General features: G+C 37.3%; 6 protein-coding genes across 7 annotated transcripts; 1 reads left to right on the top strand and 5 right to left on the bottom strand.

Moving 5' to 3' along the window:
* Positions 1 to 13,813: 13,813 nt before the first annotated feature.
* LOC142346216 (uncharacterized) lies at positions 13,814 to 16,729 on the top strand. The gene is made up of 3 exons (XM_075398730.1): positions 13,814 to 14,214; positions 14,890 to 16,127; positions 16,203 to 16,729. The coding sequence occupies exons 1-3, from the start codon at positions 13,814 to 13,816 to the stop codon at positions 16,727 to 16,729; spliced, it is 2,166 nt and encodes a 721-aa protein (XP_075254845.1).
* A 21,420-nt stretch (positions 16,730 to 38,149) lies between these two features.
* LOC142345381 (uncharacterized) lies at positions 38,150 to 40,083 on the bottom strand. The gene has a single exon (XM_075397414.1). It carries the CDS (start codon positions 39,947 to 39,949, stop codon positions 38,234 to 38,236), a length of 1,716 nt encoding a protein of 571 aa, XP_075253529.1. The 5' UTR covers positions 39,950 to 40,083; the 3' UTR covers positions 38,150 to 38,233.
* Positions 40,084 to 40,422: 339 nt separating this feature from the next.
* LOC142345773 (peroxisomal acyl-coenzyme A oxidase 1-like) lies at positions 40,423 to 42,676 on the bottom strand. Its single transcript, XM_075398096.1, has one exon. It carries the CDS (start codon positions 42,479 to 42,481, stop codon positions 40,493 to 40,495), a length of 1,989 nt encoding a protein of 662 aa, XP_075254211.1. The 5' UTR covers positions 42,482 to 42,676; the 3' UTR covers positions 40,423 to 40,492.
* A 5,549-nt stretch (positions 42,677 to 48,225) lies between these two features.
* On the bottom strand, positions 48,226 to 134,537 carry LOC142345772 (uncharacterized). Of its 2 annotated transcripts, XM_075398093.1 has the most exons (16): positions 134,261 to 134,537; positions 133,598 to 133,889; positions 133,050 to 133,301; positions 121,834 to 122,041; positions 121,120 to 121,421; positions 112,494 to 112,799; positions 111,686 to 112,101; positions 94,455 to 95,878; positions 77,050 to 77,395; positions 76,957 to 76,971; positions 74,284 to 74,475; positions 66,598 to 66,774; positions 66,040 to 66,119; positions 54,152 to 54,365; positions 53,568 to 53,757; positions 48,226 to 48,748 (listed from the first exon to the last, which is right to left on the bottom strand). In XM_075398093.1, exons 1-16 carry the CDS (start codon positions 134,504 to 134,506, stop codon positions 48,588 to 48,590), a joined length of 4,821 nt encoding a protein of 1,606 aa, XP_075254208.1. In that variant the 5' UTR covers positions 134,507 to 134,537; the 3' UTR covers positions 48,226 to 48,587. The 2 variants fall into 2 exon arrangements, with proteins under 2 accessions (XP_075254208.1, XP_075254209.1); XM_075398094.1 differs by lacking the exon at positions 76,957 to 76,971.
* Positions 134,538 to 135,042: 505 nt separating this feature from the next.
* On the bottom strand, positions 135,043 to 137,741 carry LOC142345379 (acidic fibroblast growth factor intracellular-binding protein B-like). The gene is made up of 2 exons (XM_075397413.1): positions 136,939 to 137,741; positions 135,043 to 135,476 (listed from the first exon to the last, which is right to left on the bottom strand). The coding sequence occupies exons 1-2, from the start codon at positions 137,738 to 137,740 to the stop codon at positions 135,163 to 135,165; spliced, it is 1,116 nt and encodes a 371-aa protein (XP_075253528.1). The 5' UTR covers position 137,741; the 3' UTR covers positions 135,043 to 135,162.
* A 141-nt stretch (positions 137,742 to 137,882) lies between these two features.
* Positions 137,883 to 139,584, bottom strand: LOC142345378 (uncharacterized). The gene has a single exon (XM_075397412.1). The coding sequence runs from the start codon at positions 139,458 to 139,460 to the stop codon at positions 138,048 to 138,050; it is 1,413 nt and encodes a 470-aa protein (XP_075253527.1). The 5' UTR covers positions 139,461 to 139,584; the 3' UTR covers positions 137,883 to 138,047.
* Between the last annotated feature and the right edge of the window lie 4,595 nt (positions 139,585 to 144,179).

Here is a 144,179-nt window from a genome sequence, read left to right as displayed (position 1 = left end):
TTTTAAGGATACATTTTTTTCCTAGGTATTTTTAGGGCAACTTATATTGTGAAACTATTGAACACTTGAAATAAGGATTATGCTAACATTTTTGGTAATAAAAAGACCACTTTTATCAGCGGGAAAATTCTTTGCACAAAAACAAAATTGTTTATTTTGCTTTGGAAATTTTAGAGGGAAAAGTAGTTTTGTGTGGACAGCAGATAAAAAACAACCGGAGTTCCATTTATTTTTTACTCCGAAAAAAAAATAAATCGGCATCTGCTAAACATAAAATAAACGTTTCTTGGAAATGTTTCTTTCAAACCTTATTGACAACTTTAACATCAATTTACTCGAGAGGGAAAGCTCTTTGACAAATATAAAAGTACCTCAAAGTGAGATTCAGAAAATGAAATTTCAAGCAACGATTTAAGTATCTAAAAACCGAGTCCATCAGTCAGGCTTTTTGGGCTAGGAACTAACGTTGGAAGAACAGGATCCGTCTCAATTGTTTATAAAATTGCCAAGATGTTTATAGCAAAAACTGAGCCTCCCTTTTGCGCAGAAGAAGTTCCAATGTTAATAGACAGTGACAATTTTTCCTCTTTTAGATTTTTGAACCCTCTTACCAAAAATTCATATCATTACTATGCAATCGGTGCAGGCAACTCTCGGTACCCAAATGTGATCAAATTAGAATACGGCAGTTTTACAGCAAACTGCAGAGACGTTGAAGAAACTCTATCATGAAATATATCAATCTACAATGAAAAATGACCTAATTGCTAGTGATCAAAACCTACATCATAATCTTTTCTCAACATCAGATTTTGTTTTAAAAAAAGTCAAATTTATTAAACGATTCACCACAATAGTAAGTATCAGTCGAGAAGAATTCCGAGTTTTGATGTAAAATACAGTCATCGAAAATCTATACCATGGAACAAACAGTTTCAGCCGGAAACTTTTCCAGGACAGGAAATAACGATTTTTTAAAAATAAAAACTCAAACAGTATATATTTTGTTGAAAGCTAACGATATTGTCTTGTTAGTCTAATTTGTTTTTCAATTTGAGTCAAATTTTCCTAAATTATTCATATATTTAGGATTGGACAAAAATGGGTCATCCTGGTAACAAGTGTTGCAAAATTTCGACCTCATAGCAGGAACACGTATATAAAATCATTTGATCAAATTAACTGATGAGCGCCGAGAAAAGAGGAAAGAAATTGAAAAAGGGTCTTGAAAAGAATCTTGGAAAAAGTCGTTGTCAACTAAAGATGAAAATGTCACGAACTTGAAACTACAGAAGGAGAGAGAGAAAGAGAGAGAGAGAGAGAGAGAGAGAGAAAGAGAGAGAGAGAGGGAAAGAGCCATTGTCTGAAATTTGAGACCAATAAATAAATAGTCTTGAGTCCAGGACCAAAAACAACGAATGAAAACATTCCGAGTTGGAGTCCTATTTTTATAATTGCATATATAACTTTTGGTCAAGTTGAAATATGTTGAGAATATTCTGAAAGAAGCAAAAATGATTTTTTTAACTCAAAAAAAGGGACAATGAGAGCCCAGAATTCAATGAATATGCATAGTATATAAAAGAGTTGTGGAGATATATAAACCCGAATTGTCCCCAGGAGTATACCGATTGGAAACTTGTCTATCCCGGGCATGAAAAATGTCTACAATATAATGTTTGTCACCCGCCAATACTCAATCCCGAGATTAGCAGACTGAAGTGCCACCGCAGGGCTAGTGCGCTCAACTAGACAAGTTGGAGAGTACTAACTCTTTAATTCTAAAAAAATATTACTAACAGGATATTATCGACCTTCAATAAAAACAGGGAGCTATTGTGATAAGGCAAAAAGCCAACAAAAAAATCGATAGGTAAGCCGAGTGTGAGGCGCTAAAATGCTAAATGCCAAACAGGTAAAATCAATCGACTTGATGAAACAACGAATGTCCGATTTTAAAGTCAATGCTGCTAAAAAGAGCGACGCTACCGAGAAACCGGAAGAGAATGGTCAATTACGGCCAAAAAAGCGTCGGCCGCTAGAACATTAAAAATAGTATCTGTCCAACGAATGTCGAGAAGATACGGCCATTGATAGACGATAGAACTCATGTAAAAACGAGAAGGTCAGAACAAAGTCCACTGAGATTTGCTTTTTTGAGATTTGATATAATAAATTGTTCTGCTACGCTGCATGCGACCTCGGTGGTCAAGAATTCTGCGTATAAAGAACAATTCATGAAATATTATCACAAAATGAGCCTACTAACGCACACTGATGCTAGTGGAGATGATGTGTTTTTCCAGACCATCAATCGGGCAAACCAAATCCTGACAAATGATGCAGCGCAAAAAGCGTACACTTTATTTTTCTCGGAGAGGCAACGAAAGTTATGACCACTGAAAACTGACTTTAAAACTGTTTATGTGAAAATTACAAACATTTTACATATGAAAAGGTGCATGTAACAAGAATCGTGTCTGAAAATATTTTTTGATATTTCTAGGAGAGTGGTACACTCTATTCCTATAGAGAAGAGCAATGTGAGTTTCAAAACTATATAAAAAGAGTATTAAAAATCTCGGGCTTCAAGGTCAAATGTTTAGTTTAAAAAATCAAATTTTTACCTGATTTGCGGCTGAAACAAGGCTGATTGGTGCCAAGAAAACAAAAGTGACATTTGATTGGACAAACCTTGGGCTTTGAACAATATCAACAAACCAGATATGTTCTTTCATTGTGATTTTGGTTATTTTACCTCGATGATAGAACCAATATTTGGTACTGGCCGAATTAAGATTTTTATTCAATCGTTGGACACCAATCCTTCCATTCGGTCTTACCACTCTATTGAGTTGTATTTTGTTTTAACAATTTCAACTTCTGCGTGACCTACTTATTAATTCAAATTCTTCTATGTATATTCACAAGTACCACACCCAATTAACTAAGCATATAACATATTCCGCATGGGTGGCTGCTATGAAATTCAAAAAAAACAATGTAGCGGCTGCGGAGGCCACAGGAATTGCTCTTAAAGAACTGTACTCCAGCAGCGAGGTTGCAAAGATTCCGAGGATAAATCTGAAGAGGCCTTTGAGACTAGCCGTAAGGAATATTTACTTCAAATGTAATGAAATATGTTATAAGGTAACTCGAAGCGGCGTATGTTGGATCGGTATCGCAGTCAGAGGCTTTAGTAGAACTAATAACCGGTGAGAAAATAAAATACAACCAAATCTTCAAAGAAACAGTAGGGGGAACTGAAACTAATCTAGAAAAACCCCAGTACACAGAACAAAAGATTCAGGAGGCACTTGATGATGCTGCTTTTTCCAACCTTCTTGGTAATCAGACTTCAAATAGAAAAAACACATATTTGCTTTCCTGTCGTTGCCTCTATCAGGTGCTGGGCTTTCCGCGCCTAAAATCCCTAACCTGGACTTTCACCCTCAGCCAAATAAATTCAGAGCCGCTTTAAAGAATCGGATTGGTGTACAGTTCTATATTGAGGAACGAAAATGTCTGTTCTGTCAAAACGAAATACTGGACACGCTGCGTAATCACGCATTAGGCTGTCACATTCGAATAGACGCAGATTATAGGCAGTACATGAAAACTTTTCTGATAACAAATTAGCTTTTCAAATGAGATCAAAGATGTGCTTTGTTCAACTGAACTAAAAATTAGCGATATAACCTTCTTCCTTGGATGAAACACCTAGCGTGCTATTAGCAGGCTTATCAGGATTAGGTACGCAGGAGAATATCATAGTTCTCAAGAAGTCAAAGAGAGTCTTCCAGCAAACAGCCTTCAATTTTTCTGTAGTTTTACGACAGGAGCCATCACATTCTAGATTATCCTAAATAGCCAAAGTGTCCAATTATAAATGCTTACGTATTTCAGATTTTTTTTTCACAAATTGCACTGAACATGGGCTTTCTTACTGTTTGTGTTGAGTCGTTGCAAGACTTTGATAATGTCTTCCCACGTAAACATATTTACAGCCCAAGAACTCTGCACAGGAGAGCGTAGAGGAGGAAGTTTGACTCGAAAGTCTTTGGAAGAGTCATTACATTAATACACGTTTCACTGTCCAGGAGATGTAGAATTTGGGTTTCGTAAAAAATTGCCAGATGGGGAAGATTTTTTAGACCATAGCATTGCGACAGTACTAAAAAAATCTTGAGGGTGTTAATGCCTCACATTAACTTCGATGATTTTACCGCAATTGTAAGAATGATTCTTATGACTTTATAACCCAAAATTGTAAGAGAATGAGAAGTCGACTGTAACCGTAAAATGTGAAATGATGTTATTGGTGTATAAAGGAACCAAACAAGAGAAACTATGGGAATTGAAACCTTGAAGATAACCTTTATCACTGTGGGATGAAGCGTTATCATTTTTGGCGCTTTTGGAAATAATTACCACTAACACGACATATTGAACGGAAGCATGCTCTACCATCCGAAGTGTTTGGCCCTCAATGGTTGACAGTGGTTGAATGTGATTGGGCTGTGGTGAGGTAGTCTCTATGAAATGGAGTGCAGTGGCAGCAAAAACAACAGGATATGAGGAGTCAAGTCTGTCGAGCAAAGGGAAGAGTCGCACAGATAAGAAATGCATAAAATTTGTGAAACTATAAAGAGTCCGCATTAACATTTTCGTGACTAACTTCAGGTAATACCCATCCCTTAGAACACCAGTTTTTCCTACTTAAGTTTTCAATTTCGGGAATCGTACTGTAATAATTGTATTGCTCATTGAAATAATCAACAACTAGCTTATATCGAACATCAAAGCAATTATTATAGTCGTGTGCGTACATTTTGAATTGTTACATTAAAGAATTCGGGTCCGGTGAAAAATTTTGCAAAGATTTTATTGACAAGCATGATGAAGAGGATACAGCCAGCCCACTCAGGCCAACCTGAGTCACCAGCAGCTGCAACAAACAGCCTCCAGTGTTCTGCCAGCAGAACCAGCTTGCAGGAGACCCTCGCTACTGCCCTCCAATCGCCAGCAAGCCCACTCAGGCCAACCTGAGCCATCAGCAGCTGCACCCAACAGCCTCCAGTGTTCTGCCAGCAGAACCAGCTTACAGTAGACCCTCACTACTGCCCTCCAATCGCCAGCCAACCCACTCAGGCCAACCTGAGCCATCAGCAGCTGCACCCAACAGCCTCAAGTGTTCTGCTAGCAGAACCAGCTTACAGTAGACACTCACTACTGCCCTCCAATCGCCAGCCGGCCCATTCAGGCCGAACTGAGCCATCAGCAGCTGCACCCAACATCCTCCAGTGTTCTGCCAGCAGAACCAGCTTGCAGTAGACCCTCACTACTGCCCTCCAATCGCCAGCCAGCCCACTCAGGCCCACCTGAGCCATCAGTAGCTTCAATCAACATCCTCCAGTGTTCTGCCAGCAGAAAAAGCTTGCAGTAGACCCCCACTACTGCCCTCCAACAGCCAGCCAGCCCCCTCAGGCCAACCTGAGCCATCAGTAGCTTCAATCAACAGCCTCCAGTGCTCTACCAGCAGAAAGAGCTTGCAGTAGACCTCCACTACCGCCCTCCAACAGCCAACCAGTCCACTCAGGCCAACCTGAGTCATCATCAGCTGCACCCAACAGCCTCCAGTGTTCTGCCAGCAGAACCAGCTTGCAGTAGACCCTCACTACTGCCCTCCAATCGCCCACCAGCCCAATCAGGACAACTTTAGCCATCAGCAGCTGCACCCAACAGCCTCCAGTGTCCTGCCAGCAGAACCAGCTTGCAGTAGACCCTCACTACTGCGCTCCAATCGCCAGCCAGCCCACTCAGGCCAACCTAAGGCATCAGCAGCTGCACCCAACAGCCTCCAGTGTTGTGCCAGCAGAACCAGCCTGCAGTAGACCCTCACTACTGCCCTCCAATCGCCAGCCAGCACACTGAGGCCAACCTGAGCAATCAGTAGCTTCAATCAACAGCCTCCAGTGTCCTGCCAGCAGAACCAGCTTGCAGTAGACCCCCACTACTGCCCTCCAACAGCCAGCCAGTCCACTCAGGCCAACCTGAGTCATCATCAGCTGCACCCAACAGCCTCCAGTGTTCTGCCAGCAGAACCAGCTTGCAGTAGACCCCCACTCTTGCCCTCCAACAGCCCACCATTTTCTCCAGCCAACTGGACACCAATTAAGCCCTATATAATCACAACTTGCTTCCCCCAACGCTGCGAACTTCCAGTACGTCAATAGTATTGACCTTCAACTGTCTTCAATTGTGCTCCAGCCAACTGCACACCAATTTAGCCTTACATAGTTGCCTCAGGCGTGCCCCCAGGGCAATCAACCTCCAGTAGGTCAATAGTAAAGAAAATGGGAGGTCGAAAGCCATCAGTAGTTGGAACAGTTAGATTGTTTCACCGAAAACTAAACATTGCCAAAGAGCTCAAACAGGAGCTAGAATATCAAATACACTCAGGTCTTGAACCCGAAGTTGTGTCAGTAACACACAATGAATTCAAGAAAAAAATGTCACAGCTAGATGAGCTGGTCAACCAGCTTACCGAATCGGAAAATGTGGACGCTGAAGACTCTCTCAACGATGCAGTATGCTTGACAAAGCTAAAACTAGAAGTTGCACAAACTGTAAAGAAGCATGAACGTTCCTTCAGAAATACTTCAACGCGTCCAAGCAGTGCCGCTTCGTCACGCGGTAATCGAATACCAGCTCCCTCTGCACCTGAGTCTCCGGTAGTTGTCCAAAGTATGCAAGATACCCGACAGCAACAAGTCAATAATTTGGCAGACCAGAAATCAATCTCCAACCCGATTACTATCCATAGACAAGTGCAGTCCGCCATGGGAGTTTTGCAAGAAAACTCTAATGGAGCCATCAGTTCTTGTGTACAGAATAGTCTCCAGCCCTCAGCACTGGAACAAACAGAATCTGACAACGTAGCAAGCAATCAACGTGAGCCCCTTCAACCAATAGAACCGATTGTCAATCCAAGAATTGTTACGCAGAGCTCTATTGTCGCAACGTGTGTGTTCCCACAATTGTCTACAGCTTCAAATACTCAACTGCCAGCTTTTAGTGGGACACTTCCTCCGGCTAAACATACTTTCGCCCCTCCCAGGCCCATTAATAACACCGGCCTCTTTGAAAATGTACCTGATCATAGGACACCTGTTCGAATTTCTTCCGGCAATCGTTTCCCAACGCCAAGCCATTCCGGCCCATTTCAGGCATATTGCCCAAACAGTTGGTCAAACTTAGCAAACGGTAGTTTTGAGCTCTCAAATGTAACCCCTCGTGGACCTGTTTACCCCAGCAGCCAAAGCTTCGGTAATCAAAACTCAAACCCATATCGTCAACGGAACATTAACCGCTCAGTAAAGCTGCTGGACATCCGAATTCAGACAGAAGTTCGAAAAATCAAACCACTCGACCTCTAATAGGTCAAACCAGTTGACCTCTAATATGTCAAATCTGTTGACCTCTAATAGGTCACACCAATTGACCTCTAATAGGTCAAACCAGTTGACCTCTAATAGGTCAAATCTGTTGACCTCTAATATGTCAAATCTGTTGACCTCTAATAGGTCAAACCACTCGACCTCTAATAGGCCAAACCTCTTGAACTCTCAGTGACCTCTAGAAGGTCAAAAAGTCATCTCAGCTGACCTCTAAGTGACCTCTAACAGGTCAAAAATTCACTCGTTGTGACCTCCAAGGGGCCTATATTCACTCCATTTGACCTTTCAACTTCCTCTAAAGTTCAGATAGTCAGACCAATAAAGAAAATGGGAGGTCGAAAGCCATCAATAGTTGGAACAGTTAGATTGTTTCACCGAAAACTAAACATTGTCAAAGAGCTCAAACAGGAGCTAGAATATCAAATACACTCAGGTCTTGAGCCCGAAGTTGTGTCAGTAACACACAATGAATTCAAGAAAAAAATGTCACAGCTAGATGAGCTGGTCAACCAGCTTACCGAATCGGAAAATGTGGACGCTGAAGACTCTCTCAAAGATGCAGTATGCTTGACAAAGCTAAAAATAGAAGTTGCACAAACTGTAAAGAAGCATGAAATTTCCTTCAGAAATACTTCAACGCGTCCAAGCAGCGCCGCTTCGTCACGCGGTAATCGAATACCAGCTCCCTCTGCACCTGAGGCTCCGGTAATTGTCCAAAGTATGCAAGATACCCGACAGCAACAAGTCAATAATTTGGCAGACCAGAAATCAAACTCCAACCCGATTACTATCCATAGACAAGTGCAGTCCGCCATGGGAGTTTTGCAAGAAAACTCTAATGGAGCCATCAGTTCTTGTGTACAGAATAGTCTCCAGCCATCAGCACTGGAACAAACAGAATCTGACAACGTAGCAAGCAATCAACGTGAGCCCCTTCAACCAATAGAACCGATTGTCAATCCAAGAATTGTTACGCAGAGCTCTATTGGCGCAACGTGTGTGTTCCCACAATTGTCTACAGCTTCAAATACTCAACTGCCAGCTTTTAGTGGGACACTTCCTCCGGCTAAACATACTTTCGCCCCTCCCAGGCCCATTAATAACACCGGCCTCTTTGAAAATGTACCTGATCATAGGACACCTGTTCGAATTTCTTCCGGCAATCGTTTCCGAACGCCAAGCCATTCCGGCCCATTTCAGGCATATTGCCCAAACAGTTGGTCAAACTTAGCAAACGGTAGTTTTGAGCTCTCAAATGTAACCCCTCGTGGACCTGTTTACCCCAGCAGCCAAAGCTTCGGTAATCAAAACTCAAACCCATATCGTCAACGGAACATTAACCGCTCAGTAAAGCTGCTGGACATCCGAATTCAGACAGAAGTTCGAAGAATCAAACCACTCGACCTCTAATAGGTCAAACCAGTTGACCTCTAATATGTCAAATCTGTTGACCTCTAATAGGTCACACCAATTGACCTCTAATAGGTCAAACCAGTTGACCTCTAATATGTCAAATCTGTTGACCTCTAATATGTCAAATCTGTTGACCTCTAATAGGTCAAACCACTCGACCTCTAATAGGCCAAACCTCTTGAACTCTCAGTGACCTCTAAAAGGTCAAAAAGTCATCTCAGCTGACCTCTAAGTGACCTCTAACAGGTCAAAAATTCACTCGTTGTGACCTCCAAGGGGCCTATATTCACTCCATTTGACCTTTCAACTTCCTCTAAAGTTCAGATAGTCAGACCAATAAAGAAAATGGGAGGTCGAAAGCCATCAATAGTTGGAACAGTTAGATTGTTTCACCGAAAACTAAACATTGTCAAAGAGCTCAAACAGGAGCTAGAATATCAAATACACTCAGGTCTTGAGCCCGAAGTTGTGTCAGTAACACACAATGAATTCAAGAAAAAAATGTTACAGCTAGATGAGCTGGTCGACCAGCTTACCGAATCGGAAAATGTGGACGCTGAAGACTCTCTCAAAGATGCAGTATGCTTGACAAAGCTAAAAATAGAAGTTGCACAAACTGTAAAGAAGCATGAAATTTCCTTCAGAAATACTTCAACGCGTCCAAGCAGCGCCGCTTCGTCACGCGGTAATCGAATACCAGCTCCCTCTGCACCTGAGTCTCCGGTAATTGTCCAAAGTATGCAAGATACCCGACAGCAACAAGTCAATAATTTGGCAGACCAGAAATCAAACTCCAACCCGATTACTATCCATAGACAAGTGCAGTCCGCCATGGGAGTTTTGCAAGAAAACTCTAATGGAGCCATCAGTTCTTGTGTACAGAATAGTCTCCAGCCATCAGCACTGGAACAAACAGAATCTGACAACGTAGCAAGCAATCAACATGAGCCCCTTCAGCCAATAGAACCGATTGTCAATCCAAGAATTGTTACGCAGAGCTCTATTGGCGCAACGTGTGTGTTCCCACAATTGTCTACAGCTTCAAATGCTCAACTGCCAGCTTTTAGTGGGACACTTCCTCCGGCTGAACATACTTTCGCCCCTCCCAGGCCCATTAATAACACCGGCCTCTTTGAAAACGTACCTGATCATAGGACACCTGTTCAAATTTCTTTCGGCAATCGTTTCCCAACGCCAAACCATTCCGGTTCATTTCAAGCATATTGCCCAAACAGTTGGTCAAACTTAGCAAACGGTAGTTTTGAGCCCTCAAATGTAACCCCTCGTGGACCTGTTTACCCCAGCAGCCAAAGCTTCGGTAATCAAAACTCAAACCCATATCGTCAACGGAACATTAACCGCTCAGTAAAGCTGCTGGACATCCGAATTCAGACAGAAGTTCGAAGAATCAAACCACTCGACCTCTAATAGGTCAAACCAGTTGACCTCTAATATGTCAAATCTGTTGACCTCTAATAGGTCACACCACTTGACCTCTAATAGGTCAAACCAGTTGAACTCTAATAGGTCAAATCTGTTGACCTCTGATATGTCAAATCTGTTGACCTCTAATAGGTCAAACCACTTGACCTCTAATAGGCCAAACCTCTTGACCTCTCAGTGACCTCTAAAAGGTCAAAAACTCATCTCAGCTGACCTCTAAGTGACCTCTAACAGGTCAAAAATTCACTCGTTGTGACCTCCAAGGGGCCTATATTCACTCCATTTGACCTTTCAACTTCCTCTAAAGTTCAGATAGTCAGACCAATAAAGAAAATGGGAGGTCGAAAGCCATCAATAGTTGGAACAGTTAGATTGTTTCACCGAAAACAAAACATTGTCAAAGAGCTCAAACAGGAGCTAGAATATCAAATACACTCAGGTCTTGAGCCCGAAGTTGTGTCAGTAACACACAACGAATTCAAGAAAAAAATGTCACAGCTAGATGAGCTGGTCAACCAGCTTACCGAATCGGAAAATGTGGACGCTGAAGACTCTCTCAAAGATGCAGTATGCTTGACAAAGCTAAAAATAGAAGTTGGACAAACTGTAAAGAAGCATGAAATTTCCTTCAGAAATACTTCAACGCGTCCAAGCAGCGCCGCTTCGTCACGCGGTAATCGAATACCAGCTCCCTCTGCACTGAGTCTCCGGTAATTGTCCAAAGTATGGAAGATACCCGACAGCAACAAGTCAATAATTTGGCAGACCAGAAATCAAACTCCAACCCGATTACTATCCATAGACAAGTGCAGTCCGCCATGGGAGTTTTGCAAGAAAACTCTAATGGAGCCATCAGTTCTTGTGTACAGAATAGTCTCCAGCCATCAGCACTGGAACAAACAGAATCTGACAACGTAGCAAGCAATCAACATGAGCCCCTTCAGCCAATAGAACCGATTGTCAATCCAAGAATTGTTACGCAGAGCTCTATTGGCGCAACGTGTGTGTTCCCACAATTAACTACAGCTTCAAATACTCAACTGCCAGCTTTTAGTGGGACACTTCCTCCGGCTGAACATACTTTCGCCCCTCCCAGGCCCATTAATAACACCGGCCTCTTTGAAAACGTACCTGATCATAGGACACCTGTTCAAATTTCTTTCGGCAATCGTTTCCCAACGCCAAACCATTCCGGTTCATTTCAAGCATATTGCCCAAACAGTTGGTCAAACTTAGCAAACGGTAGTTTTGAGCCCTCAAATGTAACCCCTCGTGGACCTGTTTACCCCAGCAGCCAAAGCTTCGGTAATCAAAACTCCAACCCATATTGTCAACGGAACATTCACCGTTCAGTAAAGCTGCCGGACATCCGAATTCAGAAATTCGATGGAGACCCACTCAAGTGGAACGAATGGAGCAGCATGTTTTCTTCGACCATCCACAACAACGAAGACATCACTGACACTGAAAGATTGAGCTATTTGCAAAGTTAAGTCATTGGACCGGCAAAGGATTGCATCTCCGGCTTTCTTTGCAACCCAAACTTTTACTCTTCTGCCCTTCAAGAGCTCAACAGACGCTTTGGAAACCCGCAAAACGTTGTCGGTGCCTTAGCAAAAGAACTAGAAGCTTTCCAATGACCGGCTATGAATGACCACGCAGCTTTGATAGCTTTCGCTTCGCTGTTAAGAAAGGTTGTTCAGACATTTGCCTCACATGGATTCAGTGCCGACCTAAATGCCATGTACTTGCTCAGGATAGCCCAAGATAAGCTACCAAACCCAATCAAGTTGAAGTGGACTGAACATGTTGTTGACAACGACTGGACAAATCCAGGTCTCACAGAGCTTTTCGATTGGATGGATCGGCAATCCAGAGCCTTTGAACAATTACAAGACGCATTTTTATCAACCAATAAAAACTATTCAAGTCAACAAAACCAATCACAGGGTTCAAGTTCCTTCATTAATCGGAATAAGAACCAAAATCGTACAAACTGGAAACAGAATTTCCCCGGAAGTAAAAGCTCTAACCCCAGCAGTAAAAGCTTTGAACATAACAGTACAGCAAATAGAAACATCGATGATGCAAAGCCTCAGCAATCGACGGCAAACAGTAGCAACAACACGAAAGGAAGCTCTTCTTTCTCTGGTTCGAAGCAGTCTATGATAAATGCAACTGCAAATAGGAGCAGAACAAAATGCCCGCTTGATCAACAAGATCACTACATTGGCAAGTGTCCGCAGTTTCTCAGTCTTGATGATAGCAGACGCAATAGCGAAGCAAAGAAGAACTCTTTGTGCTTCAATTGCCTAAGTACCAGTCACACAGCCAAAAACTGCACGTCAAAAGTTCTCTGTCGACATTGCAATGGCAAACACCACAGCCTTCTCCACACAGACAGACAAAGAGCACCCGAATCTACAAACTTGACAGAAACTGATCTCCCAATGTGTGAACCATTGGACCAACAGAACAAAAGCAATGACGACAATCCAACCCAGGTTTACAATCCTGGTTTTTCACCAAGAACAAGAAATCAACTACAGGTGATACCTGTCACCTTTTTCGGAAATGATAATAAAAGACATAATTGTTATGCCATTCTGGACAACGGTAGCACCATTTCATACGTCCTCAACACCACTGCCGACAAAGTAGGAGCTCCAAAAACTTCAGACTTTAATCTGAATGTGTCGCACGCATTTGACGAATCCGTCATGCACGCAAATCTTGTTCGCTTGGACATTGGAAAGCGGAATAGCGATCAACCACTCTTCTGTTTAAACTATGTTCCTGCAGTGAGAAATTGGACTTTCAACGATGCACCTGTGAACGATTTGAACGAAGCATGTTCGTCCTACCCTCACCTTCTACATATACATTTTCCTAAACTTAGTGATAACAAGATACAGATGCTTTTAGGTGTTGACGCTACCCAGTACATTTTGGAACGAGAGTTCCTTCAAGGACCCTCAAGAAGCCCCTTTGCTTTACGCAATCTTCTCGGTTGGACAATTACAGGCCCAAGTAAGCGAAAAACCGAGCCATTGCTGCAGGAAACAAACTTCCTATCACATAGTTATAGAGCCTTTGACCATGCGCTCACAAAATTAACTGTTGATACTGAAAGACATGTCAGTGAATGTGTGACCAGTTTCTGGAAAATCGAGAGCACAGGAACCGAATTTGAAGAAACGGCAGATACTTGAACTGACAGCGAAAGAGCAGTTCAAATATTACAAGATACAATCCATCATATCGGAGACAGATATGAAATTGGTTTACTTTGGAAACAGGACAGTAAATTGGAAAACAACTATCCGGTTGCCAAAGCACAGCTTGACAGCCTACAGCGCCGACTCAACAAAGATTTTGAGTTGAAGCAATTGTATGAGAAAACTTTGAAAACAGATTTGGAGAAAGGTTATGTCAAATCAGTTACTTTCTCAAATCCAGCACCAGGGAAGATATGGTACCTTCCCCATCGCCCCGTCATGAATCCCAACAAACCTTGGAAAGTCATGCGTGTTGCAAACGCCGCATCTGTTTTTAAGAAGCAATCGCTAAACAAAATTCTTCTGTCAGGCCCCGACCTTCTCAACAACCTGGTCGGCTTACTACTCCGCCTTCGCCAGGATCCTGTTGCAGTAATGGCAGACATTGAGGCCATGTTCATGCAAATTTGCATACGAACGGAGGATCAGTCTTGTCTCCGTTTCCTTTGGCCTTCAAAGAACTCCATACAGCAGTTCCAGTACACGCGACTTATATTTGGAGCCAGATATTCACCAACTACAGCAATATTTGTGCTCCAAAAAACAGCAAAAGACTTCGGAAACAACGCAACAAAAGATTTGATACGCAACAGTTTCCAAATGAATGACTTTGTACATTAGTTTGTTAATGAACAGGAAGCTCAAACGGCAGTTCAAGACTTGCGACAAACCCTCTCTAAAGGTGGTTTCTGTCTGACTTAGTTTGTCTCAAACTCTGTTCAATGTCTTAGCAAAACACCCAAAGAACCCAAAAAGACAAACATCGTGTCTTAGGTGTAATGTGGAATACAGTTAATGATACTTTCTTCCACCAGAAGCTTGCCAAAATTCAGGAAGACAAAACGGACTACACACTCAGAAAGCTCCTTTCCTTAATTGCATGCTTGTTCGATCCATTAGGAGTCATTGCCCCATTATTGATTACACTCAAAATCATCTTGCAGGATACTTGGAAAGAAGGACTTGCATGGGATGATCTCCCGTCAGATGAGAAACAGAAAGCAATAAAAACTTGGATAGAGCAATATCTAAATGTGCCAGAAGTAGCAATGCCACGATGTTTTGTTTCTCCGAACTAGCCATCTCCGATAAACCAGTTACATTGTTTCTGTGATGCCTCACAGCTGGCTTATGGAGCAGTCATATACATCAGATCTCAGTCAGCTAACGCCATTTCAATTGGGTTTGTTATAGCTAGAGCTAAAGTTGCGCCACTAAAGCAAATCAGTATCCCGAAACTTGAATTGCAAGCAGCCGTGCTAGGATGCAGACTAATGCAATTTGTTTCCAAGCAGCTCACAATACCAGTTACCTCAAGACACTTTTTGGAGCAACAGTGAAGCTGTCTTTGCCTGGATCAAAAGCAAAGACAAGGTGAAAAATTTTATTGCAAATAGAGTGCAAGAGATCCGCAACAACACAGACGTCTCCAAGTGGCAGCATATCAGCGGAAAACTCAGCCCCACAGACCATGTCTCCCAGGGAATACCAGCCTGTGATATCAACGTGTTCTGGTTAACACCTCCAGCTTTCTTGAGTGATTCCGAAAGCCATTGGAAGAACTCCTTGGGTAACAAGGAGGAGACAAACGTCACAATGGAAACATCGAACGATGAATGTATTGTCGACGTCAGCAGATTCTCAAAGTGGGCGAAGTTAATGCGCTCTATGGCTTTTGTCATTAGGTTCAAAAAGAATCTCAGATCGAAACAAAGAGGCAAACTAGAACTCGACGACATTAACGAAACCCGAATTTATCTCTTCAGAAAATCGCAAGAGAAGTCCTTCAAAGACTCCATCAAAGACATGAAACAACACAAGCCTTTATCAAAGAAAGATCGTCTGCTCTGTTTGTCCCCTTTCTTTGAAAGTGGACTTCTTCGCGTTGGTGGCAGAACAAAAGGAAGCTCGCTACCCTTTGACGCCAAGCACCCCATCATCCTGGACTCTAAAGAGCACTGCATTCAACTCTACCTACAGAAATGCCACGAAATTTGTATGCACATTGGAGTGGAATACACTCGCAACTATATACAACAGAGATGCCACATTCTTGGAATCAGACTCTTCCTGAGAAATTTGGCCTTCAAATGTTTCGACTGTCGCCGCTTCCGAGCACAGGGACTACAGCCACCGACGGCAGACTTGCCAGACATTCGTTTCCAGGAAACACAGTCACCAGTCATCTTCACCAATGTCGGCGTGGACTACCTTGGACCGTTTGCCGTCGTTTATCGAGATGCAGAAGTGAAAACCTACATCTGCCTATTCACTTGTTTGGTTATAAGAGCAATTCACCTGGAAGTTGCAGAGGACCTCAGCACAGACAAGTGTTTGACAGCAATCCGACGCTTCACCGCTCGACGCGGCCAACTGCGGTTGTTCCTGTCAGACAACGGATCCAACTTCCTGGGAGCAAGAAAGCCGATCAGAAGAGGACCACTGATGTTGGACCACGACTACATCAAAATTCAGCTACTGAACCAGTCTGTCGAATGGAAGCTCAACCCTCCTTCTGCTCCTCACTTCGGTGGTGTGTGAGAGAGACTCGTTCAGTGTGCCAAACGAGCTCTTCTCTTGAACCTCGGTTCCGCAAAACTCACCCCAGATGTCTTTGCCACAATCATCAGTGAAGCCGAGTATCTTGTCAACTCGCGTCCACTCACCCACGTGAGAAGCAACCACGAAGACGACAACCCACTTACACCAAACCACTTCTTGCTTGGATGGCCCTTCTGCAATGTTCCTGGAGCCGTTTTCAACGAGACACTTACCTTGAAGAGTTCGGCTTGGACACAGGTGAAGCAGAGACTTCAGCAGATTTGGAAGAGACTGCTAACCGAGTTTGTTCCTTTGCTGAACAAACGACAGAAGTGGACGTCTCGTGAAGCAGCTTTGGAAGTGGATGATGTTGTTTGGCTTCTTGAGGAGTTTACACCAAGAGGAATCTGGCCGCTGGGACGAGTCACACGGAATTTCATCGGCCCCGACAACATAGCTAGGTCCTACGAGGTTAAAACCGCTTTAGGCAAATTAAACAGACCAGCAGTGAAACTTATGCACGTTTACCCCAAACCCACTAGCAGGTTAGGGTTAGGTTGTGGGGGCCCCGAGGATGTTAATGCCTCACATTAACTTCGATGATTTTACCGCAATTGTAAGATTGATTCTTATGACTTTATAACCCAAAATTGTAAGAGAATGAGAAGTCCACTGTAACTGTAAAATGTAAAATGATGTTATTGGTGTATAAAGGAACCAAACAAGAGAAACTATGGGAATTGAAACCTTGAAGATAACCTTTATCACTGCGGGATGAAGCGTTATCAGAGGGTGTTTAACAGGGATTTGGTCCTCAAGCTGTCCCAATGATCCCAAAATTTTTTTGTTATATCGATCTCACCCAACGGCAGTAGTTCACAGGAACCTATAAATTGTGTTTCGTCGCATCTTGTTATCCTAACTTTGTCCAATAACAAACTTACTGCCTTCCAAAATTAAACAACCACCCAAAAAGCAGCGTCCAACGAACTCAATGGGTTCGTAGACATGGTATTGGCACACGAAAAACCAAGTGTTGCGTTAGACCTTCTGTGACGGTACATCTAGTATCCAAATTCAATTATGTCTAACCGCAATCAAACGTCATTTATGTGACCTACTTATATCCTAGCTTAATTGTGTGATGATTTCACCTTAGATGAAATGATGAAATCCGGTTCATTGAAATGAAGTCCGTCAAATTGAAGTCCGATCCTTCAATTCATTCATCACGGTCCGTTAAAATTGAAACAATCCTTACAAACTCAATGAAGATGAATCCGCCTAAATGGAGAGGAATCACCATTTTCCCCAGCTCTCAGAATTATCGCGCGACTTGTGTAGTTGTGTGTAGTTCGCACAAGCGGGCAAAACTTAAACTCTAAAAGGTGGCATGTGTATTTATGTATCAAAATACTTGATATGGGGACCTCCCCAAGAAGAAAAAGGAAACATGGTGCTTAAAGATCGTCCATCGGCTCATTGAGATTTGTCCCATTCTCTGTAAATGATCTCATTGAGTTGATAGAATGCCAGAGTTATATGATAGATAAAGAAACTTTTGTACAGTTTTTTTTCCTAGAACACCCAAAAGACAGACTTCCACTAAACTAAATCAATTGGCTTTTCCAATTCAAAAAAAAATTAAACGAAAATTTCAACTTTAAAATTGAACCAAACCATAGTAAGTTTAAGGTAATTTATGTAGGTTTTTTAATAAAAAACATGTCGATATGCATCTGCTACATCAAATCGCAAAAATATATATACTCAGATGTAAAATTTTGTAGATATGTAAAAATTCGTTTTAAGTTTCCTTGAATGAGTGATTTTAGTGATTTGCATTTTATTTTCTGGCTTTTCATTTTAGCATTTTGTATTCTTTATAACCTGACGATGAACTCAGAGTTCGAAAGCGTTCGTAAGAATGTTTTAAATTGACAATACTTTTTTAAATCTTGAAAAAATTAAAGCAGAAACAACCTTTGGAGGGAATCATGGTTCATGAACGGACAAAACTATCGAACCATCGTGTGGGGAAAGTACACAAAAGCTGCACTGACGTCACAGCCGTACATTGAAAACAAGCTAAAAAGGTCACCTTGAAGGAAGATAAAGCGAAGAGGAAGGCAGATCTGGATACGCATAAACGTTAGAATAAATGGGCTTGACTAGAAGCCAGACAAATATGTTTCTTCCAGCAGACAGCAATTAATAAGTGTGAGCAAAACTTAGTTTCTTTTAAATAATTCAGCTACTCGCAAAAATTGCTCGACATTTGAAGCTTGAGGTAATCATACCTGTTATCAAAAAGAGAAAAATGATTGACGGAAAACGATCAGCCGATTGAACTGCTAAAATTTAATTCCAATTGTTCAAAAATGTATGCAGTGAGATATTTGTTAGAATTCCTCCTTGTTCCTAACGAAGCATCAACGCAATACTCTAAAGAACAGATCAGTGATGATAAATAAATTATGGTTCCTACAATAGATTTGAGACAGAATGAAGAAGTGAAGGGAGAGAAATGTAATTGAGAAAAAAAGTAAGATAAAGCAATTGGGCGTAGCAGTCATGGCTTGTGCTGAGAACATAGTACAAACAACAAAAACTTCCTTTAACAAATTGCAAAAAAATTCGGAATATTGCCAACTGATTTCAAAAATGCTTTCAATTCGGTGAAAGAAAGCAAGGGAGAAAGCCAATCGGGAGAACAACAAAGGGATCCTTTGGGGCTGCTTTTGTTTCAACTAGCATTGTGTCCAATCATTTAAGAAATTGAAACCTTATTACCAAATTTAGTACAACATAATTGGTATTTGGCTGACAGCATCCATGCTGGTACCGATCAACATCTTTGCACAGCATTGAACTTGTTGACTAATTTGGGTGCAGATTGCTGTTAAAAGCTCAGAAAAGCAAAATGTGAGCTTTGGTCACCGGTTGACTTAAATGCTATTGATAACAAGTCAAATAGAAATAGCAAAGCAGGACTTGAAATCTTGGGCGCAGTCATCGGCAATCCCATCTAATTGGCTGCATCTTTGAGGAAAAGAGTCAACAAAGGAGACCCACGTGTGTACTTGGAATTCTGCGAAGCTCTTCATCGCAGGGAATATACTACCTCTCTTGTTGCTCCAGAGGTAGTATATTCCCTGCGATGTAACACCCCGTCGGAAAAATCTTCTGCCGTTTTGCAGGATTTTGACAATTTTCACAGAACAACGTTTGAGAATATGTTAAACACCGTTATAACTGAAAACGCTTGGAAGAAGGCTTGTTCTGCCAATAAGCAAAACTGGCGGTGGAATTAGACAATCCCTTGACCAATTGAACAGGTCGTATGTTGAGTCAGTATGGCAGTTGGACGCTTTATTAGAAAAAAAACGGAGAAAAAAAAGACAATCGAATCTTTAAAAAAAACATTAGGAGAACTGAACATTCTAGAAATTACCAAGAACACACAACACAAGATTCAAGAGGCACTTAAAGATGCTGCTTTTTCCAACTTTCTTGTTCATCAGTTTTCAAAGAACTGGATCACGCATTAAGTTCTCATGGTCAAACGGATACGATATCACGGAATGAAAAAGTGAGGGATATAATATTTGCTGCCTGCTGGTCTGCAAACTTAGCACCCGTCTGCAAACAAAAAACTGGCTTTGATTCCTGAATACAAGTAAAGGCCAGGAGACATATTCTTGTCCAACTGTTCAGCGCCATAACCAGCTGCTCCATTGCAGCCGAGTCTAATTTCAGATAAGGCGAGGAGGTGTGGTTTTCCTCAGACAAATGCTGAAGAAATGGAATATGAACAATTGGCCCAAAAATGGTTTAAAAAATTTATCGAATTTGTACCACTGGCTTTGAATCATTCGGGGCTTCTCAGAGTCGGTTCAAAAAATTTTCAAGCTTATAGTCTTGCTTGCCGATAACCAAAACCTTCAACCGGCTTGTTTATCAATGGCCGACAACCGGTTATCTTAAGGGGTTTTATTGATCTTAATGAGTGGTTCAGCTGATCACGAGAAATCCCCTGTTATGAGACTCACTCATGTGGTAACACCCTCAGCTCCACAATGGTTAAATCATATTCCTGGCTCACCTATTTTTAAGTTGCCCTGTTCTTGCTGGGTGATAACTCTTTTTTCACCCCAATTTGAGGATTTTGAGGACGCGATTGTCTGGTTTAACGGGATTAAGCAAAAGGCAAAGACTCAATTGCGAGGGTAACATGGTGATCTGTGGGTACAAACCTGATCTAAAAATTTTTTGAATATCTTGAACTTCTGCAAATCAACTAAACTTACAACTGATTTCGACCATGAGTTCTCTAACCAAGCATTTTGTCATGAGATAAGTGTTCTACTAAGACTTTCCAAAAGCACTACCAAAAACGTGACCAAACGGGGGGTAGAAAGATGACTGCTAGACGTCCGGTTGCAACTATCTGCACGCGAGGAAGCAGTTCATCAGAGTAGACCACACCGAGTTCAGCATTGTTGAAGATCGTGGTCGTGTTCGGTAGGAATCCTGGCTGTGACCAATCATGTTCTGCAGCTTCATCATGTTCTGCAGCTTCATGAACGGACAAAACTATCGAACCATCGTGTGGGGAAAGTACACAAAAGCTGCACTGACGTCACAGCCGTACATTGAAAACAAGCTAAAAAGGTCACCTTGAAGGAAGATAAAGCGAAGAGGAAGGCAGATCTGGATACGCATAAACGTTAGAATAAATGGGCTTGACTAGAAGCCAGACAAATATGTTTCTTCCAGCAGACAGCAATTAATAAGTGTGAGCAAAACTTAGTTTCTTTTAAATAATTCAGCTACTCGCAAAAATTGCTCGACATTTGAAGCTTGAGGTAATCATACCTGTTATCAAAAAGAGAAAAATGATTGACGGAAAACGATCAGCCGATTGAACTGCTAAAATTTAATTCCAATTGTTCAAAAATGTATGCAGTGAGATATTTGTTAGAATTCCTCCTTGTTCCTAACGAAGCATCAACGCAATACTCTAAAGAACAGATCAGTGATGATAAATAAATTATGGTTCCTACAATAGATTTGAGACAGAATGAAGAAGTGAAGGGAGAGAAATGTAATTGAGAAAAAAAGTAAGATAAAGCAATTGGGCGTAGCAGTCATGGCTTGTGCTGAGAACATAGTACAAACAACAAAAACTTCCTTTAACAAATTGCAAAAAAATTCGGAATATTGCCAACTGATTTCAAAAATGCTTTCAATTCGGTGAAAGAAAGCAAGGGAGAAAGCCAATCGGGAGAACAACAAAGGGATCCTTTGGGGCTGCTTTTGTTTCAACTAGCATTGTGTCCAATCATTTAAGAAATTGAAACCTTATTACCAAATTTAGTACAACATAATTGGTATTTGGCTGACAGCATCCATGCTGGTACCGATCAACATCTTTGCACAGCATTGAACTTGTTGACTAATTTGGGTGCAGATTGCTGTTAAAAGCTCAGAAAAGCAAAATGTGAGCTTTGGTCACCGGTTGACTTAAATGCTATTGATAACAAGTCAAATAGAAATAGCAAAGCAGGACTTGAAATCTTGGGCGCAGTCATCGGCAATCCCATCTAATTGGCTGCATCTTTGAGGAAAAGAGTCAACAAAGGAGACCCACGTGTGTACTTGGAATTCTGCGAAGCTCTTCATCGCAGGGAATATACTACCTCTCTTGTTGCTCCAGAGGTAGTATATTCCCTGCGATGTAACACCCCGTCGGAAAAATCTTCTGCCGTTTTGCAGGATTTTGACAATTTTCACAGAACAACGTTTGAGAATATGTTAAACACCGTTATAACTGAAAACGCTTGGAAGAAGGCTTGTTCTGCCAATAAGCAAAACTGGCGGTGGAATTAGACAATCCCTTGACCAATTGAACAGGTCGTATGTTGAGTCAGTATGGCAGTTGGACGCTTTATTAGAAAAAAACGGAGAAAAAAAAGACAATCGAATCTTTAAAAAAAACATTAGGAGAACTGAACATTCTAGAAATTACCAAGAACACACAACACAAGATTCAAGAGGCACTTAAAGATGCTGCTTTTTCCAACTTTCTTGTTCATCAGTTTTCAAAGAACTGGATCACGCATTAAGTTCTCATGGTCAAACGGATACGATATCACGGAATGAAACAGTGAGGGATATAATATTTGCTGCCTGCTGGTCTGCAAACTTAGCACCCGTCTGCAAACAAAAAACTGGCTTTGATTCCTGAATACAAGTAAAGGCCAGGAGACATATTCTTGTCCAACTGTTCAGCGCCATAACCAGCTGCTCCATTGCAGCCGAGTCTAATTTCAGATAAGGCGAGGAGGTGTGGTTTTCCTCAGACAAATGCTGAAGAAATGGAATATGAACAATTGGCCCAAAAATGGTTTAAAAAATTTATCGAATTTGTACCACTGGCTTTGAATCATTCGGGGCTTCTCAGAGTCGGTTCAAAACATTTTCAAGCTTATAGTCTTGCTTGCCGATAACCAAAACCTTCAACCGGCTTGTTTATCAATGGCCGACAACCGGTTATCTTAAGGGGTTTTATTTATCTTAATGAGTGGTTCAGCTGATCACGAGAAATCCACTGTTATGAGACTCACTCATGTGGTAACACCCTCAGCTCCACAATGGTTAAATCATATTCCTGGCTCACCTATTTTTAAGTTGCCCTGTTCTTGCTGGGTGATAACTCTTTTTTCACCCCAATTTGAGGATTTTGAGGACGCGATTGTCTGGTTTAACGGGATTAAGCAAAAGGCAAAGACTCAATTGCGAGGGTAACATGGTGATCTGTGGGTACAAACCTGATCTAAAAATTTTTTGAATATCTTGAACTTCTGCAAATCAACTAAACTTACAACTGATTTCGACCATGAGTTCTCTAACCAAGCATTTTGTCATGAGATAAGTGTTCTACTAAGACTTTCCAAAAGCACTACCAAAAACGTGACCAAACGGGGGGTAGAAAGATGACTGCTAGACGTCCGGTTGCAACTATCTGCACGCGAGGAAGCAGTTCATCAGAGTAGACCACACCGAGTTCAGCATTGTTGAAGATCGTGGTCGTGTTCGGTAGGAATCCTGGCTGTGACCAATCATGTTCTGCAGCTTCATTACGGGTCTTGGCTTCAACGATACGTATTTTCACCAATGAATTGAAGGCATTGTCAATTGGAAAAAAATCAAAATGAAATGCCGTCAGTCTGAGACAAGCCCAGAATTAGACAAGCCCAAACAACAATAAAGTGGAATAGTTTATCTTCTGTAAAATGTTCATGATGCAAGAAGAAAACAGTCAACTCCAACTCAAGAGAACCCCAAATGTCTTCATCGAGATGCAAAATAGTTCTTTAACTGTCAGTAGCGGCCTATGTTGAACTACTCCAAATTAAGTCTATGGAAGGCAAATAGTGTTTAACGCAAAATGTACAAAATTGAGAGTTTTATTTAAAAAAGTTATGGTATATGTCACTGGAACTCCCTGTTCTGCTCTACAATTTGAACTGCCTAAGCCCAAAGAAAACAGATATGATCAACGAAAGTAAAGCCAGAACTATAAATCGAATTGAAAAGACGACAAATTCATGGGAAAAGTGAAAACATTTGCAAATATTTTGCAAGAATTTCACCAACAATTATTTGAATATTTCCTTTGGTTGCCAGACATAATTTTACAATATTTCAGGCAGGCTGCTTGGATAAAGTTCATTCTTCAATGGTCGAAAATCCCCCAAAAGAAAAAAAATGCAACAATTTTAAACACTATGGGTCGATAGAAGGAACTTGCGTGTCTTTAACAAACCATTTCAAATTATTTTTTGTTCTACCCCGCTGCAATGTATGTGATATTTTTTCATCATGTGTATGTCGTAGAGTATATGTGCGTGTGTGAGTGCAGAAAAAAGTGTGTGCGCTTGTCTTTTTGCGGGTGTCCGCACATATGTGCGCCTGTGATTGTGTGAATGGCTATATTTACGTAAGTTTGTGTGTGTGTGTGTGATAGTGTGACCGTTTTTGATGGTTGAGGAGTAATTCTCCGAGGTTTTGTCGTGGTGTTCTTATAAATTTGTGACGAGTTGTGTGCAAAAATAAGTATGAAGTTCCTGTTTTTGGCTCCTTTGTATGTTCGTGCGCTAGGATGACTGATGACTAATATTAGACGCACAAAAAAAACTTTTAGATAAAACAATATTAGTTTTTTAAAAAACCGTTTTCATGAACCATTATTCGGTAACTTTAAAGGGTGTTATGAAATCAAACAGCGAGTATTTGGTCACTATGACGGAGATTTTCACACATATTGAAAGATTTAAAAAATCTAGAATGCTCTTTGAATACAAGTTCATTTCAATATATTCGATTACTAATGAAGCTCTGCTTCAACGCTTTTTTCGCTTATGGATAGCTTTTTGAATCCAAACGGAAACAAACATGTAGCTGTGAAAGCTACAATTCCTGTGACCTTGTTAGGGCACGTGGTTACAATTTTGTTGATACCTTGAAAGTTCTTTTGACCTTGAACATTTCCCGGCCTCCTTGAACTCGTTCAATTGTGACATCTGTGGGCTTCCTTTGTTATTATCTTGCGAGTACATTTGAGGGTACAAAGAAGATGATTCTGCCAACTTGGTGTTTGTGAAAATCGTCAGAAATGTTATCAATTTCATATAAAACAGATTCGGTACATATTGTCGAAGGTGTAATCAAACCAATTGAGAATCTTCGGGTGTTTCCCAAAGTTTAATCATTTAATCTGATCCACGATCTTCTGGTTCTTCTCGATGAAGGGGTATGAGGCGACTGACTGGTCTGATGTAAACTCCAGTTTGAATTTTCACTTGAACAACACGAACAATGTTGTGATTACCGTCGAATGTCTGTATTATACGAGCAAGCGGCCAACACATTGGGGGAGTGTTGTCTTCTTTGATGACTACAATATCGTCCACTGCTGGTTGTAAGTTTTCTGTCCTCAATTTGTTCCGCTGCTGCAACGAAGATAAGTATTCGATACTCCATTTCTTCCAGAACTGACGAATCATTTTGTCTGTTTCTCCAATGTCGTTACAATGTGTTGTTCTTTGGTGAATATGGCTCGGGTATAGCTGAGATGGGTCTTCCGGTGATGAAATGTCCAGGAGTTAAAGCTAGGGGATCATTGATGTCAGTTGATGGCGCTGTTAGAAGGCGAGAATTGAGGATGGCCTCAATTTGTGTCAGGAGAGTTTTGAAAGCACTGGTTGATAACTTAGCCGATCCAACCGTTCTGTAAAGATGGCGCTTCATAGATTTAACAGCTGCTTCCCATAGTCATCCAAAATGTGGCGTCCTGGGTGGTACTGTAAACCAATCAATGTGATTTTGGCTCGCAAAATTGTTATTGAGATCCTTGAACTCTTCATCTCGAAGAAGTCGCCTGAATTCGAGTTCTCCTCGGGCTCCGATTGATGTTGTCAAATTGTCACTGTAGATTGCTTGGGAAGTACCGCGTCTTGCGGTGAATCTCTTGAGGGTATCGTTTCAATCTTCTTTGGTTAGATTTTCCACTGGCTCCAAGTGTATCGCCTTTGTGGTGAAACAAATGAATATAGCTGCGTATGATTTTTGCAGTTTCTGTGAAGTCTTTGGTATAAAACGGTTCACAATAGTCCATCCCAGTGAATTGGAAGGCAAATAATTCAAGTATTCGTTTTGCTGGCAGATCTCCCATTAATGGCTGGCGTATGCGGGCGTCAAATCGTATGCAGGGCTTGCAGTTGTGAATGACTTTCTTAACACTGGCGATTCCTCCAGGAATCCAAACTGTTTGTCGGAGGGCAAAAAAAGTCATCTGTGGTCCACTGTGAAGTTTTCTCAATTGACTTTCTCGGATGAGTAACTCGGCTAGTGGAGATGTTTTTCGAATTATCATGGGGAACTTTTTGTCCACGCTATACGGGGAATTTGCAAGACGACCAACAACGCGGATGACATTGTTGTCTTCGTCGACGAATGGGGAGAGGCTGAGTAGGTGACTGTTTTTCTTGATACGCTTGCTGTGTGATTCAACTGGTAGGTTTGAAATAGTCTTCTGGTGTTGTTCATCCTTTTATATACCTGAATTCCGGCAGAAAGAGTTGTTGCATGATGCTGTAAAGGGCTATTCTCGCTGAGCGGAGATTTGATGGGGAAAATGATGACAAACACCAATTTCTCTTTTTGCTGTGATGTGTTGCTTCTTCTTTTTAACTGTTGATAGAAGGCTTGTTGGCGGCGATGAAAGACTTGCTAATAAATCCATATGTAGCTCATAAACAGATTCGTCCTGTGATTTGTGTTCCATCGATTCGTATTGTTTTTGTTGCCCTTCAATTAGACGTTGATCGTTGAAGAACGGATGCTTTTTATTTGGTTTAAGAAAGTTTTAACTTTCATGATGATCGTCTGGTGTTGAAAGAAAATTGCTGGATGGTGGAAACAAGTCTGTCGGTGTTGACTGGATTTCAGTGGCTGTTTGCTGAAGTCTATTCAAACATTGCGTAGATTGCTCTTCCTTTGACTCTGTGTGCTCAACAGGGAGAGGGGGCTGCGGGCACAAAACTTGTGCGTCTTGACTGCGGTGATGAATGTTTGGCTGATTGGTCTTTATGGCTGCTCTGAAGAAGGGGCTTTGGTTGTTGGGAAACGTTTCGATAGCAGATATTCTGCAGATGAGGTGCGTCCTCATTGTTGCTGGAGAAACCCAAATCTTCGCATGAGTTTTCTTGCTGGTTGCTTACGAACAATTTTTCCGTGACATTGTTTAAAGATTGGTCTCGAGGTTTCATCGTGTGTTGTAGATGCCGATGATCTTGGTCCTTGTTAAAAGACACTTCCCGTGTGGCTCTTTGTCGAAAACTGCTTTTGATTTTGGTTTTTGATACGTAGTTGAATCATCAATTGCAGGTGGCGACTGACTGTGATTGTTGCTTGACGTTCTCTTTATTCTTGCTTGTAGTCGTTGAGTGAATAGTTTGACGTAAGCGAAGACTCTTACAAGTTGATACATTGACGACTGTCTGCTGATAAGATCTAAAATTCTGTTGTCTTGCTGCTGATTCTGCGTTACTAGAGATAGTTGAGCTGATGAGTTTACTTCGGCTAAAGCGTCAGTTGAGGCGTTACAGAGAGGTGCAACACCCAATGAAGGCCAAAACGGCTCGTCTTGACGCAACCAATTGTGTCCTTTCCACCAATGTTGGTGATTAAGAAGTCTGTCGGCTGAAATTTCTCGTGATGCGCAATCAGCTGGATTGTGTTCTGTTGGTACAAACTTCCAATTTTCTGAAGGAATGATGCTCTGAGTCTTGGCAACTCGGTTAGCAACGAAAGTCTTCCATTTCCTAGGTATATCCTTAATCCAGGCGAGGCTAACTTGTGAACTGGTCCAAGCAGAGATTTTGGGGTTAGAAAAACGGCTGTCATTGATGGCTTTCTTCACTGCTTGAGACAATTGTGCTTCAAGAAGTGCTGCACAGAGTTCTAAACGTGGGACGCATTTCGATTGGGGCAACGCGTGTTTTGGCTGTTAGCATTTTTGTGTGCACTCGATCGCCCATTTGCTCTCGCACGTAGACAACTGCGGCATACTCTGTGGTTGAGGCGTCAAAAAACACATGAAGCTCCAAAGATGACGAAAAAGGTGCTGCAAAAACTCGTCGTTCAAGTTTGATCTTTTCCAGTTCTCTGAGTTGATGTCGAAATCTTCCGTATTGTTCTAGGATGTTTAACGATAAGGTTTCGTCCCAGGTCAACTTGCCCATCCAAAGAATTTGCAAGAAGGATTTAAATTGAATTGTTGTTGGTGACAACCATCCGAGTGAGTCAAACAACTTTGTGACTTCCGATAACATTTTCCTCTTTGCGTTGGGAAATTCTTTGTCTAGGCAAACTGTGAAAGTGAAATGGCCTGGAACAGGGCTCCACTTGAAACCAAGGGTTTTGACTGTGTAATTGTCAATGTTGATTATCATTTCGTCTGAAGTGTACTTCAGTATTCTTCTGAACTGGAAGGCAATCGCTCAACAAGTGATGAAACGCTTGATGTCCATTTTTTGTATGTCAAAACAAGCTGTTTCCAGTGTTGCGATTATTTCGTCCTGAAGTTGAGCAGCATGCTCTACATCTGAGGCTCCTGTTAGCAAATCGTCCACATACATGTCATTATTGATTGCAAGGCGGAGGTTGCAGTTGGTGCAACTGTCTGCTAAAACTCTTTGAGGTCTAATTGAGTGGTACGAAGATAATGTTATTCCATAGGTCACTCTTGTCATTCTGTATGTTTTCAGTTCTGTGTCAATTGGATTTTTCCACAAAAACTCTGTGAAAATCCTTGACTTCATCGGCAAGTTGAACTTGTCGGTACATCTTGGCAATGTCGGCAGATAGTGCTACTTGATGAAACCGAAAACGAATCAGAATTCCAAACAGATCCAACCATCAGACGGTCGTTTAAAGATACTCCGCTGGCTGATTTAGCTGAGGCATCGAATACGACTCTGAGTTTAGTTGTGCTGTTGGCGTCTATGATGACACAATGATGTGGCAAGTAGAAACAGTTTGATGCAGGCATATGAATTTTATTTCTGGGAACTTCTTCCATGTGTCCAAGTTGAATGAATTCCTGAATGAACTGACTATATCTGTTGTATACATCTGGTTGTTTCTCCTGTCGGAAGATGGGGCTTCGTAGTCTTCTTTTCGCTTGTTGGTACGAGTCACCCAGGGGTTTAGCGTCTTCTTTGAAAGGGAGTTTCACAACAAATCTTCCCTCTGAGTTGCGTCGGGTGGTACTTTTGAAGTGATCTTCGAATTTCTGTTCTTCTGATATCCACTGTGTTGCTGTCGGTATTTTTCAATCTCACAGAATGGCTGTAAATTGTCTGGTTCAGAACAAACGAAAAAACACTGCAGTTGAGTACTCTTCTTTTCAAGTTGGCTCTCACGTCCAATCACGAGCCAACCGAAACAAGATAGGCGGTAGGTATTTGGCTTTGTGATTGTCTCCAATCATGAACTCTTCATAGTGTCCTGCTCCAATTATCAAGTCTACGGTGGATGGCTGATTGAAGTTTGCGTCCTCAAGATTGAGGTCCTGAAGTTGTATCCAACTGCTGACATTGACACGATGCGAAGGCAGATTGCTGGTCAATTTTGCTAAGACAGTTGCTCTGATGCTGATGAAGTCTTCATCCTTCATTTTCAAAATCAAGTTTACTGATCCTTGCTGTTGTTGACTTCTTGAACTCCGAACCCAAAAACTCGGCCGTCGGCTTTTTCTTTTTTCAATCCAAGGCGCTGTACTGCATCTTCCGTGATGAGGTTGCTTTGGAATCCTGAGTCTAGAATGGCTCTGATATCAGTTGTTTTTGCGGTGTTTTTCAACTGAAACGATTGAGATGGGAAGAAATACTTCCTCTTCTTCTTCTTCATTCTGCGACTGTGCTGCGGCTGTAAATTTTTCTTTGCTTTTGTTGACTGTTTTCGATGCTTGATTGCTTGCTTCTTCTGGTGACGTACTGCTAGTTGTAACCGTTGGCGCTGTTTAAGCTGTCCTCGAGTTTTTATTGGCTTCCAAATGCAAAACAATGTTGTGCTTTCGTTTGCATTTCTTCCAAGTTGAACCGTTGCATTGTTCACTTCGATGTCCAGGGCGTAGACAGTTGAAGCAAAGTCCTTTTGTATTGATCAACTGAACTCGGCCCTGTACTGAAAGTGCTTTGAAATTTTGGCATTGATACATTTTGTGGTTTTCGTCGCAACATTCACACGTTGTAGTCGCTGATGTGGCTATATGTGAATGGAATCTACGAAGTTATGGGCAGCTTCTGGGCTTCTTGTCGATGGCTGATGCTGACTGCTATGTGGCTGCTTCAAGGGCGCGTGTTTCTTTCTTCCATGAAGTTTTTCACATCAAGATAACGTTGGGGATTTCTTGCTGGTGATTAAAGTTCCCAACATTTTCTCGTTTCGGCGGGCAATTTCTCTGCAATGAGGTACACGAAAAAGATGTCCTGATCGTGCACGGGCTGTCCAAGTTTGCTGAGCGCTAATCTGTGTTCGTCGATTGCCTCCATGAGATCTCAAAGTGCCTTTGGGTTTTCATTTGTTACCGGCTTCTGTGAAACTATTGCATGAAAATGGGCTGGTAAAATCAGATACAGCACATTTTAGATACTGCAATTTTTGGCTATCTGTTATCTGGCTGTTGCTTGTCACTGCTCCATTGAATTGGTCGAATAAGGATGTCTAATCCTTGTAGTCTCCACAAAAAGTTGGCAATTCCAGCTTGGGCACTTTCACATTGGTGATGGCCGGTCCGGTTGCTAATCGTGGTGTTCAACTTCTGGCTGGGGTTCTTTTGTACATGACAAAGCGGTTGATTAGGTTAACATGTTGTCCTATCTTGTCGTCGTAATCTTCCGATTCTTCGATTTCTTCGTCGAATCTATAGGTGTCATCGATCAAGTTTTGAACTTTTTGATTCATGTCTGACAGGTACAACTCTTTTTTTGTCAACAATGTCATTAATCAACCTGTCAGTAAATTTGAGTTCATCAACTCAAATGAAATAAGGGGGGATGGTTATCTAGTGGTTGTCCGCTTTTTTTTATGATTAGCTTATTTTTGATACCCCAACTTAGCCTATCTTAGTCTTATGTACCTCCCCGATAGAGAATCTAATGTCTAATGTGAGCTGTTCCTAACCCGCGTGCGTTTGCTCACTCTAATTCTAAGGTATATCCTATAATTTTGTTCGGCGGACAAGAAATGAATACAAGTTCTTTTCAATAAATTCGACTACTAATGAAGCTCTGCTTGAACGCTTTTTTCGCTTATGTATAGCTTTTTGAATCCAAACGGAAACAAACTTGTCGTTGTGAAAGTTACAATTCTTGTGACCTTGTTAGGGCACGTGGTATTTCTTGGTTACATTTTTGTTGAGACCTTGAAAGTTCTTTTGATCTTGAACACTCTTAGCTCTCTTTTCCGAAAATTGCTCAGTCGAATTCAATGTATCATTTGAAGGCGCGGGGAACATGTTATTCTGTCCCCACCTTAGTAGGGTGAGGAACTATATGCCGAACTGAACAATTTGTTTGTTTTTCATTCGGCCCAATTTGGCAGATAGATACAATTACCTTGGACCGGTTTGACTGACATAAATAGAAAACCCGTCGAGCGTACAATATCTAATGAGATTTATTTGTTTGTCGTGTTTTCCGATGAGTTATTTAGCGGTTAAGTTTTGCAATTAATCGACAGACTTCCGTTGTTTTGTAAACGATTCCATTAACAATGACTTCCGTTTCTCTTTATATAAATCCTAAGATTAGTTTTTGCCGAACTTTGGACTGTTACCTTAAAAAGTCAAACTGTATTGGTACACTTTTTTAAAGTATTTTACCACTTTCTTGTGGCCATTATAGACAAGACAGTTCTCATAAGAAGTTCAAATAATGAGAAATAGAAATGGTTTTTATGTTGAAATGTGTGTAAGTGTGTTGTGTGTGATAGTGCTTGTATGTGTGTGAGCGTGTGTGAGTGTGTGTGTGCGCGCGTTTGTGTGTGCTATGTGTGCTTGTGTGTGCGTGCTTGTGTGTGTGTGGGTGTTTTTATGTGTGTGTTTATGTGAGTGTAATTGTGTTCGTTTATCTGAGTGTGTGTGTGTGTGGTTTTTTTTGTCAATACGCATATGTCTATTTGTGATTGAGTGGAGCATGCGTCTGAGAGATGGTTTGATTTTGTCTGTGTTGGTGAGTGTGTGTGTGTGTGTGTGTTTGTATGTGAATGCTGTTGTTTGTATCTGTGTTTACTTTGTGAACTAGCAGGCTTGCAGAAGCATAAGATGAAAATCATTCAATGTAATATATGATTTAAAAGAACCTAAAACTTCTGTTTCGCGCCAACTCGATCTTGAACCGATGTTGTTCGTTTAGCAGCGATAGTTTTTAATACTTACGCTACCGATGCGTGTTCCTTGTCTATTACCCTATGTACATGCAATTTTTGCTCAAATTTTTTTGGCTTTGCTATATTCCTTGTTAGAGGAGCGCTAAGACTTGTGCCGATAACGAGTTTCTAGATAGAAACAAAGCGCTTCTCAATACGCATTTACTAATTCAGGTTGTGTGTTTAAAGAGTGTTAAACCATGCAAAGAAAAGGAGCCCAAAAGCATCTCGAACTATTTATCGGGTTTGAATTAATATACAGGTTTTTATTGGAATAAAAAACACAATAACAAAGAAAGATAAAAACGAATGAAAGAGAAAGAAAGACAGAAAGAAAGAAAGAAAGACTGACACGAGTGATGAAAACAACAAATATCTGTTTTTGGGCCGAGAAAATAGGAGCCATTTTCTGCAAAGACTCGGGCCCAAACCCGTGCCCCTCACTTACACTTAACAGCCACATTCGCAATCCTTTAATCTACCGATGCATATTGCGGTCCTCTATTGCCATTTCTACATCATCAACAATTTGGTCAATGGCTTTCTTTGGCTCGCTGACTTTTATGCTGCATGCCTAAAGAGCTCAAAACTTGTGCAGGTGCAGATTAGGAGCTTAAACAAGGCGGTTGAGCGCGTCTCAAAACGCATTAATTACGCTAGGCTCTATGTTTAAGACCGTTAAAACAATTAAAAATAGCAATGCTGCGCTCAAGTGCAACTTTCATTTAATATAACCAATGGAAATAAAAAAACAGCATATCATAGCACGATAATAAAGATTTAAGAAGAAAGACAGACAGACAGACAGGTGTGTATGAAAAGCAACAATTACCCATTCATTGAGCCAAGAAAACAGAACCAAAACGAACGCGATCCCTTGCCCCTCGGCAAACAGCCATAGATCTTATACCTTACGCTACGGATGCATTTTGCTACAGCCTATTGCACTTTCTAAAACAGCAAAATTTTAGACATTGAGTTTTTTGCTTCCTTATTTTGCTATTCCGCATGCTCAATGAGCGCACAAAATATTTAAATTAGTGGCTTAAATATGGCGCTTTATCATGTTTTAAACAACATTCGTTACAATGGGCTCAACTTTTAAGGACAATTGAAACGCTTGAAAATAGGAGCGCTGTTAAAAATGGCTCTGACAAACAAACAACACAAACTACCTAGAATAATATTTCCTTTCTTTGTGCGAGCTATATGCACGAACGTATAGCCCAGCGGTAAGTGCGCCTGACTATCAACCTGTTGACCCATGTTCAATTCCCATGCTTTTACTTTTTGTTTTTGCGCGTTTCAGGTCATTGACCTCTCTCCTTTCTTTGCTCAAGCATGCTGTTCAAGGTGGCGCTCGAACATGCGCTTCGAGGGACCCTTAAACATGCAAAACAAGGAAGCTTAAACATGCCAAAATTTGACACTTAGATATGCTGTTTTGGCTTTTGTTAAACATGGTCACTTATCATGTCCTACGTTTAATACATAGGATTAATTTTAGAGTCTTTATTTGTGATCGTGTACAAGTGCTTTGATGTATTAAAAATTAAATGCGTGTATGTGTTCATAGCTGTGAGTGCAGGGGTTCATTAGTTAGATTAAAGCAAAGGGTGATGAAGCAATTTAGCGTGCTGCAAATTAAAGCTGGTTTGTTATGTATGATACCAAGTATTGCACGTAAAGCTTTTACCGGATAAACGTATATTTTCGGGCTTCTCAGTATCTGGTTTTTTTTTCGACGACAGTCAAATCACTTAAGGTGGCGTAAATAAATTTTCTGGAACAAAACAGTCCAAGAATTTTTTTGTGATAAAAATAAATAGTTTACTTACTCGGAGCAAAAGTCTTTTCAGAGAAAAAAAAGCCAACTGCCTCTTCAAAAACGTTGCATTTTAAAGTAGTGATTGAACAAAAAACCACAGCTTTTATAAATTAGCAGTGATGTTGCTATTGTTTTAGGTATAATTTATACATCAAAATTAAATAATGACGGAAATTGTCAAAAGAAATTTGACAATATGTCCACATGACTGATAAGTTGCTAAAAAACAAACGTTACGACGTCAAAAAAGTTTTTTCCAATATTGGATGTACAAAAAATTTTTTTGTACTTAACAATATTGACTTTTTTCAAAAACTGTTAGTAACAAGGAACCATTTTTCGGTAACTATAAAAGGGGGTGAGAAATCAAACAGCTAGAATTTGGTCATAATGTCGTAAATTTTCAGGATATTCACACATATTAAAGAATTTCAAAAATCTAACATTCTCTTTGCTCTCTTCTCCAAAAAATATTCAGCCGAAATCAATGTATCAATTGAAGGCGCGGGGAACATGTTATTCTGCCCCCCATCTTAGTAGGGTTAGGAACTATATGCCCAATTGAACTATTTGTTTATATTTCACTAAGCCAAATTTGGAAAATAGATCCATTCACCTTAGAGCTGTGCGACTGGCATAAATAGAAAGGCCGTCAAGCGTACGATATCTAATGATAAATATTTTTGTCTCGTTTTTTCCAATGAGTTATTGTTAACAAATGTCTTTGGTTTTACAAACGTTTGCAAGATAGCGAACGTTTGATGAACTACTTGATCCAATTTGTTGGCTAAATTCAAGGCAAAAATTCAGTCTTTTTATGAAAATTTCAGTCTCTTATGAAAAAACAAACAATTCAAAATAATAATTCATTAGCCCACGTTGTTCAAAATCACCGGAAGTGCAGACCTAATAACATTTAGAAAAGTTTTTGTATTCTTAGATAAGAACCAATTTATCTACCGTTTCCAACTTTTTGCTGATTTAATTCAGTATTTATAAAAATTGATATATTGAATTTTGATATATTAATTTTCTTGGCCAAATACTGCTTTAAGCTAAATTTTGAGAAGTGTTTATTTAAATATTAGGACTTTTTATCCGAATCTTGGACTGTTAGCATGAAAAAGAATTCGAATTGTATTGGTACTTTTTTTTAAAGGTTTTTCCTTTTTCTTATGGCCATTGTAGACAAGACAGTTCTCATAGAGAAGTTCAAATAATAAGAAATGATATTTACGTTGAAATGAGGCCCGATGAACAAATATTGTTTTCAAGGAAAAGCTCAAGGTTGCTACCACAATAATTTCGCAAACTTCATTTTTGCCTGCATTTTATGTTCTTTTTGCAGTAAGTATAATTGATTTTAAAAAGCCAACTGAAGAGTTCTTGATGAAACTGTCAAAAAAATAATCTGTGCTCTTTTAATGTGTTAACTAGTGATTTTCGACTTTGACAATGAGTTCTCTTTGAATAGTTCGAAATTTTTTTATATTGGTTGCTCAGTTCTTCTAAAACAGGGTCTCATGACCAATTATGTAAAATATCGAGTTAATAATCTTTGATTTCAATGGCTTCAACACTATTTTCGAGAACAATTTGTGAATTTTTGAGTCTTGCCTTTGTTATTATTTTGTAGTCTTATGAGACTTAATCTCACTAATTACATGTCCCAGTTGCTTAATAAAGAGTTAAATGTCTTCCGATATAGCGTTTTCAGTTGAAAGCTGATGGTTCTCATGCCTTTTAAAGTTAATGAGTTCAAATTGGTTGGATTTTTGAACTTCGCCCCATTTTTATCTTTTCTTCGCCCACTTGTCATCTAATTGACTGATGGACAGTTCCCCTCTGTTTTGCAATGCAGTAAAAGTTCAGTTTGGGTTTACTGTGATGTTAGTTTGAATTTGTTATTAAATGTTCTCTAAGAATAGGAATTCAGTTTTTCGCCTAATTAATGTTCCTTATTTGATGTTTCTCATGTTTCGTAGTCTCACTAATGGTAAACACCCATTGTTTTCGAAAAGTGTGTGAACTCGAGAAAGTTTCCCATCTTGCCCTCATTTGGGACAGAGAGAGAGAGAGAAAGAGAAGGCGAAAAACATGTAGATGGACAGTTCCCCTCTGTTTTGCAATGCAGTAAAAGTTCAGTTTGGGTTTACTGTGATGTTAGTTTGAATTTGTTATTAAATGTTCTCTAAGAATAGGAATTCAGTTTTTCGCCTAATTAATGTTCCTTATTTGATGTTTCTCTTGTTTCGTAGTCTCACTAATGGTAAACACCCATTGTTTTCGAAAAGTGTGTGAACTCGAGAAAGTTTCCCATCTTGCCCTCATTTGGGACAGAGAGAGAGAGAGAAAGAGAAGGCGAAAAACATGTAGATGACCATATTTCCAAATGAATATTATCGAGCCTTGTTGTGGATAAAATATTCAATTGACGATATTGAACAGAACATATTTAGAGCTATTCAAATTAGTTGCGAGTTTGGGCGTGTATATATCCACTATATTCAAAAAGAAACCCACTACCGTCGGAAAAAATAATCTCAAAGACTTACGGGCATGTAGCCTAGATAATTTTTATTATTACAAAAAATCCGATCACGGAGGGGTTCGAGAGCAACTAATAATCCTCAAACTGATACAATCCACATTTGAAAAAACTGAAATTATTAGAAATGACCGTATCTCTGAAAATAGCTATGACCCAATTCTTTATTTTTTTAGAAGTTAATTAAGATTTTCTGTGATTTCGTTAAACCGAAAGGCAACTTCAACGTAGAACTTCAGGCCTCTCAAAACGTCTTTTGAATGTTTTAAACTTTGGTTAAAGCACTACACCAGATTTTTTTTACCGTTCCAACTGGTTTTCAATGGAATTTTTCTGTTGGCCGACTTTTCTTCTCACCCTTTTTGACTTTTCGTCCTCAAAAACGGGACGCATACCTTTAAAAGAACGCTTTAGTTTTCAAATATTGAGAATTTTGCAGTTTTCTTACCGTTTTGGGCGTCTTTATGCAATGGTGGGATCAATATCACATCTGGTCCTCCCGAACATAGAACAAAAGAATGCCACATGGCATCATTTTCAACATGAAACACTAAATGTAAGCTGCGAAGACAGGAAAACAAAAACATGGCCTTTTTCTGTGAAATCTTATCATCTAATTTCTTTTCTGGCCTAATCATCTAATTTTAATTGAATTGTCGGTGTAGGATTTTGTATGACAAATTTTGCTTCCCAATTTCTTCCATTTTTGAAATACATTTTTTTGCTTCAGCAAACTTTGATGTATTTTCCACTACTGCTCTTCAGCCCATCGAGTGCTGGAAATCTTGTCTAATGGGCTTAATATGTAAACGAACATGGTGCTTATTTTACGACCGATGGTGCTTAAATCAACTAAACTAACTTAGGGGGGAGGGGGTTATGCGACGTTTGGTAGGGTAGAGAGGGCCCTTGATAACAGGGGGTCCAGATCGCCAGGTAGAGGATGGGGGTTAGGAAGTGTCGGGGTGACTGAAGGGGGGGGGGTGGTCAAACTAAGATTGAGAGCCACCGTTCACGTTATCACGTCTCCTCTGCGTAAGGCTAAGCAATCTGCTCAGCCAGTTAATGCACTTCGGGCTTTACTTGTTTATCCGGCACTCATTCATCACCACAGCACCAATATAATTGCTACATACTTTGTTTGAGAGCAATTTTTAAATAAGTAAAATCAAGCAGTTAAGAACGCGAGTCAGTGAAGTAGTAGTTCTATTAACGTAAATTGACGTAAATTTTTGTTTCCGCTCTATTTATAGATAATATTAAAGGGCAGTAGACTTAATGGAGAGTTTATTTTTACTTAGCTTTTATAGATATATTGACGGATAAGAAAGTCATGGACGCCTGCTGTGAATTAGTTGATCAAAATGCAAACCGTTTCTTCTAAAACAGTTCATAACAAAATGAGCAACTGAATTTTACTTTTAAAATTTATATGACTGGCAGCTGTGCAACAACTTCAAGCCTATTTTTGAATAGGCTAAGAAGCTAAATCGCACAAATATTAGCGATTGGTTTTCAAAATCCAATAGATAACTGGGAGAATGGCAAAACTGATAACTAGCAACTTCCAAACATTCGTTTCTAGCTGAGCAATAACGCCATCGCTAGCTATCGCAATTATCTTATATTAACGAGAAACTAATAGATCAACTCAAATTCGATAACATTAACGACAGCATTTATTTGTACAAAAAAAAACAACGTACGAAATCTGTCAAAATCTTCAAACAGAATCATTGTGTTCCAAATCAATTAAAGTGTTCTGAGCAAAGTTCCCTCCAACCGGGTGCATAAGCTGGCTAACTTTCTCTTTCCGTTTTTCAACCACTTCTTTCTGCAGTGCTCTGGCCGCTTCTCTCGTATTTTTAAAGTGTGTTGCTTTATTTGCCATCTCGTTCGCTTGATCCAAAAACATCCCATCTTCGGACGAGTGCTTAAGATAATACTTGGCCAAGTACAGGAAAATTCCACCTTGTTCCTGCATGTCTACAGTTCCCATTGGAGAAACCTCGTCAACATACCGTTGGTAAATAGCCACGGCCTTTTCTTCCTTGTCCTTATCCCTATCCTGTTTTTCAAAAATTTTCCCTAATTTCAGCAACGAGCTTCCTTCGGAATCTCCAACAGAATACGCTTTCCAGTAGCATTTTTCAGCTTCTGCGTTTTTGTCTAAACTTTCGTAACAAGCGCCCAGGGCAACTAGGAACCTCGAGTCATTGGGTCTCAAAACATGAGCTTGTTGGAAATAGTAAACTGAATGTAAATGCATACGAAGTATTTCGTAAGTTTGACCTAAACCATACCAAGCTCTAAAATCCGACGGGTCAATTTCAACAGCTCTTCTGTATGCTTGGACAGCTCCATTTGTGTTTTTCATCTCAATTAATTCATGGCCCATTAGAGTCCATGCATCAATGTAATTCGGATTCAACTTCAGCGCTCGCTGAAAATACGTCACTGCTTTTTCATGTTCTTGACGGTAGCTGTAGTAGTTTCCGATTACGCAACAAGTTTCGTGCCGATATTTGGAAATTTCCATCATATCGTGTGCCAACACACTCAGTTCAACTCGTTTACCTTTAACGTAATAGTCATTGGATAAAGTGTCTAAATTTTCCAACCGATAGGGGTCGAGATTGCGTAACTCTTCGAAGCATTCAATTGATGAGTCGAAATCTCGCAAGTTATGATGCGCTTTCGCCAAACAAGCAAAAAAGTGAGGACTCTTTTCGAATCCAGCGTCAAAAACTGGCATTAATTTCTGAACGACTTCCACGTTCATTTGAAAGTTGGAGTTGACCTCAGCCATGAAACAATCTTTCATCCAATGTGTAGGCAGTTTAAGGTCGTTGAGTTCTTCTTTCTTCATTACTAAAGATTTCAGTTCATACCACGAGGCGTAGATCATCGGAACTAGGCAGACAGATTTGCAGAAATAGGCAACGGCATCTTTGTTACGCTGCAACCGCTTCAACACAAGCCCCATGAGGTAACAATGGTAACCATCCACACTTTCAAGCGTGCTCAAGTCTACTAGAAGGTTCTGTAGCGATTCGTTCGTTTCTGTGTTTAAGATCATGGGTCCTGCTGGCTCTAATTGATTTTCGATTTTCTTATTTTCGATATTGAGAAATTTACTGAAAAGTTTAAGAAAACTGCACTTCGTACAAGAGTTAGCCGCTGTTTCCAAATGATATACCGCTCGCATATACTCTTTATTATCGAACAAACTTTTAGCAAAGACATATGCGCTAATATTGTTCGGTTGAATATCACTGTAAAAATTGTAGGTGGTAAAAGCGGCTGCATCGAATTCGGCTTCAATGTTGTTCCCCTGCTCTCCGCACCAAATCGATGACTGTTTCAATCCTCTGTTAGACAATTCCACTGAAGCTTGCATTAACTCCAGTTTAATCAGAGGCTTATCAGGGAAAGGCATTTCCAATATCTGAAGTGTTGAAGGGTAAAAATAAAAGTCTTTGAAATATCCCGCGGATGTTGTGTAGTTGTAAGACTACACTTTAGGTATATTCTGACAAAAATCATCGTACAAATTTCTGCTATGACTGATTAATCCGTTTTCGCAGAAAAGTGGCAATAGTAAATTGGAGGCTAATTTTGCAACAAAAACCGAAATTCTCCGGAAAAAATTAAAGATTTAGACTACCCTTCTGTCGAAAAAAAACAAGGGTCGTATTCCCACATCAGCTCTTTTCTCCAATCTTTTTTTTAAAAAAAATCTTTAATTTTTCGTATGAAAATGATTGAGCGACCAGATTTAGCTTCGTTTGATTTAGGAAGCTCGCGTTCATGTGCAATATATTTCCAAACCGAACAAAAGAGAACAAACAAAATCTAGACCACTTCAACAGTTGAACGTCATTTCTAATACACACCCAGAGCTGATAAAAGGAAAAATCTAATACTTAATTTGAGAATTTAGAACAAAATAATGAGATCAATTTATACAAAACTCTACTATCTACAATTTACTATTAGATTGCAAAACAGGCTTAATATATTTCTGGAAAATGTCTGATTTGAACTGTTCATCGTTAAGAGACGATTTGCGAGACCATTCCATCAACCGTTCATACGCTCTACCATCTGAAGCTCCGATGGTGGAATTGATAATAAGATCTGGAAACGAGTACGCTTCCGCCAACTTCAAAATATGCGGTCTCAATTCAGCATACAGTTGAAAAATTGCCTCAAATATAAACTCAGCGTTGCATTTGTCAAAAATTCCACAGAGCAAAAAGTCTCCCAGATTATCGCGGATTCCATGCAAGCAGTACAAAATGCAAACTTTCCGCAAGACTTCCAAAAACGTCGCGGAGAGATCTGGTTTCGACAACGATTCAATAAAGTGATGTACTATGTACAAATGGGAATGGGCGATACTAGCACAGAGTAACAATGGCGCGGAATTAATCCATGCATCTTCTTGCGAACAACCTAATTCTTCAATTTGGGTCTGCAGACTTTTACAACCCGATGCAAGCACATATCGTGCTCTTTGTTCATACGCTTTCAGTAACAAACTCACGTCTAACAGGTCTGAAACTGTATTTACAGAGGCAGTTGAATCGTCGCGGTCGAGGTAGGCCATAAAACCAGTTTGAGACTCGCCCATAGTTTTCTTAACAAAACATCGAACTAAGTTTCTGGCACATTGTTGGTGCATTACTGTGTTATCACCTTCATAAGTGCACATAGCGTCAGCTTCAGCTATTAGAGGAGGTATTTGACTGCTGAGAGAATATCCATGGCCTCCGCAAGCATTTCGCAAAACTGTCAGTCTCTTTAAAGCCTCAGCACTCACAAAACCCTTCAAGCCCGCCAAAAGGTAATGTAATTGAGTAACCCTTTCAAAATTACCTTGTGCAATTTCAGCATCAACCTTTTTGCACTCGGCTTGTAAATGATGGTGGCACGTTTGAAACGCGAAAAACATGCAGATAGCCGGATACAGTTTATCTTGCTGAGTAACGTAATCAATAACCTTCATCTCGCCTTGACCGGGTTTGAGCTCACACTGTCGGCGTATGCTGCTGTACCGGGTTGCTACAATCGCACCGATATTTGTCAAATATGCAGCGTAAGTTACAAGTTCACTTCTCAATTTGATCATGGCTGCAAACATTAACTTCTGATTAGCTTCGCTTTTGTAGTTCCCATATTGGTCAACCGATTGGTATCTCATCAGCATAAACCTCCTCGGAATTCTGACATTCTTGAAACCCACGAATCCGTTGTCGCGTTCATAATAGGCATAAGAAGGTCCGATGTCACCTTCGTCGACTCCCGGTAAAGCTTTGTAGGTCTTAAGACATCGTATGGGCACTACGAACAAGTGCGGTCCATAGTTGTGGCTTTTGATGACCAACTGAGCCATAATAAGGGCATGACTGCAACTTTTACCCAAATAACCAGGCCAGTACTTGTACCCCGTCAGCCCATTGGAGTTAATGATGAACTCATCCGAAGTGGAGTCAAACTCAGCAGTTGTTTCCAATTTGCTTAACCAAGTTCCATGTCCAACTTCAGTTTGAGCGTACGCAAAAATTGCCTTGAAACTCAGACACAGAGGTTCCCATTCTTTCCATTGCTCATCAGTCATCAACTTCTGGAGAGCTGGAACCACCATGCTCATGTGTAAGCCAATAACTGGAAATCTGGCTACAACCAGCAGTGCGTAGAACAGCTCCTGTTCCGTCTCAGGATTTACGTCTCCATTTCTGATCACTGACACAACAGTCGCAAATCTCCGCGCCAAGATCTCATGTTTCATTTTACGATCAGATCGCAGGTAGTCAAGATCAGACGGATCCGTCAGCGCCGGATACTGTGCCAGAATGCTCTCAATTTTTCCATGGAAACCAGAATTAGCATGTTGTACCAGATAGAGACGCAGCTCTTCCGCGTCCAAATTTGATTTTTGGCGTTCGATTTCTAATTCGCTTACCATTATCGCGGAATCAAAGGTCTATTAAGTTTTTAGCAAAGGTTACAAAGGGTACACGTTCTAAGCGAAAGTCTTTAAAGAACTGAAGGTCGGTTCAGTTGAATACACACTGAGCATAGATAGCTCTCTTAGCACAGCAATTGAATATTCGTTTATGTTGCATTTTGTGAAAGCAACTGATAAGACCAGCTATCAATCTGAAACACGCACACACACACACGAATAATTGTTGAGCGAAAGTACAAAGATATGTTTAATCTTCAAATTCGATCGACCTGCAGGTTAAATACAATCGATTGAATTATTTAATCGACGAATTTGCTGGCTCCGAAACGAAAACAATGACCTCATAAACGTCGCAAAAATGAAATTCATTCCCAGTACTGATTTTCCTTCGGACGTTTACATAATATAGCTGCTTGTATCTAGAACCTTCAGCTGGTTTTTATCTTGATTTAACTTTAAAAAAAGGTCCATCCGACTAAGTCCCCCCTCCCTCAAAAACTGAGTTGGAATCAATAAGTTATCGTTTCTCTCACAATGGAGTACAGTCAAAACACATTTTCTCCCGCCACAAAATGAGACAAGTACATCTCTTGGAAAAAATTTAGCAAACTATGTTTTTAGGAAAGCTGCCATTTCCATCTATAACTGAATTATGTTGCCCCGGGATCGGGATGCTTGCATTAGGGGGAGGGGTGTTAGTGGAGTGGGGGTATTGGGGGGGGGGGTGGGGGTAGCAGAGTAGGGGGCTCAGGTGAAGAGAGGGTCAAGTGATGGGGGTTGGGTTAGGGATTGACGGTGATCCAAATCGCAAGGTGGAGGAGGGTGGAGTGATGAGGGGGCGAGGTGAGAGTTGAGTGAGGGATGAGTGGAAAGGGCATGACTACGTGGGTTAAAGTCATAAGATTGAGAAGAGTCCTCCACACCATGGATTTATATCCACTCAAGACAGTTTCGATGAGTCGCATACAGAGACTAGTAGGGCGTAAGGCTATAAAAGAGCTGCTCAGTCACTTAATGCCCTCGGGGCCTTATCTGTTAATCCCTTTTTTGAGGATTAAAAGTTAAAAGCGACAGACGAAAACTCGGTCTTACAAAAAATCCCAAAAGAAGCAGGACTTAAATTCCAAAGAAACCTTAACAGCAGAAGACAACAAAAGGACAACAAAAAGAACTAAAACATGCAATAAAATTTTATGCTTTATTTAAACACACAGTGTCTAACTCATGTAAAACATCAACTGCCCTTTGATGAACTTAAAAATGCAACTATAAATAATTACAACACAGGTATGGCCTGTTGAAACCATTAGTTAGGAAAATCAGGAAAAACGTCAAAAGCAGTAGAAAAATTTCCGTTAAAAATTGTTTCCAAAAACCAAAATTCTGTTCAAACACTTATTTCTCACTCTTTTCAACAGCAGTTTGAAAAAATTCACCTCATGAACTACCCGTTTCTCGCTCCCTTTACTAGCCCAGCCTGCAATTACTACTCTAATGTGTCTTCTCATTAGAAAAAAAACAAGTAAAAAAATTGTGAACATGTCTGAAAAACATCGCCGTAAAAATTTCGAAACGGAACTTCTCGAAGCGTATTCCCAACCCAACGACACCTTAACTGCACCAAGAAAAACAAAAGTCGACTTCACGTCCAAAAGCAAACTTAAAAAATTCGTAAAAATTTGAAACCTCTTTCGTAGCAAGAAAAGTTTCAGTATTGAAGCAAGCAAACAAAAAGAATTTCGAAGTCATTCAGAAACCAAACCAAAAAGCAGAATTGATCTGCCCAACAAAATTGGCTAAATTATAGCTATTATTAAAAACATATCTGGTGACGTTGAAAAGTAGTCAAATTTTCCAAAAGATCACAAAAAGCTGACACAAAATGAGGGATGGGTAATAGTTGTAGAGAAATAATCAGTCGCAATAATTCAAAACTCCGCAATTAACATTGCGACCTAAAAGGACACAAAAGAAAGGCAAGAAACAAAATATTCTTAGAAAAGACACTGAATTATTTTTAAAAAAACTGAAAAGTAAAATTTCCGTCCCAAGAAACAGATAATTTTTCTTTTGGTTCCCATTGCACTAAAATTATACATTTATTTCTTTGGAGAAATCTATGCTTTACGGAAATCGAAATTGCAGAATATTAGGAAACCGACAAACAAACAAACAGAAAAAGACAAAACAATTTCAACAAAAACAAAACATCAGTTATTCTGACATGAAGATGAGACGACAGAATTTTAATAGTTATACTAACACACCCTCAACTGAACTACACAAAATGAAAAGAACAATAAAAAAATGAAAACTCAGGAAGAAAAGACTTAAATCCTAATATTTGTTAACAACTCATCAAGACGGAAGAAAAAAACACAAAAAAAGATGGTACCAATTCATCAGAAATATTTATCAGAATCCAAATAGGGTGTAAAATGTAAGGGTGGGGAAGATTCATAATCAAGAGTGCGGAAGATTCATAATCATCAAATTTGGAAAAATCAAGTTAAAATTTGAGTAGAAAATGGAGTTAACATTGGAGGTTCAGTAAAAATGCATAACCATCCCCCTATCAAAAAGCCCGGGGTGGGTGGGGGGTTTGGGGCAACGGTGGTACGCGGCGCAGTAATCTATTGCAGCACGCTTCAGTCGCAGAGGTGGGGGGAAGTGACCAAAATCAGTAGGGCTTCAAATGACGTAGTTAGAGGTTATGCTATACCACTAATTAAATTTAAAGTGAAAAAATTTGATACCAATTTTGGCACTTTTCATTTAACTTTTAGTAGTAAACTACCATCGAATGAGTTCAACTTCTGAATTAGAGGGGAACAACGGTAACTTAGACACGCAAAACGAAAAACTCAAGGGCGCAAAAGTCACTCGAGAACTCAAGAGAAGATTTTGCGTAAAAAAGACCACAACACGTTTATAATAAATTCTTTAAACTTCGTTCGAGAGAATTAATAAACGTCGAAACATTAATAAAATCGAAAAGTAAATCAAAATATCAATGGATTACGAAACAAAAGAATCCAAAACAATGAAAAATTCGAAATAGAAATATATTCAAAATCAAAAATTTGAAAATAGTAAAATCGAAATGTCTAACAAAATTTTATAGAATTCGCAACTCTTAACACAATGACAAAATTGAATATTAATAGCAAGACATTAAGGTCGCCGAAGGTGCAAAAAAGCCGTAATCTAGTATACAAACCAAAACAAAGAAAAATTTCAAAAATGGTAACAAAAATGGTAACGAAAAATTTCAAAAATGGTAACAAAACCGGCGAGCAGTTGGCTTCGTCAGTAGCTAGCCACGGTTTAGTGAGGCTAGCTTTAGCTTAATTGAAGGGGCGTGAGGTGAGCGCAACGGTGGGAGGAGGGGGGGGCTGGGTGCAACATATTAGGCTGCACGGGCCCTTACGTCCTAAACGATGTTCAGGCGTGGGCATTGGGGTGAAGTGAGGGGGATGTGTGTGCGGGGTGAGCGTCGGGGGTTAACCTCTCAGAACCACCCTTCACACCATAAGTACAAGTCTCCAAAACAGTTTCTGTGAACCGCATACTTGGAGACTAGTGAGCTGAAAGGCTCTAAGATCGCTTAATGCCCGCTGGGCGCTACCTCTTTATTCTGTTTTTGAGGACGAAAAGTCAAATGGGTCCAGCGAAAAACCGCATAAATAATTGCTACAAACTTTGTTTGAGAGCAATTAAAAAATGCATTTTCAAAGTGCCGCTGCCATATACATTGATTAGTAAAAAAAAGTTCGCTCGAAGAACCAAAACTACAAAAAAATATTTAAAAAGCACAAAAAACAACAACATAGCCGTCAGAATGCCGGAATAGCTGCGAAATAGACCTGCGTGCCATAAAATAGAAATAGAAACAGATACAGATCTAAATTGAAAAAAAAAACGCCGCCGCTCAAAAAACTAGGAAAAAAACATTCAGCGATAAATTCATAAAGCTTGTTAAAATTCATTCCGCAGAAGCCTCTTATTAAGGACCTTTACTGCACATATGAGTTCCATTGACCTTAAACAAATTCAAATTAAACTTAAGTTTTAAAGTGCAAAAGTCATTTTATTGAGTGAGGTAAGTCACGTATGATCAAAATCTAATCACGCAAATAACCTCAAAGTTTTGCTAAAGCGATGGAGAAATGACGTCACGCGCGCAAATGCCGTTAGTGAGAGGGAGAAGTCATTCAGAAAATTTGACTTTTCAGCTTTGCTGGGTGAACAAATGTAAAACAAAAAAAGAGCGTCAGACGACAAAACAAAAAACATAGCCGGTAGAATACCGGAAACGACTCGAATCGTCAGGTAGGTAGGTGTTGGGGTGACTTATATAGGAACAAAAAATCTCAAAATGACCTCCTCACCTTGAACATTACCAGCAGTTCCTAATTACTATACATTACAAACGAAGCTACTGTTAAAGTCCAATGTTCAAAAACAAAAGTCAACAATCAAAAACGGAGGTAAATGCTCGAACAGAAAGAAGTCAATATTCAAGTCATGAACAAACTTGCTTTCTGATAAGAAAAACATAGCCGGTAGAATACCGGAAACGACTCGAATCGTCGTGCGTAGGTAGGTGGGTAGATAGGTTAGGGAGGTGGGGGTAGCTAGGTGAAGGGAGGGGGTAGGGGTAGGTGGGGGTAAGTTGGGGGGGGGGGGGTTTGCGGGGGTGGTGGGGGATAGGTAGGTGTTGGGGGTAGGCGGGTAATGTTCAAGGTGAAGAGGTTTTTTTGAGATTGTACCCCCTCCCCCCCAACTTACCCCCACCTACCCCCTCCCTTCACCTTGCTACCCCCGCCTACCCCCCCCCCCCCCCGAACTAACCCACCACTTCTCATCTCCCTGACCTACCCCCCCCCCCCAACAGGTAGGTGCTGGTTGGGGGGGGGGGGGGGTAGATAAGTGGTGGGGGGGGGGGGGTTTGTGAGGTGTAGTTTAGATAATTAGGGGTGACTTATATAGGAACAAAAAATCTTTAAATGACCTCTTCACCTTGAACATTACCAGCAATTCTTAATTACTATACATTACAAACGAAGCTACTGTTAAAGTCCAATGTTTGAAATTAGAAGTCAACATCCAAAAACGGAGGTAAATGCTCGAACAGAAAGAAGTCAAAATTCAAGTCATGAACAAACTTGCTTTCTGCTGAAAAACCTGTACAATCTCAATACTCCTCTTCGAGTCGTAAAAACCTGTAGAATCTCAATTCTCCTCGTAAAAAAACCTGTGAATCTCAATTTTCCTCTCCGAGTCGTAAAAACCTGTAGAATCTCAATACTCTTCGAGTCAAAACCTGTAGAATCTCAATACTCTTCGAGTCAAAACCTGTAGAATCTCAATACTCCTCTTCGAGTCGTAAAAACCAAGAGCACCGCAATATAGCTCCGCTCAGCTTACAGTTTTGCAGCTATAAGAAAAAATGAGCCCATCGTGCATCCTGTGAACAGAGTTTTTTAAAGAAACTACATCACCATAATTCCTCTTCCTGTCGTTAGAAGACGCTTTTCCAATACCCCTCTTCGAGTCGTAAAAAGTCAGCGCACCAATACAATTCAACTTCTTTGAATGGTTAAAATAAAACCAAGAGAGGGCCAATAATAGCCCCAGCTATCGCTTTGCAGCTATTAAAAACCAACAGTACCGCATCACAGCAAGGCTCAGCTATAATAAGTTCTCACCTAATAACGCCTGGTTTTAATTAAGTTAAATTAAAAACGCAAAAATGTCAATTGAATTAACGGCTTCAAATCACAATTGCACTGCAAACAATTTGAGTTTTTCAAACTATTTTAACTAAAAAAAACATTACACAATGGTTGCACAACAAATGATAAAACCAAGCCACCGCAGAACAGTTTATAAATTAGCAAAGAAATTCATCAAACTCGTGTTTATTAAAAACAAATCAGAACTCCCCGGTTTCAAGAGTATGCCTGATTGAAAATTTACTCGAGTGTATTGAAATATTACGTTTAGGACTCCTACAGTTTTTTAATATCAACCTCGGTACTGCTCTTTTGTTAGCGCAAATTTGGTCAATGGCCGAACATTCTGAGCCACCATTCAAAAATTATTTTTTAGCCGCAGTTCTTCTCGTTGCTCGAGGAGGTCGAGTAGGCGCCTTGCGCACAATATCCGAGATCATCTCATTATGCTGGGCCACATCATCAACTGTCATGTTGAAGCTGTCAGATGGTGCCAAATTGATGAAGACACTCTGCTGGAAAGCTTCTAAAACAGAATTCAAATGGATAAAATTTAGGCTTAATTGGAACCGGTAAAGTAAACATAACAATAATTCCCAAAAAAGACTGATTCCCGAGACACTATTGGCCAAACCACTGTTTCAAACGAACCATGTTCATCGCAGTTTAATGAAAAAACCAATATAAACATTTTGGATCTTCAACCGATTACCACAAAAAAAACTCATGTTCAAAAATGGGGTTTATAAAAAACATTAATAATATTCTCACAAGACTCAAACTCTAAGAACCGCCCTTCGATCCTTTTTGTCTTCATAACATTTTAGTTGAATCGCATAGTTAGATTCCAGAAAGCCGAAATCCGCTCCGAGCTTTACATAAGAGAACGAAATTCTCTCCGAGCTTTACCTGTTTATCCCGTTTTTGAAGATGAAAAGTCAAATAGTATAATTGCAACAAACTTCGTTTGAGAACAATTAAAAAGGAAAATTGATTGTTTTCTTACAACAAAATATCAAAACTACGCTATCTTTATTGAATTTGGTACTTAGGCTTACTCCTGATTTTGATTAGGAGAATACGGGACTAATATGAATAGCAACAAGCATTGAATCTAGTAAAAAAGACTACTTGAAACAAAATTCAAGAAACAGTCATCTATAACTGGGTTTTACGAGTTTATCACTCTTCATATTTCATTTCGTCCTTTAAAATTGACAACCTTCACTTTGCAGAGCAACTTATGCTTAAAATTTCTGAGCAGAAAAGCCGAACAATTAACCAAGGACATTTTGTAGCGTGCGTTTGCATATTATGTTTCGACTCCTTTCAACCACAACCAATTTCCTGACTCTCAAGGCCTAAAGGCAAATTTTCCATTTTTAGAGACAACATATTGATTATTTGACGCTCTGGACCTATTTTAAAAATACGATCAAACAAGGACGCCGTAGTGCCTGTTTGAAAATAATGAATCGACCCGTGTCAACAGCACAATTTGCTGAATCTCCAGCAAACAAGAGCTCAATTTAAGAATGTTGACATGACAGGTCCACTTACAAATTTGAGTTCATAGACAACATGACATGAGTCAAATATCCGCATGAAAAAATTAGTTACACAGGGAAGAAGATTATATGTTAAGTGCAAAAACACCAATTCGTTTAAACATAGCCGGCAGATTGCCGGAAAATAGCCGCGATAGACGCTTGTGGCGTTACATGAATTGAAACAACTATAGAAATAAAATAGACAGATCGACCACCAGTCCTTTAATAGACCACTAGACTTTTTGGGTTAGCTTTGGACTGTCATTTTTATGAGACACATAAGCTCTATAAGGAGCAAAACCCTAATAGGGCTTTTCAAAATTAGGATCTTTTCCGTTTGTGCCCCTCAGCTTAGTGGACGCATATTATTTGCAACCCCCAGATGCACGTGCGATATTTGGGGGGGGGGCACAAACGGAAAAGATCCCAAAATTAATATTCGAAAACAAAAACTCAAGACTCTAATATTCAAGAATTAGGGAATATGTTTGGCACTACTTAGATGCACACTATTGACCTTTAATAAGTAAATGTTCATAATATTTAAAGTTTCATAAGTGAGCTCAGAAGCCATTTTTTGAGTGAGGTAAGTCATTGAAAAAGTCAATTCCAAGAAGTCACGGTAAGACGAAACAAAAATCTGTTAGACGAAGTAAAAAAACGTAGCAGGACAAGTCCTGACGTACAATTCAAAGAATTTTCATGGACTAAAAAAACTAAACCTAAAACGGACTATGGAATGGAAAAATGGATTGGAAAAACCATTTAGAAAAAAATCGATCGTAAAAATTGAAAAAACAGTAAAATTCAAAGTAAAATTGCCGCATGTGAACAAAATACCGCTACCGAGAAAGCGAATTTTTGTTCAAACACCGTTTTCTCACACTACTTCAAATTTAGCGAAAAAATTTCACGCCGCGAAGCCACTCGCTTTTTCGCTCCATTTCCTGTTTCGGCGTGACCAAAATCACTAATCCAATTTGACTTCAAAAATCATGAAAATGTGCGAACAGATCTTAAAAAAAAAGACAGCGCCCCAATACAATTCAAATTCTTTGAATTGTAAAAAAAATTTAGGAGCGCTATAATAGCCGCCTAGAATTGAGGACGCGGCTATTAATAATTCACTAAATTCAGACTTTTCCGTCTATGAAAAAACAGGTAACTACTTACACTGTACCCCAATAATTTTTCAACAATGCCCATTAATCAAATTTGATTTAAGAGAAATCAGGATTGTTTGATTTCAGAGCAAAAAAAACTTACTCATTTTTGATAGACTTAGATGCGTTCTTAAAAATTATACTTTAAATAGCTTTAATAGCTTTCAAATAAACTACAAAATTGTTTTTGAGAAATTAATTGACTGTAATGAAAAATGCAAATAAATCTTTCTTGTGCCTAACATTCAATGACAAGTTGAGAAACAAGATCAAATTTAAATCTAAAAAATTAATCAAGCTACGTTTATCAATGCGTCGTGCTGTCAATCCCTTTGAAACCTTTCCATGATTTTCTTCGTTGCAGTGGTATATATTTACGTTGATAAAAGAAAGTTTTATTTGCACTTTAATTAGTGTTCATCCAACAACACCTTTTAAAATATTTATGCAAATGAAAAGATCAGCACGATAGCTAGCATTTACTTTTCAAGTTATAAGGTAAACCTAGCTTTTAAACAACCTCATATATCAACAATTACGAAATTTGAAAGAAAAACTGTACACATTCTACTGTGCGCAAGAACATTCTAATAGTTCAAACGACTAGAGAGCAGCTGGCTTCATCTGTAGCTATCTACGGTTTAAGGAGGCGAGCTTGAGCTATTTGAAGAATTGAAAGTGCAGCGTGGGGGCGGGCATGCGCGCGCAGGAGGGGGGGGGGTTTGGGGGAGCGCCCTGGGTTAGGGTGGAACGATATTCAGCGAGTGGGGGTTGGGGGGCTGACGTGAAGGGAGGGGGTGAAGGGGCGTGAAGTGCGGGGGCTCAAACTCTAAAAACAGCCCTTCACATCATGAATTTATGTCTTCGAAGCAGTTGCGGTGAATCGCACACTTAAGAGTTCAGAAAGCCGACTGGCTCTGGAAATTGAAACACTCCGGGCTTTAACCTGTTTATCTCGTTTTTGAGGACGAAATCAATAGGGTCAGACGGAAACTCAGCCAAACGAAAAATTGCATATAAGGACTATAAATACCGCAGGAATAATATAATCGCTACGTTTGAGAGCAAATACGAGCTATACGCTAACATTCACTAATATCTAGAAAATAAATGGCGATAAATTAGACATAAATAATGGGGAATTCAGAAACTCTTACTATGCAACATTAGATCACATGTTGCGAGAACGGTAGCGTCAAAATTTTAAACATAAACCGATTAGCGTCGGATGAATTCTCGAACGGCAGGCGGGGGTATTTAATTCAATTTAGGGGTCCAGCGTAGAAACATTTTTATGGGTGCAAAAACTCGAACATCATAGGGGTTCGACCACGAGACCTGCAGAATAGCATCATACAGCGTAACCACTAATCTACAACGGCTGTGAGATGCAACCGCTAACAATCGCTTTTATATTAGCAACAAAATTCGAAATGAGAGCAATTGAAATCTCTCAAAATGAAGAAGTGAAGACTAAAAAAGTTACGTGAGAAGTAGCAGGATGTTCTAGAACAGAAACGCAAAAACGTTCAAGCGAAAATTTTACATAACAAAGACCAACACGTTTACAATAATTGCTTCAAACTTCGTTCGAGAGCAATTTAAAAAAAATATGTCAACAGATCTTAAAAAACTTTTGCGCTCCTGTGTATAAAAACAGGAGCGCAAAAATAGCTAGCCGAAATAAATGTCTTAACACATGCTAATATGACAGTGAACGCAATCAAAAAGCTATGAGTGAATATTGAATTAAATTTGGTAAAAATTTTTTAGTTGTATAGAAAAAACTAAGAAGGTTACGCAACTTGATCATCCGAAGTCAATTAAGAGTGAAGACAGAATGAGTTGCAGAATTCACATGTTGCAGACATACCAAGGTCATAGTATGCTTGAAACCCGGTGTTACATAATCACATTAGATATAAAACAGCAAGCAGTTGGTGAAGGACTGACTGAGACGCACTACAGTGGCTTATAGTGCCAGATGTCACTCATCATTTGTCTTCAAAGGCAAATTAGTTGAATGGTAATAACTATAATAAAATAATTCAAAAATAACTATTTTCGTAATTTTTGCAGCAGTTTATCAAGCACCCCGTTCAAATTGATTCCAAATATTTGTGGAAAAAAAAACAAGAAAAAGCGTTGAGATATATTGAGTTTCGTCCCCTCACTCCAGATAAGTGGATATGAAAATTTCACACCCCGGCTCACATTCATAAATGGTGTGGTATGTAAGAATTGAATATTTGTAACTTGTGTTAGATGTAACAGAAGAGTCAAAAATCGTTCATACTCTTTTAATTTATAATTTGAGAAGCGATGGCACAATTATTGAGGTAAAATTGGAGTTGTAAAACAGAGAACACAGTAACTATCCTTTGTTCGCAAGAAAAACACATTCCACCAATATTTCTCTCCGAGCTATAAAAAGCACGCCATAATAACGCCTTCGAGTTTTGAAAAAGGATGATACCAATACTCCACTTCGGGTTGTAAAAAGACGCTCCTTCAACACCTTTTCCAATCGTAAAAGTAGTAGCACAATAATAGCTGACTGAGTAGCAGACGCGGCCGATATTAATGGAATTAAAATCGGCTGCGTCAAAAAACCCTAGACGCATCTGCTTACTTGTTCGAGGCTGTCTAACAGAAATTGATCTCTTGGACGCGGATGATCTACTTGACAAGTCAGATGGTGCTATTGAAGAGGAGACTGAAGAAGTGTCCAGTCTCTTCTTCTGGGCTGATCGCGTGACCCGCAGACCCGATTCAAATTTCGTCTCGTCAAGTGAATCAGTGGTCGATGTTCCGGAGCTCACCTGTTACAAAACAACTAAATGCTAATTTCTCCCGATATGCAATTTCAGGTCAAAAAAATTACGGAAACGAGACAGAATACAGGGTGACTATGACGAAACAACAACTTACACAGCGCCTAGTTTAGAGGGGTCAGAACCTATAGAACCCCCTCCCCAAGTTGCATTATTCACCAAAACGGGGCTATATTTCTATGGGGCCAAAAATGGGAAAGAGTCGCACTACTGTCAGATACCCTAATCAGAACGCAATAAAAACTGCCAGAACAGCTGTTGTAAATTTTAATCTTCAAAAAAACATATTAAGAGATTGCAGCAATGAAGTTTAAATGTGTGCCAGAATTCTATTTCATTGGTCGCAATAAAATTTTTTGCCCATAGCTAATTTTCGGCAAACCTTTGAACTCTTTGGCGTTTTCATTGCATCCGGATCAACATTTTCAAAATCTAGCTCGTTGTCGCTTTCTTCCGCTTCAGTTTCCTCCAGAATAGAGTTTTCTGGGACTTTAGGCAAGGTCTTTTTGTGAATTGCAGCACCTCGACGAGCTCTAGTTGACGTCCCAGATCCAGAACTAGATTTTCGCTTCACTACTTTTCCTGCTCGTCTCGTTCTAAAACATGATTACGGGTAAAAGCGGAATTCTTGAAATACTAACTTCAGACATAACCGCTAAACGTCGAAAGAAATACTCTCGAACGACTAGTGGGAGTTCTAATCTATTATATCGTGCTTCAGCGCGGGGATTTGGAGGTAGTCTGGAGGAGGGGGCGCAAGACGTTCAGTCAGGTGCTTATAATCACGTCATTAGAGGTTAGATACGGTTATACGCCCTATTACCATTTAAAGGGGAAAATGACAGCCACATCTGCGCACCACTTCTCATTTCAATTTTAGCAGTAAAATGCCCCCAATTGAAATCAGCTATTTAAAATGAAGTTTAAAGTAAAGGGCGTAAAAGTCACTCTAGAGGTCAAATAAGAAAAAGCAAAAATTTTGCATGAAAAAACCGCCGGTACAATACCGGGAAACGACTCGAACAGTGGTGCAATATTAACTCTAAACAACTTAAATCAGAAATATTAAGAGGACAGAGAATTAAGGAAAAACTAAACTTGTATTGCCTAATAAAAATTAGTGTTAAAAAAGCAGACACAAATTTTAATAAGCTAGTGTTGATGGCGTGAGGGGGAGTTTCCAATGACTACACATTACAAACTAGGCTACTGTTAAAGTCAAATATTTGAAAACAAAATTTGACACTCTAAAACAAGTCAATAGCCGAAAAAAGAAGTCAAAGTTCAAGTAATGAACAAAAATTGCCTCAGCTAAAAACATAGCCGGTAGAATACCGGAGAAGACTAAAAGAGCCGTGCAATATCATCTCTAAAGTAATCCTAATTACGATTAATTAGAAACTAAGCTGCTGTTAAACAGACGTCAAAGTTCTGAAACAGAAGTTCGAAAACAAATAAGTCAAAGTTCAAATCATAAAGAACTCCAGCTAAAAAGAACTACAGAATACCAATCAGCCTCTTCAAGTCATAATAAACCTGGAGAATACCAATACTCCCATTCTAGTGAAAAAGACACATTTTAAAATTGATGTCCTGATTAGTTATTAAAATAAGCTAGAGCACATCTGACACAAAAACCTTGCGTCTGTATGTATTTCTCCTCTGCCAAAGAAATGACGCAATTTTAATTTTACTTTCATTAAACTGCGTAAGATTAGTATACATGCTTAAACTCTGAATGCGACCAAATTAAAATACGAAAGTTCAAAACTCAAGAGCAGAAGATCAAATGAAACGTATATCAGGGTTCGACCAAAGAAAACGCCCAGTAAAAATTGTATAACAGAACATAACCAGCAGAACTTACTATCGGACGAATTGCCCTAAAAAGACTGTTGAAACGACCGGGAAACGACAATACCAGGAAACGACTCGATTAGGTTTGCAAAATAAACTCTAAACAACTTAAAGAAGACAGAGAATTAACAAAACATAGCTGGCAGATTGCCACAAAATAGCCGCAAAAGATTCGTAGATCGACCGTCTAAAAAAACAGTAAAAAAGACAGACCAAAAAAATTCGTCTTTTCATTGAGGGCTGATCTGTTATATTTAGATTAAAAATCTGTATAAGTTATTGCTGCCTCTATTAGCTGATCTCAAATAACCTTCATTTAGAGTGACACACCCATTTGACCTTATCTCTTTGAATTAAAGTAAATAAAAGTCAATTTCAAAGTGAGGAAGTCATTTTTGAGAGTGAGGTAAGTCAAGTGTGACCAAAAATTTAATCACGCGCATGAACAAAAAACTCGCTCTACTAAGAGCGAAAAATGACGTCACACAATTCAGTTGAAATTGCATGAACGAATGAACAAAAAGTGGCTGTGACGTCATACGATCGTAACAAAAATCATGACGACGAAATAAAAAAACATAGCAGGACAAGTCCTGAAATACAATCCAAGTAATTGAATGAAATACAGACCTAATGAACCTGATCAGCAGATCAATTGAACAATCCCAGCCAACAAGACAAAATCTCAAAAGTTGAGAAACTAAAAGAATCGAACAAACTAACCAAAAAAACGATCATTGCTAAAACCCTTGAAGCTTTAAGCTTTTAACTTGAAGGCCATATATGAACAATTTCAGAATACTCATTAAATCACGCAAAAATCTTGAAAGAGATGAATCTGCCACTAAAAGTAGATAAACTAGACAAATATGACGAATGTATCAAGAAACTGAGAAGAGAAAATTTGAAAAGAATTTCCAAAAATAGGGCTCTAAAAAAGGTCAAAACATTTTTTTGACTCTGGATTTCTGTTTTGTAAACCGTCTGCAACATATAAAAAGTTTCGTTGGCCAGTAAAGATAGTTAAACTCAGAGAATGACAAAAAAATCGAAAAATTTGAAAACAATCGAAAATTTTAAATTGGAAGCTTTATTTAAACAATTCCCTACAATTGCAAAATTCAAAATTGGAAACTATTTTAATGCCCCAAGAAACTATGTAGTAACATACTAGCAAACCCTATAGGAGGTTCCCTGGCCACTGAATAAAAATTTCAAAAATTTAAAGAAAAAATTGCAACTTTATCAAAAAATTGATAAGATATTAAAATGTTGAATACCATTCCATGGCCAAAAAAAATTTCAGCAATTTGTTTGCAAACCCTAGATGAGGCTTCTTGTCCCCTGGGGCTGGAAAACTTGAATAATGACAATAAATATCAGAAAAATCGAAAAAAAAACCAAGTTTGATTTTTAAAAATTGGTAAAACTCATGAAGTTAAAATGTTTAAAACCACTTCATTACCACTCGAAACTATGCAATAACCTATTATTAAACCCCAGAGGAGCTTTTGTTGACATCAAAGTCTAAAACAACTAGAAAAAATGGCAAATTTTCAAACAATTCGAAAAAATTAGTATAAATTACCGTGTTTATGTTTGGAGTAGCAATAGATATAGCGCTTAAAGTGGCCTTAAAAAGCAATTGCGTCTTGCAAAGGACCTTTGTCAACTTTAATAAACCTCAATTTCAGACTGGTTTAACAAAAAATCCAAAAAATGACGAAAAAGTGCTAAACATTTCATTATTTTAGGCTCAAAAACTCTCCCAAAAATGACCTTTTAACCTTGAATTACGGCCTTCCCAGTAGCTTCACCACTCTGAGTACTTGAGGGACTACTAAACGCGGGCCTCTAATGAAACTTGATGCCCGCTGAGCTTTACCTGTTTATCCCGTTTTGAAAGCTCAAAGTCATGAAAACAGGTGTGAAAACATCTTACAAAAAGAAAAAAAAGACAGAGCACCAATACAATCCAATTCTTGGATTGTAAAAAACCAAGAGAAGGCCAATAATAGCCCCAGCTATCGCTGTGTGGCTATTAAAAACCAAACGTGTATTGCCTAATAAAACTTAAGAAGTGTTAAAAATGCAGACACCGGGCTTTCTTGGTAGACAGCTGAAGCTAAGTGAGCTTAACTTTAATGTGTGATAGCTTAGGTAGCTGAATCACACCAGACTGCTAAAACTTAGAAGCACAGACTGCTAAAACTTAATACCCTCGGACTTAAAAGTTTATCCCGTTACTCTAGCATTCTAAAAGTGAAAAAAAAAATAAGTGGCGCTTTCAAATAGCTGCAATAAAGTTAAAAATGATTAACAGCATGCATTTTTCTTGATTATACCAACTCGTTTCAAAACAGAAATAGGGAAATAGAGAACAGTTTGGATGAACTATAGCTGCTCATATATCAATACCATTTAAAAACTTAAAATAAATTGTGTGCATTAAATTTTTTTCCTTAAAAGGGGGACATAACCCACTAACGTCGGACGAAGTGCTCTCAAACGACTGGCGAGCGGTTGGCTTTGGTTGTACCCAGCTGGGGCTCAGAGATACAACCATTGAGGGAAGTGAGCGGAGTGAAGGGGGAGATCAACTGATGAGGGGTCAGGTATGGGTTCGGTTGGGTCGGCTGGACAAGGGGTGAAAATCTCCAGGTGGGGGACACGTGACTGGGTTTACTGAGTGCAATCAAACTCTTAAGGTTACGAGCCATGAATTTTCCTCGTTCACCGTGTTTGAGGACGAAAAGCCAAAAGGGGTCAGACAAAAAGTGGTCGAGCGAAAAATCGCATAAAAAGACCACTGGACGAACAGAATTGTTACAAACTTCGTTTGAGAGCCATTAATCATATTATCTTATATAGTTCATGTTATTTTTTAACATATAAAATAATTTTTAACATATATTTTTAAAATAGAACAACTGTTCTATTTTAAATCTAATTTTTTAATTTTGTTTAACTTAGGAGCATCGAGTATTGACTTAATTAAATGTTCCTGATATTTGAAGAACCTAATTATTACACTCAACTAAATGTCTTATTTTTATCATCACTGTTCTGCAATTTCTCTAGCTTTTGTCTTAAAGAATTTTAATACACTATGAATTGAATTAAATCTAGCTTTCTCAGCGCAAATCTTCCTTAATATAGTTAAGGGCGGCTGCCCCGCTAACCCTGTAATTAAATTCAATTTGGTATGGCAATCTAATTATTTGATTTTGTTTAAGCTACATCCGAACGAAAGCTACATCCCAACGAAAATCAATTATAGTGTCCGAACGACACTATAAGCTACATCCGAACGAAAATCAGCTTCGCACTTCCGAAGAGCTGTGTTCTCTGCTTGAGGGGATGTCAAGCCTCGTGTTCTCAGTGAGACTTCGATTAGCGCCGTCGTGGAGGAGGGAAGGCTGCACTGAGTGTATGGCTGCTTAACTTTATTCCTTTGCTCCTTCCTTGATATCCTATTTTTATTTAATCCTTCCTTACCAGTTCCTTATGTGTGCTATATATATATATATATATATATATATATATATATATATACATATATATATATATATATATATATATATATATATATATATATATATATATATATATACATATATATATATATATATATATATATATATAGGTGCGTTCCTCTCCACTTGTTAGTTATTTTTGTGACTGGGCCGTCTTTACACTGTCTGGAGGGGAACAGCTTGGAGTGCAGCATCCGGCTAAGTGCTACTCATCATCCGCTATGTTCCGACCTACATCCATCTTTGCCGGATGGTGTACACGGTCCTTTCTATATATTCCTTTAATTTTGTTTAACTTAGGAACATCGAGTATTGACTTAATAAAATGTTTCTGATACTTGAAGAACCTAATTATTACACTCAACTACATGCCTTATTTTTATCATCACCGTTCTGCAATTTCTCTAGCTTTTGTCTGGGAGAAGAATTTTAATACACTATGAATCGAATTAAATCTAGCTTTCTCAGTGCAAATCTTCCTTAATATAGTTAAGGGCGGCTGCCCCGCCAACCCTGTAATTAAATTCAAATTGGTATGGCAACCTGAAAATTTGTCCCAATAAAATCCAATTGATTCCCGAATTCCGATTCTACTCAAGCATTCGAATAACAATCAATAAACATAGCCGGCAGATCACTGGAAAATAGCAGCCGTTGACGAGCTAGATGCATATCGCGATTGGAAGAGAAATAGAAAAAAGATAGAAATTGACAAAAAATTTTCCTAAGTTTCAAAAATTGTTCTAATTCAGTGTGCAGTTTCAGTTAGATTCTAAACCTATACAAACAACAGGTCCTAATCTGAAGGGTATTAAGCTTAATAATAAAATCAGCAAGCAATCGCTCTAATGAGATTCGATAAGCTAATGCACTGTCTTAATGACAGGCTTTATCAGTTTATCCCGTCTCTTTTGATTTAGCTCTTTTGACATTGACCGTATTCTCTACCTTGCGTAATTCAAAGCGTGAAAGAATTTAGAACCCATTTAGTTGAAACAGTGAGTGAGGTAAGACAGGAGTCAAACGTGAAAATCTTGATTTAAGTAAAACGAAAAACGTAATCAAAAGATAAAGCGAATTTAAAACATCCTGAAATACAAACCAAGGAATTGAATGATAAACTTAGAAGTACTCTACCTGACCAGCAGATCAATTGAACAATGGCAGCCAAAACAACAACAAAATCATCTCAAAAAGTTGGGAAACAAACAATCAAACAAACTAAACAGAAATCTACTTATTGCTAAAATTCTTGAAGCTTTTACCCCGAAGGCAAAATTTTGATACCTTTAAATATACCTATTTCAAAAATAAGTTGAAAACCAATTTTTGTCTCTGAAGTCGGTCCAGCATTATGCCTGCAAGACCTGAAAGAAATTCATTGGCCCTTGAAGATTGATTAACTTAGAAAATGTTAGAAAAAAAAATGAAATCAATTGCAAATTTTAATGTCAAGTGGCAGAAAATCGTGTTATTAATACCTTTAGAACCAGTTTTTGTGTCTCTAGAGGCTATCCAGTAACCCAATTCCAAGACTTACAAAATTCATTGGCTCGAAGATCAATAAACTAGGTGAACGACAATAATTTCAAACTTCAAATTTTATCAAACAATAGAACCACTTTCTTTTAAAAGGTTAAAACCATTCTATTGCCCCTAGCAATTAAGTTATCACATTTTATCAAACCCTGGAGGAGATTACCTGACTACTGAGGCAAGAACTGAATTAAAGACGAACGTTTTCAAAAAACTTGAAAAAATTGCAAAATCTATCCAAAAATTTCCATAATTCGAAACGTTAAACCGTTGTAAACAATTTCACTGACACTAACAGCCAAAGCAGTAGCCTTTTATCCTACCGTGGAACAAGTTTTCTGGCCCTTGAGGTTGGACAAATATCAAAAATTGACCAAAACTTTAGGAAATATTGAAAACTGGAGAACAACACGCTAAGATTCGAGATATAAACGTTGAAAACAATTTCATTGTCACTAGAAACTATGCAGCGCCCTGTTATCAAACCTTTAAGGAGCTTCCCTGGCCCCTGAGGCTAGAAAAACTCAAAAAATGAGGAAAACTTTCAAAATACTTGAAAAAAACTTGCAAAAATTAGTATCATTTTGGGTGTTTGTTTGTAGTACCAAAACAGAAAAACTTTCAAAATACTTGAAAAAAACTTGCAAAAATTAGAATAAATTTGTGTGTTTGTTTGTAGTACCAAAAACTAGTAGCTCATAAAATAGCCAAAACTTCAACCTAAGACTAATCAAACAAATAAAAACTCAAAAAAGTGCACCATTTTTAGCTCAAAAACTCCTAAGAATGACCTTTTAACCTTAAATTACGGCCATCCCAGCAGCATTATCACTCTAAGCACTTGAAGGACTAGTAAAGCTGACTTTGGGCCTCTAATGAAACTTAATACCCACAGGGCTTTACCTGTTGATCCCATTTTCAAAGATTAAAGTCATTGAAAAATGTGCGAAAACCTCTTAAAAAAGAGCACACCAATACAATCCAAACTCTTTGGATTGTAAAAAAGGAGAGCGCCTAAAAAAGCCGTTTGAGAGACTGCCGGCAGCTATTAAAAACGTACTAATATAAGGCGAATTGATCTCAGACAACTGTGTGGTGTCTAAACCGCCAGAAAACTACAGCTCACACAATGATTTTGTTTTTCAGGACGAAAAGTCAAATTGTTAAATGAAAACCCGAACATAACCAAATAATATCGTACGAATTTCACAAAAACGACCAGCGAACAGTCAGCTTCGGTAGTAGCCAGCTGGTGCTTAGGAATGCTAGCATTAGGGGGGGTGACCACGAAATTGTCTCCTCAAAACAGTTTTGGTGAATCGAATTCCTAGATTATAGCAAGGCTTTGGGCTTAATGCCCTAGTGGCGTTACCTGTTATCCCATTTTTGAGGACGAAGAGTCAAATGGGCAGACAAAAAAATCAGTCAGGCTAAAAATCTCATTAAAAAGGCCACAGGACTAACATAATTGCTACAAACTTCCTTTGAGAGCAATTAATTAGAAGCTTGTAGTACGATAAATGGCATTAAAAGACCAATATGCCAAAAAGGCAATACCTTGCGTTATTAAACATTATTATTTAAACGTCAGAAGAATTGCTCTCGAACGACTAGTGGGAGCTCTAATCAATTGCAGCATTCTTCAATGGGGGGGGTCTAAATGGGATTAAGAAGTTCAAAAGTGGGCTTCAAACAACCATCATTAGCGGCTATCATAAAAACCTATTAAGATTTAAAGTGAAAAATGGCACCAGTTTCGGCAGACTTTTTAGTTGACCCTTAGTATTAAATTGCCGCCAATTGAGTTCAGCTGCTTGAAATTGTGATTGAGAGAGAATTTTAGATCACGCGAAACGGGAGTAAAAGCCACTCGAAAAGTCAAAACGGTCAAGAGAAAATTTTGCATAAAAAAGACACACACGTTTACAATAATTGCTATGAACTTTCAACACACGTTCAAGAACTATTAAACATAGCCGGCAGATTGCCGGAAAATAGCCGCGATAGACGCTTGGGGCCTTCCATGAATTGAAACAACTAAAAAGATTAGATAGACAGATCGGCCACCAGTCCTTTAATAGACCACTACACTTTTTGGGTTATCTTTGGACTGTCATTTTTATGACGCATTCGCTTTATCAGGAGAAAGACCTAAAAGGGCTTTTCATAACTAGGATCTTTTCCGTTTGTGCCCCTCAGCTTATTGGGCGCATATTATTTGCACCCCTCAGATGCAAGTACAATATTTTTTACATAATGACTTACTATGTAATGGCACGTGCTCTGTAACTGGGGGCGCATAACGTACTGGGGCACAAACGGAGAAGATCCCAAAATTAATACTCGAAATCAAAAACTCAAGACTCTAAACATAACCGACTAACGTCGGGCGAATTGATCTCAAACGACCGGCGAGAGGTTGGCTTCGTCAACAGCTAGCCACGGTTTAGTGACCTCAGGGCACTACATCTTTATCCCGTTTCTGAGGAAAGTCAAATGGGTCAGACAAAAAATCGGCCAAGCAAAAAATTGAATGAAAGACAAACAGGGTTAATAAATTTTGCTACAAATTGCTTTTGAGAGCAATTAAAAATGGTTTCCTAAAAAGTGCCTGTTAGATCAGTTATGATAAAAAATATTTCAACTATATCTCATTGATAATGAGGATCAGAGATGATGACATTACGCAAAGAAGATGACATTACGCAAGACATTAATAAATAAAGAACCAATTCATTGTCTCTAGAAACTATCCGGTATCCCTGTTTCAAGCCAGAAATAGTTTCACAGGCTCATGAAGATCCATACACTTAGAACATACAAAATTTATCCAAAAATTACTAAAACTTGAGTCATAAAAAATGTTGATCACCATCCCATTAACTCTACAAATTATGCAGCAGCTTATTATCAAACCTTGCAGGAGGTTTGAGGGCCTCTTTTGCCACAAATAAAAAAACGTGAAAAAATACAAACACTTCGCTTAAATTTGTGATATTAAAATCTTGAAGAACATTCCATTACATCTCTAAAGTATGCAGTAAAATATTATCGAACCCTAGAGGAAGTTCCGTGGCCCTTGAGGCTAGAGAAACCTACGAAATGACAAAACTTTTTAAAAAACTTGCTATAACTTGTGATATTAAAAAGACGAAAATTAATCCATGACCAACAAAAATTTTCCAGTAACTTATTATCAAGCCCTAATGGAGGCTTTTTGACCTTTGAGGTTGGGGATGTTGAAATCTTGCGGGACATTGCATTTAATCATTTAATCTAAAAATTATTCAGTAACCTATTTTCAAACCCTAGACGAGTTTCCTTGGCTCTTGAGGCTGAAAAAATGTAGAAAAAATTTTTTTAAAATGTTTTAGCAAAAAATTGCTTAAATTTGCGACACTAAAAAGTTGAAAAACTTCCATGGCAATAAAAAAATTGTCAGTAAATGATTATCAACCCCCTTCGGATGTTTTCTGGCTCCTGGGTCTGGAAAGACCTGAATAAGGAAAAAATGTCAAAAAAATTGCACGTGTTGTCAAAAAATTGCTAAAATTCGTGATGTTAAAAAGTTGAAACCATTCCTTTGCCAATGAAAAAAATGCAGTAACCAAAACCTAGAGAGTGTTCTTTGACACCTAGGGCTGATAAAAATGAAAAAAAAGTCAAAAAATTTCAAAAAGCTTGCAAAAAAGTATAAATTTGCGTATTTAGCAAGCGGTTGTTCGTCAGTAGCTAGCCAAGGAGGGGAGTGCACCGGGGGCACATTGAGGGAAGGCAACACTGGGGTAGAAGGCAACAGCGCGGTGGGGGCAATAGGGGGGGTCAACAGTGGGGGTGTCTTCAACCTCTAAGAACCGCCGCCCTTCACACCATAAGTATAAGTCTTCAAAACATTTTGAGCTGAAACACAGCTGAAAAGCTCTAAGAGCACTTAATGCCCGCTGGGCGCTACCTGTTTATCCCGTTTTTGAGTAGGAAAGGTCAAAAGCGTGAGACGAAAAGTCGGTCAAGCGAAAAATCGCATTAAAAAAAGAGCGACAGGACTAATACAATTGTTACAAACTTCGGCTGAGAGCAAATAATAAGCAAGAATTAGGGATATATGTTTGGCACTACTTAGATGCACACTATTGACTTTTAACAGGTAAAGGTTCATAAAGTTTAAAGTTTCAAAAGTGAGTTCAGAAGTCATTTTTTGAGCGAGGTAAGTCATTGAAAAAGTCAATTCCACGAAGTCAGGGTAAGACGAAACAAAAATCTGTTAGACAAAGTAAACAAAAATAGGAGCGCTATAATAGCCGCCTAGAATTGAGGACGCGGCTATTAAAAATGAAAATATCCCGCGATAGATAGATTTCTTTTTGTCACTTACTGCTACCACACTACCATTTATTTACTCTTTATAGCACTAAAAATTACGCTAGAATGTTCTAGAAGAAAAGCGCAAAATGGTCTAGCGAAAAATTTGCAAAACATAGCTGGCAGATTGCCAGAAAATAGCCGCAATAGATTCGTAGATCGTTCGTCTAAAAAAAACAGTAAAAAAGACAGACCAAAAAATCTGTATAAGTTATTGCTGCCTCTATTAGCTGATCTCAAATAACCTTCATTTAGAGTGACACACACCCATTTGACCTTATCTCTTTGAATTAAAGTAAATAAAAGTCAATTTCAAAGTGAGGAAGTCATTTTTGAGAGTGAGGTAAGTCAAGTGTGACCACAAATTTAATCACGCGCATGAAGAAAAAAAACTCGCTCCACTAAGAGCGAAAAATGACGTCACACACAATTCAGTTGAAATTGCATAAACGAATGAACAAAAAGTGGCTGTGACGTCATATGGTCGTAACAAAAATCATGACGACGAAATAAAAAACCAAGAGAAGGCCAATAATAGCCCCAGCTATCGCTGTGCGGCTATTAAAAAAGACACACGTTTACAATAATTGCTATGAACTTCATTCAAGAGCAATTAATCACAAAATCATTTCATAGTATAAGTGTAGCTTCGCCTGTATTTAAGGAGGTTTCGCCGTGCAAGTGCGGTAAAAACGTTCTGATTTATGCTAAGTTAATTTCTAAGTTAATAGTGGTGGTTGATACAAGCGACTGAAGTGAGGTGCGGTAGTGGTATTATACAATTTTACTGCGTGTAATATTTTTCCATTTTTATCAACTATCAAAAGCTAAAGCGTGATAATAAGTTTGCTTCGGCCTTGATTTCCACACTTGAAAAAGAACACTAATTTAACCTTATCTATAGTTAGTTTAGAGAAATAAACCCAAATTTAACACTATAGCCAAATAGCATTCGATGCAACGTATATTGATAGCTACTCACGTATTTCTCTTAGGCACAGGTACATCAGCTGAGTCGGCCACATTTGCCACTGGGTTATCACTCTGCTGCTGTTCAAATACCTAGACAAATCAATTCCGAACATTTTACATTTAGTAATACAGCTCTATAAAACTTTCTACGATATTTTCTCTTTCTTTGCATAGATTTCCCTCATTTTTATTAATCTGAATGAACAAACAAACAAACTAATTGTTTTTGCAGTGCCCACCTCTTGTACAGTTTAATAAGTAGTAAACCTATCCGCGACACCTGACGGTAAGATTAAGTGAGCTCTCGCCCTCACATAAATAGCGACAGTGCATTGAACTATCATTATAGCAAGGGGTTCGCATGCCTTACACCTCGGCCATGGTTCCATGATATGAACTCAAAAACAGGGATCGTTTCTATTATTTCCCAGCTGTTTTTATATGGAACATGTAAGAGCTCCCGCGTTTGGGCGTTGTATAGACGCTCTCTCCGCTTAAGAGTAACAGAAAAGATCTGATCAGAAATTTTTGAGTTGGAAAAACTTGTCTTGCAAAATGACTCACAAACCTTTTTCAAGGCAGCCACCTTTCTCCCTCTCTGCTTCCCAGTCGCTCTTCTGGACTTCTTGACAGGGGGCTCATCCTCATCTTCGTCCTCCTCTTCCTCTTCTTGCAAAGGCTCCTCAATACCAGGTTGTGGTCCACGATCCGAATCTACGGCACCTGGTTCATTCGATCGCGTGACCTTCAAGTGAGAAAGTACCAAATACCAAACTGACAACATTTTTAAGTACCAAAACAATTGAACGAACAATGATCAAGAAATTTTTGTTACATCGAAGAATATAAACATTCAAGCTCAATAATAAATTTTGATCAATTTGTCCATATAAAAGAGTGGCCTTTCATTAATGACATTTGAAACCTTCAATTCGATAATCTCAATAATTACACCATAGTAAACTGCAGCAAACTATGTTAGCGGCATAAAATCTGAAAGAGTATTTTAGATCACGCCAAAATCAAGTCAAGCATTGAAAAGTAACGCAAAATCAAATTGTTGAAGCGAGCGAAAGAATAATCAAGAACAAAAAGGGTCAACTGAACAAAGGGAAAGAATATTATAGAACATATTTTTGGATAAAAAGACACACGACACAATAAATGCTATAAACTTCGTTTGAGAGCAATAATAAAGATTAACAAATTGAACCCAAATGACACAGATTGAAATACCAAAGAAAAAATACTTAAAGAAATCTGGGAACTTTTGAAACTAAAACTAGCCTTTTGAAAATAATTTTTGAAACTAAAACGAGAAAGCTCGTTCATCTGGAGTGTAGTTAAGCTTAACTCAGAGATGCCATAGAGAAGAAAAAGTAGAGAAGGGAGTTAGAGAAGTAGAGGACTGCGAAAAAGCTGCCGCTCGTATGATTTATTGTTCTCAGCAATTTTGGTGATTTGTCCCGCTTTACCAGCTTGTCCCGTTGATGAGGACAATGAGTCATGATCAGACGAGACGAAAAAGTTTTTATTAAATAAATTGCGTAATAAAAAGAATTCCGCATTTTTTTTGTTTAAACAAGTAAATTGAAAATATAACCTGGGGGTTAAATATTACAAGTTTAAAATTATATATACAAAAATAATAGTACAATATTAAAAATCAAAATTAGTGGTTCCGTTTTTTAAAGGCAAAAATAACTTTTGAAGCCACCAACGTTCCTTTCCAACGGTACAAGTTTGAATTGTTGGAGCAGATGCAGTTTTACCGTGCGTTTAAACTTTGAGCGTGATCTGATAGTCCGGACTTCACGCGGAAGTTTATTCCATTTTTGGATGCTTCTTTTTTGTAACGATCGACTGCTCGACCTTAGGAGAATTAGCTGTTCAGTTCTGTTGTTTTTTCTTACTAAGACATTACCACTCAGAGAAAAACTATCAGTGCCATCTGATTTCAATAATGAAATATCATTCCTAAGTTATGAAACGCTCATCTGGCTTATTAAAAGTTCTGCAGGCATAGTGTTAGATTTTACTAAGAGATCTGTAGATCTCTCAAACTTATTTCATTAATTATTTTTTGATTCAGCCAGTTTTTGTAGACCAGTATCTACAGAGCTTACGATAGACCCTTAACTTGTAAAGGACAAAAAAAATTGGGAAAGACAAAGCAGAAGGCAGTAAGACTATACTTAAAAAATCGATTAAAAACGTTTTCTAGGTCAAGAACTTTTAGTTATCACCTCTAAGCAAGAAAAACCTAAGCAAGTAGGTCAATTTCAAGTAAAAACTGTAATGCATTCAAAGCATACTGAAAACGCACTAAAAATTAGCAACTAACACCAGGCGAATTGCTTCCAAACGATTAACGAGCAGTTAGCTTGAGTAATATCTAGCTTTGGCTCAGTGGGGCTAGCTTAAGCTTAAGTACGAAAAAGGTGGATGCATTAGAAGTTTTTCTAGAGGGGGGAGGTGGATTGAAGTGCGATGGTTGAGTGGTCATGAGGGGGAAATGAACGAATTTATAGAAAACGCTGTCTTCTAAAAGTCGGTCAACACTCTCCGTCCGTTTAGCCTAAAAATTTGGAGCCTTCAAAAGTTATTTTTATTTATAGGGAGAAAACAATCAGAAGAAAATTTTATATTGTCATTCTTTCAGAAAATTGATTGATGTTTATACTTTTGCTTAAATGATTTGAACTATTGTTTGTTTCAAGCATATTTAACCAGATGGTTACAATTTTAAATTACTTTTTACTGCAAAAAATTATAGCCAGCAGTTTGCCGGAAAGTAGCCGCCGTTGACGCGCTTGACACATATCAGGATTGAAACAGAAGAAATGAAAAGAGACACATTGACCGAATTTTTTTCTGTCTTTTTTTCAGTGTCAAAAAGTGTTCTAATTTGGCGTGCAGTTTCAGTTGGATTCTAACATAGCTGTTAGATTGCCAGAAAGCTGCAATAGCTTCGTAGATCTGCAGTCTAAAAAACAGAAGACAGACCAAAAAATTCCTCTTTTCATTGAAGGCTGATATGTTATATTTTGATTAAAAATCTGTATAAATTTTTGCCTCTATTAGCTGCTCTCAAATACCCTTCATTTAGAGTGACACACACCCATTTGACCTTATCTCTTTGAATTAAAGTAAATAAAAGTCAATTTCAGATTCAGGAAGTCATTTTTGAGAGTGAGCTAAGTCAAGTGTGACCAAAAAATTAATCACGCGAATGAGCAAAAAACTCGCTCCACTAAGAGCGAAAAATGACGTCACACATACAATTCAGTTGAAATTGCATGAACAAATGAACAAAAAGCAGATTGAAGTGGTTGTGACGTCATATGCTCGTAATAAAAATTGCGACAAACGAAATAAAAAAGCATAGCCGGTAGAATACCGGAAACGACTCGAACCGTTGTGCAAAATAATCTCTACCCTAACTTGGACAAAATCAGAATATCGAAAAAAAAACACAAGCAGAAACAAAAATAGTAGACCCGTACAACATAAAAAGCGTTAAAATTTTTTCAGTTCAGGGGTTTTGGTAGGTGCTGGTGGGGGGGGGGGGGGTGGTAGGTGGTGGTGGGGGTGTAGGTATGTGGGGTGGGGGGTAGGTATGTACGTAGGGGGGGGGGGGGGGGTAGGTAGTTAAATGGGATCAAATTTTCTCAAATTGACCTCTTTACCTTGAATTACAGACTATTACCAATTGCTATACATTACAAACTAAGCTATTGTTAAAATCCAATGTTCGAAAACAGAAGTAACAGTCAAAAAGGGAGGTAAAAGCTCGAAAAGAAAAGTCAAAATTCAAGTCATGAACAAACTTGCTTTCTGCTAAAAACAGCATAGCCGGTAGAATACCGGAAACGACTCGAATCGTCGTGCATTATAATCTCTAACCTAACCTTACCGAAATTAGAATATCAAAAAAGACAAGAGAAAAAAAACAAAAGCAGCCAAACAAACCACATTAAAGTGTTTTCAAAATGCCGACAATGTTTTAGGTGCGGGGGTAGGTAGGTGGGGTTGGTGGGTAGATAGGTTGGGGAGGTGGGTAGTGCGGGGGTAGTTGGTGGGGTAGGTGGGGGTAGTTAGGTGAAGGGAGGGGGTAGTTTGAGGGGTAGGGGTAGGTGGGGGTAGTTAGTTGAAGGGAGGAAGTAGTTTGGGGGGTAGGGGTAGGTGGGGGGGGGGGGTAAGTTTGGGCGGGGGTTAGGTAGGTGATTGGAGGAGGGTAGGTAGGTGGTAGATAGGTTGGGGAGGTGGGTAGTGCTGGGGTAGTTGAGGGGTAGCTCAGTGAAGGGAGGGGGTAGGGGTAGGTGGGGGGGGGGGGGGGGTAAGTGGGGTGGGGTAGGTAGGTGTTGGGGAGTATATAGGTGGTTGGGGGGGGGGGTTGTGCGGTGTAGTTTAGATAACTAGGGGTGACTTATATAGGAACAAAAAATCTCAAAATGACCTCTTCACCTTGAACATTACCGGCAGTTCCAAATTACTATACATTACAAAAGAAGCTACTGTTAAAGTCCAATGTTCGAAAACAGAAGTCAACAATCAAAAACGGAGGTAAATGCTCGAACAGAAAGAAGTCAAAATACCAGTCATGAACAAACTTGCTTTCTGCTAAAAAAAACCTGTAGAATCTCAATACTCCTCTTCGAGTCTTAAAAAAACCTGTAGAATCTCAAAACTCCTCTTCGAGTCGTAAAAACCGAGAAGGCCAATAATAGCACCAGCTTTCGCTGTGCGGCTATTAAAAACTATACTTATTTCAATTCAGCTTCTAAACTGAAAGATTAAGCTTAAAACCAATGTCAGCTAGTAAACACTAAAGAACTTTGATTAACTTATTCTCAATGATTTAATGACCTGGCTTTATCGGTTTATCCTGTCTCCTTTGATTTTGATTGTTTGACTTTGACACTATTCGCCACATTGCGTAATTGAATGCTTGAAGAATTTAAAATCCTTTCAGTTGAATAGTGAGTGAAGAAAGTCAGAAGTCAAACGTGAAAATCGTGGCTTATAAAAAACGAAGAACGTAATAAAAAAGTAAAGCGAATAAAAAAGGAGAGCGCCTAAATAATAGCCGTTAAGAGGCTGAGGGCGGCTATTAAAAATAATATAAAGCAAAAAATAAGTTTCAAGGAGAGCAACTTAGTCGTGCGAAACAACATGCGAAAACTGCATCAAAACTAACAGCAAAAAAATCGCTGAATTTTTTCATTTGGGGGCAGCTTTTCGATAGAGTTGCGAAAACACCGTGCAGTATTTGATATCAAGTCAAAATTACATTGTTTCAAATCTAAAGAATTGCTTGAACGGCTTATAGTTGAAATCATGAATTTGAAGAAGTAAAGATTTATAGATTGCTTGAAAAAATGAGAGCAGGCTTACATTTCCCATTCTTAGACCAACATAGCCGACTAACGTCCGAAGAATTGCTCTTGAATGACTCGTGGGAAATCAAATCTATTACAACCTACGTCAGTCCGGGGCGATGACTAAATTCACTAATGAGTAAAATGACGTCATTAAATACCATTATTATACACTAATAAATTTAAAGTAAAAAATTAGAACAATTTTGGCGCATTTTTCAGCTGACTTTTAGAAGTGAACAACTGTCACTTGAGTTCATCTGCTGAAAATTGCGAATGAGAAAGACATTTGGATCACGCAAAATGAAAAGGGCGAGCACAAAATTCACTCAAAAGTCAAAAACAAAGAAGACAGTTTGAAAAGATGTAGTGACTAATTTTAATTTGTGGGTGTTGTTAGGTGAAGGGAAGGGGGTATCAGCGGGTGTAGGTGGCTGGGGCTTAGATAGGGGGGAGGTAAAGGGCTGGGTTATTGGAGTCGCGGTGGAAGGTATGGGAGGAGGGGATAGACCTTGGGGTGTGGGGATAGATGGGTTGATAGGGGATAAGTGTCCGGATCGGTTGGGGGTTGTGTGTTGCTTTGTGGGGAGAATGGTGTATCTAGGCAGGCAGTAAGGTTACGTGGGGGTAGGTAGTTGTGGGTTGATAATTAGAGGACGTGGTTTCTGTAGTTTGGATAGGGAGGACGGACAGTTATCGGATCATAACTTTTCAAAATGACCTTTCGACATTGAGTCTTACTTTCGACCAACAGTTCCTGTTAAAGTCCAATGTTCAAAAAGAGAAATGGACATTCAAAAACAGTTAAATGTTCGTGTCGGAAGAAGTCAAATTTCAAGACACGAATAAACTTGCTTCAAGTAAAAACACATAGCAGGTAGAATACCGGAAACGACTCGAATCGTCGTGCATTATAATCTCTAACCTAACCTTACCAAAATCAGAACATCAAAATAGACAAGAGAAAAAAAAACAAAAGTACCCCAACAAACCACATTAAAGTGTTTTAAAATTGCCTACAATTTTTTGGGTGCGGGGGGAGCTAGGTGAGGGCGGGGGGAGGTAGGTGGGCGGGTGGGTAGATAGGTTGGGAAGTTGGGTAGTTCTGGGGTAGGTGCGGGTAGCTAGGTGAAGGGAGGGTGTAGGGGTAGGTGGGGGGAAAGTTGGGGGGTGTGAGGGCGGTTGGTGTTGGTAGGTGAAGGGAAGGGGGTATCAGCGGGTGTAGGTGGCTGGGGTTTAGACAGGCGGGGAGGTAGAGGGCTGGATTATTGCAGTCGCGGTGGAAGTTATGGGAGGAGGGGATAGACCTTGGGGTGTGGGGATAGATGGGTTGATAGGGGATAAGTGTCCGGATCGGTTGGGGGTTGTGTGTTGCTTTGTGGGGAGAATGGGGTATCTAGGCAGGCAGTAAGGTTACGTGGGAGTAAGTAGTTGGGGGTTGATAATTAGAGGACGTGGTTTCTGTAGTTTGGATAGGGAGGACGGACAGTTATTGGATCATAACTTTTCAAAATCAACTTTCCACACTGAGTCTTACTTTCGACCAACAGTTCCTGTTAAAGTCCAATCTTCAAAAAGAGAAGTGGACATTCAAAAACAGTTAAATGTTCGTTAAATGCCGACAACTTTATAGGTGCGGGGGGAGCTAGGTGAGGGGGGAGGTAGGTGGGCGGGTGGGTAGATAGGTTGGGGAGGTGGGTAGTTCTGGGGTAGGTGGGGGTAGCTAGGTGAAGGGAGGGGGTAGGGGTACGTGGGGGGAAAGTTGGGGGCGGGGTGTGGGGGCGGTGGGGGGGGGGTGTGGGTTGATAGGTGGTTGGGGTAGATAGGTGGTGGGGTAGGATTGTGCGGTTTAGTTTAGATAATTAGGGGTGACTTATATAGGAACGAAAAATCTCAAAATGACCTCTTCACCTTGAACATTACCATCAGTTCTTAATTACTATACATTACAAAAGAAACTACTGTTAAAGTCCAATGTTCGAAAACAGAAGTCAACAATCAAAAACGGAGGTAAATGCTCGAACAGAAAGAAGTCAAAATACAAGTCATGAACAAACTTGCTTTCTGCGAAAAAAAACATAGCAGGACAAGTCCTAACGTACAATTCAAAGAATTTTCATTGACTAAACAGAACACTAGACTTCGAACGGACTATGAATGGATTGGGAAAACCATTTAGAAAAAAATCCAATCCAAAAAATCGAGAAAACAGTAAAAATCAGAGTGAAATTGCCGCATGTGAACAAAAAACCACTAGCGAGAAAGCGAATTTTTGTTCAAACACCGTTTTCTCACTCTACTTTAAATTTAGAGCGAAAAAATTTCACGCTGCAAAACCACTCGCCTTTTCGCTCCACTTCCTGTTTCGGCGTGACCAAAATCACTACTCCAATTTGACTTCAAACATCATGAAAATGTGCGAACAGATCTTAAAAATAAAGACAGCGCCCCAATACAATTCAAATTCCTTGAATTGTAAAAAAAACTGTAGAATCCCAATACTCCTCTTCGAGTCGTAAAAACATGTGCAATGCCAATACTGCTCTATCTTCGAGTCGTAAAAAGACCAACTCGTTTACAATAACTGCTTAAAACTTCGATCGAGAGCTAGTAAACAGCTGCTCTCTGATGAAGATTGCTAGTTCAACAAATCGTTGAGCCAGTCAGTTGAACAATCCATGAAACTTGATTAATACATTTGAAAAATTAAAGAATAATGAGCAGTTATTACCATCTCACGCAAAAAATAGGTGCTCTAAGGTATAATTGGGATTATGATGCCTAAAATGATCTCTGAAATTGTAACCAAAACATGACTAAGAAACATCACGAAAGTAACTTTGACAGACCTAAAAACTAACTAACTAACTAACCTTTATATCCTGACCAATCAGTCTTGTAGATGACATGGCTCCAGCACAAATTGGGCTGATTATATTCGGATCCATGCTAGGCATGATTGAAGAGTCATTCATAATGGGACTTCGAGAAGGTTCGCTGCCTCTCCCGGCCAGTGCTGACTTTGGAAGAGTGCCTTTACCAGTGAGGCTGGTCACAGAGCTTGCCTAAACATTAGCTATCAAACTACTCCACATTTCCCAGAGATCCTATTACTTTTTGAGAGAATTCGTATCTCGTTACACTAAGTTAGAGTTAGAACACACGCTACAGCACAAATATTGGAGAATCCATGTCCGTTTGCTATAATAAGAGACTTGCCATAACGTAAATTATTAGGAACATCTCGAGTTGTTAGCCATTTAAATGTTTCACAATCCGTCAGAAACTAAGAAATTTACAAAAAATAAACATAACCGACTAACGTCAGAAGAATTGCTCTCAGATGACTAGTGGGAACTCTAATCTATTGCAGCCTGCTTCAGACGGGGTGGGGGTAGATAAAATCACTAAGGGAGCTACAGATGACGCCGTTAGGGTTATTATATACCAATATGACCACTACTAAAATTTAAGGTCAAAACATAGCCGACAGATTGCCGAAAAAGAGCCGCCGTTGATTCCCATAACCAAGATTTGGATTGAAAGAAGAGAAAAAACTTGTGAAAAAATGATTTTTGTACAAACAATTTTAAAGTGCGAACTGCTTTGATGTCATTTTGAGCTGAAGATACAGCTGTTTCGTAGTGAGACCACACAGGGGCTAGTATCATTACCAATAAGCATTAGAGATGGTAACTAAGAACAAATTTCGAGTAATCTGCATCTAAAATTTGGCGTTATGGGTTTATCCTGTTTCTATTTTCCATTTCGCTTTTTAACACTGACTCTGTTCATTTTGAATTGCTTTGCTGAGCAACTGCTGTCTAAAAAAACTTTTAGCAGAATGAGAGAAGAGTGAAACTAGCCTAGAGAAGTCAAAAAGATTTCACGCAAAATGTTGAACAAGATGTGAACTAAGGTAAAGCGAAAAATTTTTATTCGACGAAGGAAAAAAATTAGGAGCGCTATAATAGCCGCCTGAGAAGCTGAGGCGGCAGTTAAAAATAACCAAGAAGTTAGCCTAATAGTGTCTGAAGTTTGAGTAAAATGAAGATACTGTTATGGAAACAAAACGTCTCAGAATGCCCCTTTTACCTTCCGTATTACCAGCTATTCCTAATTTCTATGTACACTGAACGGCAAAATAGGCTAAGTTAGCGTAACAGCAAAGTTAATAAACGGCAAAGTTAAACATAAAACGACAAATGTCGGAAGAATTGCTCTTGAACGACAGGCGAGGCAATTTAATTCATGGTTGTAGCCTAGATCAATTTTTCTTTATAAGTGCAAAAAACCTATCCCGTCAGGATTCGAACCACTGACCACCCGATCCACAGCCACAAGCACTAACCAATGCGCTACAGATCACGTAACTCTTCTATTCTGCAACCGATTTTATATTAGCTTTACTTCGGAGCAATAGAGATCACTCAAAAATGAAGAACGAAAGCGTGAAAAAGTCAATTGAGAAGTCAAAGAATGTTCTAAAAGAAAAGCGCAAAATAGTCAAGCAAAAAATTTGCATAAAAAAGACACACATGTTTTTACAATCATTGCTATGAACTTCAATCAAGAGCAATTAATAAACGTTAATAAAGTTACTAAACGGCAAAGTTAGCGTAACGGCAAAATAGGCTAAGTTAGCGTAACGGCAAAGTTAGCGAACGGCAAAATAAGCTATGTAAACGGCTAAGTTAGCACACCCTATTTTTACGAAAATTCAATTTTTGAGGCAACTCTACTCCGACATAACATGAGGCTTTAAAAACAATTTTTACACCATTCATCATGTGCAGCAGTCCTCTCGCCTACCAATGATATTCAGATAAAAGCAACATTTACTTACCGAAAAACCCAATGTAAAAATGACGAACTTCATCCAAGTTTAACAGGTAAAAAAGATGTTGGTTACAAGATCACAATTTATTCACCTCATTCTCTCTAATGTTAAACGCAAATGCAAACTTAGCCATATTTGAACAAACCTGAAAACATATCAGATCTTGTGACAAATTTCTTTTTACTGGAAACTTGGACGAAGTTCATCAACTTTACATTGTGATTTCAGGTAAGTGAACGTTCAAGGTAGACGAGAGGACTACTGTAGGTGATCAATGGTGTAAACAAAGTGTTCTCAAAGTTGGACTAATCTTGCCTCCAAAAGTCAAGTGCAAGAAAATTGAGGTGCTAATTAACTTTTTACGGTTCAGCATACTAGTACCTAAGCTACTGTTAAGGTCCAATTGAAAACAGAAGTCAGCGCTCTAAAACAGAAGTCGATGTTCGAAAACAAAAGTCAGCAGTTCAAGTCATGAACAAACTTGCTTAAGCTAAAAAACAACCTGTAGAATACCAATACTCCTCTTCGAGTCGTAAAAAGACCAACACGTTAACAATAATTGTTTCAAACTTCGTTCGAGAGCAATTAAACAGAATTCTTATTACTAGTGAAAGTCAATCGTCATGAAAATTACTTAATAAAAATCAAACTAAACCATGCATCACGTGTAAAGTTGATCCAACGTTTGAACGTTTTCACTATTTACCTTCTGCTTAATGAGCTAGAAACATAAGATCACAGTTTTAATTATAAATTACTGCTTACAACTAGTTAAGACTATGGAGTCATCAAAACTTACTCGGCTAATAGATGAAATCAACTCGGCATTTTGTTTCTGCAATGAATGAATCTGAGATGAGAAACTTTCGTTTTCGCCTCTCAAAAGATTTAAACTTCTCTCCAGTTCTGTCTTGTCCAGCTCGTGCTGTGTTTTCTGTCGCTCCAACTCTTGGTTCAGTTTCTCGGAAACTTTGTCTGCATCTTGTTTCTGATGCTTTAATTCTTTGTTTAGTTTTTGAGTGACTTTGTCTGCGTCTGATTTCTGCTTTTCAAGACTAGCCTTGAGAGCAGTGACTTCGGAATTGAGTTGAAGTATGGAAGATTGTGCTTTGGTCAGGTCAAACTTCAGCTCTGATTCTCTCGTCCTGAAATTTTTTTCAAAAAATAAGAACATTGTCATGACCATGTATTGATATTTTAGCGATGCTCTGATAATTCACCAACTCACACCGTGAACGCTTAATCAAAAGCTTGAAACAACGATCCCAGAGAAGATCAAGTTTCTTGAAAAACGAAAACCAGCTAGCATGGCAAAACTGCTCAATAAGTTTGCTTCAGAATCTTGCAGAAACTGACGTGAAAATTTGAAGCCATTTTTTATTGATTAACCCAACTTTAAGAAGGTCGTATTTTAAAAATGTTACGACTGCTAAACGGACTGTTCAGACCAGCAACAACAAACTTAGTCGAGAGAATTGCTCTCAAACGGGCGGCAAGCGGTTGCACTCTAGTAGCCAGCTGGTAGTAAGGGATGCTAGCATTAGGTGGCGGTGGTGAGCGCATTGTGGTTATCAAGGGGCAGTGGGTCAAGCATGCGGGGTCAGGGATACAATAAGAGGAGCTATTTTATCTCCCCCGCAGGTTTTTTATGTACCCTCTAATTACAATGTGTGTTGTTATATAGCATATTATGCACGGGAAAATAGAAAGGTTAAACATGAGCAGGAACGGTATAGGGACCTGCAAAACTTGCACATAAGCGATCAGTAATTGCCATTTTCCAATGCATTTCAAGTGGTGACTCTGCATTTTATAACTAACTGTATTTTATAACACCGATTAGGGATTGAAGGCACAGAAAAACAATGATAAAAATTGATTTTTGTACAAAAGCGTTTCCAAGATGCAAAAAATGTTGATTGGATTTCTGGTAGTCTAGTATCGATGCCAAAAACGCATTAGAAATGCTAACTAAGAGTGATAAGAACAAAAAGCAAGTAAAGGGCAACTAAAATTGCGCTTTATGGGTTCATCTCGTTTGTATTTTGATTTCGTTTTCCGATATTGATTCTGTTCACTTTAGATTGCTTTGCTCAGGAACTGCTATTTAAAAGCACTTCGAGCAGAATGAGCAAAGAATGAAACTAGCCTAGAGAAGTCAAAAAGCATTCACGCAAAAATGTTGAACAACCTGTGAACTAAGGAAAAGCAAAACAAATTTTTCTTTCAAGTAAAAAACATAGCCGGAAGAGTTCTGGAAACGACTCGAAGTGAAAATCCATATAATGCCATCCAACTATTCATCAAACAAAACGTGCCCTTACTAAATTATGATTATCTTGAAACAAGACCATGAAACAAAAAGTAAAAACAATAAAATCAAATGTTAAAATATGATAAGATCTGATCAAATTTTGTTATTAATTGAGATCCCGAAAAAACTATCTCTGCCAAAAATAACTTCATCGAAACAACTAGAACTTACAAAAACCACTTATGTGAATTTTGAAAAATACTTTAGGCTAAATTATGAGAAAAAGCTCTTTAAAACAGCTTTCACTGAAAAATTGGGAAAAGTTACTAAATTTTTTAATATTTCAAAAGCATATAAATCCGAAGAAAAAATCCCTTCAGTCAAAAGGGTATCCAGATGCTCGCAGAACAATAGGCAAGTCATAATAGGCTAAAAAAACTTTGCTAAAAACAGAAAAAAAGCGAAAAACTGCAAAAAATTAAGAAAAATAGTTCCAATTTTCGCCATTTTTTGTCATATTTCTCAACAAAAAAATGATTTTTACACACAAAACTGTAACCAATTGTTATCATAAATTTGCTCAAAAAGAAGGGTTTTCTTCAATACCCATTTGAGCCAGTAAAAACATACCCGGCAGATTGCCGGAAAATAGCCGCCGTTGATTCCAATAAGCATGATTGGGATTGAAAGAATAGAAGATATTGAAAAAAAAAAGATTTTTGTACAAAAACATTTTTCAAGTCCGATTTATTTTGATGGCATTTCGTAGTTGAACATAAAGTACTTCTGTTTCTTAGAGAGAGGCTTCAGGGGCTACTACCAATACCATTAAGCATTAGAGATTGTAACTAAGACTTATAGGAACGACGTTCAAATAGCGGGCATCTAAAACTGGGCTTTATGGGTTTATCCCGTTTCTACTTCTGACTTCAATTTTTTAATACTGACTCTGTTCATTTTGAATTGCTTTGCTGAGCAACTGATGTTCTAAACCACTTTTAGCAGAATGAGAGAAGAGAGAAACTAGCCTAGAGAAGTCAAAAAGATATCACGCAAAATGTTGAAAAAACGGCAAAATGAGGTAAAGCGAAACATTTTTTTATTCGACGAAGTAAAAAAACATAGCAGCACAAGTCCTGACGTACAATTCAAAGAATTTTCTCTGACTAAACAGAAAACTAGACCTTGAACGGACTATGAATGGATTGGAAAAACCATTTAGAAAATAATCCGATCCAAAAAATCGAAAAAACAGTAAAAATCAAAGTGAAATTGCCGCATGTGAACAAAAAACCACTAGCGAGAAAGCAAACTTTTCTTCAAACACCGTTTTCTCAATCTACTTTAAATTTAGAGCGAAAAAATTTCACGCCGCAAAAGCACTCGCTTTTTCGCACCACTTCCTGTTTCGGCGTGACCAAAATCACTACTCCAATTTGACTTCAAAAATCATGAAAATGTGTGAACAGATCTTAAAAAAAAGACAGCGCCCCAATACAATTCAAATTCTTTGAATTGTAAAAAAATAGGAGCGCTATAATAGCCGGCTGAGAAGATGAGGGCGGCTATTAACAAAATAATCGTCAAAAAACGCAAAAATTAGCCCGAAAATCAGCAAAATACATTAAAAACCTCCGAATTATTATAAAATTCATATGAATTTCCAAAAACCTTCAAACCACTACCGAAACCAGCCTAAAATTTAAAAAAATCATAACCAAACCGCTTAGTCAAAATAAATGAAAAAACTGCTTCAAAATGCCGCACGTGAACAAAAAAATTTCGCTCGCTTAGAGTAAATTTTTTCACACATCAATTTCTCGCTCTCTCGAAAACAGCGGTATGAACAAAAACCACTCTCTTTTCGCTCCGCTCTTCACTTTTATTCAGCACCAAAATCACTCCAAATTTTTTCACGCGTTTCATTTCCCGCTTAAAAAATCACTCCAATAAAATTGATTAAAAAGAGGACTTCTCCAATACTCCTCTTCGAGTCGTAAAAAAAATAGGAGCGCTGTAATAGCCGGCTGAGAAGCTGAGGGCGGCTATAAAAATGGCTTCCAAAGTAAGAAAAAGTCAGAAAGCACACAAGAATAACAAACAAACTTATCGCTTTCTCTTCACGAACGGCATTTTCTGTTCATAAACAGCAAACGGTCAAGCAAAAATTTCTCATAAAAAGACACACTTTTACAATAATTACACTTTTGTTGAAGAGCTGCGCATTTAGGCATGCATATGTTAACATGGGGGATCTACGTGTGGTCTTATTTCCTATAAGAATATTAGACTGAGGTTTATTGACCAAAATCCATTGACAGATATGATTGGTTCAGATTGAAAACTACAATTTCAATGATCATGAGTCACAATAAAGAAGGTCATCATGTGAGAAAGTGAAGACAAACTAAACAACTGATTACATTCCCATTTATTAAGCCTCCCTCGAAAACTATCAGATACACCAAACAAAATCAGTCTAAGACAAAATTATTTTGATATAGCCACACATCGCGTTGTTTCTTACTCATTAACTCATACATATTAAGTCAACAATAAACATTCTGTTTACTAGTATCCAGACTTTCTTACGATATATGATTTAAATATAAGGGTCCATAATATAGTAAATAGGATCCAATATATTTAGCAAACTAAATTTACTTGAATCAGGCTGAACAACCTATTATAAAAATAGAAACCAATTCACGATATAACACTCAAGCATAAATAGACAATCGTGATAATTTGACAAAATTTGAGTTTCCCCAAAATTTTCATTATTTTCAAATATATCAACAATGATATTCCTAAAAAGTCAGACCATCTTCTAACAAACATCTGATTTCTGATTCGCCAAAAAATATCTCAATGAAAAAACGCTGTATACTTGAAAGAAATCCATGCTCTTTGTCAGGGGAAAAGTAAAAAGATTAATTCATCAGTATATTCTCACGAATAATTTCGATATCGTCCATATCAAAATTGAAAAATAAACCAACTAACGTCGGACAAATTGCTCTCGAACTACAAGTGGGACAATTTAATTCAAAGGGGGCTGTAGCCTAGATAATTCTGTATGGTTGCAAAAAAATCTGACCAAGGAAGGGTTCAGCCCTCCGGCTACGTTCGTAATAGACTAACTGAACCAATTACCGCTCGGCTATCAGGGCCTCGTGACATCTCATCATACGATCCCTTTTGTTTTAGCAACAGACTCAATTTCTGAAGAAGAGCAATTTAGGTCACGCAAAAATTAAGATGTCAAGCGTGAAAAGTCACTGGAGAAGAGAAACCGAAAGAATGTTCTATAACAAAACGGTCATGCAAAAATTTTGCATTAAAAAGACACAGCTTTACGATAATTGCCTCAAACTCCGTTCAAGAGCAACTAATAGCAATATAACTAAGATACATTGTGTTACCCCCTTCAGCTCACCAAAATACTTCTAAGACCAAGCGAGAGATTATACAAAAAGCAGATAGATGTAAATTGTAGAAAAATTTAGCGATAAATCAAAAGAGTTTTAAAACTCACTGCGCCGAATCATTTTTTATTAGAGACCTATTACACATGTGAGTTTTTTATAATTAGTATAACTCAAACTTTAGCTTTAAAGTGTAAAAGTTTTTTATAGAGTGAGGCTAGAGATTTTGTTAGAGAAAAATGACGTCATGTGTGCAAACACCCTGAGTGAGAGGACTTTGCTGTATGGACAAACTTAAAACAAAAAATGAGCGCCAGAGAACGGAACAAAACAACCTAGCTGGTAGATTGCTAGAAAGTAGCCGCAATAGCTTTGTAGATCTAAAGTCTGAAAAAGATAGTAAAAGAAACAGACAAAAAAAACTTTTCATTAAATGCTGAGATGTTACATTTCGATTAAGAACCTATTTAACTTACTGCTGCATTTTTTAGATGGTCTCAAATAACCTTCAATTACAGTGACACGCACTCACTTGACCTAATCTCTTTGAATCAAAGTAAGGAAAAGTCAATTTCAGATTCAGGAAGTCATTTTTGAGAGTGAGCTAAGTCAAGTGTGGCCAAAAATTTAATCACGCAAATGAACAAAAAAAGTCGCTCCATTAAGAGTGAAAAAAGACGTCACGCACGCAATTCAGTTGAAATTGCATGAACGAATGAACAAAAAGCAGATTTGAAGTGATTTTGACTGTCATATGGATGTACCAAAAATCTTGACTACGAATAAGAGCCAAGAGAAGGCCAATAATAGCTCCGGCTATTATTGGCCTTCTCTTATGGTTATAAAACATAGCATGACAAGTCCTGAATTATCAGCCAAAGAAATGAGACTTCTAATGATCTGAGAATTAACACATTTACAGCAGCATCCAATTGAGACAGTCATTAAAGCCATGATATGCAAAAAATGAACTAAGAATCTAAATACGAAAATTTATTTAAAGATCTAGTGTTTCAAGCATCACTTAAAATAACAACACGGAAAACAACAACAATAACAGCAACAACAACTAACAACATGACAATTTACTGACTGCGCGCATCCTTAGAACGAGTACACAGTACATCATCCGCAAAAGATAGTGCCAAAAAAGTGGCATCAAAGTCAAAGAAACACATAACTACATGCCGAGGTCGTTAGCAACAACATACCATAAAACTCTAGAAGTTATAAAATGTCTTCTAGCAGTTCTAATGGCTGAAAAAATGGACAAAAGAAAGGCAAGATTCACAAATTCAATTAAAAAAATTCCAAAACAAAAAGCATGTCAGTAGAAAAAACAGCCATAAAATGGAGCCAATGAATTGACCAGAACTACTCAGCACTAGAAGTCAATTAAAAATGGTTATTTTTAAGGCAAAACGATATGACCTCGAGAAAAACGAAAAAACAAACATGCAAGACTAAAATATCAACATTTGAAAGGACAAAAATCAAAAACAATTGCAATGAGTTCAAGCAGTTGTTTTACTTATTTCGTATTAACAGAGCATGAAACCTCTCATTAACGACACCAAATGATAAGTCAAAAGTGCAGCAAATTTTCTCGAAACTTTAAAATCCAACTAAAAATTTTTGAAAAACAGTCAACATTCAGAAGTCACAAAAATAGCTACGGACCGAAAGAGATGTTTCGGTTGAGTAAATCCTCATAAACAACCAATAAGACCTTCATAAACATGAGAAAAGTGATACGAAAACAATAAACAAGTCACACCAGCAAAACTAAAAAAATCATTAATTTTTGCAAACAAAGAACTAGAAGTCATAGAAAGCAATAGCAACAAACTGAAACAGTTAACGTGAATTAATTAAGCATTCATAGCAACCGATGACACATGTAGAGATGAGACTGCAGAAGGAATAAACTCGCAAAACTCGAAAATTCCAATACAATTAGTGAAAACAGTTGGTGTCAACGTCATAGATAGCATTAGCTTTGAACTGAAACAGTTCAGTCGATAAACTTAATCACTGTTTGCAACCTGTCCTCAATGAAATTAAATGGCCAAACAACAAGCAGTACAACAAATACTCAGAGACTTGAGTACTTGAGCAAATTTTGAGTACAAATAGTTACAGAGTCAACTAGCTATAACTCAAACTATCAATAAAGTTCATTTATTCCTCATTATCAACCAATGACACCTGTTATTAAGGAAAATAAGTGACACGAAAAGTACGAAAAGGGCAAAAGTCAATTATCCATTGATTTTTATGACAATAAATAGTGCCAAAGTTAATTAAAATTAGCGGTTTGTTGACAAATTCAAGCAACTAAAAATGGGCACAATTAGAACATATAGACATCATCACATTCATAGCACCCAACTTCTCACTTCACTTCAGATGTAGTTTTGAAAAACAAACCACGCTTCAAATGAACTCGTTATAAGGCTTCCTTTACTACGTGTTTATGATAGGTTGTCTGGTATAAATCATTTGTGTTCAACAAAAGAATATCTTAATATAACCAACTCAATGCAGAAAAACATTTAAAATAAATAAAGGACAAAATCTAAGCAACCTGTTCAATTTTTTAACAATATTCTCTAGAAATTACCACATCTCAACAAATTTTCTCAAACAATTCCTGCTTTTTCATTGAGCACCCACACGAAAACCAAACCCGCTGGAAAAGCCAAGAAGTGAAAAAAACTACAAAAAACTGCACAGTTAATTAATTTATTTTATAAACAAATATGCTATCAAACCATTGTTGAATTGACCAAGCATCAGAAACCCTTCCAACAAGCCTTATTTAATAATTGAACACGAAAAAAATTCTGAAAAGCAAAGAAACAGAAAGAAAAAAAAACGGTGAAATTTAACCTGTTTTTTTTTTCAACTAAAACAAACTTAACGAAATTAAAATGCCAAAAAGAGAGGAAAAAAATCAAGAGATAGAAAATGACAGACTTTTCTAAGTGTCAAAGTGTTCTTATTTGGTGTATAGATTGTGCATATTCGGATAGATTCTAAAATCACACTTAATTCAGCTTTTCAACGGAAAGCTATTAAGCATAATACTAATGCCAGCTAGCAATCGCTTTAAAACCCTAATGATAACCTAATGCACTATTACTTAATGACCGGGCCTTATATGCTTCTCCTGTTTCTTTTTTATCTTTTGACTTTGCTCTTTTAACTTTGACCGTATCCCTACAATGCGTATAAGAATTTGAAATCAGTTGAAACAGTGAGTGAAGTAAGTCGGAAGTCAAGCGTGAAAATCGTTACTTATGTAAAACGGAAAACGTGATCAAAATGTAAAGCGAATTAAAAAGAGGAGAGCGCCGAAATAATAGCCGTTGAGAGGCTGACGGCGGCTATTAATTAACAACTAAAAATGCTTCGAAAGAGCCGCAGAAAAAACTCGCTCAGCAAAATTTCTCACAGCAACTTTTCTCGCTCTCTCAAAAACGCGACCTGCACAGAAAATCACTCTCTTCACTCTGCTCTCCAATTCGTTCAACCGGTTGATTTAAACACTTAATTTTCACATGCGGCATTGACTTTTGCATCCTGTTTAGAACATGCTCCAAAAAATCATCGAGATATTTAACAAATACGACAGCCTGTTCGAGGATTGTATAAAATTATAAACCGACTAACGTCAGGCAAAGAGCTGTTGTACGACAGGCAGGGAAATTGAATTCAGGGATTTAGCTTTGATAATTTATGCGTGCAAAAAACCTCCGAACAAGGAGGGAAGCGAACCCGATACCTCAAACTTCGAGAGCAATTAAACAAGAACACCGCAACATAGCTACGCTCAGCTTTCAGCTATAATAAAAGAAATGAGTGCTTGAGTCAATTCAACTTGATTATTTCCATAAAAGGTCCAAAACTATTAGAGCATGCCACAAATTTTTCGCTTCGTCACTTGGAATTCGGATTTACTTCGTCAATTAGGCTCAGTATAAAATCATACATACCAAAATAGAAAACATATCCGGCAGATTGCCGAAAAATAGCCGCCGTTGATTCCAATAAGCATGATTGGGATTGAAAGAATAGAAGATATCGAAAAAACTTTTTGTACAAAAACATTTTTTAAGTCCGATTTATTTTGATGGCATTTCGTGGTTGAACTTACTTCTGTTTCTTAGAGAGAGTCTACAGGGGCTACTATCAATACCAATAAGCATAAGAGATCGTATCTCCCTGCTTTCTCAAACAATTCCTGCTTTTTCATTGAGCACCCACACGAAAACCATACCCGCTGGAAAAGCCAAGAAGTGAAAAAAAAACTACAAAAAACTGCACAGTTAATTTTTTTTATAAACAAATATGCTATCAAACCATTGTTTAATTGACCAAGCATCAGAAACCCTTCCAACAAGCCTTATTTAATAATTGAACACGAAAAAAATTCTGAAAAGCAAAGAAACAGAAAGAAAAAAAAACGATGAAATTTAACCTGTTTTTTTTTTCAACTAAAACAAACTTAAAATGCGATTAACGAAAATAAAATGCCAAAAAAAGGGAAAAAATCAAAAGATAGAAAATGACAGACTTTTCTAAGTGTCAAAGTGTTCTTATTTGGTGTATAGATTGTGCATATTCGGATAGATTCTAAAATCACACTTAATTCAGCTTTTCAACGGAAAGCTATTAAGCATAATACTAATGCCAGCTAGCAATCGCTTTAAAACCCAAATGATAACCTAATGCACGATTACTTAATGACCGGGCCTTATATGCTTCTCCTGTTTCTTTTTTATCTTTTGACTTTGCTCTTTTAACTTTGACCGTATCCCTACAATGCGTATAAGAATTTGAAATCAGTTGAAACAGTGAGTGAAGTAAGTCGGAAGTCAAGCGTGAAAATCGTTACTCATAAAAAACGGAAAACGTGATCAAAATGTAAAGCGAATTAAAAAGAGGAGAACGCCGAAATAATAGCCGTTGAGAGGCTGACGGCGGCTATTAATTAACAACTAAAAATGCTTCGAAAGAGCCGCAGAAAAAACTCGCTCAGCAAAATTTCTCACAGCAACTTTTCTCGCTCTCTCAAAAACGCGACCTGCACAGAAAATCACTCTCTTCACTCTGCTCTCCAATTCGTTCAACCGGTTGATTTAAACACTTAATTTTCACATGCGGCATTGACTTTTGCATCCTGTTTAGAACATGCTCCAAAAAATCATCGAGATATTTAACAAATACGACAGCCTGTTCGAGGATTGTATAAAATTATAAACCGACTAACGTCAGGCAAAGAGCTGTTGTACGACAGGCAGGGAAATTGAATTCAGGGATTTAGCTTTGATAATTTATGCGTGCAAAAAAACTCCGACCAAGGAGGGAAGCGAACCCGATACCTCAAACTTCGAGAGCAATTAAACAAGAACACCGCAACATAGCTACGCTCAGCTTTCAGCTATAATAAAAGAAATGAGTGCTTGAGTCAATTCAACTTGATTATTTCCATAAAAGGTCCAAAACTATTAGAGCATGCCACAAATTTTTCGCTTCGTCACTTGGAATTCGGATTTACTTCGTCAATTAGGCTCAGTATAAAATCATACATACCAAAATAGAAAACATATCCGGCAGATTGCCGGAAAATAGCCGCCGTTGATTCCAATAAGCATGATTGGGATTGAAAGAATAGAAGATATCGAAAAAACTATTTTTGTACAAAAACATTTTTTAAGTCCGATTTATTTTGATGGCATTTCGTGGTTGACATTACTTCTGTTTCTTAGAGAGAGTCTACAGGGGCTACTATCAATACCAATAAGCATAAGAGATGGTATCTTCCTGCTTTCTCAAACAATTCCTGCTTTTTCATTGAGCACCCACACGAAAACCAAACCCGCTGGAAAAACATAAGCCAAGAAGTAAAAAAAACTACAAAAAACTGCACAGTTAATTAATTTATTTTATAAACAAATATGCTATCAAACCATTGTTGAATTGACCAAGCATCAGAAAACCTTCCAACAAGCCTTATTTAATAATTGAACACGAAAAAAATTCTGAAAAGCAAAGAACCAGAAAGAAAAAAAATCGGTGAAATTTAACCTGTTTTTTTTTCAACTAAAACAAACTTAAAATGCGATTAACGAAATTAAAATGCCACAGAAAGAAAAAAATCAAGAGATAGAAAATGACAGATTTTTCTAAGTGTCAAAGTGTTCTTATTTGGTGTATAGATTGTGCATATTCGGATAGATTCTAAAATCACACTTAATTCAGCTTTTCAACGGAAAGCTATTAAGCATAATACTAATGCCAGCTAGCAATCGCTTTAAAACCCTAATGATAACCTAATGCACTAATACTCAATGACCGGGCCTTATATGCTTCTCCTGTTTTTTTATCTTTTGATTTTGCTCTTTTAACTTTGACCGTATCCCTACAATGCGTATAAGAATTTGAAATCAGTTGAAACAGTGAGTGAAACAAGTCGGAAGTCAAGCGTGAAAATCGTTACTTATGTAAAACGGAAAACGTGATCAAAGGGTAAAGCGAATTAAAAAGAGGAGAGCGCCGCAACAATAGCCGTTGAGAGGCTGACGGCGGCTATTAATTAACAACTAAAAATGCTTCGAAAGAGCCGCAGAAAAAACTCGCTAGGCAAAATTTTTCACAGCAACTTTTCTCGCTCTCTCAAAAACGCGACCTGCACAGAAAATCACTCTCTTCACTCTGCTCTCCAATTCGTTCAACCGGTTGATTTAAACACTTAATTTTCACATGCGGCATGACTTTTGCAACCTGTTTTAAACATGCTCCAAAAAATCATCGAGATATTTAACAAATACTACGACAGCCTGTTCGAGGATTGTAAAAAATTATAAACCGACTAACGTCAGGCAAATAGCTGTTGTACGACAGGCAGGGAAATAGAATTCAGGGATTTAGCTTTGATAATTTATGCGTGCAAAAAACCTCCGAACAAGGAGGGAAGCGAACCCGATACCTCAAACTTCGAGAGCAATTAAACAAGAACACCGCAACATAGCTACGCTCAGCTTTCAGCTATAATAAAAGAAATGAGTGCTTGAGTCAATTCAACTTGATTATTTCCATAAAAGGTCCAAAACTATTAGAGCATGCCACATAAATTTTACGCTTCGTCACTTGGAATTCGGATTTACTTCGTCAATTAGGCTCGGTATAAAATCATACATACCAAAATAGAAAACATATCAGGCAGATTGCCGGAAAATAGCCGCCGTTGATTCCAATAAGCATGATTGGGATTGAAAGAATAGATATCGAAAAAAATATTTTTGTACAAAAACATTTTTTAAGTCCGATTTATTTTGATGGCATTTCTTGGTTGAATTTTTTTCTGTTTCTTAGAGAGGCTACAGGGGCTACTATCAATACCAATAAGCATAAGAGATGGTAACTTGGTAACTAAGGCTTATAGGAACGACGTTCAAATAGCAGGCATCTAAAATTGGGCATTATGGGTTTACTTATCCCGTTTCTATTTCTGACTTCAGTTTTTTATTCTGACTCTGTTAATTTTGAATTGAATTGCTAAGCAACTGATGTTCAAAATCACTTTTAGCAGAATGAGAGGAGAGAATCTAGCCTTGAGAAGTCAACAAGATTTCAAGCAAAATGCTGAAAAGGCGACAAAATGGTAAAGCGAAAAAAAGTTCGACGAAGTAAAAAAAAAACATAGCAGGACAAGTCCTGACGTACAATTCAAAGAATTTTCATTGACTAAACAGAAAACTAGACCTTGAACGGACTATGAATGGATTGCGAAAACCATTTACAAAAAAAAAATTCGATCCAAAAAATCGAAAAAACAGTAAAAATCAAAGTGAAATTGCCGAATGTAACAAAAAAAACCACTAGCGAGAAAGCGAATTTTTGTTCAAACACCGTTTTCTCACTCTACTTTAAATTTAGGCGTGACCAAAATCACTACTCCAATTTTACTTCAAAATTCATGAAAATAAATGAACAGATCTTTAAAAAAACATAGCAGGACAAGTCATGACGTACAATTCAAAGAATTTTCATTGACTAAACAATAAACGACTTATAACGGACTATGAGTGAATTGGGAAAATCATTTCTAAAATCAGATAAAAAATTTAAAAAACAAAAAATCGGTGTCAAAATGCCGGATGTGAACAAAACACCACTAGCGAGAAATGAAAATTTGGTTCACACAAAAAACTAGGCCTAGAATGAGCTATTAATGGATTGGGAAAACCATTTAGAAAAAACCCGATCCAAAAAAACTGAAAAAACAGTAAAAATCAAAGTGAAAATTGCCGCATGTGAACAAAAAACCACTAGCGAGAAAGCGAATTTTTGTTCAAACATCGTTTTCTCACTCTACTCTAAAATTAGAGCGAAGAAAATTCACGCTGCAAAACCACTCGCTTTTTCAATCCATTTCCTGTTTCGGCACCAAAATCACTACTCCAATTTGACTTCAAAAATCATGAAAATGTGTGAACAGGTCTTAAAAAACATAGCCGGCAGATCGCCGGAATAGCTGCGAAAGAATAGACCTGCGTGCCATATAATAGAGATAGAAAGAGATACAGATCTAAATTGAAAAAAAAAATCGACGCCACTCAAAAAACTAGGCTAAAAAACATTCAGCGATAAATTAATAAAGCTTGTTAAAATTCATTCCACAGAAGCCTCTTATTAGGGACCTTTACTCCAGATATGAGCTCCTTTGACCTTAAACAAAGTCAAATTAAACTTAACTTTTAAAGTGCAAAAGTCATTTTATTGAGTGAGGTAAGTCACGTATGATCAAAATCTAATCACGCAAATAAACTAAAAACTTTTGGCTAAAGCGAGTGAGAAATGACGTCACGCGCGCAAATGCCGTTAATGAGAGGAAGAAGTCATTCAAAAAATTTGACTTTTTCAGCTTTGCTGTGTGAACAAATGTAAAACGAAAAAAGAGCGTCAGACGACGAAACAAAAAACATAGCCGGAAGAATTCCGGAAGCGATTCGAAGCGTAAAAACTTGACAAAAACCCTAATTGCAGCTAAAACCATTACCTTTTTTAATTGTTTCATCCCCCCCCCCGCGGTCTGATCTAAAAATTGGTGAAATTTAAACCACTGTCACCAAGAGAAATAAAATGCCGCAAAAAAATTTATTATTGAAAACGTTTGGGAAGGATAAGTGCAAAATAACTAAGATAGTCAAAACACTGATAGTCTCAAAAAGCTGAAAGAGCTATTAACTTACCTCAAAAATTCATGATTCTAATCTCAAAAAGATTGCTACTGCAAACGGCAGATAATAATAACTTAAAAAGTAAATTAAATTTTTCAAAAAATAATGCTCAAAGTTAAGAACCAGAAAAACTACTACAGTTAGATTTCTCATCTTTGCAATTTAGACAAAAACAACATATACTTTTTTTATCTTGTATATATGCTAGACAACATGATTTCAAACTAATTCAAAAATTAAAATAATCATAGAAAAGCAACAGAGTAATATTTAAAGGCAAAAAAATGTTTAAGAACAATACCAAGGTCGGAAAAAATACAATAAAAAGTAATAAGTGGAAATTCTGGAAAAGGTTTTCTAGTAAAATCTTAGTACTGCCTTATGTTGAATGAAATCAATTGCAACCCAAAGGAATGACGAAAATCTAAGAAAAAGCCGAAATCATTCAATTTGTCAATAACTGAAAAAATCATTATAACCAGTATAAATGTAGGTGCCAGGACAGAGCTAGAATGATACAACCAAGAATGTGAAAAACATGGACACAATTTAAGGAACACCGTAACAAAGACTAATTCTTGATTTTTGAAAGTTCAAATCAAAGTTTAAAAGTTTTAAAGTTTAAAAATCAAATTTAAAACAACAAGAAAAACTAACACCATTTCATTTTTCAGCATTCGAGACATAGAACAGACAACGATTCATCCGAGACAAAAATCTATCCTCATGAACAGATCAAAAAAAGAAAAAGCAGAAATCAAACATACGAAACATTGAAACATTTTGCAAAAAAAATGTAAAAAAATTTTCAGGACTGCATTTATGAAAAAATTAACTGTTTTTCAAAAATTAATGCTAAAAAATTATTGACGTTTATATTGAAACGAAATTAAAGCCCCTCAAGTTGCACAAAAAGAATATTTCTAGTAATTAAAACCAAAATACAGACAAAAAACTGAGAAAAATAGGAAAAAAAAACTAAAAAAATCGGATTAGCATATGTACAATTTTATAAAACAAAATTACATCGAGGTAAAAAGAGGCATTGAGTATATGAATTGTCAACGGGAAGTTGTCATTTTGACTGATTCTTGACAAAAAGACCGCCAAAAGATCCACAAATTAAGAAAATAATAGGAAAAAAGACAAAAATTAATTATAATATAAAATCAAGAAATTTATGCCAATTTTGAACTTGAAACGCGTTTTCAGGCTCTGCAAAACACTGTGCTAATAATTTCCAAGGTTTACATTTCAATATAGCATCGAATAAAAATCATTTAGAACAAAAAAACCAAATTACAAGCAAAAAAATGGGCCACTTAGACGAAAAAACGGCTAAAAACGGTTATCTATATGTGCCATTCAGTCAAAAACTACTTTTCAAAGTCAAAAAGTCATTCACTAAACGTAGCGCATTATCAAAAAACTTCTTTCGCTCAGAAAAAAATAGTTCACACGGCAATTTTTCTCGCTTTCGCATTTAGGTCAAAAAAGCGTCTGAACGAATAGTACTTCCGGTAAAAATTCATGATTCTAATCTCAAAAAGATCGCTACTGCAAACGGCAGATAATAATAACTTAAAAAGTAAATTAAATTTTTCAAAAAATAATGCTCAAAGTTAAGAACCAGAAAAACTACTACAGTTAGATTTCTCATCTTTGCAATTTAGACAAAAACAACATATACTTTTTTTATCTTGTATATATGCTAGACATGATTTCAAACTAATTCAAAAATTAAAATAATCATAGAAAAGCAACAGAGTAATATTTAAAGGCAAAAAAATGTTTAAGAACAATACCAAGGTCGGAAAAAATACAATAAAAAGTAATAAGCGGAAATTCTGGAAAAGCTTTTCTAGTAAACTCTTAGTACTGCCTTATGTTGAATGAAATCAATTGCAACCCAAAGGAATGACGAAAATCTAAGAAAAAGCCGAAATCATTCAATTTGTCAATAACTGAAAAAATCAATATAACCAGTATAAATGTAGGTGCCAGGACAGAGCTAGAATGATACAACCAAGAATGTGAAAAACATGGACACAATTTAAGGAACACCGTAACAAAGACTAATTCTTGATTTTTGAAAGTTCAAATCAAAGTTTAAAAGTTTTAAAGTTTAAAAATCAAATTTAAAACAACAAGAAAAACTAACACCATTTCATTTTTCAGCATTCGAGACATAGAACAGACAACGATTCATCCGAGACAAAAATCTATCCTCATGAACAGATCAAAAAAAGAAAAGGCAGAAATCAAACATACGAAACATTGAAACATTTTGCAAAAAAAATTTTCAGGACTGCATTTATAAAAAAATTAACTGTTTTTCAAAAATTAATGCTAAAAAATTAATGACGTTTATATTGAAACGAAATTAAAGCCCCTCAAGTTGCACAAAAAGAATATTTCTAGTAATTAAAACCAAAATACAGACAAAAAACTGAGAAAAATAGGAAAAAAAACTAAAAAAATCGGATTAGCATATGTACAATTTTATAAAACAAAATTACATCGAGGTAAAAAGAGGCATTGAGTATATGAATTGTCAACGGGAAGTTGTCATTTTGACTGATTCTTGACAAAAAGACCGCCAAAAGATCCACAAATTAAGAAAATAATAGGAAAAAAGACAAAAATTAATTATAATATAAAATCAAGAAATTTATGCCAATTTTGAACTTGAAACGCGTTTTCAGGCTCTGCAAAACACTGTGCTAATAATTTCCAAGGTTTACATTTCAATATAGCATCGAATAAAAATCATTTAGAACAAAAAAACCAAATTACAAGCAAAAAAATGGGCCACTTAGACGAAAAAACGGCTAAAAACGGTTATCTATATGTGCCATTCAGTCAAAAACTACTTTTCAAAGTCAAAAAGTCATTCACTAAACGTAGCGCATTATCAAAAAACTTCTTTCGCTCAGAAAAAAATAGTTCACACGGCAATTTTTCTCGCTTTCGCTTTTAGGTCAAAAAAGCGTCTGAACGAATAGTACTTCCGGTAAAAAAAACCTTAAGAAAACCAATACTCCTCTTCAAGTCGTAAAAAAACCAAGAGCACCGCAATATAGCTACGCTCAGCTTACAGCTTCGCAGCTATAAAAAAGACAGCGCCCCAATACAATTCAAATTCTTTGAATTGTAAAAAACCAAGAGAAGGCCAATAATAGCCCCAGCTATCGCTGTGCGGCTATTAATAAACATATGAAAATAAGAATAGTGCGGGGAAAACACTTGGTAATGAAAATTTCAGCAATGTTACCTTTTAACTTGCACTTCCCGTTCGCGCATAGTTGTCAAAACGTTTGATTTTCTCACAATCTGATTGGCTCTCACAACCACCGCTTGATTTCGCTCAATCCTCTCGTGCATTTCAGCTTTCACTTCACTCAGCTCCAGATCTTTCTCCATCAATTGGGTCTGTAATTTCAAGACAACATCCGAAGTCGCCAGTTTAGTCTTCGGCTGCATGTCAAGCAAGGCATTCAAATCCTGCGAAACGATTCCTAGGTCTGTAGTTGTGTTGAGCTCCTGCGAAGACAAGGAACCGTTCAATGTCTTTTGGACTCCGACACTAAGGCGAGTTTTGGCAACTGTTAATCTTCTGTTTAATTGCGATACATGAACGCCGATAGTTACCATCATTTTCTCAACTTCAGATATCAACGCAAGAACGTCAAGCTTATCCTTGCTCTCAGACTCATTAATTGTTTTAAATTCTTTTAACTGATCTTGGAAAGAATCGATGGTACTGTTATGAAGTTCAACTACTTTAGAAATAAGTGTGTCTGCAAAGGGCTGCTTAAATTCATCTAATCTACTGTCCGTTTCCATTTTCTCTTCACTTAGGACAGCAATGCGCGAGAGGAGGGCTTCCTTTTCTTGTTTGAGCTCAGCGCATTTGTCCATCATGTAATCGTATTGTTTTTGTTTACCAACCAACTCCTTTTCCAATTCAGCAAACTTCTGTTCCGATTGTAATTTTTCGGAATCATACTCTGAAATCCTATCAGTCAATTGCGTGTTATTCTTTTGCAGATCGGCAATTGTATCAAAGTTTATTTCAAGTTCCTTTGTCAATTTCTCCTTTTGCAGCTCAAATTCTTTCAGCTTGGCTCTTAAATCTTCATGGTACTTGAAGATATCGGACAAATTCGAAACATTCAAAGAATCCAGCATCTCTTTCAGCTCATTTTGAGTCAAACTTCTGTCACTTCTTACTTTTTCTAACTCTTCACTCAATTTGGCGCAAACTTCATCAGCTTCAAATAACTTCTTCTCCAAATCTTCTTTCTCCTTTCGCCAATCTTTGTTCGTTAAAGCCATTTGGTCACATTTGGTTCTGTTGAAGTCCAAAAGTGACATCTCATGCTTAGCAGTTTCTAACTCCGCTTTCAACGAATCCAGCTTAGTTGACGCAGTCTCTAGCAAAGTCTTGCATTCACTATGTGCTGCTGTTTCCGCTTCCAACTCAGATTTCAGCCTGCTAATCGTAGCTTCGTTCGCTGGACATACAGCCTCTCGGAATTTATCGTGATGTTTCCAAACCTGAGCCAGGTGTTTCATGTGATCATTACTCTGGGCTCGCATTTCGTCTTCCATCTCGGATATCTTCTCGTCCTTTTCTGCTAACATGTTTTTCTTCTCTTTGTAGCTGTCAATTAAATGGATGTACTTTACAGCCAGCTAAAAAAGAACGGAAGAGTTAGATATTACATTAATAGTCATGACGACGTTTAAATTAATACTTAGCATGGCTAAATGGCAATTGTCCCGAGTATTAACACCCCCACGCACTGGAACAAAGCCAAAACCACTGGGTAATTCATACGCCGTAAACATTAGATACGAATGTTGTACTTTACAAATAATTGGTAGCAGGTAGAAAGATTACTGTCCGACTCTTGGGAAAAGCAGTTCAGCCCACTCTCAAGAAAAATAGCATGCAAATTTCTAAAATCTCAATTGGGAATTGAAACAATTTTTTTTAACTGGTAACGAATAAAAAAATAGGCGCAATTGATTCTATGACCCACTAACTGACAATAAGGACCATTAAAAACATAACTGGCAGATTGCCAGAAAATAGCCGCAATAGCTTTTTAGATCTGCAACCTCAAAAAAAAAAAAACAGTAAAAAAAGACAGACCAAAAAATTCGTCTTTTCATTGAAGGCTGATATGTTATATTTCGATGAAAAATCTGTATAAGTTTTGCTGCCTCTATTAGCTGCTCTCTAAAAACCTTCATTTAGAGTTAGACACACACACACACACACACACATTTGACCTGATCTCTTTGAATTAAAATAAATAAAAGTCAATTTCAAAGTGAGGAAGTCATTTTTGAGAGTGAGGTAGGTAAGTCAAGTGTGACCAAAAATTTAATCACCCAAACGAACGACGAAATAAAAAAAACATAGCAGGACTCTTCCTGACGTACAATTCAAAGAATTTTCATTGACTAAACAGAAAACTAGACCTAGAACGGACTATGAATGGATTGGAAAAACCATTTAGAAAAAAATGCGATCCAAAAAATCGAAAAAACAGTAAAAATCAAAGTGAAATTGCCGCATGTGAACAAAAAAACCTCTAGCGAGAAAGCGAATATTTGTTTAAACACCGTTTTCTCACTCTACTTTAAATTTATAGCGAAAAAAAATTACGCCGCAAAACCACTCGCTTTTTCGCTCCACTTCCTGTTTCGGCGTGACCAAAAAAAATCACTACTGCAATTTGACTTCAAAAATCATAAAAATGTGTAAACAGATCATAAAAAAAGACAGCACCCCAATACAATTCAAATTCTTTGAATTGTAAAAACCAAGAGAAGGCCAATAATAGCCCCAGCTATCGCTGTGCTGCTATTAAACAAAAAAACAGCTTTTACCAACCAATTTCAATGAAAGCGATAACAAAAATGTAGGCAATAATGAAAATACATTAACCATTCTGATCACATACATCAAAAGCACCCTTTGAAAAATTTGATATGCAGCATCTTCGGCGAATCATACCTATTTTAAAACAAACAATGCTAGTTAAATTGCACACTGACTTGATGCTCTTGAGCTTTACACAACTTTCACAGGTTTCAACATCTTGAAGTCATCCTCCAAACTTGAGAATTTCTCTTATAAACCGGCAGATTATTGGAAAATAAACCTGTAATTTATTGGAAAATATCAATTAAAACACACACTTGAGACCCCTAGTTGAAAAGACCATAAAGATTAAAAAAATGCAATTTGAAAAATGAGATTCAGACGTTTAATTCTATCCTTTCTTTCAAACAAACTTGAAACACCAATGACTTCGAAGCAATAGTTTCCTATATTGATATAGATTGGCAGACTTTTACTAAATTTCAAATAGTTTGTTTTTTAAATTTAAATTTACTAAGTGAGTCATTTTATGGATTGAGGTTAAGTGTGCAATGAGGTGGAGTGGAGGGAGAAAAACGGCCCTTCCCGACTTGAAAATATGTCTCTTAAACAGTTTCGTTGAATCGCATACTTAGAGACTAATGAGAACTTAGACTTAGAGACTAACGAATGTAAAGCAATGAGAACTTAACGTCCTCAGTGCTTGACCTGTTATCTTGATTTCGAGAACAAAAGTCAGATGGTCAAACAAGAAAACATAGCTGGCAGAGTGCCAGAAAATAGTCGCCGTTGAAGCGCTAGACGCACATCGGGATTGAAACAGAAAAAGCAAAAAAGAGAGAAATTGGCAACATCTTTTTCCAAGCTTCAAAAATTGTTCTAAATCAGAGAGCAGTTTCAGTTAGATTTTAAACCTATATTTACTTCAGCTTCTATATTGATGGATATTAAGCTTGATACAAATATCAGCTAGCAATCGCTCTACTGAACTTTGATAACCTAATGCACTATGACTTAATGACCGGGCTTTATTGGTCTAAACGTTTTTTATTTTTCTCATTTGACATTGACCATATTCACTACATGGCGAAATTCACTGCGTGAAAGAATTTAGAATCCATTTATTTGAAACAGTGAGTGAGTTAAGTCAAAAGTCAAACGTGAAAATCGTGACTTAAGTGAAACGAAAAACGTGATCAAAAGGCAGACCGAATTAAAAACAATAGCAGGACAAGTCGTGACGTACAATTCAAAAAATTTTCATTGACTAAACAAAAAACTAGGAAAGACTAAGAGTGAATTGAAAAATCATTTCTAATAAATCTCAGATAGAAAAAACAGAAAATAAATGTCAAAATGCCCCATGTGAACAGAAAACCACTAGCGAGAAATGGAAATTTAGTTCAAACAAAAAACAAGGACTAGAATGAACTATGAATGGATTGGGAAAACAATTTAGAAAAAATCCGATTCAAAAAATCGAAAAAAACAGTAAAAATCACAGCGAAATTGCCGCATGTGAACACAAAACAACTAGCGAGAAAGCGAAATTTCGTTCAAACACCGTTTCCTCACTCTACTTTCAAAATAGAGCGGAAAAATTTCACGCCGCAAAACCACTCGCCCCACTTCCTGTTTCGGCGTGACCAAAATCACTACTCCAATTTGACTTCAAAAATCAAAGAAAATGAGTGAACAGATGTTAAAAAAAGACAGCGCCCCAATACAATTCAGATTCTTTGAATTGTAAAAAGGAGAGCGCCTAAATAAAAGCCGTTTGAGAGGCTGACGGCAGCTATTAATCAAACTAAAAGTTGATAGCGCCAACAATCGCATAAATAAAAGAAAAGCAGGTTTAATAAAATTGCCAGAATTTCGATTGAGAGCAAATAATTACATGTAATTCAATCCAAACACCCACTTGGAATGTTAAAAGTTTCGAGAATGACAAAAATGCTAAAAAATACCCAAGTAAAATCACAACATCTCAACAAAGCCTCGAAATGAAAATGACAGCTTCATAATGCTAGACTTAATATAAAACACCATAATAGTTATGAAAGACCAATGAAGAGACCAATAATAGCCTAACTATTCGGTCTCGGCTAATTCATTACGTCGCGGCGAACAATGCATTTCAAATCTTGGATTTAAAAAATAGCAGTATAAAATCTTCGGCCAATCATACCTATTTTAAAATAAAAAACGCTAGTTAAGTTGCACACTGACTTGATGCTTTTGAGCTTTACACAAATTTCGCAGGTTTCAACATCTTGAAGTCATTTTCCAAACTTGCGAACTTCTCTTATAAACCGGCAGATTATTGGAAAATAAGCCGGTAATTTATTGGAAAATATCAATTGAAATACACACTTGAGACCCCTAGTTGAAAAGACCATAAAGACAAAAAAGCTATTTGAAAAATGAGATTCCGACGTTTAACTCTATCCTTATTTTCAAAAAAACTTGAAACACCAATTACTTCGAAGCAATAGTTTCCTATATTGATATAGCTTGGCAGACTTTTACTGAATTTCAAATAGTTTGTTTTTTAAATTTAAGTTTACTAAGTGAGTCATTTTATGGATTGAGGTTAAATGTGCAATGAGGTGGAGTGGAGGGAGAAAAACGGCCCTTCCCAACTTGAAATTATGTCTCTTAAATAGTTTCGGTGAATCGCATACTTAGAGACTAAGGAGAACTTAGACTTAGAGACTAACGAATGTAAAGCAATGAGAACTTAACGTCCTCCATGCTTGACCTGTTATCTTGATTTTGAGAACAAAAGTCAGATGGTCAAACAAAAAAACATAGCTGGCAGATTGCCAGAAAATAGTCGCCGTTGAAGCGCTAGACGCACATCGGGATTGAAACAGAAAAAGCAAGAAAGAGATAGAAATTGACAACATCTTATTCCAAGCTTCAAAAATTGTTCTAAATCAGAGAGCAGTTTCAGTTATATTTTAAACCTATAATTACTTCAGCTTCTAAATTGAAGGATATTAAGCTTGATACTAATATCAGCTAGCAATCGCTCTAATGAACTTTGATAACTTAATGCACTATGACTTAATGACTGGGCTTCATTGGTCTAAACGTTTCTTTTTATTTTTCTCTTTTGACATTGACCATATTCGCTACATTGCGTAATTCACTGCGTGAAAGATTTTAGAATCCATTTATTTGAAACAGTGAGTGAGTTAAGTCAAAAGTCAAACGTGAAAATTGTTACTTAAGTAAAACGAAAAACGTGATCAAAAGGTAGACCGATTTAAAAACCATAGCAGGACAAGTCGTGACGTACAATTCAAAAAATTTTCACTGACTAAACAAAAAACTAAACTAGAAAAGACTATGAGTGAATTGGAAAATCATTTCTAAAAAATATCAGATAAAAAAACAGATAATCAATGTCAAAATGCCACATGTGAACAAAAAAACCACTAGCGAGAAATGGAAATTTAGTTCAAACAATAAACAAGGACTAGAATGAACTATGAATGGATTGGGAAAACCATTTAGAAAAAATCCTATTCAAAGAATCGAAAACAACACAGTAAAAATCACAGCGAAATTGCCGCATGTGAACAAAAAACATCTAGCGAGAAAGCGAAATTTTGTTCAAACACCGTTTTCTCACTCTACTTTCAAAATAGAGCGGAAAAATTTCACGCCGCAAAACCAATCGCTCCACTTCCTTTTTCGGCGTGACCAAGATCACTACTCCAATTTGACTTCAAAAATCATGAAAACGTGTGAACAGATCTTAAAAAAAAGACAGCGCCCCAATACAATTCAATTTCTTTGAATTGTCAAAAGGAGAGCACCTAAATAAAAGCCGCTTGAGAGACTGACGGCAGCTATTAATCAGAGGAAAAGTTGATAGCGCGAACAATCGCATAAATAAAAGAAAAGCAGTTTTAATATAATTGCCAGAATTTCGATTGAGAGCAAATAAATACATGTAATTCAATCCAAACACCCACTTGGAATGTTAAAAGTTTCAAGAATGACAAAAATGCTAAAATATACTCAAGTAAAATCACATCTCAACAAAGCCTCGAAATGCAAATGACAGCATCATAATGCTCGACTTAATATAAAACACCATAATAATTATGAAAGACCAATGAAGAGACCAATAATAGCCTAACTATTAGGTCGCGGCTAATTTATTACGTCGCGGCGAACAATGCATTTCAAATCTTGGATTTAAAAAACAGCAGTATAAAACAGGAGCGCTATAATATAAGGCTAAAAAGATGACTTGGCTATTATTTAAAACTACAAAAAAATTCGTTTAGATCAATTTATAAACTCCTCATGTTAGAATTGTGCTACCTCACAGTGATCAATACCAAAATTTGGCAAGAATTGCTGCCAATTAGATTAGCCCGTTGTCGTAGATTACAGACAGAAACAATTTGTTAAACTGAAAAACTAGAGCTAGAGAGAGAGAGAGAGAGAAATAACCCCACACAAGCAAAACATACCCGGCAGATTGCCGAAAATAGCCGCCGTTGATTCCAATAAGCATGACTGGGATTGAAATAACAGAAGATATTGAAAAAAAAAAGATTTTCGTACAAAAACATTTTTTTAAGTCCGATTTATTTTGATGGCATTTCGTAGTTGAACATATTTCTGTTTCTTAGAGAGAGGCTACAGGGGCTACTATCAATAAACATACCCGGCAGATTGCCGGAAAATAGCCGCCGTTGATTCCAATAAGCATGATTGGGATTGAAATAACAGAAGATATTGAAAAAGAAAGATTTTTGTACAAAAACATTTTTTTAAGTCCGATTTATTTTGAAGGCATTTCGTAGTTGAACATACTTCTGTTTCTTAGAGAGAGGCTACAGGGGCTCCTATCAATAACAATAAGCATTAGAGATGGTAAATAAGACTTATAGGAACGACGTTCAAATAGCGGGCATCTAAAATTGGGCTTTATGGGTTTATCCCGTTTCTACTTCTGACTTCAATTTTTTATACTGACTCTGTTCATTTTGAATTGCTTTGCTGCGCAACTGATGTTCAAAATCACTTTTAGCAGAATGAGAGAAGAGAGAAACTAGCCTAGAGAAGTCAAAAAGATTTCACGCAAAATGTTGAAAAGGCGGCAAAATGAGGTAAAGCGAAACATTTTTTTATTCGACGAAGTAAAAAAAAAAATAGGAGCGCTATAATAGCCGGCTGAGAAGATGAGGGCGGCTATTAACAATAAGCATTAGTTAGAGAGAGGTAACTAATACTTATAGGACCGACGTTCAAATAGCGGGCATCTAAAATTGGGCTTTATGGGTTTATCCCGTTTCTATTTCTGACTTCAATTTTTTATACTGACTGTTCATTTTGAATTGCTTTGCTGAGCAACTGATGTTCAAAATCACTTTTAGCAGAATGAGAGAAGAGAGAAACTAGCCTAGAGAAGTCAAAAAGATTTCACGCAAAATGTTGAAAAGGCGGCAAAATGAGGTAAAGCGAAACATTTTTTTATTCGACGAAGTAAAAAAAAAATAGGAGCGCTATAATAGCCGGCTGAGAAGATGAGGGCGGCTATTAATGAGACAACAATTGTTTTAAAGGTGTCCAAAATTTGGAACGCAACGCAAAAATGGAACGCAACGCACTTTGACCTTTCGACACAAATCGAATAGTGCAATGCGGCACATTACACGATTCGATTTGTGTAATTTAACCGAGTTTCAAAACCAAAACTCGGTTAGGTTAAATTTACGCATCAACGCAGCACCAAGCTCCAAAAAAATCAATGAAAACATGATTTCCGAAACTTTGAAAATGGCACCAAAACACGTAGGAAAACTTGACAATAAGGTGAATCGTTTTAAATTTGTCTCACACATGTGTCTTGAAAAACCATTTGTTGTTGAATTTTACAGAACATCCATGTTGCAGGCTAGCAGAAATCTGGTTGCATATATAAGCGACAAACAAAAGCAAGAACAAGAACATAGCTGGCAGATTGCCAGAAAATAGCCGCAATAGATTCATAGATCGGCAGTCTAAAAAAAACAGTAAAAAAGACAGACCAAAAAAAATCGTCTTTTCATTGAAGGCTGATCTGTTATATTTTGATTAAAAATCTCTAAAGTTATTGCTGCCTCTATTAGCTGATCTCAAATAACCTTCATTTAGAGTGACACACACCCATTTGACCTTATCTCTTTGAATTAAAGTAAATAAAAGTCAATTTCAAAGTGAGGACGTCATTTTTGAGAGTGAGGTAAGTCAAGTGTGACCAAAAATTTAATCACGCGCATGAACAAAAGAACTCGCTCCACTAAGAGCGAAAAATGACGTCACACACGCAATTCAGTTGAAATTGCATGAACGAATGAACAAAAAGTGGCTGTGACGTCATATGGTCGTAACAAAAATCATGACGACGAAATAAAAAAAACATAGCAGGACAAGTCCTGACGTACAATTCAAAGAATTTTCATTGACTAAACAGAAAACTAGACCTAGAACGGACTATGAATGGTTTGGAAAAACCATTTAGAAAAAAATCCGATCCAAAAAATCGAAAAAACAGTAAAAATCAAAGTGAAATTGCCGCATGTGAACAAAAAACCACTACCGATAAAGCGAATTTTTGTTCAAACACCGTATTCTCACTCTACTCTAAAATTAGAGCGAAAAAATTTCACGCCGCAAAACCACTCGCTTTTTCGCTCCATTTCCTGTTTCGGCGTGACCAAAATCACTACTCCAATTTGACTTCAAAAATCATGAAAATGTGTGAACAGACCTTAAAAAAAAACATAGCAGGACAAGTCCTGACGTACAATTCAAAGAATTTTCATTGACTAAACAGAAAACTAGACCGAGAACAGACTATAATTGGATTGGGAAAACAATTTACAAAAAAATCCGATCCAAAAAATTGAAAAAACAGTAAAAATCAAAGTGAAATTGCCGCATGTGAACAAAAAACCACTACGGAGAAACCGAATTTTTGTTCAAACACCGTTTTCGCACTCTACTTTAAAATTAGAGCGAAAAAAATTCACGCCGCAAAACCACTTGCTTTTTCGCTCCATTTCCTGTTTCGGCGTGACCAAAATCACCACTCCAATTTGACTTCAAAAATCATGAAAATGTGTGAACAGATCTTAAAAAAAAAGACAGCGCCCCAATACAATTCAAATTCTTTGAATTGTAAAAAACCAAGAGAAGGCCAATAATAGCCCCAGCTATCGCTGTGCGGCTATTAAAAAAGTGGCTGAAAATGCTTCTTTGGACCCTAGCATAAAAAAAGTGCCACAAAAAAGTCTCACGCAATTCTTTTTAAAAAAACCTGAAACCGATTGCCAGGAAACAGCTGAGATAGCGTAGACCTTTAGCCTTGAAATACCATAAAATAATCGTTTTCTACTACTTAGGTCTTCAATTGATTTACTTATGATAAATACGGCTGCCCTCCAACTTTCCACTGTAATTAAATATCCCCAATTGACTTCATCTCCTCCGATATCAGTAAACAAAAATCACAGACCAAAAACTCGTGTGACCAAAAAAAATGCTCTCATACTAACAGAAGATTAAATCTAAACATAACCGACTAAACGTCGGAAGAATTGCTCTCGAACGACTGGTGGGAGCTCTAATCAATTGCAGCCTGCTTCAGTGGGCGGGGGGGCGAGGTGGAGCCTAAATGGAGGTCAATAGTGGGCTTCAAATAACTACAATAGAGGATAACATATACCACTATTAAAAATTGAAGTGAAAAATGGCACCAGTTTCGGCGAACTTTTTAGTTGACTTTTAGCGTTAAATTACCACCAATTGAGTTCAGCTGCTTCAAATTTTGATTGAGAGAGAACTTAAGATCACGCCAAACGCAAAAAGTCAAGGGCGTAAAAGTCACTCGAAAAGTCAAAACCGTCAAGCAAAAATTTTGCGTAAAAAAGTCACACACGTTTACAATAATTGCTATAAACTTCGTTCAAGAGCAATTTATAGGAATAGTGGAAATTGACCCACTCGGCCTACAAATTGCATGAGACAATGAACATAAACTGATTTGAAGTGAGCGTGAAGTCATATGATCATAATAAAAATCTTGATGGAATCAAAACGCCTAAAAAGAACGACAATAATAGCTCCGCAGCCAGAAACTCCCTGTAGTCTATTTATAGTCTGTTAAAACTCGATGAGCAAAATTTGTCGAAAAAGCGTCCAAACCAGCAAATGACAAAAAGTTCAGAACTGTCTCGAAAATTTCAATATTTAGTTGAAATGGTCAAAACTTCTCCCAGAGTTTCTTGCTAATTTATGTAAGAAAACGCCATTTGGCCACATACTTAGATTTAACACTTATTGGAAGGCTTTAAAAACGCAGCACAGAAAATTTTTCGCAACTATTTTTGCGTTCATTGCTTAATTTTTTTTGCGTTGTAAGAACAGCAGATCACCACAACTCCTCATCTAATTGTAAAAAGCCAATAGAAAACAACTCTCACCTTTGCTTCCGAAAACCAAGAGTACCTGAGTAGCTTTGCTCAGCTTCCGTCTTTGCAACCATGGTCAAACATATTCGTCAGATTGCCAGAAAATAGCCACCATTAATTTCCGTATCCCCGATTGAGTTTAAAAGAACAAAAAACTTAAAACATTGATTTTTTACAAAGATATTTTTCAGGCAAACTACTTTGATGTATTTTATTTTGTAGTTGGACAAATTCATGTTTCTAATTGAAAATACCGTGACTAGTATGAATAAAAATAAGCATAAAAGATGGTAACTAAGACTATTTAGAACAAATTTTAAATTATGTGGATCTAAAACTAGGCTTAACGGGTTCATCCCGTTTCTAATTGATTTCGTTTTTTGACTCCATTCAATTAAGATTGCTGTGCTGGGCAACTGCTGTTTAAAATCGCTTTGATCAGAGCGAGCCAAGAATTAAACTAGCCCAGAGAAGTAAAAAGATTTCACTCGGAGAAGTAAAATGTTGAACAGGCTGTAAACTAAGGTTAAGTGAAACAAATTTTTGTTGGATGAAGTAAGAAAACAAAAGGGCAGAAGAATTCCAAACACTACGAATTCAAAAAACTTTCCTACTAAAACCACTAATAAGAAATGAAAAAAACCGACAAATGTCCGACGAATTGCTCTGCAACGCTTGGCGAGGCAATCCATTTAGAAGGGTGCTTAGGCTTTCAAAACTTTTATGAACAAAAACTTCTGACTATAAAGGGGTTCAAACCCGCGATCTCCCGGATGCCAGTCGTGCACCAGTCAGCATTTACCACTAAGCTATACGTGCTATGCAAGTTTCAATTTCACAATGGCTATTATTTAAGCAACAAACTTGCTTTCTATATGCTGCGCAATTGAAACATCTCAGCAATAATCAACAAAGCTGGCAGATTGCCAGAAAATAGCCGCAAAAGCTTCGTAGATCTGCAGTCTCAAAAAAACAGTAAAATAGACCAAAAAAATCGTCTTTTAATTGAAGGTTGAAGTTATATTTTGATTAAAAATCTGTGTAAGTTTTTGCTGCCTCTAGTAGCTGCTCTCTAATAACCTTCATTTAGAGTGACACACACCCATTTTACCTTATCTCTTTGAATTAAAGTAAATAAAAGTCAATTTCAAAGTGAGTTAGTCATTTTTGTGAGCGAGGTATGTCAAAAGTGACCAAAAATTTAATCACCCAAATGAACAAAAAAACTCGCTCCACTGAGAACGAAAAATGACGTCACGAACGCACTTCAGTTGAAATTGCATGAACCAATGAACAAAAAGAAGATTTAAAGTGGTTGTGACGTCATATGGTCGTAAAAAAATCGCGACGACGAAATAAAAAAAACAAAGAGAAGTCCAAAAATAGCCCAAGCTATCGCTGAGCGGCTATTAAAAACGTCAAGCGTGAAAAAGTCAGTCGAGAAGTTACACCGAAAGAGTGTTCTAGAAAAAAACGATCAAGCAAAAATTTTCCGTAAAGCTTCAAACTTCGTTCGAGAGCAATTAAAAATCATTTCAAGTCAATTCATTTAAGATAAGCTCTAAAAAATACCTTGAACTAAAAAAAAATTAAAACATAGCCGGCAGATTGCCGGAAAATAGCCGCCGTTGACGCGCTTGATGCACATCGGAATTGAAACAGGAAAAAAGAAGCCAAATTGACAGAATTTTTTTAGGAAAATTTTTTAGGGCAAACAAGAGTTTTGGAATGCTTGCAGAACAAAATGGAAGTCGTAATAGGTTTAAAAAAACTTTCCTACGATCATAGAAAAACGACAAACTGCAAAAATAAATAAAACTCACTGACACTGACGTCGGGCGAGTTGCTCCCAACCGACCAACGAGCGGTTGTCTTCCTCGGTAGCTACCCACGGTTTAGTGAGGCGATCTTTAATTTTATTGAGGGGGCGTGAGGTGAGGATAATAGATGTCACGCCACTTAACAGCAGCTGAATGGCAGCATCAACAAAAGAGTTAAAGAAAGAGAGAGAGAGAGAGAGAGAGAGAGAGAGAGAGAGAGAGAGAGAGAGAGAGGGAGTGCGAGAGACAAAACTTGAACGAGAAAGAGAATGAAAGAAATCCCAACCAACAGAGAGAGGGAGAGAGAGAGAGAGAGAGAGCTAGGAACATTTTCCATGACGAGATAACGACTCTGCAACTTCTAGTTTTCTAGCCTTGTTATTAATTAAATCAAATAGAAAAAAATGTGAAAAAGAAAGTTTCCAAATTTCACAGTGAAAAAAGCTCAAAACCATTTTTTTCTCAGGAGTTCTGTCATGTAACCCATCTGCAACACAACCTAAAACGTTTTGTTGGCCAGAAATGATCGTTAAACTCAGAAAAGGACATAAATATTCAAAAATTTTGGAAATAATTGCAAATTTTAACAAAATTTTGCTAAAAACTAAGGATAGTAATTTCTTCAAAACCATTTCACTGTCTCAAGAGACTATCCAGTATCCCTATTTCATGTCTCAAATAGTTTCACGGGCTCATAAAGATCAATAAACCCGGAACATAATAATTTTTTGAAAAATTAATTTCATCAAAAGATTGCTAAAACTCGAATCATTAATATATTGATAACCATTCCCTTAACTTTGGAAACTATGCAGCAGCTTATTATCAAACCCCGGATGAGGTACCTGGTACGGCAAAAAAATAAACTTGAAAAATTTGCAATTTTTTTCAAATTCGTGACATTAAAATCTTTAAAAACATTCCATTACATCCAGACACTATGCAGTAACCTATTATCAAACCCAAGAGTAGGTTCTTTGGCTCTTGAGGCTGGAAAACCTAAAAAATGTCAAACATTTTCAAATAACTAAATTAAAAGTTATCAAAATATTGCTCAAATTTGTAATATTGAAACGTAAAAAACTATTCCATGGCAGTACAAAATTTTCAGTAAATTAATATCAAAACCTTAAGGAGCTTTTCTGACCCCTGAGGCTGAAAAATCCTGAATAATGACAATTGTCAAAAAATGGAAAAAATTGCAAGTTTTCTGAAATAAATGCTAAAGATTCGTGATGTGAAAATACATTTTATTACATCTAGAAACTATACAGTAACCTATCATTAAGCCCTAGAGGAAGTTCATTTCTTATTGAGGCTGGAGAAAACTAAAAAATGGCAAAAACTTTCAAAAAACTTGAAAAAAAATTCTAAGCTTTATCAAAAATGATTAAATTTGTGATATTAAGCAGTTGAGAACTATTCCATGGTCAAAAAAATTTTTTTCAGTAACTTATTATCAAAACCTTAGGGAAGTTTTTTGGTCCCTGGGTCTGGAAAAACTTGGAAATTGAACAAAAAAATGCTAAAACTCGTGATGCTAAAACGTTGAAGACCACTCCATTACCTCTGAAGCTATGCAGTAATCTATTATCAAACCCTAGAGGAGATTCCTTGACACCTAGGGCTGAAAAACTCAAACATGACAAAAATTTGAAATTGTGAAAATAAGTATAAATTTGCGTGTTTTTGTTTGAATTACCAAAATATATAGCTCTTAAAATGGTCATAAAAAGCACTTAAGTTTGGCAAAAGACCTTTATCCTTTAACCAGCCTCAATTTTAGACTGGTCCAAAAAAAAATTCAAAAAATCACAAAAAAACGAAAATTTAAAACATTTTGGGCTCAAAAACTCTTAAAAATGACATTTCAACTTTATACTACGGCTTTCCCAGTAGCTTCACTACAGTTAGGAATTGAAGGACTACTAAACCCGGCAAAGGGCCTCTCATAAAACTTGAAAACCCACTGCGCGCCACCTGTTTATCCCGTTTTAGGGACGAAAAGTCAAATGGGTCAGACAAAAAACCGGTCCAGCGAAAAAATCGCATTAAAAAAGACCAACAGGACTAATATAATTGCTAAAAACTTCGTTTGAGAGCAATTAAAAAGTGAGGTGATCAAAAACACCGTAATCAAACTTTCCACCCTGCAAATGGGCTTTTCAAGTTCACCCCGTTTCGAAGAACGGAAAGTCAATTCAGTCTGACGAAAAATTGAACATACGGACAATTACAAAAAAATCAACAGAAACTAAACGCTACGAAGTTCGTTTGAGAGATCACATTCATGGAAAGATTTCCAGGAGAAGTTGCTTCGCTTGTACTTAACTTCGGATCAATCAGTCTGCAATCAACCAGATCAAACATAACCGACTTAACGTCCGAAGAATTGCTCTCAAACAACTAGTGGGAGCTCTAATCAATTGCAGCCTGCTCCAGTTGGGGGGGGGGTCTAAATGGGACCAGGAAGTTCAATAATGGGCTTCAAATAACATTAGAGGTTAACATATACCAATATTAAGATTTAAATTGAAAAAAGGTACCAGTTTTCGGCGCACTTTTCATGTGACTTTTGTTATTAAGTTGCCGCCAATTGAGTTCAGCCGCTTGGAATTGTGAGAGAGAGAATTTTAGATCACGCGAAACTCAAAAAGTCAAGGGCGTAAAAGTCACTCGAAAAGTCAAGAGTCAAACAAAAATTCTGCATAACATAATTGGGAGATTGCCAGAAAATAGCCGCAATTGCTTCGTAGATCTGCAGTCCCAAAACAGTGAAGACAGACCAAAAAAATAGTCTTTTCATTGAAGGCTGATATGTTATATTTCGATGAAAAATCTGTATATTTTGCTGTCTCTATTAGCTGCTTTCTAATAACCTTCATTTAGAGTGACACACACACATTTGACCGGATCTCCTTGAATTAAAATAAATAAAGTCAATTTCAAAGTGAGGAAGTCATTTTTGAGAGTGAGGTAAGTCAAGTGTGACCAAAAACTTAATCACCCAAACGAACGACGAAATAAAAAAAACATAGCAGGACTCTTCCTGACGTACAATTCAAAGAATTTTCATTGACTAAACAGAAAACTAGACCTAGAACGGACTATGCATGGATTGCAAAAAACCATTTAGAAAAAAATGCGATCCAAAAAATCGAAAAAACAGTAAAAATCAAAGTGAAATTGCCGCATGTGAACAAAAAAACCTCTAGCGAGAAAGCGAATATTTGTTCAAACACCGTTTTCTCACTCTACTTTAAATTTATAGCAAAAAAAATTCAGGCCGCAAAACCACTCGCTTTTTCGCTCCACTTCCTGTTTCGGCGTGACTAAAATCACTACTGCAATTTGACTTCAAAAATCATAAAAATGTGTAAAGTCGTCTTTTCATTGAGGGCTGAGGTTATGTTTCGATTCAAAATATGTATAAGTTTTTGCTGCCTCTACCAGCTGCTCTCAAATAACCTTCATTTAGAGTGACACACACCCATTTGACCTTATCTCTTTGAATTGTAGTAAATAAAAGTCAATTTCAAATTGAGGAAGTCATTTTTGTGAGCGAGGTAAGTCAAAAGTGACCAAAAATTTAATCATCAAAAAAACTTGCTCCACTAGGAACGAAAAATGACGTCACAAACGCAGATCAGTTGAAATTGCATGAACGAATGAACAAAAAGCAGATAAACGAAAAGAAGGCAAAAAATAGCCCCAGCTATCGCTGAGCGGCTATTAAAAAAAGAAACACACGTTTACAAAAATTGCTATGAACTTCGTTCAAAAGCAATTAATCAACCAGACCAATCAACTTCGTTTGAGAGCAATTAAACATAGTTGACAATTTTCCAATTTTTTTCAAATTGCTGTTCGAAAATATTTTATACTCACAATTTTTTTTCTAGGCAGCTAAGAACTCCGTAAATAACAATCGTCTTTTCAAATCTCAACTAAGGAAATAAAACAAAACAAAAATCGCAAAGATTTCACTAAAAATTAGCAAAATACCTAAATACGTCCAAATTAGCATAAAACTCACATTAAACGCCGCACGTCACATTTTCACACCTCAAATTCTCGCTCTCTTCAAAAACAGCGGTATGAACAAAAACCACTTTCGTTCTATGCGGCACTCAAACCACTCCCATTTTTTTCACGCGTTTCATTTCTTGCTGATAAAATTGATTAACAACAGAAACTTCTCCACTACTCCTCTTCGAGGAATAAACAAGCTCTAACAGCCGGGTGAGAAGGTGAGGGCTGTTCTTACACACCAAAACCTCTCGAAATTAACCATTATCATACGCACCCGTTTGTAATCTGGGAACGGAATGATCTTTTCTTCGTCACTTTCAGTGATTTCCTCAGTGACCTCAACATTTCCATCCTCAGTGCTCCCCTCTTCGTCACTACTTTCCATTTCGTCATCACTATTTGTGACGTCATCGTTGCTTGCGTAATCCATTCCAGTGTCATCACCATTTTCATCGTCCTCTTCATTCAAATCTTGCAGCCGCTTGACTCCTTTGACGGCATCAGAATTGCTATTCAACATTCTTCGACTGTCATTGGGTTTATCTCCTGATGACTTCAAATTTCCACTTGCTGATTTAGTTGTGTTCAGACTTAGTTTACTGGCCACTTTTCCCGACAAGGAAGCTTTCAGTGTACTTCTCTTAGCAGTCTTCGAGGACATCTGACTTAGTCTGCTTTTCACGGCTTTTTCTGAAAGCAAACAGTATACAACTGACTGAATGTTGAACAAGTGTAGGGAAAAATACACGAAGAAATGTCCCTCCCAATGAATAATAGGTTTCCACAGAAAAAACATGAACCGAATAACGTCGACGAACCTAAGGCGGGGCAACCAATTTTAGAAGGGGGCATAGGCTAGAGAAACATTTATGGTACAAAAATATCTGAGGAGGGTTTCGAATCCGTTCGTGATCGGAACTCTCAAGGAGGCTGTCAAATGCTGCCACCACAATCAGTTTGAGGCGAGCGTTTTTGGGATTATTAATAAACTGCATTCTAGGAAAACTATAACAGGCAGCAATTCTACTGTGCACAGCTTTATTTAATCCATCTTATAATTGCCCCAAAGAAATATAACTTACTCGACATCGATTTTCTCTTGGCTTTAATTTTCGGCTTCTCACTCGCCGCAACAGCATTTGTCGTCACTTTTTGAGCCACAGCCGCAAACTTCAGCGTATTCATTGTCTCCTGTAGTACATGCTCACAAGGGGCAATATTCACAATCATAACAGCTCTTCCAGAACCCTGCAGAACATTCTGGAATAAGTAGGTCAATTTGGAGTTGCGGAAATTGACAAATTCTCGCTTCTCTCGCAACTGTTTCAGACATCGTCCAAGTTCCATCATGCTAGTGTTAATATTGGCAGCCTCTTTCAAACTTGTGCCTAAATGCGAGTAAAAAATTGTCAGGTCACCATAACAAAAATCAACAAAACAATTTATATTGAGGCCAGAAATTTCTCTTTTCGAAGACCTGTTTAGTGAGCAAAAAGAGCTTCCACACCTCATACCGTAAACGATTTGTCTTTGTGATGGTAGCGAAACAGAAGAGATCCTGCAACCACTTCACTGTCATTGATGTAGTTGGTCAAGTTTGAAACATACCCGGCAGATTGCCGGAAAATAGCCGCCGTTTATTCCCATAACTCTATTGGGATTGAAAGAAAAATAACATAACCGACTAACGTCGGGCGAATTGCTCTCAAACGACCGGCGGGCGGTTGTCAGCACCTAGCCACTGTTTAGTGAGGTTAGCTTTCGCTTGATTGAAGAGGCGTGAGGCTAGGGTAATAGACGATATTATCACGCCACATAACAGCCGCTGAAGTCAACAAAAGAGTTAAGGAGAGAGAGAGAGAGAGTGCGAGGTAAAACGTGAGCGAGAAAGAGAAGGAAAGAAACGCCAACTAACACACACACAGAGAAAGAGAGAGCTAGAAATTTTTTCCATGAGATTCTAGCCTTGTTAGTAACTAAATCATATAAAAAAACTGAAAGTGCAAAATTCAGAAGAAAACTTTCCACATTTTGCAGTGACGAAAATGTTCAAAGAACATTTTTTGCCTCTGGATTTTTGTCATGTAACCCATCTGCAAGACTTAAAAAGCTTCGTTGGCCAGTATTAATCGTTAAACTCAAAAAAGGACTCAAAAACTGCAAATAAAATGACAAAAATTTCAAAAAAAAAAATTGAAAAAATCGTAAGTTTTATTAAAAAATCGATAAAATTTGTGATATTAAAAAAATCAAAACTATTCTATCGCAATAAAAATTGTTCAGTAACCTATTATCAAAGCCTATACGAGGTTTCTTGGGGCTGGAAGAACTTAGATAATGACAAATTTTGAAAAATTTGAAAAAAAATTCAAGTTTTATCCAACAATTGCTAAAAATCGTGATGTTCAAATGTTGAAAAACATTCTATTACCACTAGAAACTATGCAGCAACGTATTATCAAACCCTTCAGGAGATTGTCTGAACCCTGAGGCTGAAAAATCTTGAATAAAGAAAATATATGTCAAAAAATTTTAAAAAATATAGCAATTTTTGTCAAAAAAAGGCTAAAATTCGTGATGTTTAAATCTTGAAAATGATTCCATTACTTCTAGAAACTACATAGTAACCTATTATTAAACCCTCGAGGAAGTTCCTTGGCTCTTGAGGCTGGAAAAACCTAAAAAACGACAAAAACATTGAAAAAATTTGCAAAATTTATCAAAAAAATGCAAAAAATTCTCAGTGTTGAAATGTTGAAACCATTCTATTACCACTAGAAACTACTCAATAACCTATTATCAAATCCTAGAGTGGATTCCTTGACACCTAGGGCTGCTAGGGCTGAAAAAACTTAAAAAACCGCAAAAAATTTTCAAAAATCTTGAAAAAAATTGTGAAAATTAGTATAAATTTGCGTTTTTAGCTAGCGGTTGTTCGTCAGTAGCTAGCCACGGGTGGGGGGAGGGTGCACGGGGGTGCCGATGGGTGTGGCGACAGTCGGGTGGGGGGGGGGGTGGGGGGCAACAGGGCGGTGGGGGGCAATAGTGGGGGGGGGTCAGCAGTGGGGGGGGGGGTTGGGGGTGGGGGGGTCTTCAACCTCTAAGAACCGCTGTTCACACCATAAGTATAAGACTCCAAAACTGTTTGAGCTGAAACAGAACTAAAAGGCTCTAAGACCACTTAATGCCCGCTGGGCGCTACCTGGTTATCCCGTTTTTGAGGACGAAAAGTCAAAAGCGTCAGACGAAAAATTGGTCAAGCGAAAAATAGCATAAAAAAAGACCGACAGGATTAATATAATTGCTACAAAACTTCGTTTGAGAGCAATTAATCAACAGAAATTGATTGTTGTACAAAAACATTTTTAAGTGCGATTTATTGTGATGTCATTTCGTAGATCAACGTACTCCTGTCTCTCAATGAAAGGCTACATGGTCTAGTATGAATACCAATAAGCATTATAGATAGTAACTAAAACTTATGAGAAAAAAGTTCAAGTACCGGGCATCTAAAAATGGGCTTTACGGGTTTATCCCGTTTCTATTTCTGACTTTGATTTTTTTATACTGTCTCTCTTCATTTTGAATTGCTTTGCCGAGCAGCTGCTGTTTAAAAGGACTTTGAGCAGAATGACAGAAGAGTGAAACTAGCCTAGAGAAGTCAAAAAGATTTCACGCAAAATGTCGAAAAAGCGGCAAAAAGGTAAAGCGAAAAAAAGTTCAACGAAGTAGAAAAACATAGCAGGACAAGTCCTGACGTACAATTCAAAGAATTTTCATTGACTTAACAAACAACTAGACCTAGAACGGACAATGAGTGAATTGAGAAAACCATATTTAAAAAAAATCAGATGAAAAAAAACAAAAAAAACAGAGAAGAACAAAAAACCACTAGTGAGATATGTAATTTCGATTCTAACAAAAAACTAGGTCCAGAATGAGCTGTGAATGGATTGGAAAAACTATTTAGAAAAAATCCTATCCAAAAAATCGAAAAAACAGTAAAAATCAGAGTGAAATTGCCGCATGTGAACAAAAATCCACTACCGAGAAACCGAATTTTTGTTCAAACACCGTTTTCTCACTCAACTTTAAAATTAGAGCAAAAAAAATTCACGCCGCAAAACCACTCGCTTTTTCGCTCCATTTCCTGTTTCGGCGTGACCAAAATCACCACTCCAATTTGACTTCAAAAATCATGAAAATGTGTGAACAGATCTTAAAAAACAAACATAGCCGGAAGAATTCCGGAAACGACTCGAAGTGAAAATCCACTTAAACGCCATCCAACAACTCGTTAAACAAAACGTGCCTTCACTAATTTATGATTATCTTGAAACAAAGTCATGAAACAAAAAAGTAAGAACAAAAAAATCAAGTCTGTTTAAATATGATAAAAAATCTGATCAAATTTTGTTATAAATTGAGATCCCGAAAAACTATTTCTGCCAAAATAACTTCATCAAAACTACTAGTACTTACAAAAACCACTTATGTGAATTTTGAAAAAAATACTTAAGGCTAAAATTATGAAAAAAAAGCTCTTAAAAACACCTTTTACTGAAAACCTGGAAAAAGTTACTAAATTTTTTAATATTTCAGAAACATATAAATCGAAAGAAAAATTCCCTTCAGCCAATAGGGTATCCAGATGCTCGCAAAACAATAGGCAAGTCATATTAGGCAAAGAAACCTAGCTAAAAACAGAAAAAAAAACGAAAAACTGCAAAAAAAAATTAAGAAAAATAGTTCCAATTTTCGCCATTTTTCTGAACAAAAAATGATTCTGACCCACAAAACTGTAACTAATTGTTATCAAAAAATTGCTCAAGTAGAAGGGGTTTCTTCAATACCCATTTGAGCCAGTAAAACAAAATAATCGTAAAAAAAAACGCAAAAATTAGCCCGAAAATCAGCAAACTACATTAAAAACCTCCGACTTATCATAAAAATCATATTAATTTCCAGAAACCTTCAAACCACTACCGAAACCAGCCTAAAATTAAAACAAAATCTTAACCAAACCTCTTAACCAAAATAAATGAAAAAAATTGCTTTAAAATGCCGCACGTGAACATAAAAATTTCGCTCGCTTAGAGAAAACTTTTTCACACATCAATTTCTCGCTCTCTCAAAAACAGCGGTATGAACAAAAACCAATCTCTTTTCGCTCCGTTCTTCACTTTTGTTCGCCAAAATCACTCCAAATTTTTTCACGCGTTTCATTTCCCGCTTCAAAAATCACTCCGATAAAATTGATTAAAAAAAAAGGACTTCTCCAATACTCCTCTTCGAGTCGTAAAAAAGACAGCGCCCCCAATACAATTCAAATTCTTTGAATTGTAAAAAAATAGGAGCGCTATAATAGCCGGCTGAGAAGATGAGGGCGGCTATTAAAAACAAACCGACACTTGCCGGAAGAATTGCTCTCGAACAACAGGCGGGTCGAAAATTATTTGACCCCGCGGGATTCGAACCGCCTTTATATTAGCAACAATCTTTACTTCGGAAAGAGATCACGCAAAAATGAAGAACAAAAACGTGAATAAGTCACTTGAAAGTCAAAGAATGTTCTAGAAGAAAAGCGCAAAATGAAGAAAAGCGCAATTTTCGTTCAAAAGCAATTAATAACCAACTACCGTCAGATGAATTGCTCGAACGATAAGCGAGCTTAACCTTGGCTGTAGCTAGCTTAAATTTAACAAAGTTGAGGGGAGTGGGGGCTGCAATTAACCAAAACTCAAAATTGACCTTCACACCATGAAGTTCTGCTTCATTGCAACTTCGAGGAATAGTACACACTTAGCGTCTACTAAGGCGATTAATGCCCTCAGGCGACTAAATGTCCTCAGGCTTCACCAGTTTAGCCCACAATATTTCACAAAAAAGCACCACAACACAATGAAAAACTTTCAAGGTTTGAAGACTTGCCCACAGCATTCATAGTTGCAATAATTCGCCAAAGAATGACCGAACAACTCAGTGCCATACAAACGTTCTAGGGTCCAATTTAGTGATTCCAAACTCTCACTAAGAGGGACTCAGAGGAAAAGACAAAATGGATTGAGAGTGGAGTCTCCCTTAGAGAATAGTAAAGCTCGAGAACTCCACAGCAACAGAATACCCACAGGCTTTACCAGTTTATCCTGTTTCTTAGGACGAAAAGCCAACACAATCAGGCAAAAACGGCCAAAAATTGTACAAAAAGACCAACAATGCCAAAATAATTGTTACAAACTTTGCAAAGCAGTATTAAATGCAGTATAACTTGAGTAAAATAGACTTGCGTGCCGTACAATACAGATAAACAGATACAGCTAAAAATTGAAAAAGATATTGACGCTCAAAAAAAAACTATATAATATTTGGCGATAAATTAATAAGGCTTGAGTTCCTTTGACCTTAAAATGATTCAAATTAAACTTCAGTTTATAATGTGCACTTATATACCACTATAATCATTAATAAAAGGTAAAGTGAAAAATGACACTAATTCTGGCGCGCTTTCCATTTGACTCTAAGTAGTTAACTTCCGCCACATGAGTTGAGCTGCTAACAATTGTGAACGAGAAATTTAGCTCACACAAAACTAAGAAGTCAAGGGCGCAAGAGTCACTAGTCAAATCGGTCAAGCCAAAAAATTTTGCATAAATAAGACCAACACGTTTACATTAATTGCTTCAAACTTCATTCGAGGGCAATTAGTAACCTTAATATCCAGGTTGGGGTCCCAGTCATTAACGGCCTCCAATAAGACCATCTCAATGCCCTTGGGGTAGAAAATTGCACTCGAAATAGAGTATGGAGCTCTTTTGATCGCACCAAAATATGATAAGAGGCAAAATCCTGCGCACGAAAGTCTAAACTGTGGTCCCGGTTGAGTCTCTCCAGTAGTCCCTTTGAGTTGGAAGGTTTTTTTGTGAAAATTTTTTGCAATTGCTAGACAAACACATGCTAGCATGTAGACTCAGACATGAAATACAAAAAAAAATTTTTGAGCACAGGCTCATTTCAAGCCTGTTGGATCTGATTAGAGCTAAGAAGTCTAGCCGCTAACAATAACGGATCTCGACCAAAGACTGATCGCATATGAAAAACATAGCAGGACAGGTCCTGGCAAACAACTTTAAGGAATCTCATTGACTAAACAAAAGCTATACCTAGAATGGACAATGGTTGGATTAGGAAAATCATTTAAAAAATCAGATAAAAAAATTTAAAAAAAAAATAGTAAAACTCACTGTCAGATTGCCACAGGTGAACAAAATCAAAATCGAGAAGATAATTTTTGTTCAAACACCGTTTTGTCACTACTTTAAAATTAGAGTTAAATAATTTCACACCGCAAAACCGCTCATTTTTTCGCTCCTTTCCTGTTCCGGCGTCGTCACCAAAATCACTACTCCAATTTGACTTCAAAAATCAAGAAAATGTGTGCACAGATCTTAAAAAAACATAGCCTACAGATAACCAGAAAATAACCGCCCTTGACGCTTTAGACGCACGTCGGGATTGAAACAGAAAAAAAAGATCAACGCTCTAATGAACTTTGATATCCTAATTGAAAAGGACAATGAACGGGCTTTATCGATTTATACCGTTTCTTTTGATGTTGCTCTTTTGACATTGACCATATTCGCTAAATTCCGTTAGCAATAGCTTAAAAGAATTTGAAATCAGTTCAGTTGAAACAGTGACTGAAGTAAGTCAGAAGTCAAACGTGAAAATCGTGATTTATGTAAAACGAAAAACGTGATCAAAAGGTAAAGCGAATTTAAAAACAGGAGAGTGGCTAATGGCCCTTTGAGAAGCTGACGGCGGCTATTAAAGAGCGCACCAATACAATTCAAATTCTTTGGAATGCAAAATCTAGCGGGTAGATTTCTGGAAAAGACTCAAAGATACCTTCGCCAAAAAGTCAGCCAGTCGAATTTCTAGTTTCTGATCGCAGAGAGCATCAAAAACGAGAAGGCTGTCTTCATTGAATACAAAAAAAAAACAAAATTTAACTAACAATTAAAACGAACAACATAGCTGGCAGATTGCCAGAAAATAGCCGCAATAGCTTCGTAGATCTGCAGTCTCAAAAAATATTAAAAAGAAACAGACCAAAAAAAATTAAAAGTTGAGATGTTATATTTTGATTATGAATCTGTTTAACTTATTGCCGCTTCCGTTAGCTGCTCTCAAATAACTTCATTTGGAGTGACACACAATCACTTGACCTTATCTCTTTGAATAAAACTTTAAAAAGCCAACTTCAGAGTGAGATAGTCATTTTTGAGAGTGAGGTGAGTCACGCGTGACCAAAAATATATTCAAGTGAATGAACAGAAAAACGCGCTCCAATAAGAATGAAAAACGACGTCGCGCACTCAATTCAGTTGAAATTGCATGAACGAATGAACAAAAAGCGGATTGTGACGCCATATGGTCGAAACAAAAATCTTGACGACGAAATAAAAAACCAAGAGAAGGCCAATAATAGCCCCAGCTATCGCTGTGCGGCTAATTAAAACATAAACCGACAAATGTTGGAAGAATTGCTCTTGAACGACAGGCGAGGCAATTCAATTCATGATCTTTAGTCTAGATCAATTCTTCTTTATGGGTGCAAAAACCTTTGACCCACTGACCTCTCGATCCATGGCCACCCACACTAACCACTGCGCTACGAGTCACTTAATTTTGCTAGGCTGCAACCGATTTTATATTAGCAACTTCGGAGCACTAGAGATCACTCAAAAATGATGAACGAAAGCGTGAAAAAGTCACGAAAAGAGCACAAAATTGTCAAGCGAAAAATTTGCATAAAAAAGACGCACACGTTTACAATAATTGCTATGAACTTCGTTCAAGAGCAATTTTAAAAAATTCATAATTTTTCAATTAGTACAAGTACAAATACAAAGGGAAAACAATATTTCAAGTAATCAACAGAATTTAATTGCTCACACGAATTCGGACAAGCCGAAAAAAGCACAAAAACATCTCTAATTTTGAAAAAAGGCGAAAAACTAGGAAATTTAGAAAACTTTTTGCAATTATTTTCCGTCAAAATTCAACGAAATAAATTTCTTAGTACCAAAAATCTATTTATTTTTTAATAGAAACTGCCCACGAGCATTAAGCTTAAATTTAATGACAAGTAAAAGCAATAATACAATAAAAGGCCAGAAATCGCTAAAATAGCCTTAAAACCGGAGAATTAGTTGAAAAACCCTAAAATCAGTGTAAGATTCACTTCAATTACTACAAATCAAGGCAACCTGAAAATTATAACTTTAGTCTGAAATAGCCTTTTAGACAACATAGAAGTTTCAAAAAACAAACAACTGCTGGAAAAAGCCGCACGTGAACAAAACAAATTGCTCGCTTAGCAAAAAATTTTTTACACCTACATTTCGCGCTCTGTTTCAAAAAAAAAGTCATGAACAATAGAACCACTCTCTTTTCTCTGCTCTTCGAATTTGCTCACTGAAACAACTTTTAAAAACTTTATTTACTCCCGGAACTTCCCATTTTCTTGGTCGCTCACTTATAAAAAAAAACAGAAAACCATAAACCCTCTTCGAGTCTTAAAAACCACGCAAACCGTAGTATAACTCCGCTCAGCTTACAGCTAGAATTATATCTAGTAAGAACCATCTGCTAATTATCATCATTATAACTTGTGAGCCTCGCCATTGCATAACAATTGACGCTAACCTGCAGTGTTAGCTTTTGATTGTCGCTCGGCTCCTGCCAGATCGCAAAATGAGAACAAACTAGCCCTAACTCCACTTTCACCAACTCTAGCCAGTTTCACATTGAAAATACAGTGACTTCTGGATGACCTTTGGTTAAGTGAGGTTGTACTGTACTTGAGATTTCTCTGACCGGCTGCCAGAATTTGACATCCTTCTTGAGCGGAGTTGACTTTGATCTCTTTCAGTCCTCCGACATATACGTTGCCATTAGAATCATCGTGAAGTTTCAGCTGAGTCGCTTTGGAGGCTGATGTTTTGTCTCTAAATTTAAGAGCAAGAATAAGAAAATTTTGAGGTATGCACACCTCATTGCTATCTCACAGAAATTGCAAATTACAAATTATTAATCGTACGCGACGTGAAACAATGCGGACTTTTGGGCCAAAAATGCATGGTACAAACGGAATTAATGTGATAACCAATATATTATTTTTCACTTTACGTACTAGTTTTAATCAGTAAACCCGAACTTGATCATCAAGATTTTTAACTTTGTTTACATCTAACTGACTTCATTTGTATTCATTCTGTATAAAACTTGTTGGAAATTCAGTGTTCTTTTTCATACCATTTGAAGATAGCTAAGTACTGAATAAACGGACGAGCTGCGAATACGTATACATTTTGATCGACAATATTAAATCCAAATTTGTGGTGTAGTAATTGCACTTACTGTGTGGTCAACAAGTCAGTAATCTGTTCATTGTATATCTCCAGAAATGACACCCAGACAGAATATCCACTGAAAGAACCACTATCGCTATTTAGAGACGTTGGACGTTCTTCTGGTTTAATGGAGACACGCGACTCGTCCACAATTCTCGACTGGTCTTCCAGAACAGATGGTCTGGCAGTTGTCGCCATCGTACTGTTACAAGATCCTGAAGAAAAATTAACACTCAAACTTCAAAATATTCATTTCCGAAAAAACCCACAATGCTATCATTCATAGGCAGATTGACACAAGTTCCATTATTAACAGAATGCAATTTCGCAGTTGCTTTACTGAGCCAAATAGAGAGATCCTAGATGTCATTGTTGTGACTATCCAGCCTTCGGAGAATTGGCCTACCTATTTTAAACAAAACTGAGAGATTCATGGACAACCGCAAGATAGACTTCTTAGACAACTGATTAGAGAACACTGATATCAAAAGCAAATGACTAGCTGCGCAAAAATAACTAAATTCTGACTTTTTATTATATCTTTAATTTTACCCAAATTTTTGTTTCAACGTTAAGCCCTGAACGCTAAATAACGTTTTAAAACAGCTGGAACACTGGAATAGAAACGAAGCGAAAGTTGAATAGGCGAACTACTAAAAACATAGCCGGAAGATTGCCGGAAAACAGCCGCCATAGACGCTTGTGGCCTACCATGAACTGAAACAACTAAAGAAATAAGACTAACAGATGGACCACCAGCTTTTCAATAGACCACTAGACTGTTTGGGTTAGATTCGGACTGTCATTTGTATGAGACACATTAACTATACAAAGAAAAAACCCTAATGGAGCTTTTTCAAAATTAACATTTGATACTAAAACTCAAGACTCTATAACTCAGGAATTAGGGCATATAGGTTTGGCACTACTTAGATGCACACTATTGACCTTTAATTAGTAAATGTTCATTAAATTTTAAGTTCCATAAATGAGGGCAGAGGTCATTTTTTGAGTAAGTCACGCAATTGACCTAAAAGCAGAAATAACGTCATGCACGCAAATTTTAACTGCAAAGCATAGAAATCACTGAAATTGAAAAGGTAAATTCCAAGAAGTCAAGCCGCAAGAATCATCGATGGAATCATCAATGGAGACGACGAATTAAAAAAAGTTCCATAAGTGAGTTCAGAAGTCATTTTTTGAGTGAGGTAAGTCACGCAATTAAAAAAAAGTTCCATAAGTGAGTTCAGAAGTCATTTTTAGTGAGGTACGTCATGCAATTGACCTAAAAGCAGAAATGACGTCACGCACACAAATTTTAACTGCAAAGCAGTAAAAGTCACTGAAGTCATTGAAAAAGTCAATTCCAAGAAGTCAGGGTAAGACGAAACAAAAACTGTTAGACGAAAAAAACATAGCAGGACAAGTCCTCACGTACAATTCGAATAATTTTTATTGACTATACAACAAACTAGACCTATAACGGACCAAGAGTGAATTGGGAAAACCATTTCTGAAAAAAATCAGATAAAAAAAACAGAAAATCAATGTCAAAATGCCGCATGTGAACAAAAAACCACTAGCGAGAGAAAGAAATTTGGTTCAAACAAAAAACTAGGCCTAGAATGAACTATGAATAGATTGGGAAAATCATTTAGAAAAAAATCCGATCCAAAATTCGATAAAACAGTAAAAAATTAAAGTGAAATTGCCGCATGTGAACAAAAAACCACTACCGGGAGAGCGAGTTTTTGTTCAAACCATCCCGTATTCTCACTCTACTTTAAAATTAGAGCTAAAAAATTTCACGTCGCAAAATCGCTCGCTATTTCGCTCCACTTCCTGCTTCGGTGTGACCAAAATCACTACTCCTATTTGACTTCAAAAATCATGAAAATGTGTGAACAGATCTTTAAAAAAATACAGCACCCCAATACAATTCAAATTCTTTGAATTGTAAAAATAAAATTAGGAGCGCAATAATAGCCGCCTGGAATTGCTGACGAGGCTATTAAAAATGAACTTTTGAATTCACTATAATAACAAATCAAAAATCTTGACGATTGTTATTGAGAGATCTAATGATACTGTTTCCGTTCAATTAGTGACTGCTATCGACAATCAAAGAAACCATTTGAAAACAGAAAATATTGATTTAATTACTTAAAAACACCCAAAAATAATGCCAACCAAACCAAAACGCAACGCTAAAGACCAACTGCAAACTTAAAAACACCCGTAATAACATCGCATCCCAAAGCTTAAAATGGTCAAAAGGCTCCGACTCTAAATTATTTGCTGAAAATTATCTCCTCTGCTTTTGTTCAGCAACTTGACCTCGACCCTTTTCTTTTCACGGTGCAACATTGAATTTTACATTCTGTTGCAATGCCACTTCACCTACTAAAAACCCAAAGGTAACCAAAACCACAAAGATAATAATAGCCTAAAATTTGTTTGAGTTTTAGCCTTTAAGAGATACGTTAGGCATTGTCTCGGGTGTCCATTTTTTAGGCACTTTTGGAACTCCGATGCGATATATTTTTTAATCAGCAACTTTCGTTCAATTTTCTTTCAAAATTTTATACGTTGAAAAAAAGGTTGAATTTAGTAGCAAACTGGTTCATTTTTGACGTTGTTCCAAAAATGTTAAAATTGTTTTTACAAGATGATGACAATTGATTGAGATTTATATAACTCAAATATTGATCCATTGCAAGCAACTACTTTTTTCGTTGAAACTAAGATAATGAATGCCAGTAGGGGGCCAAAAACTTATTTTGCATTTACTTATGTTATAGTTCCGTAAAATTCTATCAGTAAAAAAGTCGTTACAAAAAAAAAACGCAAGGTCAGGACGAAAAAGAGTTGATTTGAAAAAATTGGACCAAATTATTTTTCAGTTTCTTCGGCCTAAAAACATAGCTGGCAGATTGCTAGAAAAGGTTCGCAAAAGTTATTAGACCTGCAGTCGCAGAAAAAAAAGAGAAAAAAAGTCAATTTCAAGAGTGAGGAAGTCATTTAGCAGTCAAGTACGTCAAGTGTGACCAAAAACTTAATCACCCGAAAGAACAAAAACGTGCTTCATTAAGAGTCAAAAATGACGCCATAAACGCAATTCAGTTGAAACGCACGAACGAATAAACAAAAAGCAGATTTGAAGTGATTGTGACGTTATATGGTCGTAACAAAAGCCTTGACGAAATAAAACCAAGATAAGGCCAAACATAGCTGGCAGGGTGCCAGAAAATAGCTTTGTAGATCTGCAGTCTCAAAAAAAGAGACCAAAAGGAAATTTCTTTTTCATTGCATGCTGAGATGTTAACTTTTTAATACTTTGTAATCTCATTAAGAATCTGTATAACTTATTGCTGCAGCATAGCCGACCAGCGTCTGGCGCGTTGCTTTCAAACAACCAGTGAGTGGTTGGCTTCGTCAACAGTTAGCTACGGTTCAGTGAGGCTAGCTTTAGCTTAATTGAAGGGGCGTGAGGTGAACGCAGCGGGGGGGGGGGGCTTTGGCTGCACGGGGTAACGTCCTTACGTCCTGAACGATGTGCAGGGGTGGGGATTGTGGTGGGTGAAGTGGAAGTGAGGGCGGGGGCTGATGTGGGAGAGGGGTGAAGTGCGGTGGGGGGTGTGAAGAGTCAAACTCTGAACACCCTTCATGCCATGAGTATACGTCTCCAAAACAGTTTCTGTGAATAGCATACTTGGAAGTGCTCTAGGAGAACTTAATGCCCTCTTGGCGCTACCTGTTTTTCCCGTTTTGAGGCCAAAAGGACATATGGGTCAATCGAAAAATTGGCCAAGCAAAAAATCGCGTTAAAAAGACCACAGTCAATAAAATCGCTACAAACTTCGTTTGGAAGCAGTTAAAAAGCGGATTTTAAGTGATCGAGATGTCATATCGTCGTAACAAAAAACAGTTACAAATTACTAGACCCAGAATTTTTTTAAAATTAAAAGTCAAATTTCCGCATGTGATCAAAAAAGCACAAGCGAGAAAGGAATCTTTGTTCAAACACCGTTTTTCACTCTGCTTTAAAATTAACGCAAAAAAATTTCGAGCCGCAAAAACCACTCGCTTTTTCGCTCCACTTCCTGCTTCGGCGTGACCAAAATCATCAATTCAAAAATCATGAAAATCTGTGAACAGATCTCAAAAGACAGCGCCCCAATACAATTCAGATTCTTTGAATTGTAAAAAAACAAAGAGGCGGTCAAAAATAGCCCCAGCTATCGCTTTGCAGCTATTAAGAGCAAATTTATTGAAAACGCTAAGATGGAATAGAGTCAGACTAAAATATTAATTTTAATTTAAAATACGTCACCCCCTGCACCATTTGGGGATAAATTAATAAGATAGCTTGAGCTCAACAGAGTCTCTTGTTCGAGGCGGATCAACACAGACATGAACAAAAGCTGACAATTTCTGATTCCAAATTGGGAAAACGTTGTGCAAAACTGCAAAGCGTTCATAGGGACCCGTCCTTTAAGTCGAAACCACAATAATCAAACTATAAAATGGCTGCGATAGCTTTGTAGAGCTGCAGTCTCATAAAGATAATAAAAAAAGACCGAGGAAGAAAAATTTCGCCTTTTTATTTTGAATGAGAAAAACTCTTGCCATATTTTGAATGAGAAAAATTTCCTTGTCAGCTGTCCTCATATAAATTTCAATTAGAGATACATACACTCAGTTGCCCTCTCCTTTAATCGAAGAAAGCAAAAGTCTAAGTGAGGATATTTTTGAGAGTAAGGTAAGTCACATGTGGCTGAAAAATAAATTCGAATAAAAAAATAGCCCCATTAAGAGCGAAAAATGACTTCACGCACGCAATTCAGCCAAAATTGCTTAAATGAGTGAATAAAAAGCAGGTTTGAAGTGAGCTTGAGGCCATATAGTTGTAATAAAAACCTTGAAAGAAAAACAGGACAAGTCCTGAGCTACACGACAGAATTGAAAACTTATAACCTGACAATAAGCTTTTTTCTACAAAAATTTTCGATTGTTGGCTTACAAGGCACATGAACCAACAATCAAAAGAAACCATCGGAGCAGAAAAACAATTTTAAAGAGAAAAATGGTTTCTTCAACTTGTTGACGACAGAAATTAAACTTAATCGACTAAACGTGGGAAGAATTGCTCTCGAACGACTAGTGGGAGCTCTAATCAATTGCAGCCCTACTCAGTCGAGGGGGCCTAAACGGGACTAAGAAGTTCAATAGTGGTCTTCAAATAACCACATTAGAGGTTAACATATACCACTATTAAGTGAATTTTAGTATTAAATTGCCGCCGATTGAGTTCAGCTGCTTGAAAATGTGATTGGGAGAGAATTTTAGATCACGCAAAACGCAAAAAGTCAAGAGCATAAAATTCACTCGAAAAGTCAAAAATATCAAGCGAAAATTTTGCATAAAAAAGACACGTTTACAATAATTGCTTCTCTACGAGAGCAATTAATAACCGATATTTTTTTTACTGAATTAACAGATAATTTTAGTTAACACTAATATCTAATTCCTTCATTATTTGCACCAAGGGACAGGGTGACGAAGATACCAACTAACGCAGCAACCATTAGGTGACTTCACAGCAACTGTTAGGAACCAAATTCTGTCTCAGCATAAAATCAATCAGCCGCCAAATAATTTACGAAAAACTTATAGTCAAGTTACCTATAAAAACCAAATAAATTCAAATCTGCCTTATTAAAAATCCAAAGGAAAATATACTTAATAAGATAAAGAGATGACACAAACAAAGAACAACTGACATAGGCAAAATAAAACAAATTTCTAATATTTTATCAAAACAAAATGATAAGAGTCCCAAAAACAATCAATATAAAAAATTGAAACGACGAACTGATGAGACAAACAGAACAGAAAATACGTCCCAACACAAATAAGCAATAATCCTTTGAAAACAGAGTTCCAAAGTCATAGAAAATTATTAGCTACCAATTGACACATTCAAAAAAATAAAATTGAAATGACATTAGTAGAACATGTGTATCGCATTTAGTAGCATATGCAACAAAACATGAAAAACAGTGAAAACAAGTCAAATTGCCGCACGTGATAAAAATTCTCTACAAACCCAACTGTTCGAAGATCATTTCACTTTGAAAGCAGTTCAAAAAAAACTGACGCTTTAAATCTACTCGCTTTAAAAGACAGCTCGCTTTAAAAAAAAAACTTCTCAAATAACGCTCAAAATAAACGTATCGTTGAATTCAAATAATGTGTTAACAGATCTAAAAATTCAGCGCACTTTAAAATATTTTGTAGTGCAAAACAACAAAGAAGGCCAATAATAGCTTGCTATTATGACTTGCCGAAAGGCTCGACTCCTGATTCGCCCTGTATAGATGGTAAAAATAAGGAGCAACAGATGCTCAGTGTGCTAGTGCTCTTAATCAACTTTACCAAAGTACCTTTTATATAGGTTTTGTGACTCCAATGAAGTGACAGAAAATCTAGTATTCGGGATAAAAGCCAGGATTTCGGAGAGACGTTAGCGGCGTCAAGTAACAACTCTTGAATCAAGCACTGTGGAAAGTTTAGTTTTTAAATCAAGTAATTTAAATGAAAAATTTGATAATGTAGAATCTAGCGGTTCATACACCTGGCATTTCAAATCTTGCACGAGAGGGTTTCCATTATTGTTCCAACCCCGCCATTGAAATGGGGGCTAAAACATTTTTGTTCCAACAATTTTGGCCGACCCATATCTTTTGCAGAGAGAAACAAAAGTGGTATTATTAAAAAGCTCATGAGAACTAATTCAATTGTTAAAGAGATTCTTTCCAATTTTTTGTTTCTCAAAGAAAATTTTAGACTATAAGTGTTTGAATTATTCGTATTAAGGACGTTTTCATGCTTCGTAGGTACATTTTATTTGATACTTTTTAAATAAAATTGTTATCATGACTGTGGTAATGCAAAGCCTCCCCTCCCAAAAAGCAGATTCAGTAGCTTTTTGCTACCAGACTGCAACAAGGCGGCTCGTTGATGTGCGTTCGCACATGATGTTCCGACCCGAGTTCATCTACATTTTTGACTTAATTGTCAACCAAAGGAAGAAATAACAAAAATAGATGTTTCAGTTTAAAACAATCGTTACACAACCTATCTACTAATTGAATTATTGCCATGCCTTATTAAAGCCCCAATGAGCTTAAAGAGACTGCGGGACAAAAAACAACCAAAAAATAGCAAAAAAAACTTCACGGCAAAAACTGTATCTAAATTTAAAAGCACATAGTAGCAACGTCAAAATGCAATCAGATAAAACCTTAACTAATCAAATTTAAATTGTCCTAATTATACAGTGGACGGAAAGTTTCCTTAATGAGACTATGTTACCATCAAGGAGGCAAAATTCAAAAAATAATCAACATTTTTTAAACCAAGAAATTTCAAAAGTCTTAAAAATCATTAGCTTTTAACTAAATAATCCATTATAAATTACTAAAAAGATATTAAAAATCCAAAAGTCTTTTTCTTTGGGCAGTTTAAGCCTTAGAAACGAACTAAAGAAAAACCTAAAAAATTAGAAACGATTTGCGAAAACACAAACTATTGCTACCATTAAAATCATTAGCTATTTTCTGAATATTACGTATTTTTAATTCAATTCCTATTTCTACTAGTTCAGCTGCAGGAACAATTAAAAGAGATTAGATAAGTTTATTTGTGCCACATTTGTAAACCATTGGGATCTGTTACTACGTGATTGTTCTGAAAGAAGAGAAAAAGAAGCGCAAAAAATGACCACTCAAAAAACGTTTGAAAAAAAAAACGCATATTGTCTAACAAACAAAGCCTCGGTGACAAATAATATCAGTAGATATGCTATTTTTGGAGTACAAAAAATTTGATGTGACCTCCCATTGATGAAGACAACTTGCAATTTGACGAAAAGAACAATAAAAACTGAAAACTTTGAACTGTTGGAAAATGTATATCAAAAACTTTAAGACTAAAGGCTATAAACTGACTAACTGATTCGGGTAACATCATTAATTCAATCCTCAATTAAAAGCCTAAGAGACTTGTCAGCAACTATCATTATTAGGATAATGTGATAAGATTTCAATAGGATTCAAAAAGAAAAAATACCCGACAGTTTAAAAAATTTGAAAACTAGTGGCATTGAAGTTTCAAAACCAATAAGTAGAAGATAAAACCGCAAACCAAATTATTTCTGGCTGCATTAAAAAAAAACAGGGATCGTATAAGTACTAAGACTGACTAACAGTACACGAAAAAAGTTTAGGATCGTTTAATGTTCAAAAAAATTTTCGAAAAAACTTTTTTTAAAGTCTTAATAGCCATTAAACTCAAAAGCTTTTAATGGAGGTCAATAACAACGCTCAGAAATAACACGATGGCAATAAAAAGATGTTTGTCATGCATAGATAATCAATAAGAGATCACAATAAGCCTTAAGACTATTAAAACAACAACAAAAACATGCGAAAACCAAAAATCAGTAGAAAAGTGCGAGAAAATTTTGAAGCCATTTAAACCATTAGCTTTTCTCTGAAAACTTTATCTGTGATCCACTGAATGTCTTTTCCAAGCCAATGGGATTAGAATAATAGTTGGATAATGTATATAATATTTGGAAAATTTAATAGAGTTCAAAAGTAACCAATAATACGAAAAAAATTTTTTTAATTTTGAATTCTTGTGTTATTGAAGTCACATAATCAATAGTTAGATCATAAAACCGCCAACAAAATTTATTTTAGTTTCAGTAGGAAGCAAGTGGGTTCTGTCAAAACTGAGACTGGCTATCAATTTACGAAAATTTAAAGATTGGTTAATGTTCAAAAAAATTTTCTAAAAATTATTGTTTTTTAACTTTTAACAACATTAAAATCAATAAATTTCAACGGAAGTCAATAAATACGCTCAAATATGCTTCAATAGGAGTATGGAGATGTTTGTCATGCATAGGTGATCAATAAGACATCACAACAAGTCTTATGACTATGAAAACAACAACAAAATCAGGCAAAAACCAAAAATTCAGTAGAGAAGTCCGAGAAGAAAAGGTCGAAGCCGTTTGAAACCATAAGCTTTTCTCTAAAAAACGTATCTGTGATCCACTGAACGTCTTTTTGAAATCAATAGGAGCTGTCAATAGGATATTGTGATAAGATTTCAAAAGTAACCAATAATATGGAAATATCCAAAAAAAAAATTTAAAACTTTTTGAAATCTTGTGTCATTGAGGTCATATTACTAAAAGTTAGAAGATAACACCGCCACCGGGGGTGCTGTCATCACAGAGACTGGCTTACAGTTCACATAATAAGTTTATGATTGGTCAATGTTCGAAAAAGTTTTCGAAAAATTGTTTTAAAGTCTTAACAGCCATTAGCTGTCCACTCAAAGCACTAGATATGTTCACTTAAATCTCATTGCGGATCATATTGCATTGTTAGTCAATGAGTTCATGCCATAAGACTCAAAAAAGTAAAACCTCAAAAATAAATTCACAATTTCATTTAAAATTACGAAAACTCAGAGTCGAATTTAAAAAAAAAACATGAGCAATTCCTTGAAAACGATTTTTTTTGTTCATTGGGCTTCATTTGACTGTAAAGGAGGTTTTTCATTCACGGAACCTCGATATGAAAAGTGACTTGTCTCTAGGTGACTTAAAAAAGCAAAAAAGTAGAAAAATTACAAAAAGGTTTCAAATAGATTTCGGATTTTTTTTTTATATTGAAGCTCCCTATGAGACCAAAACTAGTCTTTTTTATCGCCATAGTCTAATAGAAACACGAAGTTGGTTCATTTTTTGGGAATAAATTTAAGTTTGAAATACTATTTTTATAGAAAATATCTTAATTTGAAGAAAAATCATACTAAAAGTGAACAAATATCCCGTGTTCACACAAAACTTCAATCCTCGATAACTCCTCGAAAAAAAAACGAAAATCAAAAAAATCTTTTTAATTTTGAATTCTACGCTCGACCAGCTTTTTAATGATACCACTCATATTTCTCTGCGATGAATATATCGATCGGCCAAAATTGACTGAACAAAAAAAACCCATTTGAGTATATAGTTCCTCCCCCCCCCCCCCCCCCCACAAGTGGGGTCGGAACAATTAAATTTAAGTACAGAAAAGTACAAAAACTTTTGAGTAAAAAAATCAAATTTCAGCTTTATTTTCAAGGTCCTACATAATAATCGACCACAAAACGTGTTCCTGTTTCACAAAACATATTTTTTATTGTAAACGATTACGGTTGTGAAAATGAGAATATGTTCAAAGTACGCGAAATAGCGTTGGTGACTACACAAAAATACAAAAAAATTGCACAGAAAGATCATGATTTTTTTCAAAAAAAAACAAACCAAAGTGTCAATTTCACTGCAACATTATCTTTATCAAAGCCTTTACGGCTGTAAAAACGAGAACACGTACAAACTAGATTAGATAACTTTGATGATAACCAATTAATTAGTATTAATTCGCCAAAAAACTTAATTTTTAATGAAACTGTCTATTCTAAAACTTCGACAAAAGACAAAAACAGTTTCCTGAAGATTGGTGGCTAAGTTTACAACAAAAATTCAGAAAACTATTGATTGAAAATAGCATAATTTCTTTCGGGGAAATTCAAACTAAATGTGTTTTGACACAATTTGGTTCCCTCGTTCTTTCTAAGCGTCTTTACGTATTTACTTCATTATTTCTTAATTCATTAATGTTATAAATTATTTATTTAATCTCCAACTTAATTATTTTTTGGCTGATTGAAGGCCGGAGGTTTTACAATATAATTGGCATCGGAAGACAATTCGCGACAGTTTGCACATTTGAGAGCCGCTGTCATTTTTAAAACAGGCCACTAAAATAATTCTGGAATCAAGCCAAATTAGGCACGTCATATTAGTATACAGCTACTCGTCAACTATTCCATGAAGCAAGACTCGATTTTCTTACATTTAACTGAGATTAACATTGAGGGCGAGGCTAACTTTTTAAATTTCACATTGTTTATCATTTGAGGGGTTGGAACATGATGTGCAAACGCACGTTATCGATTAGAATGGTCGTTCTACAATAAGGAAGACGTGTGTATGGGAAAATATGACAAACAGAACTCAAAAATAGCTTACTTAAAAACTTCGAAAACAGAAAACACATTTATTTAATTTACGCCAATCGAACTGAAGAGAACAACCTGCTCCATTGACACTCGGACAAAACATGGAAACCTCGCGATCCAAGTTGCCAGAAATCATAGTCTGGTTCAGGACGCTCTTCACTGCCTGAGTGGAAGAATTGAGAAGCTGCTGCTTCAGTTTGTCATGAGCATCGACTTCAGCTTTCGTCACATCCTCGAACTGGTTAAAGAACCTTGGCATGGGGTTGACGTCTTTATGGATTTTATCAACTGAATTGAAGATCACGTCTAGGGCTCGGGGCAGAATACCTGCCAACAAGAAATTTGACGACTGAACAAGAAGTCAGAGACATCAATCCGCTTTAAAGTTTCCACCCACCCAACTAATTTGTACCACGACACGTTTTAGTTGGGAAAATTTACTTCTTTAATCTAAAACAGGAATATTTTTCGCTGTCTAAATTGACTGTCCAAGATATCCTATCAAACATACCTTTAGTTCTCTACCTTCAATTAGACGGGAACAAAAGAACCAGAACAAACAAAGATGGTAATTAGCTCAATAACACGGCCTTAATTGTAGTCAACTTATAATCAAAGCTAACCAATATCACTGGGAATTCCCTGTAACGTGTATGTCTTCCCGGAATTTGTAACTCCATAAGTGAAAACCAGACAGTTCAGTCCATTCACAAATTCTTCCAGCATTGGCTTCACTGTCGCCTCAAATAACCTCTTCTGAGAAACTCCATCGTCGTAAATTTGAGAAAATGAGAACTCGGACTGTTTCTGCGTGATTGAATTTGCTGACTCGATCTTGAGTTGACTTGTGTTGGCATTTACCTCATAGGGCACGCCGGTTTCTTTGGGCTTCAATGGGCGAATACGTAAGTACACCTAAAGTGAGCATAATTTTTCCTAAATTCTTCGGCAAGGATTCAACACCATTTAACAACACCATTTACTGCTGCTTTAATTTTTGACTACTGTCAGGATCTATAAATATACATAGGAGTTGACCACGAGTTGATCGACTACCCTTTTAGGGGAGGCGCTTTCTTTCAATTGACCTCTAAAAAATACCACCTGAACCATCTTCCGGAAATATAACAGTGCATTAAAATTTTCATTGAAGGACTTTGGATTCCTTAACTACTTTTTGGAAGAAACTTGAAAAACTGAAAATCCACCCCACCTCCTTCCGTACCGTCCAAAAATGTTGCGATATTTTGAAACACCGTTGAATATCTAACCCAATTTGGCATTACCTGTATATGTTCCTTGTCACCTCCACTCTTAGTGGTCCTGTTCAATTTTGCCTCCATTAATCCTCCAGTTTTCTCGCCCTCTGCCACAGAATTTGTTTCCCCTTCATCGCAAATAGACGAAATGTCGACATCTTCAATACCAGAGATATTACTGCTGATGTCACTGACATTTGCTGCCTCATCTAACATTGACCCCTTACTATTCAAATCATTTTCGTCATTTTCAAATTCTGTTTCCAGGGTCATATTTGTCTGAAAAATCAAATGAAATTCACGATTGTTCAAAATATTCTATAGTATCCCTACATCGTAATATTTCTACCAATTAGAGTTTTGCCTGATGAACTGCTATCACAGCTTGGTCAACTAAGTCCGCTCTTCTCAGTATCCAACATTTTAAACGAGATGAGATCACCCCAACTTTCGAATCTTTAAGGTTTCTATCCAACAGCAAAATGCTAATACTAATGGACGTAAAGCTTAACAGATAGAGAAGCAAGCGCAAAAATTTTTAAGTCGGTGATGATAATTTTTGTAGCAGTATTGCTTTTCTTTCGGCTTCCCGTGGTAGTAGTCGCTTTTCTAGCACAAAAAGATAGGTTTACTTAAACGCATGTGCAATTATTATATGTTACACCGCGGATTCTAGGTAGAAAAATTCTGCTCTATCGTCAATCGCAAGCTGATTGCAACTCCAAAGGGCGAGTGTTATTCAACACAATGATTTGCCTTGTAGTGAAAATTCTGTGAGGTAAAATTCTTCTGACAAAATTTTGAGTCAATACTTCAAAATCATTAATTAATTGCAAATATTTGTATCCAAATTTTCAAAAATCTATCATATACCAACAATAATTCCTGAATAAAAGGATGAACTGCATATCAATAGCAAAACAATAAGCTCAATAAGCTATCGAGGCTGATTTATGTACAACCTCAATACATTTTTTACAACATGACACAAACCGCTCCCAATCTTTTATGCTAATTCTGCTCAAATCCTTGGACGACAGTTTTTCCACGTGGGCAGTCCAGTCATAATCAATCAAGGCATCCAGTATAAGTGACATGGTTTTCTGTGACAATCCACTACCCGACTCAGCTACTTTTCCCAGATTGTAGAATATCTCCTTTACGTCTTTCAGATGAGCGGCAAGTGAAAACAGTTCTTTAATCACAGCACGGATCGTTTCTTTACTGTCAGTATCGCCCTCACCTAGGTCGGAAAATCTTTCAGATCACAGTTTTGTTAACATTAAGATTTAAAATCGGGAAATTTGTCAAGCAATGAGAATTTGTGCTTTGGATGATTTGAGTCGATTTGGCTAGTTTTTTCCAAAATTTACACCTGAAAGAAACACCGTCATAAAACTGAGGCGAATTCAACTTGAGGGGTGAAAGGAGTGTAGAGCCATTGACAGACAGCTATCGAGGCCAACAGCGAGTGGTTGGCTTCGATAGTAGCCCTCAGGTGCTCAAGGATTCTAGCATGGGGGTGAGCAGAGTGCGGGGCTCACACGTTGCGGAGGTTACGGTTGGGAGGACTGAACGAGGGCAGATGGAAATCGCTAGGTGGAGGGGCGGACGGGGGGAGTGTTGGCAGTGGAATGAGGGGTGACAGACGGGGGTCAAAGAATAAGAACCGCCCTCCACACCATAAAATTGTCTTCTCAAAGAAGTATCGCTGAATCACATACTAAGAGACTAGTAAGGCTGTAAGAGAACTGCTCAGTCACCTAATGCCCTCCAGGCTTTACCTGTTTATCGCGTTTTATTAGGACGAAAAGATAAGGGTCACACGAAAAATTGCATTAAAAAAGGGATCTTTTCCATTTTTGTCACCCCCCCCCCCCGCTTAGTGGGTGCATTTTATTTGCACCCCCCCAGACGCACGTGCCATATATTTACATAATGAAATACTGTGTAATGACACGTGCTCTGTAACTGTGGGGTGAATAACGTACTGGGGGGGAGGCACATACGGGAAAAGATCCAAAAAAGACCACACGACTAATATAATTGCTAAAAATTTGTTTAAGAGCAATTAAAACACTTAAAGAAGCAAGAAGATCCAATCACAAAAACTTAATAATTCTTTATTTCTTCATTGTTCTCGTTTTTCCCATATCATCAAGAAATTGATCCTTGGATATATAAATTGTCAATATGCGGGACCTGATCTTAAAACACTGGACCCAATCTTTCAAAACGATCAAAAGACAACGTCGAAAATTTATTTTATAGTTTTAACAGATCTTGGAAAAAATTGTTTACTGAAAGCTCGCTCAACACAATTTCTAGAATTAGTTTCTGAAAGTTGTAGAAACTTATGACGTTGGAAAAGTCTACTAATCTTTAACATTTAGGCTTCGATAAAAAAAACATGTACGAGAGGTGCTGGAAAATTATATGCTAACCCAAGTTCCGAGCCTCATCGTAAAATTACGTTTAAAAAAGGCCATTACGCCGTGACAATTAAGTGCTTATATGAGCATATAGCCTGGCAACCCATATTTCATAGCTGAGTTTATAGCTATAAACAAAAATCTGTTAAACAAGGTCTAAAGAGAAAACAGCTAGGAGACTGTAAATGATTCTCTATAACTTATTTGCTAATGATTGAGAGAAAATTATAGAATACTTCTACTCAATTTGAACGCCATTTGTAAAAAAAATACCTGATTCTTGAACTCTTGCCAACGCAAACTCCGTCACCGCCGCAACCCCATCACTGTCTACATTCTTACACTCATGCAATCTGTTAAATAATTCTCTGTCTACGTAATCTGATATATCCTCTGGAGCAGTACAAGTCCAGTATTGCATTATGGACATCGATATTGAACATAGATCAGTAAAAGTTAAGAACTGGACACGCTTTTTACCCACATCGAACTTGAAATGTTGCAAAAATATGACTGTCGCGTACCATCTCGCTAGTTCGTCGCTCATTGCAAATGTCTGTCTCACGAAGTCTGTTATGGGAACCAGATCACTATCATCAAACTTGTTCAAAACATTTCGAAAATTGTCAAAATAACGGAAACAAGGTATGATTGGAATTCGAAGCTTATTGGCAATTTCGTCGACATCTTTTCGCAATTTGGACGAAATTCTGTGATTTAAAAGTTCTCGAGCAAAACTGTGATTGAAGGTATAATAAGTGTTAATCAGGCGGTTTCTATCTTGAGGGTTAAGCTGATGTCGTAGAATTACGAAGTTCCATGGATGCTCTAGGTAGCTTTTAAGAAATAGGTATAGGCTGTGCTGGTCCCGAATGTGTGATATAATGATGTCATCGGAAAACATTTGGCGCATAGGCGGAGAACCAGTGGAGAAAAATTCCAGAATTTCTTTGCTCCGTTTCCCTTGTAGCCATAGTTCAAAAACAGGGAAGTCTACATCAATGTCGGTACCTTGAGAGATACTCCATTCCTCCATAACAGGCGTCTGAAATAACATTGCAAACATACATAACATTGCATTACTGCACATTTAGTCACAGATTATGGAAGCATGGCAAACATACGGATCCAGCGATCCACTTTCCAAACGAAAAAGTGGAAAAAACAGCTTATTTTTATTTAAAAATAGTGTTTTTTCCACTTTTACAAATAGAAAGTTGTGCACTGGATGTTTATTTTTACCATTACTTTCTTGATAATTCATTAATTAAAAAAACCGCTGACAAGACCTAGCTCCATTTTTACCTGTCAATGGGAATATTTTGAATTAGATTGAAAATTATAATGCTCAAGGGTTATGACATTAATTTTTTAAAAACATTTTAATCTTTCGGCTTCGAACACTGCCTAAAGAGGTTCTCTTTCAGAACCATGGCAACGCATATCAGATACATATATGCAATGCAAATTAAAACTGCGCAAAAATTGCTAACTTCCAAAGTATTTACAGATATGTTAATTGCACCAGTTAGAATATTGGCCATCAGGAAGAACAATAATTGATTTCTATAAATTGCAGTAAACACACATACACAATTTCCCCTTAATCCTTTGACGCAGGAGACGCATTTTCCGTAAAAGTAACATAAATCGCCGTTTGTACAGTAGGTGTTGAAATACTGAACTAGAAATATATTGCACAATACTGCCAGTATCATGTCAATGTTGTAAACAACCATCCACAGTTGATACCCCATATTGGCAGTAGGTCTGCAAACTGGCTCAACGAATTCGATAAAGGCGAACAAGCATATTAATGTCACCACTATCATTCTGGCAGTTAATAATATTTGATTTTTGACAGCATTACCGCTCATTTTCGCGAAGAAGAAACAGGACAAAAATTTGCTTATAAACGCTAAAGCTATAAATCCAGGCAAGGACACAATTCCTTCAATGTTGGCCGTTATAATATTTGATCTTTCGTTTTTGTTCAAAATGAAGTCAGATAGACCATTGTTGAACGACCATTGCATTAGGCTATTAACTACTAATATGCAAATCAAAAGATAATTGACATGAATTAATTTAAAAACTGACAACACAAAATGAACAACAGTCAAAGTCAGGAAAAAATTCCAATGAACGCCATATTCTGATACGTGGCTGTGATAATCAAAAATATAAATTGATAGTGCTCGAACGATTCCGATAACGAACAGGAAAATGGAAGTTAGGTAAACATGTTTTCCAGTAGAACTCAGATGAGACGTACTTGGAGCTGAGAATGAATTCAAGAAAACGAAGCTCCCCACTCCAACCCCCATTAATCCTGTGCCATGCCACTCAACCTTTGCAAGTTCTCGAGGGAAGGCATTAAAATCGACAGCCAAAATACAAATCGCAGTTACAATATTTAGAATCGTTTTACAAACGAATTTGACTTCGGTAATGTCACAAGTTATGAAATGAAAACGCCGACTGCCATTTATCGGTTGGATTGACATTTTGATGGCTAAAAACAGAAGTACAAACAAGACAATTGAAATAATCTTACGCAGTAATTCATCGTATAAAACTGTAACATATAAAATACAAGGAATAACCAGAATTAGAAAATCAGCATGGAACAAGCGAGCTTTCGACTGATTTTTGAGGCCAATCACGACAACTCCTCTTCCAATAACTAGACTAGAGAAACAATGAGTCAAAAGAAGAATAGGCCAGACTGATGTGCCATGTAAATTAGAAACAAAGTCAATTTTGGCCATATTTAGTAGAGATTGATTTGCCATTTACAATCTGAAAAGTAGACACCTTTTATAAACAAGTTAAGAAGAATCCAATTATCATGTTATGCTGTTCGCGTATTTAAAAGTGGCCGAAGAGAAAAACTTTTGCAAGATTCGTTAAATCAAGATAAGAGAAAAAACATAACCCACTATTAAAAATTATAAATTAAATAGCTTTGATAGCTTTCAAATAAAATATAAAATTTTGTTTTGAGAACTTAATTGCCTGTAATGAAAAATCTAAATAAATCAATTCTAATTTGAAATGTTATTCTTGTGTCCAACATTCAATGAAAAATTGAAACCGGAATTTTTAAATCAAATCTAAATCCCAAAAAGCTAATCAAGCTAAAGTTAAAAGTCTCAACAATAAGGAGCCTAAACCGAGGTTTTTTGTACAAAACAGAGAAAATATTACTCAAAATTTTGCAAGTAGACTGAAAAAATTGGGTGATATTCAAATCATTTTCACAAGAAAGCTAAGAACTTGCTTGCCAACCCTGAAATCATTTTTTGAATAAGAATCTGAAATCCAATGTGGTATATAAAGTTACATGTAATGGATGCAGTTCCATCTATGTTGGCCAAACCAGCCGACGTTACCACTTGAATTTCGGAGCATCAAAAGAAGGATTCCCCAGTGGGAGACCTCGTTGAAAGTTGTGGTACAGCGCATAATATTGAATGGGAGATTCTTGATACCTGACGGGGGGTTGAAGAACTAATGACAATAGAAGCGATCTACATCGAAAAGCTGAAACCGCAATTAAGTGCGCGATGAGTTCAGGGGGAGGGAACTGACATTGAAGTATTAGTTCAAAAGCAAAGAAATTGACTTTTGAAACTCAAAAATTAATCTGGTACACGTTAATTCGAAATTTTGACAACCCCAACAAGTAAAAACCAAAACAGATAGATAGGAATGAAAGTAAAAATCCTTTTTCAGGAATAGAAAGCAATATATCCGGGATTTTCAAAAACTCCGGAATAAAAAAATCAATTAATAATTGTTGAGTAATAATTGTAAATAAGTTGTTGTAAATGTGATTTTTAACTGTAAATAGTTTCAAAAATTCGATGTTGTTTTAACTCATTTCTTGGATTTAGAGTCAAAGACAAGTTTATACACTTTGTAAATGATTTCATTTATTTTATAGACCTGACGGTGAAATCAATGTTCGAAAACGTTCGTTTTTATATCAATTTAAGTTTTAATTGACAATTACTTCTTCTCTACAAGCTACGTTTATCAATGCATCATTCATCATCGTATCATTGACGACTTTCCTTTTTTCAAAGATTTTTGTTTCAAAATTTTCTTGGGGTATATTTAAGGTGATGACCATTTTATTTGCACTTAAATTAGTGTTCATTCGACAAGACCTTTTTGAATATTTGTGCAAACAAATGAAAAATAGTAGTAACAGTTAATGTTGTTGTGGCTTTACAGTAAAAAAAAATAAGGGGATTTGACCTCGAGTTTGAGTAGGAGTGGAGGTTTGGCCCTTCGGCGTCCTCAGGCGCGGGGACTGTGTCCCTTTCTTTCGTTCACGATTGCTTTTAAATTTCCCACAAATCGCTGATTAGTTAGTTGTAATACGTTTCAAAATGATGCCACAGAAAATTGAGTAATCAACTTTCTGAACCCACTGCATTTCCAAATTGTATACCCTGGGTAAGTCTCTTCACATGAGCACAAAAAGCACAAGTTCTGTAGAAGATGCTTTGCTGGCAAATTTCAAGGCGTGGTATTGAAAATTTCAGTTCGCTGCCACTCCATAATGAACGAGCGGTGGTCGTCATTTACTTTTCAATTTATAAGGTAAATCTAGATTCTAAAAAACATACATCAACAATTACGAAATTAAAAAATGTACACATTCTACTGTGCGCAAGAACGTTCTATTAATACCACCCAACTCTGTCTACAATTTACCTTTAACTGTGCCAAAATTATAGCACGACAAGAAATTAGACTGGAATAGTTTTTTGTTTCAATTAAAACGTCGGCTCTAGCATAAGCAAAATGCAAAACGTTAGAAAAACCTTCAAGATTGTCGGATTGAATGAAAAAGCAGTATATTTTCTTTCAAGATTGTCTCTTACATCGATATTGTTACTAGAAACAAGAGGACCGCGCATTCCACTGAACTTCAATTTGTGATAACAGTTTTAATTGAAACTTAATAAACATACTTCATACAAGTTGAGAAAGAACTGACGGATGTCGGTGATTTTGTTGAACTTATGAGCCGCCAAGCTAATGGAAATATCTTGAGCACCAGGCGGCTTGGGAAGATTACAACACAACACAACGATAATTTTCTTTCCAGTAAAAGACGTTGTCGTCTTATTCTAGTTACAACGTCAAATTCTTGTTTTGTGGACAACTGTTTTGCCCGCAGTCATTATTTGAAGAAATACACACATCCGGTTCACATAAAAATTATCTTATATTTGCTGATCGTCAACTGGAAAAAGCTGTTCTAGCTAAACGTTACCAGATGGCCACTGTTGAGGGAAAAGGTAGACAAGAATTTCCCATCAAGAACTTAAAAAATGTACTACAACAATACGCTTGTTGATATAGCAACCAACGGACCCCATAATCATGAATGTGCTCTCATAAACTGTCAATCGATATGCTCTCTAAATAAACGCTAAGATCTTTTGAAATTAAGAGCATCGCCTCCATCTATTTACTGTTTCTCACCGAAATTTGGTTTAATAAGGACATCGTTAACTCTGAAAGAATTTTGGCCTCCTTTTTCAGTATCATTGCTAAATTAGACCGTGACCGTTGCCAGCATGGTGACCAGCTGATTGCACAATCCTCTAACTCAGTCGTAGCCGGATGTGTGTTGTTGATATTACCATTTCTCATTTCAGTTTTGCATTATTATATTATAAGAAACTGCACTTTATGCTTATTTACGACCCTCCAAAACCATCAAACTATTCAGCGGACATCTGTAACTTATTGGCTTGTATTCAATCCTACTATACTAAATTCGACTTGTTACTGGTCAATTTGGTTACGGTTGCGATTAGGATGTTTACATTATAGAGGATCATTTTTCTCAGTTTTGATTTGGCGAACTACAGGTCATCCTCATGTCATGAATGTCGACACAATGAAAAGTATGATCATTGAAATAGAAAGATCAGACTCAATTCGTTGGGGCATCTTCACATAAAATTAATCTTATTGATCTTGTTTTATCTAATGTTGCTAATCTATCAGTTACGGTAGCAAAATAAATTTTTCAGACTATTTTCCCGTTTATTTTTAATCCTATTTCCACGAATTCATCAATATTTTTTCGGAATGCTCATTCAAAGTCTTCTTTCAGTGCTCTTTCATAAAATAGTAATCTACAAACTCTTTTCACGGTCATGTTGCATGGTGACATGATAACTCTACTACTTCTACTTTTCCTGATATTTGGTACAACCTAATTTTGGACGCTTTTACTAATGCAAATAAATTGAAAAAGGCTGTCCGACTCAAATATTTATTTATTTATTTATTCGCCACATATTATTCATCTCATTAATCAAAGAGAAATCAGTTTTAGGCAATAAGGTAAGGAATCTTCTTTTCTGCTCGCCTTAAAACAAAGAACTCAACTTATTGATTTTAGATTCTATCGAATTAGATAAAGAATTGTTCATCAGTCAGTATCTATCTTCAACTCGACAATGTAACAAGCTGTTAAGAATTTTTGGTATCATGTCGTCATTTTGTCCTCTTATGTTTCATGGAAAACAATCCTTCTTCACCGATTCAGAAAAAAAACCTTGGGATTCAACAAATTCTTTGCTTCTGTCATTCAAGACGGCAGTTCCTATACTGTTCATGATCAATTGAAATACCTTCCATCAAATTGATGAAACTTGATTTTTCTTTATCCGATGTTCTCCTCTTCTTGGATTCATGTGATGATTCTAGTGCTGCTGGTGCTGATGAGCTACCCGAATTTGTCCTTCACCATTGTGCAAAGACTCTGTATAAGTCTGTTTTTGAGTTATTCTTCTGGATTGTCGAAATCCAATTATGACTTTGTTTTTGCAAAATAGCACACGCTACAATCTTTCATAAATCTTGTCCTCATAACGTTTTGGCTAACTAGTATCCTTCCTAAACTTTCCTTGTCACTTGAAAGTTTTTTGTTTAATTTTATTTACCAAAAGATAAAGCATTAAATTAACATCCGTGAACAACATGGATTTATGAAACCTTGTTGTATAAAAAGTCAAATAATGTATCTTGATTCTGTTTATTCAGCTCGTGATACCATTCTCCTGCCATTCTCCTGCGATGTAGACACAATGAAAATTATGGTCATTGAAAAAGAAACATCCGACTCAGGTCGTTGCTGCTTCGTCACATTAAAAAAATCTTGTTGATCTTGTTTTATCCAACGTTGCTAATCTATCAGTTACAGTAGCAAAACAATTTTTCTAAGACCATTTTCTCGTTTATTTTTTTTTAACTCACCGAGAGCATCAATGTTTTTCCGGAACTTTCATTCAAAGTCTTATTTCAATGCTCTTTCATTAAATATTAATCTTCAAACTCTTTATACGGTCATGTTGCATGGTGACATGATAATTCTGTCAATTCTACTTTTCCTGTACAGCCTAATTTTGGACCCTTTTACTAATGCAAATAAATTGAAACGCGCTGTTCGACTGAAATCTTTATTTATTTATTCGCCA

This window comes from Convolutriloba macropyga, chromosome 9, assembly GCF_964194025.1.
Source record: "Convolutriloba macropyga chromosome 9, txConMacr16.3, whole genome shotgun sequence".
Lineage (NCBI taxonomy): Eukaryota > Metazoa > Xenacoelomorpha > Acoela > Convolutidae > Convolutriloba > Convolutriloba macropyga.
The sequence above is the reverse complement of the archived record's forward strand: the minus strand, read 5'-3'. Positions and strand labels throughout refer to the sequence as shown.

What these genes read in the sequence shown, in the direction of transcription:
- LOC142345772 (XM_075398093.1), bottom strand. Translation starts at nt 134,506, where the DNA reads ATGACCCTGGAAACAGAATTTGAAAATGACGAAAATGATTTGAATAGT. An exon ending in GGGAATTCCCAGTGATATTG is followed by an intron (nt 133,302 to 133,597) that starts GTTAGCTTTGAT and finishes TCTTGTTGGCAG; the next exon opens with GTATTCTGCCCCGAGCCCTA. An exon ending in TGTTAGACAGCCTCGAACAA is followed by an intron (nt 48,749 to 53,567) that starts GTAAGCAGATGC and finishes ATTCTGTTTTAG; the next exon opens with AAGCTTTCCAGCAGAGTGTC.
- LOC142345378 (XM_075397412.1), bottom strand. Translation starts at nt 139,460, where the DNA reads ATGGCAAATCAATCTCTACTAAATATGGCCAAAATTGACTTTGTTTCT.
- LOC142345773 (XM_075398096.1), bottom strand. Translation starts at nt 42,481, where the DNA reads ATGGTAAGCGAATTAGAAATCGAACGCCAAAAATCAAATTTGGACGCG.
- LOC142346216 (XM_075398730.1), top strand. Translation starts at nt 13,814, where the DNA reads ATGAATCCCAACAAACCTTGGAAAGTCATGCGTGTTGCAAACGCCGCA. An exon ending in ATGAATGACTTTGTACATTA is followed by an intron (nt 14,215 to 14,889) that starts GTTTGTTAATGA and finishes GTTTCCAAGCAG; the next exon opens with CTCACAATACCAGTTACCTC. An exon ending in TTCTGCTCCTCACTTCGGTG is followed by an intron (nt 16,128 to 16,202) that starts GTGTGTGAGAGA and finishes AACTCACCCCAG; the next exon opens with ATGTCTTTGCCACAATCATC.
- LOC142345381 (XM_075397414.1), bottom strand. Translation starts at nt 39,949, where the DNA reads ATGCCTTTCCCTGATAAGCCTCTGATTAAACTGGAGTTAATGCAAGCT.
- LOC142345379 (XM_075397413.1), bottom strand. Translation starts at nt 137,740, where the DNA reads ATGTTATGTATGTTTGCAATGTTATTTCAGACGCCTGTTATGGAGGAA. An exon ending in GGCAAGAGTTCAAGAATCAG is followed by an intron (nt 135,477 to 136,938) that starts GTATTTTTTTTA and finishes TTTCCGACCTAG; the next exon opens with GTGAGGGCGATACTGACAGT.